Source organism: Leucoraja erinacea, chromosome 29, assembly GCF_028641065.1.
Source record: "Leucoraja erinacea ecotype New England chromosome 29, Leri_hhj_1, whole genome shotgun sequence".
NCBI lineage: Eukaryota > Metazoa > Chordata > Chondrichthyes > Rajiformes > Rajidae > Leucoraja > Leucoraja erinaceus.
In genome coordinates, this window is record NC_073405.1 from 5,652,551 (window position 1) to 5,794,221 (window position 141,671).

The 141,671-nt window shown below is 44.4% G+C and overlaps 4 protein-coding genes across 10 annotated transcripts in view; 2 read left to right on the forward strand and 2 right to left on the reverse strand.

Moving 5' to 3' along the window:
• LOC129711056 (SURP and G-patch domain-containing protein 2-like) overlaps positions 1–4,982 on the reverse strand; it is a 22,958-nt gene extending 17,976 nt beyond the window's left edge. The window contains exons 1-2 of one of the 6 annotated variants that reach the window (XM_055658414.1): positions 4,883–4,953; positions 4,272–4,334 (exon numbers count right to left, since the gene is read on the reverse strand). In XM_055658414.1, coding sequence (XP_055514389.1) covers positions 4,272–4,317 — 46 coding nt within the window. In that variant the 5' untranslated portion in view covers positions 4,318–4,334; positions 4,883–4,953. Of the gene's footprint in view, positions 1–4,271; positions 4,602–4,621; positions 4,860–4,882 lie in introns of those variants that run through there. The other 5 variants (XM_055658416.1, XM_055658413.1, XM_055658418.1 and 2 more) reach the window with 5 other exon arrangements.
• sugp1 (SURP and G patch domain containing 1) overlaps positions 1–25,256 on the forward strand; it is a 120,800-nt gene extending 95,544 nt beyond the window's left edge. The window contains exons 2-15 of one of the 2 annotated variants that reach the window (XM_055658420.1): positions 5,221–5,258; positions 8,559–8,760; positions 10,070–10,164; positions 10,772–11,020; positions 13,320–13,443; positions 14,363–14,502; positions 16,323–16,446; positions 17,211–17,521; positions 17,919–18,025; positions 19,513–19,690; positions 21,232–21,338; positions 21,502–21,647; positions 23,245–23,374; positions 25,052–25,256. In XM_055658420.1, the coding sequence (XP_055514395.1) occupies positions 5,237–5,258; positions 8,559–8,760; positions 10,070–10,164; positions 10,772–11,020; positions 13,320–13,443; positions 14,363–14,502; positions 16,323–16,446; positions 17,211–17,521; positions 17,919–18,025; positions 19,513–19,690; positions 21,232–21,338; positions 21,502–21,647; positions 23,245–23,374; positions 25,052–25,078 (1,962 nt within the window). In that variant the 5' untranslated portion in view covers positions 5,221–5,236 and the 3' untranslated portion in view covers positions 25,079–25,256. Of the gene's footprint in view, positions 1–5,118; positions 5,259–8,558; positions 8,761–10,069; positions 10,165–10,771; positions 11,021–13,319; positions 13,444–14,362; positions 14,503–16,322; positions 16,447–17,210; positions 17,522–17,918; positions 18,026–19,512; positions 19,691–21,231; positions 21,339–21,501; positions 21,648–23,244; positions 23,375–25,051 lie in introns of those variants that run through there. The other variant, XM_055658419.1, reaches the window with a different exon arrangement.
• Positions 25,257–37,949: 12,693 nt separating this feature from the next.
• pgpep1 (pyroglutamyl-peptidase I) lies at positions 37,950–69,923 on the reverse strand. Its single transcript, XM_055658421.1, has 5 exons — positions 69,772–69,923; positions 56,736–56,788; positions 43,523–43,639; positions 40,139–40,371; positions 37,950–38,785 (listed from the first exon to the last, which is right to left on the reverse strand). The coding sequence occupies exons 1-5, from the start codon at positions 69,803–69,805 to the stop codon at positions 38,593–38,595; spliced, it is 630 nt and encodes a 209-aa protein (XP_055514396.1). The 5' UTR covers positions 69,806–69,923; the 3' UTR covers positions 37,950–38,592.
• Positions 69,924–85,426: 15,503 nt separating this feature from the next.
• Positions 85,427–118,704, forward strand: mfsd14a2 (major facilitator superfamily domain containing 14A2). Its single transcript, XM_055658422.1, has 12 exons — positions 85,427–85,692; positions 99,548–99,643; positions 102,530–102,592; positions 103,801–103,928; positions 104,734–104,848; positions 106,654–106,872; positions 107,339–107,452; positions 110,015–110,086; positions 110,282–110,394; positions 112,736–112,833; positions 114,556–114,722; positions 118,320–118,704. Exons 1-12 carry the CDS (start codon positions 85,612–85,614, stop codon positions 118,530–118,532), a joined length of 1,479 nt encoding a protein of 492 aa, XP_055514397.1. The 5' UTR covers positions 85,427–85,611; the 3' UTR covers positions 118,533–118,704.
• The last annotated feature ends 22,967 nt before the right edge of the window (positions 118,705–141,671 follow it).

Sequence of the window (141,671 nt, forward strand, 5' to 3'; positions counted from 1 at the left end):
TAAGATCAGCAATCTTCTTTCATTGTTTTTCCAAAATGAACATACTTACACTGTATTAAGATTGTAAGCAACCTGTATTATAATTGTAATATATTGGTACTTTTCCAAGGATGTCGTCTGTTCTGTGAAATATTTGTGTTATGATTGTTAATCCACCTGCTTAACAGAATCTCTGTAATACTAAAGGTGGAAAGCTGTTGGGTACAGAGTAACCACTATGAGAACAAGGCCAGCTACCCTCAGCCTGCCATTCAAAGCAAGTTACGTGCATGAGATAGGACCAGTAAAATGAGACAGAGAAGGATCATCCAAATAGGGCAAGATATAAAAGTTATGGTTGACACATAACATCACTGCATTCAAGGAGGAATGAATCAACTTATTTGCGCACGGTTTGTATTCAAACTGAAAAATCACCATAAGTAAGGAATTACTATGATTGCTATATGTAATGAAAAGATAGGCTATAAATGCAGAAAGGTGCTGATTGCAACCCCTTTTCAATGGTGACCAGTATGATATCTGAAAAGCAGAGGAAATAGAAGATAGGAAAGGGAAATGGAGACGAGAAAGAATGTGTGTGGGGGAGACAGAATATGTATGTGTGAGTGAGAAAGAGGGAGGGGGAATGAGAAAGAGAGAGGGAGAGGACCCGCGCGCGCTGGAATATTCCAGAACTGAAGAGCACATACGAATTAAAACCGCTTCATCATTGCTAAAGGGAAAAGCTCAGGATCACAAATCAAGGGTAAAGGAATCCTTGAGAATGTTAAAGAGAGACGTCTGAATGTGCAAGGGAATAAAAGGTCACCTCATTTACTTAATTTGTCTCATTTGACGAAAGGAAAATCTACTATACAGGAGACTGCTGATTGGCCCGATACATCTGTGCCAGCTGGGAAAATGCTGCACAATCTCATCCCATGTTCCAGTGCTAGGTCTGCTCTGTAGGTCATGACTCTCAAATTCACATTGAGGCAAGTTTTAAATATGACTAATGTTCTTGCCTCTAACATCCCACCAGGTAAGAGTTCCAGACTACTTTTCAAATGGGAAAGCATCCTGTTTGCATTTCAAACCAACTTATTGACCCGACTTTTGAGTTAGACTCAGAGGTCTCTTTGTTTTTCAACACCACTGAATATCCTCCCATATATTATACATTCCCATACATTGAAGCATCTCCTCACATGCATTTCTTCACACTTCTCCATGTTAGACTTGCCACTACCAAATTTGCCCCGCGCATCCCCTTTCAACTTTCCCCTTCTGACCGTAAAGCTATACCTTCTAACCTTTGACATTTCCACCCTGGGAAAATGGTTCTGACCATCTATATGCCTCTCATAATTTTATATACTTCTCTCAAATTTACCCGTAGCCTCTGATGTAGCAGAGGAAACAATCAAAATGTGTCCATCCTCTCCTTATAACTGATATCCTGTAATCCTGACATCATAAACTACAGCAGATTAACAACTTGAGGACAGTTAGACTTGGAAAGTGGTGGGAGGAAGGAAAAGGAATGCTTAAAAATCCCCTGGTAATAGAACATGCTTCTTTTTAAGATCACTCAGTAATAGCTCTTTTAATGATTAGATTTTCGATGTAATGGTCTTGTATGATCTTAAAAATCATACAATCAAAGAATGGTATAGAAGGACACCATTCCACTTATTGAGTCTGCATTTGCTCTTCAGTACAACAACTTAGCAGAGGAATTATTTTTAAAAGGCACAACAGAAGCTGCCTTTTACTGACGTGCTATGGCAATGCACTAAGCAGCATGAACTAATATTTAAAAATATGTTTAACGAAAGTGTTTGTTCAAATGTAGGTTTCATTTGGATTTCTAAATAAAGCACAACATTTCTACACTATTTTTAAACAAAAACACAAAATCGGAAAGCTTGATAATTTTTGAACAAAACATCATAGCGAGAGGATTTGAGTATAGGAGTAAGGAGAGCCTACTGCAGTTGTACAGGGCCCTAGTGAGACCGCACCTGGAGTATCGTGTGCAGTTTGCTCTCCTAATTTGAGGAAGGACATTCTGGCTATTGAGGGAGTGCAGTGTAGGTTCATCAGGTTAATCCCCGGGATGACGGGACTGACATACGATGAAAGAATTGGTAGACTGGGCTTATATTCACTTGAATTTAGGAGGAGAGGGGATCTTACAGAAACATATTAAATTCTTGAGGGATTGGACAGGCTACATGCAGGAAAAATGTTCCCGATGTTGGGGTACTCCAGAACTGGTGGTCATCGTTTTAGAATAAGGGGTAGGCCATTTAGGACTGAGATGGGGAAAGACTTTTTCACCTAGAGAGTTGTGATCTGTGAAATTCTCAGCCACAGAAGGCAGTGGAGGCCAAGTCATTGGATGTTTTCAAGAGAGATGTAGCTCTTAGGGCTAACGGAATCAAGGGATATGTGGAAAAAGCAGGAACGGGGTACTGATTTTGGATGATCAGCCACTCCTGCACCTATTTTCTATGTTTCTATGTCTTCAAGACAACACTTCATTTGCAAACGGTCACAGGCATCAATAATTTAATGAATTCCCTTTAGAAAATTCTATATCACAATCAAGATCTGCAGAATACCCAAGTAAGCCTGTTATAAAATGCTTGCCACACTTCTCTATATACTATAACAAGATTTACTATCATAAAAATATCAACACGCTTTAGATACATTTTACATTTGAATTCTTATGTTATAGATGCAGAATTAGGCCATTTGGCCCATCAAGTCTACCCCACCATTCGATCATGACTGATCTATCTCTCCCTCACAATCTCATTCTTCTGCCTCCACCCCTTAACCCCTGACACCCCTATTACCATACCCGTAATTCAAGCACTATTGATGTCGATGCAATTTCTTTAATTCAAATAAGTTGAAATGTGCACTGAAGTTTATTAGTATTGTAATTTACAACTTGAAGGCACATGTGCTGAGGGTCAGTTTCACCAACCACCGTTGCTGAGGAAACATCACATTCCACAGGGACAAATAAGATATTCTACCCTTCAACAGGAACAGAAGAAAACCATCTCGATCAGGATAGCCTGAAAGAAAGGGTGCTCTGCTCTGAAGATACACAATCCTGATGGGTGCTGTGGAGTCTTATCTTACATCATAGACTTATAATTGCTTTATGATGCAGCTAATTGCTTTACAGAGGAATTTACTGTTCTGAAACAGGTCATTTGTCTGGCTGTGTTTGTTCTTCATAACTTCTCATCTCTCTTCATCTAACCCCATCAGTACATCTTTCAATGTCTTTCTCTCATATGTATTGATATATTTTTGCCTCAAATGCATGGTTTATTAGCCTCAACTATTCCGTGTGAGTGAATGGTGGTCAACCAATGTTTTCAGTGAAGTAAAATGGCACTTTTCAAATTTTCAGTTCGCATTTCATAATATTGTCTGGGTTCTCTGCTGTGCCCGGTGAAGCAATTTCTAGCTGTATATAACATTGAGAAAAAGAACAAACCCACATCAACAGCAAAACCTGCAATTCCATAATTTCTATATTGATTTTAAGTCTTACAATTCACACAATACATTTGAACATGAGATATTCTTGCACGTCAAACATTGTATAAATCAGGCTTTCATTGGTAGTGGGTGCGATTTGAATGAGATCAAAACAGTTTTTTTTACAAGTGCATTTTTTCCACATAAAACAGATCCAAAAGGCACAAACCTAATTAAGACATGATTCACCTTATTAAAGAACTAGATGCATCTGAATATTGTTAATGCTGGAGGTTATGGCTATAATGAAATCATTTTTTTGCCTAAAGATACATTTATTAATGCAGAACAATTATGGAGCTTGAGATCCTATAACAGAGCACATCACAGATTTTGACTGTAATGGAAGTAAAAACTACAGATTAATTAAAAAATGTCAATCTTTTATTAATAGCTGTTAAACTGAACCAGAGAAAGGATCAGCCTAAATAAAACCAAACAGAATCTACCACATACACAATTTCATTATCTTAAATCGCAGAAAAGTGTTCATATATACATCTATGATAATGATATACATGTATGCTAATAGTCTTGATGGACTACTAGGATTTTTACTGTTCTGTTAACCCAATTAAAATGTAGGGCCATCATTGGAAAGTGTTTTAATAAAATGCTTATAAACTCAGAGATGGTACTGCGTTGAGTTGGGATACGGCATCATTCTAGTCACAATAGACCCCGAAGGGAAATGAAATCAGCAGTGCACTCAAAATTACCTGGATTACCTCGAGTCTTCAGGAACTGAACTTTTCCTGAATTCATCTATGGGCAACTTTCATCTACAGGTAAAAGAAGCTTCAATAATAGTTTTCGGCGAAGCATTTAACGTTTTAAATGATCTGACGGACTTGGGGGATGGGGAAAATGCTGTTCCGTGCAAGATTTAATATTTCCAATCACAGCGGGCCTCGGGCAGCGCTGGCACCCACTATGAGTCCTAATCCCAATGAGAGGGCGCCCGGTCTATTCCTCAACACGTGAATCCTTCGTGTCAGTAACAAGTCGGAATGGGGGACAGAGTGTGTGAGAGAGAGAGAGAGAGAGAGGGGCGTCGGGCCTTGTTCACCTCAGGGTCCCGTAGATCGAGGGGGTTTCGCGACCTGGTCACACCGGCCTCGCCTCGCCTCCCCCCCACCCCGACACTGGGCCTCGGTTGCCCCTGGTAACCACCTCCAGGCCCCAGCTCGTCACCAGAGCCGCTTCACAAAGCTGCCGGAGAGCGAAGTCACCCGCGACTCCGTTGGCAGCTGAAGCCTCTAACGAGACGTCGTGCGGCGACCATGAAGCCCGATCTTTCCCGGCGCTTCCCCACCTCAGCCCCACAAACCTGGACAAAACCTCTCCTCCATTGCTGCTACGCGCCTCACTTCCGTTGCCACCGGAAGCACCCCTTGCATTCTGCAATAACTTTCCCCCTCAAATTAACATCTTCAAAACATTATTTTTGTCCCTGGCTGCATGTGCATGGTAAATATATACACACAATACGCGTTTTTCCATGAGACAGGACTTTGGTATTTGATGCATTCAACACAAATCTTGCAGGTTTTATTTCCAAATTCTGTCTGAGGGCGATGGACTACAACTCCCGTCGCACCTTGCGCGGGTAGCCCGGCAGCTTCCGGTCGTGTGACGGTTGCCGGCCAGTTAACCGGTGGTGACGTCAGTGGGACATGAAGCGATGGCGATGGAGGGTGATTCAGGTTGGTCTTCAGGCGTTTGTTTTGGGGGCGAAGGGAAAGGTTTCATGGCGCCGCAGCCAAAGCAGTGGGGGGGAAGAAACCCCTCACGAATACCCCTGCTTCGCCCTCTCCACGCTTATTGACCAGAGTTCAAGTCCCTGCCAATCCCCTCAAAAAAAGCAGGCAATTCTGTGAACAGCAGTTGTGGAGACGAGGTGTTAGATGCAGTTTAGCATCCAAGGCATTATTTAATCTTTTTCATTTACTTCGTGTGCTTTTCCCCTCAGCACTACCTTTGCTGAACCCATGTTGTTGATTGGGAACGGGTCCTGTCGTCTGTTCTCTCTTTCAGATTAGATCAGGCTTTGGTTTTGCAAAATAAAAATCATCTCGTTTCATGTATGTACACCATTACGACTAGTTTCTAGTCTATTTGTCTTTCTACATCTTGCTAGTGATTAGTAGGCAACTTGGTTGGCATGGATGAGTTGTGCCAAAGGGCCTGTTGCTGTCCTACGTAACTCAGCTACTCTATCCCTCCCCCTCTTACAACACTTCCCTGAAATCCCTTGTTTATAATTGTACATGGCTGAATATTTCAAACCTGTGTTTTTCAAAGGACGTTCCTCTTGTTTATGTGTTTGAAGGTTACATATTTTGCTGAAGCAGCACTTGTTTCTGCATGGAATGATACAATGAATCTCTTTGTGTTGAGTTTAAAGGTTTCATGCCCAGATTGTCAGTAGCCTGTCTTTGCACTTTACTGCAACTGACTGTCATGTTACATTTCTTTAGTAGTAGGATGCAGGATACTTGTTGTTTTATAGGCACATTGTGCCAATGCTTGCATGTTGAAAGGTTGTATGATTAGCCCAATGCCCTTAATCAAAACTTTGTAATTTTGTAATTCTCTTAGGTTCCTCTTGAATCTGCTTTCAGAGCCGTTTTGAGCAGTGCATTCCAGAAAACAACTGTTAACTTTAATCTCCTTTAGTTGACAGTGGTTATGTGGAATGAGTGGTTGGATGAGGTAGTTGAGGCAGAAACTTATAACAACATTTAAAAAGGTATTTAGACTGGTACATGGATAGGATAGATTTAGAGGGATATGGGCCAAATGCAGGCAGGTGGAACTACTAAAGATGGGCACCTTGGTCCACATGGGCAAGTTGGGCTGAGGGGCCTGTTTCCATTCTGTATGACTGAGTTATTTTGTCATCAACTTTGATTTCTGACACTCTTCTACTTGAAAAGGGAGACATAATGAAAACATTTTGTACTTTTTTACAAGCTCTGGTTTTAAAGATTCTCTCCTCCAAGGAAAATAGACACAACATTTCCAGCCTTTCATCCCTGCTAATATCCCAGTGACACTGCACCTATTCCAAGGCCAACACTTTCTTCCAAAAATGTAATGCCTCAAATTGAACACAGTACTCCAACTGAGGCATGACAATGTTTTACAAAAAGTTTGCTGCAGTTACTTAAGCCCTGATACTTAAGACCTATTCATAAAGTCTTTGACTATGAATGAAATAACCCTTTGGCGTTTAGCAGTATATTGAGAGTGCCAGGTGGGCTCCTGGGGTGTGGGGGGGAATAGACATATTTTGCTCTGTTCCTTGCACACAGTTACTGAAAATCTGTACTGAGGTGTGAATAACAACATAGGGACTTTACAACCTTTCAGAATACTGTGCAGTGTTACATTCCTTGTTCTCTGGTTTATCTTGATCTCTTGTACACAAAACTTTATAAACCCATCTGGAATACTATTGCCACAAGCTATCACCTGCTATATCCTATTCACCTATCACCATGTTCTTGAGCAATAGAAAATACAAAATTTCAAATTATTCTGTAGTCTTATTTGTTCTCCTCTTTGTAATCACCTCAAGCCCTATAGGTCTGAGATCTATGCAATCGTACAATTAAGGCCTTTTGAGCTTATGTGAATTTAATCATTTTCATCTTTGGAACCTGAAACCAATATCCTAGGATCTGTATTTCCATTTCAAAACTTTTGTGTGTGTGTGTGTGTGTGTGTGTGTGTGTCTATCTCTCACTCTACCATAAGAGAATTCTTTGATCAACTGTGGATGTTTTTTCAATGATTTATGTTTCCAATCTGAGATGCTGAGTTCCAGTCTTAACCGCCATACAAGGTGTAAACCCCATACAAGATCAGTATTTATCACCCATTTGTAATGACTAGTTATTTAAGGTAGTTTGTTGTCAACAACATGGCTAAGCATTAGACCACAATTGGGTAAAGATGGCAAATTTCCTTCCCTGAGCTGAACTGACTTTGGTGGATTTTTCTGACCCTCCTTGCTTCACGATCATTGTAACTATTACTTTTGGTTTGTCCACATTTATTTTAAATTACGCACACAGTTGTGATGGGATCTGAATGGTATCCAGAGTGGTAGTTCAGTTCTAGATTAATAGTCCAGTAACGTAACAATAGCAAAGGTAGAAGTGCCCCGAGGGTTGAGTTTAGCATTTTGAGTCTTGACCTTTCGCTTTCCTGAAGAAGTGATCCGCTCTGGCCTATCTACATTGTTCTGTCTGCTATAAACTCAGTCAAACCTGGAGTTCACCCAGAGCTGTGTTTCCTGAGCTGAAAAATCCTGCATTTGCCATTAAGGCAAGCATTGTCTCGAGCAAACTGCTATTCACCCACCACCATCCTCTCCCCACCATGTCATTTCAGTCCCTGACTGATCCCAATCTTTGATAAACCAATGCTATGAATCTGCATGTCATTTAAATATAATTGACAATGCCAGGATAATGTAAATAATTTAAAGAATAATTATCAGCAATTTAAATTATTAGAAACGAGGAACTGCAGATGCTGGTTTACAAAAAAAAGAGACAGTGCTGGAGTAACTCAGCGGGTCAGGCAGTATCCCTGGAGAACATGGATAGGTTGCGTTTCGGATAGGAATCCTCCAGAAGGATCCAGTCTGAAGAAGGGTTCCAACCCAAAACATCACCTGGTCTTTTTCTCCAGAGATACTGACCCGCTGAATTGCTCCAGCACTTTGTGTCTATCTTCAGTTTTAATTGTGCCTTTTTAATTTCTAATGTGTAGTCAAGTCCAGTTGAATACATTTTCACGTGCACAAGTACATAGGTACAATGAAGTGATAGGTTACAATGAAAATCTTGCCTACAGCAGCATCACAGACACGAAGGCTCAGACAACACATGTAACAAAAATCACATATAATTTACACAGATTCTACAAGGAAAATAAAAAGCTGTGCAAGAAAAAAACTCTATAAAACTTTTGTTATGTTTTGGGCTTTGCAGGAAAGATTGGTGGGGCTATCAAATCCAGTGGTGAGCGATCCTTTAGTCTGGAGCGTCTCGGTTCTTCCAACCGACCAAATAAACTGTACGTGAACCTCATGAAACAAGAGGAGCTAATCGCACAGAAGAAAAGGGAAATTGAAGCCAAACTGGAGAAGGCCAAGAAGGACAGCTTCACAAAGCTGCAAGCAGCACCTGCTCAGTAAGTTCCAATGAATGCTTCCAATTGGCAGTGTTCACTTCACTTCTCACAAGTTTATGTCCTTTGAGATGAAAGATCTGAGTACCATGAATGGTAGCATTCATGAGATTTGTTAAGTTTGGATAACGTGTCGGCATGAATAGAAAGAAGACTAACTAACTAAAAGAAAAGAGCAAGAGGATAAATGGGTTACTTTCATTTTGACCAGCTCTAAATAGCGGCTTGTTACAGGGATCTGTGCTGAAGCCTCCACACTTTACAATCTATATTCAGGACAGAAGAAGGAACTGTGTTTTGGAAGAAAATGTGGTGTCAAATTGATTGCAAAATATTATTGAGAGGAGGTCATGGGCGAGCCTGTGAAGGGATAGATATGTTATGATCAGCAATCAACATAAGAAACGGCAGGTGGAATATATTGAAGGTGAATGTGAAGTTATCCTCTTTGGTGGGAAAAATAGGAAAAAGAAAATTGAATGGAGAGAATTCTGTACAGAGAAATATTGGTCTCATCGTACATAAAATAAAATTAATTTTATTGCACAGCAGATATTTAAGAAATAAATTAAATGTTTGTGTGTATTGCAAGGGTAATTGAATGCATAAAGGGCCTGTCCCACTATACAAGCTTACCCAAGAGCTCTCCCGAGTTTAAAAAAAAAAAAAAAAAAAAAATCAAGCTCGTGGTAAGTTCGTATAATGTACGTAGCGGGTACGTCGGTGCTTGGGACGTCTCTTGGCAGCTTGTAACACTAACGGCAGGTACTCGGGGAAACGCGGTAAGCTCATGAAGTTTTTTTAACATGTTGAAAAAATGTCCACGAGAGCCCCGAGTACCTACGAGCGGCTATTACCGTAATTCTCCAAGTTCGAATTGGGGGAAACTCGGGAGAATGCTTGAATTACCTCGTACAGTGGAACAGGCCCTTTAGAGGGGAAATCTGGAATGGAGTACTTCATTGTCACGTGGCGAAGCACAGTGACATTTTTTACTTGCATACCCTAGGTATGCAAATTGTCGTCACATATGGCACTCACAAAGTACCCCCGCCGGCTCCTCTTTTCTTCGCCTAGTCCTACATTTCTTTATTATATATTCAAATCCTTCTGCATTAAAAGTCAATATACCATTGACCTACCAAATAAGCTGTTGCGCGCAACAGTTGACATTCAGCCCAATGTTTGCTCAATTTGTTGCACTTTTTTAGAGCAACCCTGTTGAAGTTGGATATTCTTGCATCAAGCCCTTGTTTATTTTTGCTCTGCTGATTTGTACGGAATTCATTCATATTCTAACTACACTCTACAGGGACAATGACCAAAAGAACATGCCCAACAAATTTGCCAATGATGGCAGCTTCTTGCAGGCCTTCCTGAAGATGCAGAAGGAGAAATCAAGTACAGGTGAGGAGACTTTTGGTTTACTGACGGTTAAACAGTTCACCGGGTAGAGTTCTGAGCCGTGCTGGAAGATCCAACAGTTGGGATGCTCTTGCCACTAATGCCCTAGATCACTTCTCAGCAGGTCAGACAGCACCTGTGAAGATCTATCAAAGAAATAGTTTGGGAGATTTTGGGCCTGATGTGCAATGGTGGGTTGAAATTCCAGCAGGTGGTCGGAAGAGGAGTGATGGTCTGATTGTTTCTTCACCTGGCAGGGGGTGTAAATTGGAGACTAGACCGATGTAGATAAGGACTGTTCAATTGACCAAGCAATTTGGTTACCTTCCGCCATTGTTGCTTCACTCGAAGACAGCAATTGACGGAGTGCACAGTTTAAGAATGAACAAGAGAATTAGTTGTTGTAAAATCATAGTGAGCCATTTTCATAGTTGTGTTGGGAATTGGAGGATTTTATATCTGGATTATAGTTCAGGTTAGATGTTTAACGCTCATGCGTTGGCTATGGAAGTGGGCAAATTGGCAATTTCCAATGCAACTTCTCGGTTCGTGCTTCGATTGCAGTAACTGGCTCATTGATACCTGACACTTTTTTTTTGAATCCGCAAAGGGGGAGCGACTGGTAATGGCAGCAACTCCACCAGCCCTTCTGGGGCCCAGTCGCAAAAGAGACAGATTCTAATCGGCAAACGGCCGGGCCTGGGAGTGAGTTCTCTGGGCAGCACATTAGGCCAAATGAAGAACTACACCCATGCCAAGCAAACCCCCATTGCTAACCGCCCCAGCGTCTTCCAGTCACCAGATGATGACGATGATGAGGAGGACGATGACGATCTTGAACAGTGGGCAGAAGTCAAAGGTAAGTTGCACTGTCTATAAAACTACATTAGAGTTTAACTACTGCCACTGCACTATGTATAAAGACTGGATGAAATTTGTGAGGCTTGGAAATATGCAAGGTTTGCAGTGAGGACAGTTTTTTTTCCTATTTCTCTTGAGGTGATTGACTTATACCGCAGTCCCAGTCCAACGGGCAGTAATTGGACTTGGCGCAAAGTAGCATCCCACTCGCACTCGCTGATCTCTCGTTTTGCACAGCATTCAGTTCTTGTTCCACTCTGGTGCTCTGACAAGTACAAAATCAGTCGCCTTGTTTCCAAAATGGCAGCAAGACTACACTTCAGAAATATTTCAACAATTCTCTACTATTCTGACGTTCTTCTTGGCAATTTATGTTAAACCTAAACAGAAGCCATGAAGACGTGTATATAACCACCATTGGCATTAATCTCCTGCACTATGGCTGCAGTCTGCATTGTCTGCTACAACTCACGAAGATTTCTTCAGCAGTCACCCCCAGCAAGGGCAGCAGTCTCATGCCATTGCTGCCACTAGCAAATTCACGTGCATCAAGAAAGGGAAGCATGTCACGCTTCCTTACTCAATGCTGGGCCAAATCTTTGGAACTTCCTATTAAATTTAATTATGGGAGTTCATGACATAAACTGGTTCAAGAAGGCAGCTCACTATTGCCTTCTCAAATTGGGGGTAAGTAATGATGTAGGATATCATGCCAATGCCCTGTTGCCTGGGTCTCTCTTCTTCACAGTTACTTGGGACAGCTGGTGGGGGCTATCAGATTGCACTGAAACTTTCCCCAAGTAAAACTTTCACAAGCATAGAGGATTGGCAGTGATGGAGGCGATGGGCACATTCATAGTTGTCTGGTGATCACACCACTTAACATTGGGTACTACTGACGATGAAGCAAAACCTGCTGTGAAAGATTGGATAGGCTCCCTCAAGAGAATGGACAAATTACAAATGGTGAACGTAAGGGAATGTTGTGGAATTAGAAACTTAGAAAGAGCATGTAATTAAGCATCTTTATACTGCTATTAGTATGATACTCCCATAAGCAACAGTGTGGTAATTACCAGAACAATAACGTCCAGATGTTGGTTTAATTACATATATTTGCTAAGCTAATGAAAGGCAAGAAAGAATATGAAAGTAGGCTGGCAAAAACATAAAAATAGACTAAGAACATTTGCAGGTGTAAAATAATGAAAATCTAAGCGAGGATAAACTTCTAATCTTGGAACAACTCGGAAAGAGACTATTCAGGTAAACGGGTCCCATGCGAGCTCCCAGAGGAGTCATTCCAATAGTCTAATTTCCCCTATCCTTGTTTTCCTGCAAATTCTTGTCTTTCACACAATTTTTTTTTTTTTTTGGTTGCAGGTAAGCTACGGTAAGGGGACAATGATAGTACCTAGTTAACCCATCAGCACGTTCTCCCAGACCATGTGGGTTTTCTCCGGGTGCTCCCGTTTCCTCCCACATTCCAAAGGCGTGCAGATTTGTAGGTTAATTGGCTCCTGTGAAAATTGTCCCCGGTGTGTAGGATAGAAATAGTGTATGGGGTGATTGCTGGTCGGCACGGACACGATGGGCCAAATGGCCTGCTCCCCAGCTGCATCTCTGAACTAAACTAAAACTGAAATAGTATTTGTCCTTCAACCAACATCATAAAGGCTATTTATTCAGCCTTCATCACATTGCTGTTTGCGAGAATTGGTGTATACAAATTGGCCGCTGCATTTCTTGCCTTACAAGCGGGGAAAACTGTTATTGTCTAAAGTATTTTGAGACATCTTCAAGCCTTGAAAGACACAATGGAAATGTGGTGCTAAATATGAATTGAGGGGGAGGGGGGGAGGAGGGGGCGGGGGTGTCAGCTGGGTGGCACAATTATAAAAAAATTAAAAAAAAAAATTAAAAGTCCACTGTGGGACTTTCCTCTCGGTTTAATGGTATGGAAAGTGCATGGATCTGACAGATTGGTTGTGAAATTAAGATCAGAGTAGCAGCTCTGTAATGGAAGCCTCCTCAGCTATGATGTGAAACAAGAAAGCCCATAAAGAGAGAGTATTTTGTGCTATATATGGAGGGAAGTGGGAGACCTTGACATTTTGTTACAAATGAATATTGAAATGGAGGGATAATGATAATTTGTTCTCGATATTGGCTACCTCCTGCTTTTAACCCATCCTCTTCCTGTATCCCGCTCTTACACATCCACGTTTGTAGACCTTGTTTGGCTGTTGACTGTTGGGTGTGTGAGTTGAACTCAAGTACTGATAGCCTGCTTAAAGTTTCACCCCCAGAGGAACCGGAGGTGAGGAGCGTCGCTGAGAAGCTGGCGAAATACGTTGCGGATGGGGGTCACGAGGTTGAGAAGCTTGCCATCCAGAACAACAGGGACAACCCTGCCTTCTCGTGAGTATAGTCAGCCAGTAATGTAGCTGAAAGATATCGAGTGCAAGACTGTATTGATGTCAGTGTTTAGGGGCGGCACAGTGGCTCAGCAGTAGAGTTGCTGTCTTGCAGCGCCGGAGACCCGGGTTTGATCCTGACTACGGGTGCTGTCTGTACGGAGTTTGCACGTTCTTCCTGTGCACACGTGGGTTTTCTCCTGCACTCCAAAGATGTGCAGGTTTGTAGGTTAATTGGCTTTGGTAAAATTGTCCCTAGCGTGCGGGATAGTGTTAGTGATTGCTGGTTGGCGTGGACTCGGTGGGCCAAATGGTCTGTTTCCATGTGGTATCTCTAAAGAAAAGTTTACAATTCCTGCCCGTGTATTTGCCACTGCTTTATAGATGTTGTCTATGAAGGAGCCAATGTTTATTGATCATGTCTGTGTTAATGCCAGAGTTCATATATGCAGTTTTTAAGAAGGAACTGCAGATGCTGGAAAATCGAAGGTACACAAAAAAGCTGGAGAAACTCAGCGGGCACAGCAGCATCTATGGAGCGAAGGAAATGGGCAACGTTTCGGGCCGAAACGTTGCCTATTTTAATGTTTCGTTAAATTAATTATTTTAACGTTTCGGAAATAGGCAACGTTTCAGCCCGAAACGTTGCCTATTTCCTTCGCTCCATAGATGCTGCTGCACCCGCTGAGTTTCTCCAGCTTTTTTGTGTACCTTCGTGTATATATATATGCAGTTTCCTGGCAACTCTCCAAATCTCCCTTATTGGAGCATGGCTAAACTGGCATCTGATTTAGTCAGGCTGGACAGCTGAAAGGAAGGGGTACCTGTGGCTAAATTGGGTGAGGCTTCCATCGTGTATTCTGTGTGACTGCGCATTGGGTGTGTCGGAATTCCCTAATTACTTCTGTTGTTTCCTTTTGCAGCTTCTTGTACGATCGCAACAGCCGGGCTTTTCTTTATTACAAGAAAAAAGTTGCGGAAATCAAACGAGAAAGGCTGCTCAGTCAGTCGGCACCCAAGCCGCTGGCACCAACCCCCACCCCCTCTGCATCTGTCACAAAAGGTAGGACAATCAGAAAAAGGATCTTTCCTTTCACTGTAGGATTTACCTTGTACGTAAAGTTAAAGTTGGGATTGCCGTTTAGACCATTGTTGTCTCGCACCCCATGGAGTTGAATTGAAATCTAGATCCACTTGCCCGATGACCTCGCTTTGAATGAGCAGAGCTTGGCACGATCTATAATGCGAGTCTAGTAACAGATGAACATCAATCTTCGTTGATTGAACCTGCAGATGGACACAAAATGCTGGAGTAACTCGGGGTCGAGCGGAATCTCTGGAGAAAAAGAATAGGTGACGTCTCAGGTTGGAACCTCAAAAAGGAGTCTGAAGAGGGTTTCTTATCCGAAACCAGAGATGCTGCCTGACCTGCCGGGTTACTCCACCATTTAGTGTTTAGCTTCAGTGTAAACTAGCATCTGGCATTCCTTCCTACACTGATTGAACCTGTATTAGATTTCCTTGGTTAGGGTTGAGCTCCACATGATATTTCAGTGGTTACACAGCCCTCATCACTATGAGCGAAGGAAATAGGCAACGTTTCGGGCCGAAACCCTTGGGTTTCGGCCCGAAACGTTGCCTATTTCCTTCGCTCCATAGATGCTGCTGCACCCGCTGAGTTTCTCCAGCTTTTCTGTGTAACCTTCGATTCTCCAGCTTTGACATTTCAGTGTCGCGTAATCAATGTGTTATTTTCCATCCCCTTGAACAAGACAACGTACAAACACATGCTCTCTGATTACAATCTCTATTTGTGGACATACTTGCAGAAACTTGGGGCGTGCGACAGCATGTCGACTTAATGAGATTTGTCCATTTTCTCTTTGTTTTAATTTATATGAGATCGTGCAGTAAAAAATAAGGCCACGCAGCCCGTCATGTCTGTGTGTCAGTTCTTTCTTCAAGTTATCCAGTTGGTCGTATTCCCTTCTCTATCTTTGTTGCCCTGCATTTTTCTTGCCATTGGAAACATTTATCCAATTCTCTTTAGGGAACTCCATTTCAACCTGCTCCCACTGTCCTTTTATACAATTAATTCCAGGCTACCATAGCAGCCATTTAAAAAAAATAAAAAATTAAATCCTCCTATTATTGCCCCTGAGTATTTTACAAATTAATCTTAAATCTTCAATCTGATTATTGACCTTTCTGCGAGTAGGAATAATTTCTCCCTTTCTATGCTGACAAAACCATTTATGATTTATTACGCATCTATTAAATCTCTTTATTTCTCTGCTCAAAGGAGAACAATCCCAGATTTTCTAGACTAGATTTTAGCTAGAATTGTACAGCACATACAGCTTACAAATGGGACAGGTTGGTTCATTCCCAATTGGTCATACAGGTGATTATGTTTCATCTATACCCCTTTTTGACTCTTCTCATTCAACTTATCACATTTTGTTCTATGCTGTTCTCCCTCGTGCATCTAAATGCATCAAAAATGATTTGCCTCATTCACCCTCTAGTGACAAGTTACACTACTGGTAACGTTTCTCCTCAGTTCGTTATTTAATTATGTTAATGCCGACTGTTTGTTGTACTTGTGAACGGAGTGTCCAGATCTCAGAGGATTGCCCTGCTATGTGATTATACTGTAACATTATCAATGCAATTGACGGCCAGTATTTCAGAATGGGAAACAATTGAAGCCGAGTGGCTTAAGAGCTGGATCTGCGGCTCCATGAAACCACTTGTGCGTGTGCTTTAACCAATGCCCTCCCTGTATCCCCCCACTCTTACCCATCCACACCTGTAGACCTTGTTTGGCTGTTGACTGTTGGGTGTGTGAGTTGAACTCAAGTACTGATAGCCTGCTTAAAGTTTCACCCCCAGACGACCCGGAGCTCCGGAGTGTGATTGAGAAGTTGGCAAAGTTTGTGGCCGACGGGGGTCCAGATGTGGAAAAGATGGCCATTCAGGATAATCAGGACAACCCTGCTTTCTGGTGAGTAATATTTCATCTGGTTCCTAAAGCTGGTCGTCATTTAAAACATTGTCCTTCATAAGCTCCTAAAAAAAACTCTCTGCAATGGATTTTTCACCATCAAACTGAATATCTTGTTAGAGAGGAGAAGAAATAGACCCGCTGTGTTACTCCAGCATTTTGTGTCTATCTTGAATATCTTGTTATGTGGGTTGATGTCAAATTTTGTTTGATCAGCCCTCAAAATCATCTTGTGATTACTACATCAAAGGCAGGTACGGGATACTGAGTTGGATGATCAGCCATGATCATAGTGAATGACGGTGCAGGCTCGAAGGGCCGAATGGCCTACTCCTGCACCTAATTTCTATGTTTCTATGTTGCATCAAAGATGATTAACGTCAAGTGAACAGCATTTCCTGACTTTAGACTTTTAGAGATACGGCGTGGAAACAGGCCATTCGGCCCACAGAGTCCGTGCCAACCAGCGATCCCCGTCCACCAGCACCATCCTACACACTAGGGACAATTTACAATCTTACCCAAGCCAATTAACCTACAAACTTGCACGTCTTTGGAGTGTGGGAGAAAACCGGAGAACCCGTAGAAAACCCACGCGGTCTCAGGGAGAACGTGCAAACTCCGTACAGACAGCACCTATAGTCTGGGTCGAACCCGGGTCTCTGACGCTGCAAGGCAGCAAATCCCCCGCTGCGTCACTGGAAATGGTCATTCTGAGCTGTATCTTACCAGTAACGTTTCTGACTCCTCTTTTCACTCCTCAGGTTTCTGTATGAGCAGAATAGCGATGCGTATCAATACTACAGGGACACAGTCGAAGTCTTCTGTAAAGTGAAAGCTATTGCGCAGAAGGCTGTACAAGCAAGCTTGATGGCGGTGCCGACTGCAGCCGAACAGAAGAGGAAAGGTTCTCCTGAGCCCACTTCTGACGACTCGCCCACTGAGCCTGCAGCCGCAGCACCATCTTCCTCTTTGCTTAAAAAGAGAAAGAAGAGCCGGTGGGGCCCAGAGGTCGACAAGATTGAACTCCCTCCTCCTGAATTGGCTTATCCCATGCCAGTGCCTGGCTTAACAAGTAAGTTCTGTGAATGCGGACGTGATCTTACTGGCGTTTCTGGTTCCAGACATTGGGGAAAGAAGGGGAGTCTGGTTGAATTAGCGTTCGTTGTGTATATTGCCAATTTGATCAAATAAACGGTGGCTCGTCTGTGTTCATGGGATGAAGATGAGTAGGAGAAAGAAGCCAAAAAGAGAGAAGAGGGGGAAATGTGAGGCAGGTGGAACTGGGAGAGGGGAGGGTGAATGTGGAGATGGTTGTTGGATGGAACATAAGCCGCATCAGTGCTAGAATCATAAACAAGGGAGGCGTTGTAGAATAGTGTGGGAGTAACTGGGCTAAAGTTGGCTACATTGCCATGGTGTTGTCAAGTTGAAGTAATGCATCTTCACTGTGTGTGTGTGTGTGATTGCAGCTCAGGAGTTGAAGGGGCTCGGCTATCAGAAAGGTAAGCCAGTCGGATTGGTGGGAGTCACCGAACTCAGTGATGCACAGAAGATACAGATAAAGGAACAACAGGAGGTAAATGGCGGCAGCATGATCAATAATGGCAGGGTAGTGGCCAAGGGCAGTGGTGGCCTGCTGTGAATCGGTCTCCAGCATTTCGGCAGCAGTGGTTGGAGCTGTCTGCTTTGAGACCTTCTCATTCTGTCCTACATTGCTCCTGAACTGCAGCGCTATCGGGGGAAGGCTTGTGATTAAATACTCCTGTTAAATACTCTACGATGCCGACCCTCCCCTGCTGTGCTTACTCCTTCTTTAAAGAATTATCCTTCTGGTACTTCTTTAAAGAAATAAAACTTTGGCAGCAAAAATTGGAAACAAAAGTTAAACTAGTGAACAGCACTGTAGTTGGGGGAGGGGGGGGGATCCAGGGAAGTGGATCTTTTACAACAGACATAGGGCGGCACGGTGGCGCGTACAGCGGTTGAGTTGCTGCCTTACAGCGAATGCAGCGCAGGAGACCCGGGTTCGATCCCGACTACGGGTGCTGTCTGTACGGAGTTTGTACGTTCTCCCCGTGACCTGCGTGGGTTCCCCCCGAGATCTTCAGTTTCCTCCCGCACTCCAAAGACGTACAGGTATGTAGGTTAATTGGCCTGGTAAATGTAAAAATTGTCCCTTGTGTGTGTGTGTAGGATAGTGTTAATATGCAGGGATCGCTGGCTGGCACGGATCCGGTGGGCCGAAGGGCCTGTTTCTGCGCTGTATCACTAAACTAAACATAGTGTAATCATGGGCACTGTGTGAAGGTAACTCGCAGATAGTGGATTATGATAAATAGAGGGGGAAAAAACAAGAGTAATTACTGGGTTTAGCAGCGGGAATAGGAGGCTTCTGAGTGGGAGCATAGATTGCAAGGTAGTTTGGTGTATTATAGCATTAATAACCACATGGAGAGAAGAGCTGAAGGAAGGTGCAGAGATGTACACGACAGATGCTGGGAGCCTGGCACCCAGAGAGCCACACATCCACCTGCAGAGCAATAGAGATATATTCTGAGAGAGGGTCCGATGAAGGGTCTTGGCCCAAAACGTCACCCATTCCTTTTCTCCAGAGATGCTGCCTGACCTGCTGAGTTACTCCAGCATTTTGTGTCTATCTTAGATAGATTCTGAGGTGCAGTAAGAAAACGAGAGAGAGAGAGAGAGAGAGATTGTCAAACTGACAGACGAAGAAACTAGGCTGAGGAAGGAACAGGAATCCCAACCGATTTGCACATGGCCAAAAACTACTCGGTGCCCATTACAAACGATCGACTGGAAAAAACAAGTAAACACAAAATACTGGAGTAACTCAGCGGGACAGGCAGCGTCTCTGGAGAGAAGGAATGGGTGACGTTTCGAAACGTCGCCAATTCCTCCTTTCCATAGATGCTGCCTCCCCCGCTGAGTTTCTCCACCATTTTGTGTTTACCTTCGATTTTAACAGCGTCTGCAGTTCTTTCTTAAACATCTGCATCTGACCCATTGCCAGGGGAGCTAAAGTGATGTCTGGATGGTTTACAGATGCAGCAGATGTACGACATGATCATGCAGCACAAGCAGGCCATGCACGAGATGCAGATGATGTGGGAGAAAGCGATGCAGGATCACCGGTACGAGTACGACAGTGACGAGGAGATCGACGGCGACGGGGGGACCTGGGAACACCGCCTGCGGCACATGGAGATGGAGAAGACCAGAGGTAAATGCGCGGGGATCGCGGTCGATCGAAGCGCCACTACAGGAGTCTTCCTCGTGGGCCTGTCCCACTTACGCGACTTTTTCGGCGACTGCCAGCACCCATCGTAGGTCGCCGAAACTTTTCCAACATGTTGAAAATTCAGCGGCGACCAGAAAGACGCTACGACTCTTTCGGCGACTGAGGAGACGACTCGCGACCATACAGGCGACACCCGAGGTGAAGCCCGTTTGGCCGTGAGTGGTCGCCCAAAGAGTCGTACCTTGTTCTGGTCGCCGGTGGATTTTCAAACTTGTTGAAAATTTTTCAGAGACCTGCAGTGACTGCGACGGGTGCCGGCAAGTCGCCGAAAAAAAATCGCTTAAGTGGGACAGGCCGATTAAAAGACTTGGGCGTTTGGCAACAAGTCCCCAACAACTCTCGCCAACTTCTATAGATGCGCCGTAGAAAGCATTTTATCGAGGCAGTCTTCAGCAGGTCAGTGCATGTGCTGGTTGCACGTACTGGGGGTGTTCAGGGCTCAAATGAACCCCCCTTTCTTTCCTCCCCCCCCCCCCCCCCCCCCCCCCCCCCCCCCCCCCCCTGGGCAGTAGTCCTCCAGCAGAGCCATTCAAAATGTCTGACGACCATCTCTGACACTCTTGAGTTTGTTAAAAGACCCATCACACCTAGAAACTGAAAGGCAAGTGATCTGTGGCCTCTAAATCCAATAGACAACGGGTGCAGGAGTAGGCTATTCAGCCCTTCAAGCCATTCAATGTGATCATGGCTGATCATCCACAATCAGTAACCCGTTCCTGCCTTCTCCCCATATCCCCTGACTCCACTATCTTCAAGAATGCTATCTAGCTCTCTCTTGAAAGTATCCAGAGAACCGGCCAGAGAACTGAGGCAGAGAATTCCACAGACTCACGACTGTGTAAAAGTGTTTCCTCACCTCTGTTCTAAATGGCTTGCTCTTTATTCATACAGTTGTCTGTGGTTGATAAGTCCCTTCACCACGTTTGCTTCTTGGTTTACAACTTTGCCACCCAGTAGTAACTTGGGGAGTGTGATGGGCTGGGACAGCAGGGTGAGGTGGTGAGCAATGTGTGCGCTCCTTCTCTGTCTGAAACATCTAGTGATGTTGTATGGACACAATATGCTGGAGTATCGGGTCGAGACCCTTCTTCCGATCCTTCTCAACCCGAAACGTCACCGACTCCTTTTCTCCGGAGATGCCGTCTGACCCGCTGAGTTGCTCCAGCTTTTTGTGTCTATCATTGGTTTAAACCAGCCTCGGTACAATAGTAACTTTGTATACTTGTCTTTAACCGTTTTAATTTGATTTTGTTGGTTCACCATATGCTTGATCAATGGTGTTTTATCATTAATGTTTTATTATTATTAATGTTTAGTGTTTTCTGAGTCATTCGTAACTGTCACTGTTTGTCATGTTGTTACTTGTGGGCGGAGCGCCAAGGCAAATTCCTTGTATGTGAATACTTGGCCAATAAACTTAAGCTTACTGAACTTACTTAACAATTTGTCTTGTTATTTGGTAGAGTGGGCAGAACAACTGACAGAAATGGGTCGCGGGAAACATTTCATTGGAGATTTTCTTCCTCCCGATGAACTGGACAAATTCATGGAGACATTCAAAGCTCTAAAAGTAAGTGAGATTTGTCTGGAGACACTTCTTAAGGTAGATTGTCTGTTGCTACTTTAAGTAGCTCTTTTGCACCATTCCTCCCGTAATGATCCGTGTTGCTCTCGTTGAATCCCTATCATTCTGTGTGCCGGATGCTTCAGTGTGTCCTGTCCATTTCCTGCAGGAAGGCAGAGAGCCCGATTATTCCGACTACAAGGATTTCAAAATTACCGTGGAGAACATTGGTTACCAAATGCTGATGAAAATGGGCTGGAAGGAAGGTGATGGTCTGGGCTCTGACGGTCAAGGCATCAAAGCTCCAGTCCCCAGGTACAGAATAAATGGTGGGACATGTCTGTGCTGCTCTGTGAAATAACCCGGTATTGTCCGCCTGGGTTTAAATGGCATTCTGCTGGGCAAGGGGCAGAGTTGTGTGATTGAAGCACTTGTTCAACTAGGACATTCCTTTTTAGCCCTCGCCTTCCACTGCCTGAGCTATAGGGAGAGGTTGAGCAGGCGAGGTCTTTGTTCCTTGGTGTGCAAGAGGATGAGGGGTGATCTTGTAGAGGTGTACAAAATCACGAGAGGAATAGATCAGGTAAAGGTCTTTTACCCAGAGTAGGAGAATCAAGAACCAGATGACATGGGTTTCAGGTGAGAGGGGAAAGATTTAATAGGAACTTGAGGAGTAACTTTTTGACACAAAAAGTGGGAGGTTGTATGGAACGAGCTGCGAGAGGCAGATACTGTCGCAATGTTTAAGAAGCATTTAGGATGGGTTTAGTACGAGGGCAGGATGGGTTTAGAGGGATATGAGAATAGACAATAGGTGTAGGAGTAGGCCATTCGGCCCTTCGAGCCAGCACTGCCATTAAATGTGATCATGGCTGATCAACCTCAATCAGTACCCCGTTCCTGCCTTCTCCCCATATCCCCTGACTCCACTATCTTTAAGAGCCCTATCTAGCTCTCTCTTGAAAGTATCCAGAGAACCTGTCTCCATCGCCCTCTGAGGCAGACAATTCCACAGACTCGCACATCTCTGTGAGAAAAAGTGTTTCCTCGTCACCGTTCTAAATGGCTTACCCCTTATTCTTAAACTGTGGCCCCTGGTTCTGGACCTCCCCCAACATCGGGAACATGTTTCCTGCCTCTAGTGTGTCCAAACCCTTAACAATCTTATATGGTACAATAAGATTCCCTCTCATCCTTCTAAACTCCAGACCGTACAAGCCCAGCCGCTCCATTCTCTCGGCATAAGACAGTCCCGCCATCCCAGGAATTAACTTTGTAAACCTAAGCTGCATTACCTCAATAGCAAGCATGTCCTCCCTCAAATTAGGGGACCAAAACTGCACACAATACTCCCGATGTGGTCTCACTATGGCCCTGTACAACTGCAGAAGGACCTCTTTGCTCCTATACTCGACTCCACTTGCTTATAAAGGCCAACATGCCATTCACTTTCTTCACTGCCTGCTGTACCTGCATGCTTACTTTCATAGACTGATGCAAGGACCCCCAGATCCCGTAGTACTTCCCCTTTTTCCAACTTGATGCCATTTAGATAATAATCTGCCTTCCTGTGTTTGATACGAAAGTGGATAACCTCACATTTATCCACAGGGAGAACAGGTTCAGCTCCTCCCCGAACTGAAGTCTTGTATCTTCTGTAACTGGAAATAAAACTCTTTAAAGCATAGGAGTAGGTGACATTTCGGGTCGAGACCCTTCTACAGTCTGAAGAAGGGTCTCGACCCGAAACATCATGTGTTCCCTCGCTCCATAGATGCTGCCTCACCCGCTGGGTTTCTCCAGCGTTTTTGTCTACCTTTGATTTTTCCAGCATCTGCAGCTCTTTCTAAACTATTAAAGTGTGATATGATTTGATGTATTTTGGTGATGGTGGATTTTTTTGTTGTTACAGAGGCAACACGACGGTGGATGGAGCTGGGTTTGGTATCGATCGCCCAGCAGAGCTGAGTAAGGGTGATGATGAGTATGAGGCATTCCGCAAGCGTATGATGTTGGCCTACAGGTTCAGGCCCAACCCACTGGTAGGTGATCACTGAAACGCACGGACTGTGTCCGTTCTCAGTGTCGCATCTGTGGCTGCAGTATGCTACTTACTACACAGAGTTCATTCAAAATCCTCTATGAAAATCATCAACTTTGAACTTTCTTTTCCCCCCGCTTCTGACTCGTAGCTATAAGGTGAGAGGGGGAAAGTTGAATGGCGATGTGCCGTACAATGAGGGTAGTGGGGACCTGGAACACATTGTTAGGGGTGACATTTAAGATGGGCGCAGGGCAGGGCAGGGCATAGAGGGATATGGATTGTGAGCGGGTAGATGAGATTGGTTCAGCTCGGCGTCATGTTTAGTACCGTTCTATATGTTACTACAAACGGGCTGCCTTTCTGTACGTGACAACAACAGCCTCATTGACCAGTGCAGCAGGCTCGAGCGGCTGAATAGTCTTTGCCTGTGACCAGTTGACTGGACCTCACCGAGAGCCAGCATGGGCACAAGAGACCAGACGGGGTTAAGTTCTCCGTGTGACGGGAGGTGATGGTCCTGGTGGAGCGGCTGCTTTTGCCCTTCCCCCATGGTGGCGGTCACAGGGTGGAAGTGTTGTCGAATTAATCGTTGATGTTTTATGTGTCATTCCTAACTGTCACTGTATATCATTTGTGGGCGGAGCACCAAGGCAAATTCCTTGTATGTGAATACTTGGCCAATAAACGTATTCATTCATTCATTCAAGTGAGTGAATCGCAGCCCCTGAACCATTCATGCAGTGAGTGGCACGATGTGCTGGTGATCAAAGTAATAGATGTCAAATCTAGGGGTTGGGTGGATGGCTGGAGCCACTGTGTTCTGTAGCACTTGTCCATGTGAGTGAGGATTCCATCACACTGCTGTGTTTTTTAAATCCCCTTGCTGGATCCAAAATGTTCCTGTGCCCGCTCCCAGGAATTTCTGTGCCATGCAATGGAAGGAGGTAGGAAGGGTCCAGCAATCAGGAATGTGAGCAAAGCTCGATTGGTCACCCGGTCCCCTCCTTTTCTTGTCTAGTTTATAGCCCTGTCCCACGGTACGAGTTCATTCCAAGATCTCTCCCGAGTTTAAAAAAAAATCAAACTCGTGATAAGCACGGAGAATGAACGTAGTGGGTACGTTGGAGCTCGGGGACGTCTCTTAGCGGCTCGTAACGCTAACGGCAGGTAAGCTCGGGAAGACTCGTGAAGATTTTTCAACATGAGAGCCCCGAGTACCGACGAGCGGCCATTACCGTAAATCTCCGAGTTCGAATCAGGGCAAACTCGGGGAGAACTCTTGGAATTAACTCGTACAGTGCGGAAACAGGCCCTGGAAACAGACCAGGTCACCTAGCGAGCTTTCCCCACTGCTCCGCCCAGCAATCCCGGCACATTAACACTATCCTATACGCGCACGCACACACACACACACGGGACAATTCATGATTCTTTTTAACAAGGCAATTAACCAACAAACCCATACATCTTTGTAGTGTCGGAAGAAACCTGTGCTCCCGGGGAAAACCCATGCCGGTCGCGACGGGGAGAACGGACAAAATCCACACAGGCAGACTGCCGGAGTCAGGACCACACACGGCTCTCTGGCGCTGCAAGGCAGTAACTCTAACGCTGTGCAAACGTGCCGCCCTGTTTTTGTTGAAAATAACATTGACTTTTTCTTCCTACATTTCAGAATAACCCGAGACGACCTTATTACTGACCTGCTCACAATGCTGGAACGGACTTTACTGTTCAATCGTTGGCTGTGATGTTAGTTTGTTTCAACAGCACAACATCAGTTGAACATACTTGTGTGGGATGAACCTAAGGGTTGGGTTTTCCTTCATTAAACTGTGCTAGAACTCTCTGTATCACTGATATTAGGCCACCCTGATCCATTTCCCCCCCCCCCCCCCCCCCCCCCCCCCCCCCCCCCCCACACACACATCAGGAGCTAGGACGTTGCAGGAAAGGCAATTAAATTAAAGTTTCCCGAGTTCTTGTTCTGTTCCGAGCAGATGAAGCTGCTGCTGCTGCGCGTTGAGATGGAAAGGTGTGGGAGAGATTGTTGGTTGTACTGCGACATTGGGGAGGATTGGGCCTGGTTCTCTCGTGTGGTCAACCAACTGAAAGAGGAGACTGCAGTCCACTCTCACCTCATGCCTCGTCACCCAGCTGATAAAAGTGATTCACTTTAGCTGTGTCAGTTTGAACACTTGAAGAGCAACAGCAAGAGAAGGTTTTACTGAGCTCCACTGTCCCGCAGGTGAGGTCTCGACCATTCTGCCCGTCTCTAACAGACGTTGGGAATTTTTTTTAAATCTCCGGTAGAACACCTTTTCTTACAAAATGTCGGCACCGTTGCACGTTCATGCTTAAATACATTTATTACATTACAAGTATTACTGGCGCCCAATTGTTCTTTGTTCTCGTCAGCGCTCGTGGTGGAGGTGGGGGATAAAGTGCCGGTTCGATTCCAGGCCGGCTGTTCCAGCAGAGAGATGTGTGATAATTGTACTGCAACAGTAGTGGCCAAAAGCAGCAAACCACTCCTGCATCCTGTTAAAGCAGGAAAGAAGTGGGCAGAACATTGGCGTTGGATGGGGGTGTGGCACTGGTGCCTCTTGCACGCTCCTGCACGGGTGAATCCACAGGTGGGGGAGATGCATAGAAAATAGGTGCAGGAGTAGAGGCCATTCGGCCCTTCGAGCCTGCACCGCCATTCAATATGATCATGGCTGATCATCAAAGAGATGGTGTTTTCTTGTCATATGTTCTGAAACGCAACAATGAAATTCCTTCTTGCGGCAGATTTGTAGGCATAGTACTCAATAAAACCCATGAATAACAACCAAAGCAAGGTCTGAAGAAGGGTTTCGGCCCGAAACATTGCCTATTTCCTTCGCTCCATAGATGCTGCTGCACCCGCTGAGTTTCTCCAGCACTTCTGTCTACCTTCGATTTTCCAGCATCTGCAGTTCCTTCTTAAACCAAAGCAGCGGGGGGGGGGGGGGGGGGGGGGGGGGGGGGGGGGGTGGTGTCTGTGTGTGTGTGCACATACATATACTAAACAGACAATAGTAGTGCAAAGAAAAATAATACCCCCAACTTTATATAGTTTGGGACCTATTTGGAGGTTGTAGTGTTTAATAGCCTGATGGTTGCAGTTGGCTGCTGCTCCTGAACCTGGATGTTCCAGTTTTCCGACTCTTACACTTTCTTCTCGATGGCTGGAGTGAAAGGCAAGCGTGGCCAGGGTGGTGTGTGTGTGTGGGTCTCTGATGAATGCTGACTGCCTTCACAAGGCAGCGACTCTTGTTGATCCCTTCGATGGTGGGGAGGTCGGCATCCCCGTGATGGGCTGGGTCAGCGTTCACCACTTTTTGCAATCTCCTTCTTCGTTCCTGGGCATTTTGAGCCGTCGAACCAGGCCGTGATGCAACCTGTCAAACTTCCCCCTACTCTACATAGAAAATAGATGCAGGAGGAGGCCATTCGGCCCTTCGAGCTAGCACCGCCATTCATTGTGATCATGGCTGATCGTCCCCAATCAATAACCCGTGCCTGCCTTCTCCCCATATCCCTTGACTCCACTAGCCCCTAGAGCTCTATCTAACCCTCTCTTAAATCCATCCAGTGACTTGGCCTCCACTGCCCTCTGGCAGGGAATTCCATAAATTCACAACTCTCCGGGTGAAAAAGTTTTTTCTCACCTCCGTCTTAAATGACCTCCCCCTTTATTCTAAGACTGTGGCCCCCGGTTCTGGACTCGCCCAACATTGGGAACATTTTTCCTGCTTCTAGCTTGTCCAGTCCTTTTATAAATGTATATGTTTCTATAAGATCTTCCCCTCATCCTTCTAAACTCCAGTGAATACAAGCTTCTACAACTGTAGAAGCTCAAAAGAGAGTATTCGTTGATTGTACCTTCCCGAGGAACATTTAAAAAAGGGTAAAGGAATAATCTTATATGGTGTTTTTCATGGACTTTCTGGAGCGTTGCTTTTAGATTAGAGATGGTGTGGAAACAGGCCCTTCGGCCCCTGAGTCCACACTGATCAATGATCAATCATACACAAATTCTATGCCAATCAACCTACAAACCTGCAAGTATTTTAAATGTGGGAGGAAATTGGAGCACCTGGAGAAAACCCACATGGTCACGGGGAGAATGTACACTCAGTACAGCACCTCAAAGTCAGAATTGACCCCGTGTCTGGTGCTGTAAGACAGCAACTCTACTGCTGTGCCACAGTTTCACCCTTGGTCTTGAAGTCTCAGTGTAACTACTAATTCTGCACTCTTGTCCTTAAATATGCGTGTGCTCGTGCTCAGTAAGATTGTTACTGAACTGTGCACCAAAAAAATGACACTGCCATCGAACCATTGGTTCTGAGTGCCCCCTGCTGTCTGGTTTTGTAATACCTTTCCTTACAGTCACTGCATTTTTCATTGTATAATGTTCGGTAGCTCCAGCAACAAGGTAAAGCGAGCCAGTCCTTTGTAAGAGCTGTCAGCATCAGGCTGACTCAATGATACTTTATTGTCATGTATCGAGGCACAGTGAAATGCTTGGTTTTGCAAACAACCCAGTAAAATCATGTGGCAGACGTCACCTAGGCAGTACACAAGTGTCTCCATGTTTTAGCAGTGACAGTGTTCCAACTGTCCTATCTACTGCCTGCCACTGCACGCAACAAAAGCTTTTCACTGTAACTCGGTACACGTGACAACAAACTAAACTAAACTGGTAGGGTGTAATCTGCAGGGAGGTCTGAGCTGGATTCAACATGTGTCGTGTCCAAATAACAGCCTGGTTCTTATGGGCCTGTCCCACTTAGCCAATTGTTTTGGCGACTGTCACAGTCGTAGCAGGTCACCGAAAAACTGGCGACTACCTACAACAACCTACCACCTAGTCGGTGTCAAGCTACTGGCAAGCTACTGGCATCCCATTAGGACGTCCACTTACCACAACCTACATCCACCCACCACATGGTATGACCCTGTCGGTGACAACTTAAGACAATTCAGTCACCGGTTGACGTCGGTAGTCGCCAAAGTCAGCACTGGTGACAACCTACGACATTCTGGCACCACCTATGTCGGGACATTAAGCTACGCTCATTGGCGTCATGCCAACTGTCGCAGATAAGTTTTGAACATTTCAAAATCCAGCGAAGACGAGAAAAACGCTACGATTCTTTGGGCGACTCACGACCATACAGGCGGCACCCTTCCTCAGCCCTCGGGCTGTCTCCTCCCATCCCTCAGCCCATGGGCTCCTCCTTTTTCCTTTCTTCTCCCTGCCCCCACTCCCCCATCAGTCTGAAGAAGGGTTTCGGCCCCGAAACGTTGCCTATTTCCTTCGCTCCATAGATGCTGCTGCACCCGCTGAGTTTCTCCAGCATTTTTGTGTAGCCTCGATTTTCCAGCATCTGCAGTTCCTTCTTAAACACAGGCGACAGCCTAGTCGCCTAAAAAATCCGCCTAAGTGAGACAGGCCCATTAGTTCAAGTTCTAGGATTCATGTGCGATAAAAATGGTGATATTGACTATCTTGTGAACAGCTGGCAATGAATAGATTTAGAGGACAAGAGGTCAGAAGATTGGGAATTCAAAAGATGAGGGGAAGGACCTTGAAGGGTTTGGTTTCAGTTGTAAGTAATAGTAATTGATTTTAAATTAATTCAAATTACGAAGCAGAAGTGGGTGCTGTGAAGTCACAACTCCAGATCATTAGCTACGAGTCTGAGGAAGGGTCCCAGCCCGAAAACGTCACCTACCCACGTTCTTCGGAGATGCTGTCTAACCTGCCGAGTTACTCCAGCACTTTGTGTCCTTTTCACTCGACCAGACACCAGTCAGTAATATAGCCATGGGACCCTGTCCCACTCAAACTAAGATTGCAGGTGGAACGTTTGGGGAGTCACAGTGGTGTAGCAGTAGAGTTGCTGCCTCACAGCACCAGAGGGACGGGTTCGATCCTGACTACGGGTGCTGCCTGTGTGGTGTATGCATGTTTTCCCCGTGACCACATGGGTTTTCTCCATGTGTTCCAGTTTCCTCCCACACTCCAAACATGAGCAGGGTTGTCAGTTAATTGGCTTCTGTAAATTGTTCACAGTGCACAGGATCGAACTAGTGATCGCTGGTCGGACGAAGGTCCCGCTTCCTTCCATGCAGTATCTATAAAACGGAAAAAACCCAATAATTTCATTGTTCCATTTCGGGACGTTTGACAATAAAGCACTCCTGGGTCTCTCGACTGTTCTGGGTAATAGTACGGAGGGATTAATTGACACTCATAGCGGTTTGATAAATTGTGTTCAAACAATGCATTTTTATTTTCAGAACAAAATCCTCACATTTCTTTCAAGCTAGATTAGTATTTCTTTTATAAATGTTTTCCTCAAAACTAAATTAAAAAAAAAAAAATTCTCATCCACTTCCAACATTTTTGTCATAGGACACAAAACCTAAATAAACTCACAGGATTAATAACATGAAATATCACAGTACATCTTCAGAGTCACAGAAGTTTCAAGTTGGTGATTTGTTCGAGATGTGAAAACGTTTGGCAGTTTTCTGTTCCTTTTAGGATCTGGCCGAAAATAGGTGCAGGAGTAGGCCATTCGGCCCTTCGAGCTTGCACCGCCATTCAATATGATCATGGCTGATCATCAAAGAGATGGTGTTTTCTTGTCATATGTTCTGAAACGCAACAATGAAATTCCTTCTTGCAGCAGATTTGTAGGCATAGTACTCAATAAAACCCATGATTTACAACCAAAGCAAGGTCTGAAGAAGGGTTTTGGCCTGAAACATTGCCTATTTCCTTCGCTCCATAGATGCTGCTGCACCCGCTGAGTTTCTCCAGCATTTTTGTTTACCTTCGATTTTCCAGCATCTGCAGTTCCTTCTTAAACACTGAATCCTGCCAGCGGTAGTCTGCAACGCTTAGTATTTCTTCACAGAACTACATGCGGTTCACAAGAACACAAGAAGCTTATGATGAGGTTTACATTATTCAGTAATCTTGATGAGGAATCAGCACTAGTTAGACAAAGCCTCTTCACGATACCTCAAATACCCGATCAAATTGGGCGGCAAGGTGGCGCAGCGGTAGAGTTGCTACCTGACAGAGCCGGAGTCCCAGGTTCAATCCTAACTACAGGTGCGGTCTGTACAGAGTTTGTATTCTCCCTGTGACTGCGTGGGGTTTTGCCCGGGTGCTCCCACTTCAAAGGTGTACAGGTTCGTAGGTTAATTGGCTTTGGTGAAGATTGTAAATTGTCCCTAGTCTGTAGGATAGTGTTAGTGTATGTTGGATTGCTGGTCGGCACGGACTCGGTGGGCCGAAGGGCCTGTTTCCACGTTGTACCTCTAAACTAAACAACCTCACAACAACAGGAAGAGCAGGGATTAGATACAGAGTGGTTCTCTTCCTATGTACCTCTCTCTTGCAAATGGTTAGACAAAGTTCCTCTGTCGAACCCTTAACAGTTCAGGTACAAAACAGAACAGATAAGATGGATTCTCTCAATTATCATTCTGCTGTAGTGAGATTCCAGTCAAAAAGAACTCGGTGAACTCAGGTGGGTTTTTATGAATGGTTAATAGATTTCTCCATCTTGTTGAGACAGAGAGCATTTCAGGTCATCCTGCACAACACAGGGCAATGGAGCTGGAGGCCAACAGGTGCAGAGCAGATTCAATACCTGGACAGCCCGACCTGCTGAGTTCCTCCAGCAGTTTGTTTTTCTTTTGCTTGTGAAGATTCATTTCTTGCCATAGAGGGAGTACAGAGAAGATTCACCAGACTGATTCCTGGGATGGCAGGACTTTCATATGAAGAAAGACTGGATGGACTTGGCTTGTACTCGCTAGAATTCAGAAGATTGAGGGGGGATCTTATAGAAACTTACAAAATTCTTAAGGGGTTGGACAGGGTAGATGCAGGAAGATTGTTCCCGATGTTGGGGAAGTCCAGAACTAGGGGTCACAGTTTAAGGATAAGAGGGAAGTCTTTTAGGACCGAGATGAGAAAATCATTTTTTACACAGAGAGTGGTGAATCTGTGGAATTCTCTGCCACAGAAGATAGTTGAGGCCACAGTTCATTTGGCTATATTTATGAGGCAGTTAGATGTGGCCCTTGTGGCTAAAGGGATCAGGGTGTATGGAGAGAAGGCAGGGATGGGATACTGAATTGGATGATCAGCCATGATCACATTGAATGGCGGTGCAGGCTCGAAGGGTCGAATGGCCTACTCCTGCACCTATTTTCTATGTTTCTATGTAATTTGCCTGGAATTTATGTTACTTTAGACTCGAGAGATACAGTGCGCAAACAGGCCCTTCGGCCCACCAAGTCCGCGCCGTCCAGTGATCACCCCATACACCAGTACCACCCTACACACACACACACGCACAAGGTACAATTTACTATTTTTACCGAAGCCAATTAACCTATGTCTTTGGAGTGTTGGTGGGAGCCAGAGTACCCGGAGAAAACCCACGTGGTCACGGGGAGAACATACAAGCGCAGTACAGGCAGCACCAGAACCTGGGTATCTGGCACTGTAAGGCAGCAACTCTACCGATGCACCACTGAGCTGGTTAAATAAAACTGATGCCATAGGTTTTGGGGGGGGGGGGGTGAAGGGAGACAGGGCAACATTTAACAGGAACCTGAGGGTCAACTTTTTTTTTTTTACACACACACACACAGGGTGGTAGGTGTATGGAAGAGCTGCTAGAGGAGGTAGTTGAGGCAGATACTATCACAATGGACAGGTACATGGATGGGGCAGGTTTAGAGGGATATGGGCCTAACGCAGGCAAGTGGGACTAGTGTAGATGGGGCAAGTTGGGCCGAAGGGCCTGTTTCCACACAGACTCTGTGATCACATTTCCAGTGTGCTCTCCTTCCTTTTTCAACCCATAACCACAAACATCGACGAGCAACCTCTCGTGCGTCTTTCTCAAAGCAACGCCTGGTCTCCATATCGTCTCCGTCATCCGCTAAGGTTTATATGGTACGCTTAGCAACTCCAACAGCTCACGTGGGACACCTCATTCTCACGACACTAGATCTTGCTTTTAGTTCCAACTGCTTTTGGCTACCTCTATCCCTTTTGAACAATCTTGTTATGGGCCTTTTTTTGCTTTTATAGTTGAATATATGATGTATTCTTCATTCTTCCTCCTCCACATTGTCCAAACAATGCCACCACCAACCCTTGGGTCCCCTCTCTAGCTTCAATGTTAGACTTTAGAGATACAGCGTGGAAACGGGCCCTTTGGCCCACTGAGTCCGCTCCGACCAGCAATCGCCCACACACTCATACTATCCTACACACTACGGACAATTTACAATTTTACCTGTACGTCTTTGGAGTGTGAAAGGAAACCGAAGCATGATGCATTAAAATGAAGGTTCTAAATGGAAAGACCTCGCGTCCCTCTAAAGGACATACCTTTCGAGAGGAGAAATTTGTTTAGTCAGAGGGTAGTGAATCTGTGGAATTCATTGCATATTTTTAAGGCGCATATTGACAGATTCTAGATTGGTAAGGGTGTCGAGGGTTACGGGGAGAAGGCAAGAGAATGGGATTGAGAGGGAAAGATAGATCAGCCATCAATGAACGGCAAAGCAGATGCGATGGGCTGAAAGGCCTCATTCTGCACCTATGAATTTATGATATTTAATATTCTTATGACATATAATTCTTCAGGGATTGGACAGGCTAGATGCAGGAAAAATGTTCCCGATGTTGGGGGAGTCCAGAACCAGGGTTCACACAGTTTAAGAATAAGGGGCAGGCCATTTAGGACTGAGAAGAAGAAAAACTTTTTCAACCAGAGAGTTGTGAATCTGTGGAATTCTCTGCCACAGAAGGCAGTGGAGGCCAATTCACTGGATGTTTTCAAGAGAGTTAGATATAGCTCTCAGGGCTAAGGGAATCAAGGGATATGGGAAGAAAAGCCAGAGCAAGGTACTGATTTTGGATGAACTGTGAATGTGCGGCCACAAATGTCGATGATGAATGACAGCGCACTGCCTATCAACCAGAAACTATCTTTGCACCAGACTCCCAGGGGAGATGATGGAAGCACTGTAATGTTGATTGCTTCAAACACATTCCGAAAACAACACCAGGGAGTAAGATGAGCTGCCGTTTGTAGAGGTTCACAAATGAGCTGCAGTGTAATCCCACACCCCGCGGGGTCAAGGAGAGAGCGTTCACGTCGCGGCCCTGTCTCCACCCACCGCACGCAAGAAGCAACAAGACAGACAGACGCCATTGTAGGCAGATGTGTGTACAGCTCTGGCCGAACAACTTCTAATCTTGTGTGTGGACTCGATACGAAGGATCTGACTCACCACACCCGGCTCCATGTTCATCCCCCGCAAAAAAACTCCCTTCACAGGGATAAAACAAACTCCTCTGTAGAATAGCTTCCACTACCCTATCGATAACATATTTGAATCTGGCATTAATCACTGAACCAAATCAATAATGTAATTATGACGTGTGCAATTAATTCACCATGTGACTACGGGGATGGTGGATATGGACCACCATATGTTTATTTTTGCTTCAGATTTTAGAAACATAGACAATAGGTGCAGGAGTTGGCCATTCGGCCCTTCGAGCCAGCACCGCCATTCAATATGATCGTGGCCGATAATCCACAATCAGTATCCCGTTCCTGCTTTCTCCCCACATCACGCTGTCTAACTCTCTCTTGAATACATCCAGTGAATTGGCCCCCACTGCCTTCTGTGACAGAGAATTCCACAGATTCACAACTCTCTGGGTGAAAAATGTTTTTCCGCATCGCAGCAGAGGTACAGCGTGGAAACAGGCCCCTTGGCCCACCTAGTCCGCGTCAACCAGCACTATCCTACACACAATTTGCGCTGGGCCTCACTCTGACAGTGGAGGAGGCCCAGGACAGAAAGGTCAGTGTGGGAATGGGGAGGGGAATTTAAGTGCTTAGCAACCGGGGGAGAGAATTATTTTCTCTTCCCCACGTACAGAACAACCACCGTCCATGATCCTAGCGTAACATCCATTCCCAATTGCGCCGCTGTTTGTTCCCCCCCCCGATGAAGCCGGCGTCGACCACAGACGCAGCGGGAGAGGTGCGAGGCCGGTCGGAGAGGAGCGGGGACCGGGGTCTGGTCTACGGCGCGCTCCAGATCGGCTGCGGAAGGCGTCTCCCCCCCCCCCCCGGGGTACAAAGGCAGACGGGCGAGGGGAGGGACGCTGGTCGATCCACACATCCAAGGAAGGCGACGGCCAAGGCAACCATTGCCCCTCGAGGACCAGAGGACGTCGGTTTAAGGTGTGAAGGGGAAAAGATTTAATAGGAATTGAGGGGTAACGTTTTCACGCAGAGGATGGTGGGCGCATGGAACAAGCTGCCAGAGAAGGTAGTTGAGGCTGGGACCCAATATTTAAGAAGCAGTTAAGACAGGTACATGGATAGAAGAAGATGTCTGGATTCAGTCTGAAGAAGGGTTTCGGGCCCTAAAAACGTTGCCCATTTCCTTCGCTCCACAGATGCTGCCGCACCCGCTGAGTTTCTCCAGCATTTTCGTCTATCTTTGATTTTCCAGCATCTACAGTTCCTTCTTAAAACACATGGATAGGATGGGTTTGGAGGGATATGGGCCAAATGCTGGCAGGTGGGACAAGTGTAGCTGGGACATGTTGGCCGGTGTGGGCAAGTTGGGCCGAAGGGCCTGTTTCCATATCGTATGTTTCTATGATTCTGGGACTCGCCTGGATCAGGCACCGCTCATAACAACTAGAGCACAGACTGGGCTTGGAAAATGGCGCCAAATCATGGCGCCTCTTGCATGCGGGATCAGTCGACCCTTTTCTGTGCAATTTGCTAATCGGGAATATTCCAGGGTATGGTAATACAAGCCTGGACTGTTCGAAAGAAAATAATTTCTCTGTGCCTTTGCACGTGAGAATAAAAGCACCATTGTACCATTATCTGATAATACTCCTGTAAAGCACCTCAATATTTATCATTATAATATTACTATATAAATGCATAGGAAAGAACTGCAGATGCTGGAAAAATCAAAGGTAGACAAAAATGCTGGAGAAACTCAGTGGGCGAGGCAGCATCTATGGAGCGAAGGAATAGGTGACGTTTCGAGTCGAGACCCTTCTTCGAAGGGTCTCGACCCGAAACGTCACCTATTCCTTCGCTCCATAGATGCTGCCTCGCCTGCTGAGTTTCTCCAGCATTATCGTCTGCTATATAAATGCAAGGCACTGCTAAAATTAATAGGCAACTCCTCAAACAATATATGCATTCCTACAGTATGTATATTGCTCTCTCTGCATCTGGTATTAGAAATTCAGCATATCAATCCTGTCCTTTAAATCGGTGACATTTCGGGTCGAGACCCTCCGACATCAGTCTGAAGAAGGGTCTCGACCCGAAACGCCACCTCTTCCTTCACTCCATAGATGCTGCCTCGCCCAGCATTTTTTGTCTACCTCCGATTTTTTTTCAGCATCTGCAGTTCTTTCTTAAACTATCCTGTCAATCAGTTCATTAGAATCAAAATTCCTTGCAGGACCAATTTGCTCCCGGAACTGATCAAGCATGTGCGAGCGTCACTGCTCACCATCCTGGGAAATCAGAGCTCGCACTTATTAAATTAGACTGGAAGTCTCAGCCCCGAGTATCAAAGCTAACCCTTGGGCAGGTCCACGAGAAGGTGAAGGACAGATACCCCATTCATCAGCCCTGGCCTTGCGTCAGAGATGAACTCAGTGAGCTGTCGGCTCACCGCTTCATCTCAGGAATCACATCGGGATTTTTGTACTCCAATTATGATGCTAAATCGAATTCTTAAGGGGTTGGACAGGCTAGATGCAGGAAGATTGTTCCCGATGTTGGGGAAGTCCAGAACAAGGGGTCACAGCTTAAGGATAAGGGGGAAGTCTTTTAGGACCAAGATGAGAGAAAAAAAAAACTTCACACAGTGAGTGGTGAATCTGTGGAATTCTTTGCCACAGAAGGCTGTGGAGGCCAAGTCAGTGGATATTTTAGCGGCAGAGATAGTTAGATCCCTGATTAGTCCGGGTGTCCGGGGTTACTGTGGAGAATGGGGTTGGGAGGGAAAGATAAATCAGCCATGATTGACTGGCGGAGTAGACTTGATGGGCTGAATGGCCTAAAATCTTCTCCTATCACTTGTGAAATCATGAATAGAGGTGAACACAGAAGCACGCACTCTGTGGAGTGAAGCAGCATTGGCAGTTTGCAAATGATAGAGGGCGAAAGGTTATTTAGCCGAACATTGGTAGTCCCCCCACCCCCACCCTCAGGGAAACACCATCACCCCAAGGGGAGAACCTATTCCTTAGCAAGTGGCAGATGGGCAGCTTTTAGCAATAGCAATACTGACCTCCAGTAATGTTCTCTGCTAATGTGGCCATTAGAAGCTGCAAGGCAGCGAGGAGTGAGGAGGCGATACCCACGCGGGAAGCAGGCGGACGTTTCACAGCGAGACTTACTCGGACACTCGAAATCCACAACCACAAAAACAGCAGGGGTTTTAAAGTAGCTAAATCAAACTAATAATCTCTTGGGTTAATGTTAAACTAGTTCAAAATATCTAAACTAGGATTAGTTTGACTGACAGCTTATTTAATGAAAAAAAAAGTCTAGTCAAGACCGAGTGAAATTCAAAGCAAACATTGCATACAAAGGCTGAGAGCACATCTTGTAGTCATTATAATATCTAAGTGCCTAAGTGCATCCATCCTCGGGAGCGGTGATATTTTAGACTCTGGGCGAAGTTCAGCAGAGTGTTGGAGGTTTAGTTTAGTGATCACCCGTCTCATCAGGCGACTGTCTCCACACAGCAAGAGAACATTTAGGAGAGCGAGGGGGAGGGGTGACGAGGGGGGGGGGGGGGGGGGGGAGAGAGGGAGAGGGAGGAGGGGGGAGAGGGAGGGGTGGGGCGGAGGGAGGGGAGGGGGGGGAGAGAGAAAGAAAGAAAGGAGAGGGGGAGGGAGAGAGGGGGGAGGGGGGGAGAGGGGGAGAGGGAGGGAGAGGGAGAGAGAGAGAGAGAGAGAGGGAGGGGGGGGGGGAGAGGGAGGGGGGGGGCGAGGGAGGGGGGGGGGAGGGGGGACGGAGGAGAGGGGGGGGGCGAGAGGGGAGAGGGGGGGCGAGAGGGGGGGGGGGGGGGGGGGGAGGGGGAGGGGGGGGGGGGGGGGGGGGGGGGGGGGGGGGGGGGGGGGGGGGGGGGGGGGAGGGGGGGGGGGAGAGGGGGGGGGGGGGAGAGAGGGGGGGGGGGGGGGAGAGGGGGGGGGGGGGAGAGGGAGGGGGGGGGGGAGAGAGGGAGAGGGGAGGGAGGGGGGGGGGGGGAGAGGGAGAGAGAGGGGGGGGGGGGGGGGGGAGGGGGGGGGGGGGGGGGGAGAGGGGAGGGGGTGGGAGGGAGGGATGGGGGGGAATGACAGGGGAGAGAGGGAGAGAGAGGGAGAGAGAGGGGGAGAGGGGGGACGAGAGGGAGAAGGGGGTGAGAGGGGGAGAAGGGGCAAAAAGGGGCGAGCGGCGGCGGGGGGGGGGGGTGCGTGCACCGGAGGGTCGGGGGAGAGCGCTGGAGCAACGGGAAAGATGGAAAGGAAAAAGGCAGAAGGGGAAAGCGATAAAAAAGACAGAGAGAGAGAATGCAAATACGAGAAACATGTAAATGATAAAGTGTTTCGACACCACAATCAGAGACAGACACAAGGGGGAGAATCATTTGAACTGTTGCTAAAGTCCCTTATAAATACATAATTAAAAATAGGCAAGGTTATCAATGAGTAATAAAAGATCAAACATGTCGATGCCAGGCTCAGTCTAAAGATTCCTAACTGGAAATAGATATTTTAAAACATACACTTAATGCTATGTTCATTTCTGTAGATCTTATTGTTTGCAGAAGCCCAGGAGGTGGTGACTCTACATTTCAGTCCTGAGTTGGCTTCTTGGAGCTGCAAACTATAAATGAGGTTTACCCTGCAGGAAAGACAATAGTTACCACGATACAGGCCCCAATCCCACTAAATCACCCCCGCCCCCGCCCCACTCCCCAACAAGTGCACTGTACAATGGCAGCCAGGACCAGGACCGTTCCCCACAACGGTTTGGAAAGAGAGATTACGGTGTCGAGCGCGGGTCCTCTCGTGCCTTGGCCGACAGCTCAGTGCTGCAACAGGCAGTTCATCTTGGCGTTGGTGTGCGGCAGCATGCCCAGCATCGCCTCGATGATGGCTTGCAGAGACCGTCCCAACTGCTCTGCCGTGTAAGGCTTCCCCAACGGGGGGACGTGAATGAAGGCCGAGCGCCCGTGGCTCTGGTGCAGGGAGGTGTAGTAGATGAAATCGCACAGGTACCTGTGTGGGCAGAGACAAAGCAACACTCAGTCAGTGAGGACAAAAATGGCGAGTGGCGAGTCTGTGGAATTCTCTGCCTCAGAGGGCGGTGGAGGCAGGTTCTCTGGATGCTTCCAAGAGAGAGCTGGATAGGGCTCTTAAAGATAGCGGAGTCAGGGGATATGGGGAGAAGGCAGGAACGGGGTACTGATTGGGGATGATCAGCCATGATCACGTTGAATGGCTCGAAGGGCCAAATGGCCTATTCATGCACCTATTGTCTATTGTCACTCAGCGGGACAGGCAGCATCTTGATAGATTCTTGATTAGTACGGTGTTGTCGACTGCCTAAAATGCTGGAGAAACTCAGTGGGTGAGGCAGCATCTATGGAGCGAAGGAATAGACTCGGAAGTGCCTCGACCCTAAACGTTGCCTATTTCCTTCGCTCCATAGATGCTGCCTCACCCGCTGAGTTTCTCCAGCACTTTTGTCTACCTAGCGGAGAGGCACAGTAGAACTAAGGTGACAAGCGTGGCATGAATCTATAATCCTGTAAATGTCCAAGTATTGTCCTGCTGAGATGGACACAAAATGCTGGAGTCACTCAGCGGGACAGGCAGCATCTCTGGTCAGAGGGTGGTGAATGTGTGGAATTCTTCGCCATAGAAGGGTGTGGAGGCCAAGTCAGTGGATATTTTTAAGGCAGAGATAGATAGATAGATGGTACACAAAACAGCTGGAGAAACTCAGCGGGTGCAGCAGCATCTATGAAGCGAAGGAAATAGGCAACGTTTCGGGCCGAAAACCTTTCTTCAGACATGAAGAAGAGTTTCGTCTCGAAACGTTGCCTATTTCCTTCGCTCCATAGATGCTGCTGCACCCGCCGAGTGTCTCCAGCTTTTTTGTGTACCTTCGATTCGCCAGCATCTGCAGTTCCTTCTTAAACAACATAGATAGATAGATTCTTGATTAGTACAGGTGTCCGGGGTTATGGGGGAGAAGGCAGGAGAATGGGGTTTCGGAGGGAGAGATAGATCAGCCGTGATTGAATGGCAGGGTAAGTTTGATTGTGTTCCTGTCACATTGACCTTACGAGAGTTGACAAAAGTGCTGGAGAAACTCAGCGGGTGCAGCAGCATCTATGGAGCGAAGGAAATAGGCAACGTTTCGTCCCGAAACCCTTCCGGGTTTCGGCCCGAAACGTTGCCTATTTCCTTCCTGAAACGTTGCCTATTTCCTTCCTGAAACGTTGCCTATTTCCTTCGCTCCATAGATGCTGCTGCCCCCGCTGAGTTTCTCCAGCACTTTTGTCTACCTTTCGATTTCCCCAGCATCTGCAGTTCCTTCTTGAGCACCTCGGGAGAGTCGCCTACCTTCCCGCGTCCTTTGAAACGGAGACGGCTACGTCCAGCTGCGGGTCTGCGACCGTGTTGCACACGGCGTCCATGTCGACGATGGACTCGATGCAGTCGGGCCCTCCCTGGACGCAGCAGTGACTGTCTGGGCAGTAGCAGAGATTGTCCAGCACCTTGTAGCCGTGGTTGTGCCCGCATTTCTCCAACGTCACGGTGGTGGCCATTCCCGAAACTCCCACGTGGATGAGCAGCTGGAAGAACAGCAGACAAAATGTGCAGGAAGGGACTGCGCAGATGCTGGTTTATAAATCAAAGATAAGACACAAAACAGCAGGAACGGAGAGAATGTGAGAACGGAGAGGATGAGAAGGAGTTTCTTCCCAGAGGCCGTTAGGACTGTAAACTCCTATCTCTCCAGGGACTAACTTTACTGAACCATTCTACTGTTGTGCGGTGTTTTTTTAAAATTGCTGTTTTTTTCCTTTTTCGTCCCTCCCTCCCTCAAGTACGTAATATGTGAATATGTGATTCTGTTCCATTCTGTTTGTAGTTTGTTTGGTTGTTTTCATTTTTGCACAATTCGCGAGCATTGCCACTTTTCATTTCACTGCACATCTCATATGTGTGTATGTGACGAAGACTTGACTTGAAGTAGTGGACAGAAGTAGTTCTAAAAAGGCCCAGCCTCTCTTTCCCAGCCTCCACGCATCATATTTTCTATCCCCATGTCCTCACCACCTCTCTTGACCCTTTCTGTCCCCAATACTGCCAAAAGGCTTGGACGGAATGGCATTTCTTCAGGGTGTCCATAAGCAGTCTTAAATAATATTAACCATATAACCATATAACAATTACAGCACGGAAACAGGCCATCTCGACCCTTCTAGTCCGTGCCGAACACATAACCTCCCCTAGTCCCATATACCTGCGCTCAGACCATAACCCTCCATTCCCTTCCCGTCCATATAACTATCCAATTCATTTTTAAATGATAAAAACGAACCTGCCTCCACCACCTTCACTGGAAGCTCATTCCACACAGCTACCACTCTCTGAGTAAAGAAGTTCCCCCTCATGTTACCCCTAAACTTCAGTCCCTTAATTCTCAAGTCATGTCCCCTTGTTTGAATCTTCCCTACTCTCAGTGGGAAAAGTTTTTTCACGTCAACTCTGTCTATCCCTCTCATCATTTTAAAAACCTCTATCAAATCCCCCCTTAACCTTCTGCGCTCCAAAGAATAAAGCCCTAACTTGTTCAACCTTTCTCTGTAACTTAGTTGCTGAAACCCAGGCAACATTCTAGTAAATCTCCTCTGTACTCTCTCTATTTTGTTGACATCCTCCCTATAATTAGGCGACCAAAATTGTACACCATACTCCAGAATTGGCCTCACCAATGCCTTGTACAATTTTAACATTACATCCCAACTTCTATACTCAATGCTCTGATTTATAAAGGACAGCACACCAAAAGCTTTCTTTACCACTCCATCTACATGAGATTCCACTTTCAGGGAACTGTGCACAGTTATTCCCAGATCCCTCTGTTCACCTACATTCTTCAATTCCCTACCATTTACCATGTATGTCCTATTTTGATTTGTCCTACCAAGATGTAGCTCCTCACACTTATCAGCATTAAACTCCATCTGCCATCTTTCAGCCCACTCTTCCAACTGGCATAAATCTCTCTGTAGACTTTGAAACTCTACTTCATTACCCGCAACCCCACCTATCTTAGTATCATCTGCATACTTACTAATCCAATTTACCACACCATCATCCAGATCATTGATGTACATGACAAACAACAGTGGACCCAACACAGATCCCTGTGGCACCCCACTCATCACTGGCCTCCAACCTGACAAACAACCATCCACCATTACTCTCTGGCATCTCCCATTCAGCCACTGTTGAATCCATCTTGCTACTCCACCATTAATACCCAACCATTGAACCTTCTTAACCAACCTTCCATGAGGAACCTTGACAAAGGCCTTACTGAAGTCCATATACACAACATCCACTGCTTTACCCTCATCAATTTCCCGAGTAACATCTTCAAAAAATTCAAGAAGATTAGTTAAACATGACCTTCCAGGCACAAATCCATGTTGACTGTTCCTAATCAGACCCTGTTTATCCAGATGCTTATATATATTATCTCTAAAGAATTAAGAAGGATAAATCCCCAGGGCCTGACCAAGTTCAGAGATACAGTGCGTAAATAGACTTCAGCCGACCGAGTCCGTGCCGACCAGCGATCCCCGCACACTTAAGGGCCTGTCCCACTGTACGAACTAATTCAAGAGTTCTCCCGAGTTTCCCCTGATTTGAACTTGGGAGCATTACGGTAATAGCTGCTCGTAGGTACTCGGGGCTCTCGTGGACATTTTTGAAAAATCTTCACGCTTACCGTGTTTCCCGAGTGCATTCCGTCAGCGTTATGAGCCGCTAAGAGACATCCCGAGGTCCTACATTCTACGCGCTTACCACGAGTTTGATTTTTTTTAAACTCGGGAGAGCTCTTGAATTACCTCGTACAGTGGGACAGGCCCGAGGTCCTACACACACTAGGGAAAATTTATAATTTTTACCAAACCAATTAGCCTACAAACCTGTACGTCTTTGGAGTGTGGGAGGAAACCGGAGCTCCTGGTGAAAACCAACGCAGGTGACGGAGGGGAACGTATGAACAGTACGGACAGCACCCGCAGTCAGGATCGCACCGGGGTCTCTGGCACTGTAAGGCAGCAACTCTACCTCTGCGCCACTAAGCGAGTCATCAGATAGAGTGAAAGCTTGGGAAGAAACTCTCATCGAGATTGTTGCGTCATTCTTGGCTACCGTGGAAGAACCAGGAGATTCAAATGGATGATTCAGATTCCTATTTCACAGGCTGGAAATGATTTTGGATTCCTATTTCACAGGCTGGAAATTTAACAACGCAGGAGTCTCTTGCCCAGAGTGTGGGGGAATCAAGAACCAGAGCACATAGGGTTCAGGTGAGGGGGAAAGATTTAACAGAAACCCGAGGGGTAAATTTTTCACACAGAGGGAAGTGGGTGTACAGAACGAGCTGCCAGAGGAGGTAATTGAGGCAGGTTGTATCGCACCGTTTAAGAAACATTTGGACAGGTACATGGATAGGACCAGTTTAGAGGGATATGGGCCACACACAGGCAGGTGGGACTAGAATGTGTTGGTTGGTGTGGACAAGGAGGGTGTGTTTCCACACTCTATGCCAGAACTGGAGAAGCCTGGATTCAGCCACTTACATCAACACGACCACCAAGCCTGACTGCCAATGGAAGTACCGAATCTCTTCCTTGCAGCCTTGAATGCGGCAGATAAAATGACTCGAGGGTAGCTATATTGTCCAGGAAGGATGTGTCTAACCTCGGGATTGTGGCGTCTCCACAGAGAAGGGATCAGATCCAGGACCTTCTGGTACTCCACCGGAACCTCGTACACGTACATCGTCACTTCATCGCCCAACCCAAGCTTCTGTAACTCCTGCAATGCAGACGCAAGGTAAATGGCAAAAGACAGACAGACCACTGGCCAGCACAAGCTATTTGAGTTGCGTTTATTGTCACGTGTGTCAAAGTCAAACCCAAAGCTGGAGTAACGTGCGCAGTTTTGGTCCCCTAATTTGAGGAAGGACATTCTTGCAATTGAGGGAGTGCAGCGTAGGTTTGCAAGGTTAATTCCTGGGATGACGGGGCTGTCATATGCTGAGAGAATGGAGCAGCTGGGCTTGTACACTCTGGAGTTTAGAAGGATGAGAGGATATCTCATTGAAACGCATAAGATTGTTAAGGGCTTGGACACGCTAGAGGCAGGAAACATGTTCCCGATGTTGGGGGAGTCCAGAAGCAGGGGCCACAGTTTAAGAATAAGCCATTTAGACGAGGAACTTTTTCTCACAGAGAGTGGGGAGTCTGTGGAATTCTCTGCCTCAGAGGGTGGTGGGGGCAGGTTCTCTGGATGCTTTCAAGAGAGAGCTAGATAGGGCTCTTAAAAATAGCGGAGTCAGGGGATACGGGGAGAAGGCAGGAACGAGGTACTGATTGGGGGATGATCAGCCAAAACTGCACACAATACTCCAGGTGTAGTCTCACTAGGGCTCTGTACAACTGCAGAAGGACCTCTTTGCTCCTATATTCGATTCCTCTTGTTATAAAAGCCAACATGCCATTTGCTTTCTTCACTGCCTGCTGTACCTGCATGCTTACTTTCATACAGAAGTGTGAAAACACACACCACCAAATTCAGACACAGTTTCTTTCCAGCTGTTATCAGGCAGCTCTCACCTGCTAGAAAGCCGTCCTGAACTTCCACCAACCTCATTGGAGACCTTCTACTTATCGTTAAACGAACTTCATTGGAATTTATCTTGCACTAACCATGATACCCTTTTTATCCTAGATCTGTACATTGTGGACGGCTCGATTGTCATCGCGTACAGATGATTTGCTGACTGGATGGCAGCAACAAAAAAGCTTTTCACTGTACCTCAGTACAGGCGACAATAATAAACTGAAGGTCAGACCGCACTAGAACAGTCAAGTCTGAAGAAATGGACAACATTTTGCGTGCAAAGAATGATTAACCAGAACTAGATTTGACTATTTTAAGTATCTACATATTACAACTGTGAGTTGTCACATCTTGACGATTTCATTATTTTGCTGAATTCATTATTACATGCTTCTGAATGAAAGGCTGGAAAAGTTGAGTCTATCTGTGCTTGATGAATGCTTCCATTGTCCGGGAGCCGAAGTGTAATGTGAAAGGACAGCTGCCACCATTACCTACACACTGATTTGAATGGTGTACATATCCATCAACACCCCACCTCAAACCCGTACAGCGGAGGTCAGCTCCAGGGTCGTCTGTAGAACTTCACAACAGTGGGACGGTGGACCGCCTCGCACACCGACCGCCACAATGGAAGACTTTGTCGTGTCTTAATAACGACCACTCGGACCGGCCACGATTGACATGAATTGTGACATTTTTCTGTCATGGAGGTTTTTTCCCCCCCGCAACCTGGCTGACCCACCCTCCCCGCGGCCAAAACAAGCTCCCCGCTGTATCCAACCTTTGACCAACCATGTCCCGCACCGCTCCCTCGGTTAGTCTGGCAATCCCGTGCGGGCCGCCTACTCAGCCGAGCGAATGTTTAACGAGGTATCCAGGATAAGGTCATTCTTAAATTTAAAGGAACCAAATCCCACACGAGTATAAAACAACTGGACATACCCTGGTCACTCCCTCTTCCCCCCCCACCCCTCTCTCCCAACAGGCAAGGGGTACACACTTGTGAACACACACACACACACCTCCAGATTCAGGGATACTTTCTTCCCACTTACCAACTCTAGTTTAGTTTAGTTTATTGTCACATGTACCGACCGAGGTACAGTGGAAAGCTTTTTCCTGAGCCCCCCACCTACTTTATTGGGGGATGTAGAACTATATTTAACCAGACGTCAGAATGTAGAAGGGTCTCAACCTGAATCGTCACCCATTCCTTCTCTCCAGGGATGCTGCCTGTCCCGCTGAGTTACTCCAGCATTTGGTGACAACCTTCGATTTAAACCGGCATCTGCACTTCTTTCAAATCAGACTTTATCCTGTATTAGTACATGGTGGATGCCTTCACTGTAATCATGCATGCAGAGTGTATCCGTTGATGGGTTAGCATGCAATAAAAAAGCCATCCACTGTACCTCGGTACACGTGACAATAAAGTGAGCTACGTCAGGTTTGTACATTCATCGTTTACAGATTTGTAGATTCATTGGCCATTGTAATTGATCCTAATGTGTAGACAAGTGATAGCATCGAGAGAGTTGATGAAAATGTGGGGCAGAATAGGTTACAGAAAATACGAGTGTGGGAATGGGATCTAATGGGCACATAGTTCCTTGATAGTGGCATCATGGGTAGATAGGACGGTCAAGAAGGCTTTTGGTATATTGTCCTGCACCAGGCAGCGTTGTGGCGCCACCTGATGGTCAGACCACTTACTGTCGAACCCTCGTTAGTGGTCGCGAGGGCTGTCACGTGACGTCATGGGTTAAAGGGAGTGTCCTGCTACATCAGCAGATCTTACCTCGAGATCATTAATCAACAAGATAGCTGAGCTCGAGTCAGCACCCTCGCTCAGCAGCAGCAGCAATGACTCAATATGCTAGAGAGTCCCAAACGCACAAGTACGTCAAACTTATCCCACCGAATAAAGTAACCATTTGATCACAAAGTTTGCACTCGCTACAGGGTGTTGATTATAGAATTTGGGAGGACTTCTGAATTCTCTGGGGTGGAAGGAACCCTCTCCAAGACAGACGTGAAGCTCACCGTTTGACCTCTTTTTACAAAATGTTAAATGGTCAGCTCGACATAGACTACAAGACCTACACCAAACCCAAACCAATTAGGAGCAGACGAGGGCATTCGATCCAATTTGTGATCCCAGCTACAAAAGACAGACGTGTACAGCAATTCGTTCTTCCCCCGCACAATTAAAGCATGCAATAATCTCCGCCCAACTATAGTTACCCAACCAGATGCAACTAAATTTAAAGTAGCTCTTTCTTCCCAATAACCCTTTCTGCCTTAAGCCCTCCCTTCACCACCTCCAGTTTAAATTCCATTTGGAATATTTTGCAGGACCAAGAAACCAAGAACCAAGGACGTATTAACAGTTGTACAAAACATTGTGAGGCCACATTTAGAGTATTGTGCTCAGTTTTGGTCACCCTGTTATAGCAGAGATGTCGCTAAACTGGAAAGGGTGCAGTCAAGATTTACGAGGATGTTGCCAGGACTCTAGGGCCTGGGCCAGGGGTGGGGAACCTGCGGCCTTCTAGGCCATTAAGTGCGGCCTTTTGAATGAATCCAAATATCGTAGAACAAATCATTTTATTGTTATTAATAGGTTTTTGTTCGTCTTTTATTATTTTTATTTTAATCGTAAAATGAACGTATTTAAAATACCAACGAGCAAAAGAAGATTCAACAAAATAATCCTCCCCGACTGACGGCAACAATTAAAACATTAGTAAGTCATGAGGGCTATTTTAACAAAATAATGTACATTTTGAAGTAAATCTGATTGAAGTATCTTGGATGCGGCCTTATTAGATTATAGCTAACTTGATGCGGCATTCTAACATGAAAAGGTTCCCCACTCCTGGCCTGGGCTGCAGGGAGAAATTGAGCAGGCTAGGATTTTATTCCTTAAGGGCCTGTCCCACGAGCATGCGACAAGAACCGGGGGCCGCGCGGAGGTCGAGTGAGTGACATGAAATGCGAGCGAAGTCCGCGGGAAGTTCACGCGTGACGTACGGCATTGAGGCGGCTGCAGCCGGTAGGCCGTTGCCGCGCGGAATTTTTGAACACGGAACAGTTTTTCGGAGCCCCGTGCGATGTCGGGACCAGCTCCGCACAACTCCATACGGCTCCGGCGATCGAAGTGGGACCGGCCCCGCGAGGCTGTACGGCTCAAGCAATGGAGTCGCATGTTCGTGGACAGGCCCTTTACAGCGCAGGAGGTTGAGAGTGATCTTATAGAGGTGTATAAGATCAATGAGTGGAATAGATAGGGTAGATGTACAGTCTTTTATCCAGAGTCGGGGAAGCAAGAACTAGCCAATAAGTGTAGTAGGTGGATGGAAAGAGCTGCTGGAGGAGGAAGTTGAGGCAGGTACCATCACAATGTTCAAAAACCATTTGGACACGTACATGGATAGGATATGTTTAGACAGATATGGGCAAAAACACAGGCAGGTGGGACTAGTGTAGATGGGAGACGTGGTCGGCATGAGCAAGTTGGGCCGAAGGGCCTGTTTCGACACTGTTTGACTATGACTCAGAGAGCCAGCACAGGCCCAATGGACCAAAATGGATTCTTCTAATTTAGTTGAGTTTAGAGATACAGTGTGGAAACAGGCCCTTCAGCCCACCGAGTCCATGCTGACTAATTAGCATCCGTACACTAGTTCTATCCTACACACCCGAGACAATGTACAGAAGCCAATTAACCTTGTCTTTGGAATGTGGTGGGAAACCGGAGCGCCAGGAGATAACCCACCGGCCGCAGGGAGTACGTGCAAACTCTGCACAGACAGCACCCGAGGTCAGGATCGAACCCGGGTCTCTGGCGCTGTTTGGCAGCAACTCTGCCGCTGGCTCCAGAGATTATACCAGGGCTCAGTACAACAGCCCATGTGTGTGTTCCCCCCGAAACAGGTGGGTCAAGTCTCAGGAAGGGAATCTGATATCCGAATGGCAAGAATAGACCAAGTGGAGTTACAAAAGATGGAATGGAACCAAAGGAGATAATCCTAACAATCATTTAGGAAGCGTGTATATGGATAGTGCACTGATTGCAGTAAAGTGTCCCTGGAGACTGCAGGACGGTAACTAGATAATAGAGGGAGGCCACCAAAAACATGCTAAAAAAGAGATAGATCATAAGGATTGCCTTGGAGAGGGAGAGAGACACGGAGAGAGAGAGAGACAGAGACGGAGAGAGACAGAGACGGAGAGAGACAGAGACGGAGAGAGACAGAGACGGAGAGAGACAGAGACGGAGAAGGGGAGAGAGTGAGAGAGAGAATGTACAAACCTTAGAGACAGAGGGGGAGAGAGACAGAGGGGGGGGAGGGAGGGGGAGAGAGAATGTACAAACTCCGTACAGACAGCACCCATACTCGGGATTGAACCCGGGCCTCTCTCGCTGTAGGCTTATACCACCACGTGGTGCAGCGATAGTTACTGCCTCGCAGCGAGTGGTGAAGTCGGCTGTATGATTTTACCGGATTTTGCGCACAAACAAAGCGTGTCACTGTACCCAGGTACATGTGAGGACAAAGTATCATTGAATCACCTCCTGGAGCGGTGGACGTGAGGCATCACAAGGTCGCTGCTTGTGTGAGCATCTGACTAAATGCTGCAAAGTGAAGAGAGACGCAACAGCTGTAATCCAGCGTGTATAATCCGACAATTCTTCACCTCCAGGCCATTCCTGAGCAACAGTAACTCCTGGCTCCATACATATTTTGTCACGGGAACTCTTAATTAAAACATCAAGCAGTCACCAAAGCAATTGAATATCCTTTTTAAATAAGGATTTAACGCAGTGAGTAATGCAGGAGATTTAGACCAAGTACAGCTTAGCCCCGCTCCTGCACGGAAACGCAGAAATAGCCACTACACAACCGACTGATTTTAGACTACAACTTTCTGATTGATGCTCCTGTGATTAAAATGCAGATGCTGTTGCCGCGGGGAACAGACGTCTGGTGACTTGCCTTTGTGTGTCGGCTCATTCCCACTGCCTGCTGTCTAGAACTGTGTATCAGCACAAAGCTGTGTGTGTGTGTGTGTGTGTGTGTGTGCGCGTGTGTGTGTGTGTGCACACGTGTGTGTGTGTGTGTGTGTGTGTGTGTGTGTGTGTGTGTGTGTGTGTGTGTTGTGTGTGTGTGTGTGTGCAGTGTGTATAGTGTGTGTGTGTGTGTGCGCGTGTCTGTGTGTGTGTGTGCGCACACGCGAGTGTGTGTGTGTGTGTGTGTGCGCGAGTGTGTGTGTGTGTGCGCGTGTGTACACGTGTGTGCGCGTCTCTCTGTGCGGGAGGGGGAGGGGGGAAGAGGGGGGGAGAGGGGGGAGAAGTGAGAGAGGGAGGGGGGGGAGGAAAGAGAGAGAGGGAGAGGGGTTGGGAGGGAGAGAGAGGGGGAAGAGAGAGAGAGAGTTGCGGCTGGCTGCAGACAGTAAAGGGACAAGTGCAAAGATTCAATAAACATGACATCACAAATCAATCCCGCCAGTTTGAGTTAAGAGAACACTTTCATAAATCAATGCAACAAAGTCAGCTTGTTTTGGCTGAAATATGTACATATTGTTGGATGTAAAATCCTATGTAGTTGATTCTGCGAGTGCCAAGGCCAAGAAGGGCTGTTTACGTAGCCTATTGCTGATTTAAACAAAGGTGTGGCATTAAAATACCAAATCCATGCATGGAGCTACCTTACACACAGGAAGCAATAAAGGCTTTGATAAAGATCCGCATTGTCCGACCGACACCGTCCCGATCAAAGATCTTATAGCAATAAGCTATAAGATCTTTGGTCCCGATCCACCTGGCCTGTTAATCCAAGTCGGAACCATCACCCTTCAACAGAAGCACTGTCCCAACAAGTCTGTAGAGTTTTATGGCAAAGGTCAGAGAAAGCTCTTTGCAATAAAAATAGATATATTTTTTTAAAAAGACAAAAGTTCTGTACAACTAGTGGCAACAACCTACTCCAGTTCTGCGACTCTGATAGGTACTTGTTGCAGTTAGAATCTTAGAAGACATTCGGTAGCAATTTGTCTAAGAAAGAACTGCAGATGCTGGAAAAATCAAAGGTAGCCAAAAATGCTGGAGAAACTCAGCGGGTGAGGCAGCATCTATGGAGCGAAGGAATAGGTGACGTTTCGGGTCGAGACCCTTAAGGGTGAGGCAGCATCTATGGAGCGAAGTAATAGGTGACCTTTCGGGTCGAGATCCTTCCGAGACTATTCCTTCGCTCCATAGATGCTGCCTCACCCGCTGAGTTTCTCCGGTATTTGTCGATCTTTGGTAGCAATTTAATAACTTTAAATATGTAAGGAGGAACTGCAGATGCTGGTTTAAACAGAATGTATAACGCAATTGGATGAGGAAGATTTTTTTGATTGCAGCCGGTATTTCCGCTTTTCATTATCTACATAATTGTCTTCATATTTGCGGTCCTTCAAATATTTCGATCGAGCCATCTACAGTGTCGATACATGGATGTGTAGGAAGGAACTGCAGATGCTGGTTTACACCGAAGATAGACACAGAATGCTGGGGTAACTCAGCGGGACAGGCAGCATCTCTGGAGAGAAGGAATGGGTGATGTTTCGGGTTGAAATTTAAATCTGATTGCAGTGTATAAAATTATGAGGCATAAATAGGGTAGGCATTTTCTCCAGGATGGAAAAAACAAATATAAGATGGCATAGCTTCAAGGTGAGGGGCAAAAATGTTGAGGGAGTCCCACAGAGGCTGACTTTACTATATTTTACATGATGCACTGAACTGAAGCCATGTCTGCCATCAGTGATGGGCAAAAATAACCCCATGGTTTTTAAAGTAGGCAAATTATCCAAGTGACCTTTTATCAAGTCAAGTCATTTTCTATAGCACATTTAAAAAACAACTCTCATTGGCCAAAGTGCTTTACATTGGTATAAGAATAGTATAACAAACAAACTAGATTAAATACAAACATCACTACATACATATAGCCCTCGCTCAGAGGACGTCAAGAAAGGCTTGGGAGTAGAGATGAGTTTTAAGTCTCGACTTAAAGGAGTCGATGGAGGGGGCAGTTCTGATGGGAAGAGGGATGCTGTTCCACAGTCTAGGAGCTGCAACCGCAAAGGTGCGTTCGCCCCTGAGCTTATGCCTAGACCGCGGGATGTTCAGTAACCCCAAGTCGGCCGATCTGAGGGACCTGGAGGTGGAGTGGTGGGTGAGCAGACTTTTGATGTAGGTGGGGGCAAGCCAATTGAGGGCTTTGTAGATATAAAGGAGGATCTTGTTGTATCTTTTACAAATCAGTAATCACCAGAGTTTGTGGAACTTGCTGGGTGCAATTTGGCTGCCATGTTTTCTGTAGTACAGACCATCGCGCTCACCAACCTCTGCACTGCACCACTGAGTTACTCTAGCACTTTGTGCCTTTCAACTTTGCAACGGGCTGTAGGACATAGCCCAGACCATCACGCAAACCAACCCGCCTTCCATTGACTCTATCTGCACTGCCTCGGCGAGACCACCAGCATCATCAAGGACCAGCCTCGCCCTGGTCACTCCCTCTTCTCCCCTCTCCCATCAGGCAAGAGGTACAGAACTTTGAAAACGCACACCTCCAGATTCAGGGACAGTTTCCTCCCAGCTGTTATAGACAATAGACAATAGGTTTAAACGGAAGATAGACACAAAATTCTGGAGTAGGCCATTCGGCCCTTTGAGCCAGCACCATCATTCAATGTGATCATGGCTGATCATTGTATCATTTTCCTTGTGTCTTTACCTACATCGCCTGGAACTTTAAGTACAAAGTATAACAAGTGAAGATGTAACCAACAGTAATAGTTGTGCTCTTTGACTTCTCCAATACTTCCAATGTCAAGAAATACTCCTTTGATGGTTGACCTGCCTCCAGTGTACCGATGACCACATTGGCAACATATCTCCCCACAGCATCGGTCGTCTCGTCTATTGAGACCCATATTTTGTTGCGTGCAACTTCATCTCTAATTTTCTGCACAACAATGTTGAAGTTTCTGTCAACATTATTTTTCCGTAATGATGACTTGCTCGGTATATGTTCCTCTGTGTATTTCTCTAAAAAAAAATGCTGAGAGATTTGTTTTCCAAATTCCACAGTGGAATCCCAGCATCAATGAATGTTCTGCCCAGATCACTCGGAAACTCAGATTTGGGACTGGAGCCAGCAGTAAATGTTGTGCGTATTTCCTACCTTCAGTTTCTCTGCCGTCGACTTGTATTTAGCTGTCTGTACATGCTGGGAGACGAAATATTTCTTCTCATAATTCATTGCTTTCTCACATGCTTTGCAAAACAGCACACAGTTGTCTGTAGAGAATATATCACTCCCGTACACTCTCGCCAAATCGTTCCGTTTTTTACAGATCGTTGACTAGACTTTAGGCATTTTGACGCTCAGAGGTAGATCCGCGGCAAAGCGGCCTCTGCAGCCTGCGTTCCGTTTTTATTATTTTTTGTGGGGTTTTTGGGGGGATGTACAGATCGTCGTTGACGAGGAGACGGCCTCCAACAGGAAGAGACCGGGGACTCAGGTGTCGACTCACCCTCACCGTGGCGGACTTTGCCGCCCGACCTTTTTATAGTCGGGGCCTCAGTCGTCGTTGAGGCCGCCGGCAGGGGAGAGGCCTCCAACAGGAACGAGACCGGGGTACTAGCCCAGGTGTCGACTCACCTCACCGTGCATTTTGACGCTTGCAGAGGTAGATCTTACAGGAGCTGGGGGGGATGCAGACCTTCTACAGGCAGGCCAAGAGCTACACAGCTGAGACTTTGCGAGCGCAGGGGGCTCCAACATCAAGAGCGACCTGCAAGGAAAATCGCCATCACCAGCCGGGGGCTATGTACTCTGTGGGAAGTGCAGTGAGGATACGCCTCCAAGTGATGGATGTTTATGTTAAATGTAATTAAGATGTGTCTGGGGTCTATTTGTGTGTATTGTATGGCTGCAGAAACGGCATTTCGTTTGGACCTCCAGGGGTCCAAATGACAATTAAATTGATTCTGATTCTGATTCTGATCTTACAGGAGCTGGGGATGCAGACCTCTACAGGCAGGCCAAGTACAATCTGAGAAGAGGAATCAGAGCTGCCAAGAAAAGTACTGTGGGAAGTTGAGGAGCAAGTTCTCAGCAAATGACTCTTCTTCAGTGTGGAAGGGCTTGCAAGTAATCACAAGCTACAAGTGGAACCCCCCCCCCCCTTCTCCTTGGACAATCGTCAGCTGACCAATGACCTGAACGAGTTCTACTGCAGGTTTGATAAACAGAAACTTAACCCTGGTACCCCCACACCCCATCCCCAACCAACACTTCACACCTACTCACAGCTTGACTCCAGTTTGAACAGACTAGATCCTTCCCCACCTACTCCGCCCCAATCACCACTTCACACCTACTTAAAGCATGACTCCAGTCTGCAAAGACTGGAACCAAAGATCTTATAGCCCAGCTTCGCTATAAGATCTTTGACTGGAACCTTTCCCACGCACCCCTCTCCAAATCACCACTTCACACCCACTTACAGCCGGGTTTCGCCCCTGTGGTGTAAATTTTCTTGTAAGTTATGTTAAAATGGCAAAAAAAAAAGGCTGATGTAGGCATTTCGTGCCTTTTTGATGATTTCAGGAAGATAATGGCCTTTTCATGATTTAGGCGCTCAATTGTGAAAAGGGCATTATCTTCCTGAAATCATCTAAAAAGGCACGAAAAGGCACCTGGCATTTATGGCAAAATCCTGGCTCTAGTTATCAGGCAATGGCACCATCCACTCACCAACAAGAGAGCGGTCCTGAGCTTCCATCTATCTCATGGGGGACCCTCGAACTATCTTTAAATCAGACTTTAATTCAGTTTATCGTCCACTAAATGTTTGACCCTTTATCCTGTTTCTGTACACTGTGGACGGCTCGATTGTAATCATGTGTAGACTTTTCACTGACTGGATAGAACGCAACAAAAAACGGTTCACTGTTACTCGGTACATGTAACAATAATAAATGAAACCAGACTAAATTAAACAGTGCATTCATTGCAAAGTGCGTTGGCATATCCGAAGGCTATAAAAATGTTTTTAAAATCGATCTTCACTGAATACTGTTAGAATGGTATGGTTCAAAGAAATGGAAGATTGCAGCAAGCGCTTGAATGTAGCACCTACAATGTGGCAAACCATGCTACTTCCAAGCCGCTGGGGAGTGTTCACCCGACGCCGGAGTTCCAGCTTCCCGGCAAGAGGGCCTGAAAACATCGGACTGGCTGCAGAGGCCACAAATAGGCCCCGACCTCGGGTGGTCACAGAAGAAGAGGTCTAAACTTTCTGGTGCGTTTCCCCACAGTGGAAAATTCTGATTCTGTTGTGGGGGGGACGTTCACGTTGAATTCTACAATGTGTTGTGTCATTTTTCTTTTGAAAATTTTTTCTATAGATGTACGGAATTATTTATTTTATGTAAAGCACTTTGGTTTCAGCGCGAGTTGATTTAAACATGCTATATAAACCTTTTCATGTTGGAATGCCACATTAAGTTAGCTGTAATCTAATAAGGCCACATCCAAGAAAGTTCAATTAGATATACTTCAAAATGTACATTATTTTGTTAAAATAGCCCTCATGACTTACTAATGTTTTAATTGTGGCCGTCAGTCGGGGAGGATTATTTTGTTGAATTTTCTTTTACTCTTTGGTATTTTAAATACGTTCATTTTAAGGTTAAAATAAAAATAACAAAAGACAAACAAAACCATATTAATAAAAATAAAAGGATTTGTTCTATAAAATTTGAATTCATTCAAAAGGCCGCACTTATTGGCCTAGAAGGCCGCAGGTTCCCCACCCCGGGATAGAAAATACTGTGCAGGAATAGCCTGTCAAAATGACCTGCTCGACCTTGGGCAAAGGCAGGGGTTCACCAAAGCTGCAAGGCCTTCTCATGAAATGTGTAGGAAGGAACTGCAGGTGCTGGTTTAAACCCACAATGATTTTTAGATACTTCTTCTCAGTGTGAAGAAGGGTCTCAACCCAAAACGTCACGTATTCCTTCATTCCAGAGTTGCTGCCTGACTGGTTGAGTTACTCCAGCTTTTTGTGTCTAACTTAGGTCTTCTGATGAGGCTGTTCTAGTTAACAACAAACGCTGCCATCTACCTCATGTGTAGATCGTAGACGTTACCGGGGATATTTTGCCAAACAAGGAGTATCTTTCAACGGGAAGAAAAAGAAAGCAAATGCAATGCTCGCATTTATTTCAAGGGCGGCTTGTATACAAAAACAGGGATGCAATGCTGAGGCTCTATAATGTGCTGGTCAGGCCACATTTGGAATATTGTGAGCAGTTTTGGGCCCCATATCTGAGGAAGGATGTGGGTGATGATCTTGCAAGGACACGCAGCCTGGGCCAGATTATGTCTATCCGTTCTTGCTCAATCTCTCCTTTTGCATTGCGAATGCGTTTGTTGAACTGTTTACCCTCCAAACACAGAAAGTCATCGCCCGCTTGTAAAATGCCGCATTTTGTAGCAATTGCACGAGCCGTGTTAATGTTGTCACCGGTAACCATCCGCACTGTGATACCAGCACTCTGGCATCTGGAGAGGATCCAGAGGAGGTTTTACAAGAATGATCCCAGGAATGAGTGGGTTCACTTATGATGAGCGTTTGACGGCACTGGGCCTCGACTTGCTGGAGTTTAGAAGCATGAGGGGGGGGGACCTCATTGAAACTTACCGAAAACTGAAAGGCTTGGATAGAGTGGATGTGGAGAAGGTGATTCCACTAGTGGGAGAGTCTAGGACTAGAGGTCCCAGCCTCAGAATTAAAGGACGTTCGTAAAATAGACTGTTGGTCTAGATGTACGTAAAGCCAGTGATGAAGGAAATTCACACTCCGGAACCACTGCTGTCCCTGTACTGGAACTGCGTGGAACAAATGTGTAGAGGGAGTTTTACCCGCAGGGCACGACATGATATTCTTATGGACACCTGTACAAGTTAATAGTAAAACACGCAACATTCTCCGGTATCAATGAAATGACAAGCAGTTGGCAAGGCAAGTAAAATGATCTAAAGGAAGCAAGTGGGTGGAAGATTGCAACCTTCACGTGGTCCGCCCTGTTTCGACTAATGCAATCAACTCGACATGCACAAACGGAAGATCAAATAGAACAAGTTGTCCAACAACTTTAGGCTGTGCAAGCCACGACACGAAAGAAGAAGAAGAAGGAAGCAAGTGAAAGTCCTCTTACCTGCACAGCGACCCAACTCGCGTTGGTAGGGTGCCCCCCAAAGGGACCAAAACCTGAAATAACAGAGGGGTTTCAACATTACAAAGAACAGCCAGCGATAACACATTGCCTTAGACTCAGTCTCTGAACATTACTGATACAACACAGTTGTACAAACTGCTCACTATTTTGAGCGATGTCCTAACTTGCATTAAGTATCAGCCATGAGTTAAAGAGCTCACGGTTCAAGTCTCCTATAGCTTGAACCCAGACAGGGCAACATATAGTGCTGTTACTCTAGGGAGCGCTAAACTGCCAGAGATTTTGTACCCAAGATGCTAAAGAAAGCCGGGCCTTTGATGGTCACAATTCATAGGAGTACAATTAGGCCATTCGGTCCATCGAGTCTATCTTTCACTCTCAACCCCATTCTCCCGTCTTCACCCCATAACCTTTGACACCCTTATTAATCAAGAACCCGTCATTCTCTACTTTAAAATACCCAATGACATGGCTTGCACGGCCTTCTATATCTTCCACAGATTCACTATCCTTTGGTAAAATAAATTCCTCCTCGTCTCCTTTCTAAAGGTACATCCTTTTATTCTGAGGCTCTCCCACTAGTGGAAACATCCTCTCCCACACTCACTCTATGCAGGCCTTTCATTATTCTGTAACTTGCAATGAGATGCCCCTTCATCCTTCTAAACTTTGGCGAGGACAGGCCCGGAGCCGTCAAACGCTCATCATGCGTTAACCCAATCCTGCTCAGGTATGGGGCCCAAAACTGATCACAATTCTCCAAAGGTGGTCTGACCAGTGCTTTACATGGGCCCCAAAAGGTTCCATGATATTTATCCAAATGATGAAAAGAGGAATTCAATGCCCGAGGCCAATTAATTTCCATTGATCAACATCACTAAAACAATTACCTGCTCATGTATTACATATTTGCTTATCTGAGCTTGCTTTATTCAAATTGGGACGTCTTCTGCTACAATGCAAACACTTAATTGGTATTGGCCAATACACAAATGCATAACCAATCCCTCATTTTTAAATATCAGGCAAAAGAATTTGATGCATGTAAAGGGGCTGTCCCACTTGGGCGACCTAATTGGCAAATTTAGAAGAGTCCGAAAAAATGACATGTTGAAGACCTCCTTCGACTATGTTGAAGACCAGATACGACGAGCTTCGGGAAAATTGGACACCGAATAGTGGAGAGTGAAGCCGACCTCCTTCGATCTCCTTCGACTATGATGAAGACTATCTACGATTACCTTTGACTACCCTCAATTACCTACGACTAACATACCGACCTACTACGACTAAACCTACGAGTAAAAAATGTATTGATTTTTTCCATGGCGACCTTTTTTTACTCGCGGGCATTTTTTTAACATATTGAAGAAAAAAAACGCTGCAACCTAGCTGAGGCCGTGAGCATGAAGGAGAGTTACGAAGACCTCCTACGACCTCATGTCGACCATGCTACGAGTACAAGTCGTGGGCAAACTCGCCAGAACTCGCCGATTAGGTCGCCCAAGTGGGACAGGCCCTTTAGTTGAGCATTGTATCTACAGTATGCATTATGCAAGATGGACATAAAATGCTGGAGTAACTCAGCGGGGACTAGTAGCATCTCTGGACAGAAGGAATGGGTGATTGTCTGAAAAAGGGTCTCGACCCGAAATGTCAACTATTCCTTCTCTCCAGAGATGCTGCCTGTCCCCACTAAGTTACTCCAGCATTTTGTGTCTATCTTCGGTGTAAACTAGCATCTGCAGTTCCTTCCTACACATCCACGTATCTACACTTTAGATGGCTCGATCGAAATATTTGAACAACAGCAAATATGAAGACAATTATGTAGATAATGAAAAGTTCCAATGAAAAAAAAATCCTCACCCAGTTACGTTATACATTCCCATCAACCAACCATCTACCTAGTCTTTTCTCATTATTCAACTGCATCACACCGCTTCACAAAGTTCTCTTATTTACTATCCGATAATTCCCATTGACCTTATTAAATCTCTATCCTCACCCTCAAAGACTTGGAACAGTTAAGATTCTAGCCCATCCCCAGCAAATTTAAAGAAATGAAGCACGCAACAAAAGGCTTTTCACCGCACCTCGGTACACGGTACTCTCATTTCTTACAGCGATATCCGAAATGGATAGACATATGTAAAAGGGAAGGCTGAATTGCCTAATTCCTTTCTTCTGAGAAGACCAAAGGACAACCTAGTGGAGGATTTTTAAGAGTGTGAAGTGGTTTGATGGAAAAATTGTCGAGGAAGGTTTCCACATTGAGTGACTTTTTGAAGAAAATAAGACTGGAGATTCTGAATGTTTAAACGCAGACATTAAGTCAAGTCAAGTAGAGTCAAGTCAAGTTTATTTGTCACATACACATACGAGATGTGCAGTGAAATGAAAGTGGCAATGCTCGCGGAACAACAAAACAACCAAACAAATTATAAACACAATCATAACACACATATTATTTTACATAATAAATAATAGAAGGAAAAAACGTTCTGTACAGTTAGTCCCTGCTGAGAAAGGCGTCAAGTCCGAATTGCAGGCAAATTCTCAAAGTTCTCACTGCATGGCACGGAGGCGTTTGCCTGACCATAGCAGCTGGAACAGTCCGTTGCAGGGGTGGAAGGGGTCTCCCATGATTTTATTTTTTCTGGAGTTGCACCTCCTGTTGTATAGCTCCTGCAGGGGGGTGAGTGAAGTTCCCATAGTGCGTTCGGCCGAACGCACTACTCTCTGCAGAGCCTTCTTGTCCTTGGCAGAGCAATTCCCGAACCAGATGGTAATGTTCCCGGACAAGATGCTTTCCACCGCCGCTGCGTAGAAGCACTGGAGGATCCTCGGAGACACTCTGAATTTCCTCAATTGCCTGAGGTGGTAAAGGCGCTGCCTTGCCTTACTAACCAGTGCTGAGGCGTGTGATGACCATGTCATATCCTCAGAGATGTGGACTCCCAGATATTTAAAACAGATCACCCTATCCACAGGATCCCCATTTATACTCAATTGAGTGTACGTCCTCGGATGATGTGCCCTCCTAAAGTCCATGATCAGCTCCTTCGTCCTCCTTCCCCGGTCCATCACAGCTGCTGACCTGCCCGCCATCAAGGGGATTCACAGGAGGTGCTGCCTCAAGAAGGCAGGCAATATCAAAGATCAGCATGACCCTGGCCACACTCTCATTAAAAAAAATTTTTTTTTAAAGATACAGCGCGGAAACAGGCCTTTCGGCCCACCAGGTCCGCGCCAACCAGCGATCCCCGCATAGTAACACTATCCTACACCCACTAGGGATAATTAAAAAACATTTTTATTTACATTTAACAAGTCAATCAAGTTACAAGCCTGTACGGCTTTGGAGTGTGGGAGACAATAGACAATTTGTGCAGAAGTAGGCCATTTGGCCCTTCGAACCAGCACCGCTATTCAATGTGATCATGGCTGATCATCGCCAATCAGTACCCCGTTCCTGCCTTCTCCCCATATCCCCTGACTCCGCTATTTTTAAGAGCCCTATCTAGCTCTCTCTTGAAAGCATCCAGTGAACCGGCCTCCACCGCCCTCTGAGGCAGAGAATTCCACAGACTCACCACTCTCTGTGAGAAAAAGTGCTTCCTCGTCTCCATTCTAAATGGCTTATTATTTTACTCCTTATTCTTATCTGCAGCTGTTGGTGGTGGTCCCTCCGTTTTGTGGACACGCTAGAGGCAGGAAACATGTTCCCGATGTTGGGGGAGTCCAGAACCAAGGGCCACAGTTTAAGAATAATGTCCACGGGAGCCCCGTGTACCGATGAGTGGCCATTACCGTAAATCTCCGAGTTCAAATCAGGGCAAACTTGGGAGAGCTCTTGGAATGAACTCGTACCATGGGACAGGGCTATTAATCAGACCATACACTGATTTTGAGGCATGAAACCTTGTACATACTGGTCTCAAGGTTGTGCAGTCTGGACTCGACAGACAGACAAAGGGACTAATAGGATTAGCGGTGTTTATCTGCCTTGTCACCTCCATCACACAGGACACTTCCAGGCTTGTGCTGATTTTACAGCAAGTATCAGGTTGCCGACATTTCCAGATATTTATTTTTATTCGTCACTGCAGGTGTTATTCACGGGGATCAGGCAGGCTTGAACTGTTTTGGTTCTTTTATTTTAATTGAGTGCAGGCATTGCTGGCGATGCCAGCATTTTATTACACATTCCTTAGCCTCCCTCCAGGTGATAGTGGTGAGCCACCTCCTCTGTAGACTGCGTGGGACAGGCACTTTCTCAGTGAGAGATGTTCCCAGGTTCAGACCCAGCCCAGCAGTGAAGGAATGGTAAAAACATTCCCATGTCAGGATGGTGTGCAATGCTGGAGTAACACTGTGGGTCAGGCAGCATCTCTGGAGAAAAAGGATAAGTCTTTTGTTTTTAAAAGATGGACACAAAATGCAGAAATAACTCAACAGGACAGGCAGCATCTCTGGAGGGAAGCAATGGGTCTGAAGAAGGGTCTCGACCCAAAACGTCACCCATTCCTTCTCTCCAGAGATTCTGCCTGTCCCGCTGAGTTCCTCCAGCTTTTTGTAGCTATCTTCAGTTTAAACCAGCATCCGCAGTTCCTTCCGACACATTGGGTCTTTTTTTTGGTCTCTTTTCGGGTAGGGACCTTTCTTCAGATTGAAAGTAGAGCGGAGGGAACTGGAGGCAAGAAAAAGCCAGAACAGAGCATTTCCATGCTCAACAAAAATAATTGTAAAGGTCCTGAATAAAATCAACCCTCAAGTTTGTGAACTCAAGGGTCTAGAACGTAAGTTTGTCGATGATGATAGCTGCATCAGATCATCGAGTAGGCCCTAGTGTTGTGGAAAGTGTTTTCTTCCAAAGGCATGGTTCATGGAGGCTCTGCGTGTGAGAAATATGGCACAAAACACTCGATCATTTGTTCAAGCTAACAGAGCAAGAGATATACTGGTTGAATAACTAATGTCCCCTTCCTACCTTATTTCCCTCTTATGACCCTGCGAAATCTTTTTCACCAAGAGAGTTGTGAATCTGTGGAATTCTCTGCCACAGAAGGCAGTGGAGGCTAATTCACTGGATGTATTCAAGGGAGAGTTAGATTTAGCTCTTAGGGCTAACAGAGCCAAGGGATATGGGGGAAACGCAGGAACGGGGTATTGATTGGGGATGATCAGCCATGATCATATTGAATGGCGGTGCTGGGCCGAATGGCCTACCCCTGCACCTATTTTCTATGTTTCCTCCTTACTTGTAGGGCAGGAACTCCGCAGCCAATTTCCATAAGCAAATGAGCTAAATTTGCAGGTGAGACTTCATAATCAGAGGAATGCAATAAAAGTCAGGTCTGTGCAATACATCACGGTACTCCTCCTGATAGAAACATAGAAATTAGGTGCAGGAGTAGGCCATTCGGCCCTTCGAGCCTGCACCGCCATTCAGTATGATCATGGCTGATCATCCAACTCAGTATCCCGTACCTGCCTTCTCTCCATACCCTCTGATCCCCTTAGCCACAAGGGCCACATCTAACTCCCTCTGTTCCTCAGATGATCTGAAGTTCGAGACAGATTTCTGAGCTATGTTTTGAAACAAATTGTTTGAGCCCATGAGAAAAGAAAAAAAAAAATCCACAATCATATTTACTGATTGTAGCAGGGATCAATCAATTGAGCCAATTGTGGAACTGCTTAATTCTATCTGAGGGTACACAAAAATGCTGGAGAAACTCGGCGGGTGCAGCAGCATCTATGGAGCAAAGGAAATAGGCAACGTTTCGTCTCGAAACGTTGCCTATTTCCTTCGCTCCATAGATGCTGCTGCACCCGCCGAGTTCCTCCAGCATTTTTGTGTACCTTCTATTTTCCAGCATCTGCAGTTCCTTCTTAAACACTAATTCTATCTGAGAATTGTTACAACCAGTCAACAATGCAGAAGCTTGACTGAGCAGCAGAGGCAAAGGAACCCCCCACAAACACTCACCAAGAGAACACCAAGGCAATGTTTGGGTTGCTTATAAACTTGTCACTGTTCGTATGTTTTAGGAGCAGAATTAGGCCATGCAGCCCATTAAGTCAACTCCACCATCCAATCATGGCTGATTTATCTTTTCCTCTCAACCCCATTCTCCTGCCTTCTCCCCATAATGCCCAACACCCTTACTAATCAAGAATCTGTCAATCCCTGCCTCAAAAATATCCATTGATGCCTTCCACACAGCAATGAATTCTACAGAATCACCACCCTGCCACTAAAGAAATTCCGCCTCATCTGCAAAGGAAACATAGAAACATAGAAACAAGGCCATTGTAGTGGGAGACTCCATCGTGAGAGGTACGGACAGGGGTTTCTGCGGCAACTGACGGGATGCGAGGATGGTGTGCTATCAGTCCGAAGAAGGGTCTCGACCCGAAAATGTCACCTATTTCCTTCTCTCCATAGATGCTGCCTCACCCGCTGAGTTTCTCCAGCATTTTTGTCTACCTTGGGATCAAGGATGTTTTGTTTCTACTCAACACACGATCAGCCTGCACCCTGGCAAGGGGGATTTTTTTTCATTTACCAAGCCAATTCTGACCGACTGATGAGGCCTGTGGGAGCCTCAGACTCTTTGGATAGTGCGGGAGGAAACCCTTCAGAGATCTCGACACCAAGTTAAACTCATCTCATCTGCCTGTAAAACATGTGCCTATCTAAAAGCAGTGCCACTCATATCAGGGCAGAATTCGTCTGCAAACTCCATGTACTGATGGCACAGCACCCTGCAGTCGGGATCCTCTGAGCCCCAATTGGGAAAGTGTCCAGCGCTGCATTCGTTGTAACGGCATGGAAAAAAATCTATATGGACCGCTGTACGCGCAGGCACCTGCAGAAAAGGAATAAGTGACGTTTCTAAAGGAGAATCAGGAGAAGGTTTCTCGATTTTGAGTGTGGCCCACTCTGGTCCTAGACGGTTTCAGTCTCCCCCTACAGCGGAAACATCCTCTCCACATCCACTCTATTGAGGGCTTCCACCACAATAATCACATGATCAACAGTATTACCACATTGCATTTGAAACATTGCCTTGCATTTGTTTCCGAGCCACCTTTCTCCCACCACAACTACAAGTGGACATTAAATCCGGGCCTGTTTAAGAAAGAACCAACCGCAGATGCTGGGCGAAAATTGAAGGTGGACAAAAATGCTGGAGAAACTCAGCGGGTGAGGCAGCATCTATGGAGCAAAGGAAATAGGCAACGTTTCGGGTCGAAACCCTTCTTCAGTCTGAAGAAGGGTTTCGGCCCGAGACGTTGCCTATTTCCATCGCTCCATAGATGCTGCCTCGCCCATTAAATACAGGCCGAACCAGGTATGCCCCTATTCTGTAAGAGTAAAAACAAATTCTGATGACAGATCAGTGTAAAAGGTAAATAAACCATGGTGGTGAGAAAACGTTCATTTTTTTTCCACGGGTTGGGGAAAACACACCAGCGTCTATTGTCTATCTCCAAATAGTTTCTGAATAAAGGAAGTATTTCAAGGTCAAGCACAATTTTGGGTTGGGAGACATATATAGACCAACCGATAAGGTTGAGAAGTTTCCTCCCCTCCGGGACGATAGTGACTTAAGGCACGGGTAGGGGTGAACGGACGGTCAACGTTAGGGGACGTACAATATGGTTACATATTCCACAACTGTTCCATTGTCACACAGGCCCTCTCCCAATCACAGCTCAAAAACCGATCGCAGAGTTCAAGATCTAGTCTGATGCATAATCTGGGTTTATCTGCCTTGTGTAACATTAAGGGAAAGGTAATAAAGCCAGGAATGTGTTGGTTGACCAATTAACCAGTCCCAGGTAAGCAAAAGTGCTGGAGAAACTCAGCGGGTGCAGCAGCATCTATGAAGCGAAGGAAATAGGCAACGTTTCGTCCCGAAACGTTGCCTATTTTCTTCGCTTCATAGATGCTGCTGCACCCGCTGAGTTTCTCCAGCACTTTTGTCTACCTCCGATTTTCCGTAGCATCTGCAGTTCCATTCTTAAACATTTAACGAAATGCATTTAGCATCTCCCTTGAAGAGCGACATAGCAAATTGCAGTCTTTAGCATCCCTTTGAAGAGCGACATAGCAAACGTGACGTTTTGTAAGGCACCTCCTTTCCCTCTTTTGACCCTCCTATCACCATCACAGATACTCCCAATTCTGACATTCACCCAAAGTCCCAGGCAGTACGTTCAAATGGACGTTAAAACATCCCGTGGTCAATCTTTAGGAGTGTAGCTCAGCAACTGCCCAGTATCCGGGCGGGTATACCTCTAGCACCATCTGATCATTGCCATGATGATAAGTTCATAAAGTCATGAGTGGTAGGAGCAGAATTAGGCCATTCGGCCCATCAAGTGCACTCCACCATTCGATCCTCCCCTGGGACGATATGGCTGATCTATCTCTCCCTCCTAACCCCATTCTCCTGCCTTCTCCCCATAACCTCTGACTCCCGTACTAATCAAGAATTATCTGTCTCTGCCCTAAAAATAGACATTGACGTTGCCTCCACAGCCTTCTGTGGCAATGAATTCCACAGATTCGCCACCCTCTGATTAAAGAAAATTCCTCCTCACTATCCTTCCTGAAGGAACGCCCTTTAATTCTGGGGCTGTGATGTTTTTGGAAGGTTGCTGTGGCCCACTCAAAATGTCCAGCACAAATTGACTGCCACATTTCCTGCATCACAAGGGTGACTGTCCTTCAGAAAAAAGCACTTCATTGGGTGTGAAGCTCTTTGATGATGCAAAAAAAAAAAAAGTGCTTTCCATACGAGAGCTCTCTCTGTCGTTCTCCAGGGCCTGTTCCCACTTGGACGACCTAATCTACGAGTTTAGAAGGCATTAGACGAGTTGAAAAAAAATGTCAAGGTCGTGTTGAGTCGTCGAAGTCAAAGACCTCCTACGACTATGTCTATGACCTCCTACGACCCCCCTCGACCTCAGTCTTCCACACCTCAGACCAATTACGACTAGCTACGAGTGGAAAATTATCACATGATGTCATGTTTGCATTTTTTTTCTCGGGCCAGTTACCAACCCACGACTACCATCACGACCAAAAAACATCATTTTTTTTACATGCCGTCCTTTTTTTTTTTAAAAACTCATGGACATTTTTAACAGGCTGGAAAAAACGCCGCGACCTACTCGAGGCCACGAGTACGCGGAGACCACTCACGAGCATGAGGAAGAGTTACAAAGACCACCTACGACCTCGTGGCGACCATGCTGCGAGTACGAGTCAAGGGCAAACGCGGCAGAGGTCGCCAATTAGGTCGTGAAAGTGGGACAGGGGCTTTTGGCTCCTTCCTGACTTGACACAGCTGTTCCTGTACTCACGAGAGCAGGGACAGTCCTGGCCACGACCCGTTACCTGCAGCTACTGTCAACGACACTGTGAAGTGCCCGCCAGGAAGCAGCAAGGGCGGACGCTGTGCCTCGTGCGCGGCGGGGCTTCTGTCCACCGCACCGAGAAGCTTGAAGAGGGGCTGGGGGCAACATTCAAATCCCGAACCGTCCTCTTTCCCAGCTGAAATAGGAGAGGAACAACAACAACTGACCAAACAAAGGACATTCATTTAGTTTTCAATATCAATGAATAATTAACTCGAGAGAGAGAGAGAGAGACACACAAAAAAGCTGGAGTAACTCAGCGGGACAGGCAGCATCTCTGAAGACCGGTCACCTCAGACTCACTTATTAGCAGGGCCATGCAGAAAGGGCAGACGAGTCAAGACAAATCGGGGAACTCTTTTGAAGAGCCAGTACAAGCATGACGGGCTGAATGGCCTTCGATTAATTCCGTGATCGCAACAGGCTGGTGACATTGTGGCGACACCATTCCATATGTGACCGATTCTAAATGACCCGAATACTTGTGCAGTTTACATAATGCAAGAGAACAAGACGAGGCTATTATTTGCACTTCAAGGCACATTAAAGAAAGAGAAGAACTTTAGAATCAAAGTTAACTTATTAACCAACCACCTATCGAAGTACACAGAACATTTATCTTTTTTTTTTAAAACTTATTTTATTGCTGCTTTAACGTGTACCACAGTCTTTCCACCTCCTACTGTGTGCCTTTAAAAATAAATAATCTTATATAAGTATTTTACAGAACGAGTGTAAGAAATGCTTCAGGATGAGGAGCAGCCCAAACCATATCCACCATGTTGTGAGGTAGTGATAAGATAGCTCTTCTGTACATTTCTGACACCTTTAGTTAACAAAGATCTATTAGCATCAAATGAAATTTAAATTCTGAAACGAGACCAGTCGTGGAGGAGAAATAGAAAATTTCCAACTTGGTTCCAGAGAGTTTTGTCTCTAAGTTTCAGACACATCAAGTGACAGTAGTTTTCATTTACTTTTTTTGGCTCCATTTAACATATTTGATATCATCACTGGCATCCCCAACAAAGTTACTTATAATGGCAAAGTGTTTTGGATGACATATTTTAAAGATTAATGTCAAAACTTTAAATAATGGATTTCATTTTGCGGTGCAGTGTCAACTTCAGGCACTTATTTGTCAAGTAGAGCATAGCTTAGTAAACCTCACTTTGCACAATCCCCATGCCTTGCAGCCCCAGGTCTAAAAATTATCTCTCAAGGAACAATCATTAAAACAAATGATAGACACAAAAAGCTTATTTCGCTTGAGCAGCTTACAACCCAGCATTATGACTTTTAATATCTCTAATTCCCAAGTAATCCTTGCATACCCTCTCTCTCTGTCCCTCCCCGACCCTAGTCATCTTACTACTTTCACTATCCTCCTGCTGTTTCACTGTATAACTCGTTATCAACAATGGACCATTGTGGGCTCCACCTTTCCTTGATCATCGTTACTTTTTGCATATCTTTCATAGAAACATAGAAATTAGGTGCAGGAGTAGGCCATTCGGCCCTTCGAGCCTGCACCGCCATTCAATATGATCATGGCTGATCATCCAACTCAGTATCCCGTACCTGCCTTCTCTCCATACCCTCTGATCCCCTTAGCCACAAGGGCCACATCTAACTCCCTCTTAAATATAGCCAATGAACTGGCCTTGACTACCCTCTGTGGCAGAGAGTTCCAGAGATTCACCACTCTCTGTGTGAAAAAAGTTCTTCTCATCTCGGTTTTAAAGGATTTCCCCCTTATCCTTAAGCTGTGACCCCTTGTCCTGGATTTCCCCAACATCGGGAGCAATCTTCCTGCATCTAGCCTGTCCAACCCCTTAAGAATTTTGTAAGTTTCTATAAGATCCCCTCTCAATCTCCTAAATTCTAGAGAGTATAAACCAAGTCTATCCAGTCTTTCTTCATAAGACAGTCCTGACATCCCAGGAATCAGTCTGGTGAACCTTCTCTGCACTCCCTCTATGGCAATAATGTCCTTCCTCAGATTTGGAGACCAAAACTGTACGCAATACTGATTCATTATATCTCTCTATAACCACTGTCTACATCTCTCATTTCCCATTCCCCTGACTCTGTCTGAAGACTCTTGTCCCGAAACTTAATCTATTCCTTTTCTGCAGGGATGCTCCCTGTCATGCTGAGTTACTCCAGCATGTTGTGTCTATCTTTGGTTTAAACCAGCATCTGCAGTTCCTTACTACACATCAAAACAGATGATCTGGTTATTAACATCTCCGTGTTTTGGGAGGTTCCCCCCCACCTTCTACAGCTTACAATATTGACTGCCTCTGGAGAAAGAAATTCAATGGCTGTAAAATGCATGGGGCCACCTAAAGGTCAAGAAAGGAGCTAGGAAAAGTAACAAAACCAAGACTAAAAACTTCTTAATGTCCTGCGTCTCAACGTTTCTGATAGACCTTTGACAAATGCATGTAATTGCAAACTCCAATTCCTGGATTCCTGCATTGGCTACTCTATTAATCGCCCTTCTCCTGGCTAAAGGTACTGGACAATACAAAAACAAAAAAATCACATAAGAAAAAAAAGTTGTATTGCATTAAGTTGTATATCCTTAAAAACTTTCAATTAAATTGTACTGAAAAACCCAGCCAGATTGCAAAGATGATCTTTATAAAGAAAAATATTTAAATCATCCAAAGACTGTTTAAAATTAAATTTAACACTAATCTCCTCTTTGTTTGATTCTGTCTGAGCCTTTCTTTCTTTTCATGTCCCCTCAGCCAGACACAGTTTTACCTTCCCTAACTAGTTAAAGGCTCTGCATCCTAACTATTTGCAGTCAGGCGTCACAACAGTCCGAGTTCGCAGACACTCAACAATCCCAAGCCTTTCATGCATGATCTCATTTCCCTAATGTTACTGTCTGGCCCCAGTCTCGGCCCCTGTCTGACCAACTCCCTTGTCCCTTTGTCTTCCACAGCTCGGCATCGCATGCACTACAGCAGCAGTCACACACAATGGCACCCCGACACAGCAAAAACAAACGACAAACCCTCTCCAATTGTTTTGCAATTTATTTTTCTCCCTGACTCCAAAGGCGTTCTTTTCCCGAGTGCCCCCAACTTCCCTTTTATTATGGCCGTATGCATGGAGGTAAACACAGTGACAACCATTCAGAAGAATGTAATCATTCCAAAGTTTGCTGCGGTTGATGCAAGTTGCTAAACATGTTTTGCAACTTGTACTGATTTTCATTTAACATTGATTGCAACAGGTGTTTATGTTTCAACTTTTTTTAAAACAACCGGCGTCCGACTGAAGGAGAACTTTTTTCCAACCAAATCAGGAATAATTTCAAGTAACACTGGATTTCAGAAGCACGCAGCCTGGAAATTGGAGGAATTAAATGTAATCACAAACTTGCGGCAGGCACACAAAGAAGTGTGTTAGGCTGGAGGGGGGAAGGATTTGGTTCACAACCCTTCCTCAACTCTCAGCCAAGTTGCTAGACGCCCCAACCCCCGGGGGCTCCCGGCAGCCGATTCCTGTAACAAAAAGTGTAGATGGTACATTGTGGCAGCTCGTCCAACCTAGTTACCTGTCACCACCACGGTGCTCCTGCTCCTCTCCATCTCCCCAACTCAGCGCAGCCTCCTCCCTCGCCTCGTCTCCACTTCTTTTTCTCCTCCCCCCCCTCTTTCTCTTTCTCTTTCTTTCTCACACTCAGTCAGTCAAGTCTCCAACTGAACGGACCCACCTTCGCGTCAACATTTCACGCACGTCCGGACCACGGCGCATAAGCGCCGAGCGTACATACATCACCCAGCCGCGCCCCCATCACTGATTAAGTCATCTTTCTCTGGCTCAGCTCAGCCCGAGAAAATCCTGCGTTTCCTTGCCTGGTAGTTGTTTGTTGTGTCCCCCTCCCGGCACTCTTATCACAACTATGAGTTACCAAATCAAATCACCCCGCATTTTCGTGTCTTGAGGCCAGGGATAACTCAGCGGGTCAGCCAGCATCCCCGGAGAACATGGGTAGGCGACGTTTCGCCCTTGTGGACTGTGTCTGTACAAGGCCGGTTTATGGAAATGTCCCCTACATGTCCTCCAGAAAATGCTGCCTGCCTGGCCCGCTGACTTACTCCAGTACTTTGTACCTTTACTGTAAAGCAGCACCTGGCAAAAACAGACACAAGGAACCCAATTGTTTAAGAAGGAACTGCAGATGCTGGAAAATCGAAGGTACACAAAAATGCTGGAGAAACTCGGCGGGCGCAGCAGCATCTATTTCCTTCGCTCCATAGATGCTGCTGCACCCGCCGAGTTTCTCCAGCATTTTTGTGTACCAAGGAATCCAATTCTGTGAAAAAAGGGGGAGTTTGCCAACTGAAACCGAAACCAAAACCTATATCTTCCTAAAATGGACACAAAGTAACTCAGCGGGTCAGGCAGCATCTCTGGAGAGAAGGAATGGGTGAGGTTTTGGGTCGAGACCCTTCTTCAGACCTTCTCCTGATTCTCGGTCTGAAGAAGGGTCTTGACCCAAAGCGTCACTTATTCCTTTTCTGCAGAGACCCTGCCTGACCCGCTGAGTTATTCCGGCACTTTGTGTCCATATCAGGATTTTCTTTCCATGAGAGAAGGCCGCATCCTTCGTGGATGACAGACATCAAGTGTGACAGCTGGCACTGGACACTTTCACAATTGGGGCATTCGGGCAAAGGGGCAGAAAGACAGAGGACCAGTCTAATTAATCCCTGCAGGCTGTCTGCTGCCTGCCATCAGTACATGGTTGTAGACACAAGGAACTGCAGATGCCTGGAATGTACTGCCAGGGGTGGTGGTGGAAGCAGATATGATAGTGGCACTACAAGGCTTTTAGATAGGCACATGGGATCATGTACAGGCAGATGAGATGAGTTTAACTTGGTGTCATGTTCAGCACAAACATCGCGGGCTGAAGGGCCCCTTCCTGTACTGTTCTATGTCTCCTATCCCATTTGTGGAAGAGTCTGAGGCTCCCACACACAAGCCTCATCAGCCACATCAGAACTTTCGGAATTGGAGTAACATAGAAAATAGGTGCAGGAGGAGGCCATTTGGCCCTTCGAGCCAGCACCGCCATTCATTGTGATCATGGCTGATCGTGTAGAGTTCGAGTAGAAACAAAACATCCTTGATCCCAAGGTAGACAAAAATGCTGGAGAAACTCAGCGGGTGAGGCAGCATCTATGGAGAGAAGGAAATAGGTGACATTTTCGGGTCGAGACCCTTCTTCAGACTGATGAAGGGTCTCATAGAAACATAGAAACCGAGGAACCCTTCGTGCGCCTATTTCCATGGCGATCATCCAACTCAGTATGCCGTACCTGCCTTTTCACCCTCTGCCCCTGGCCACAAGGGCCACATTAACTCTCCAGCAAATTTTGGCCTCATCTACCTTGTGGCAGAGAGTTCCAGAGATTCACCACTCTGCAAAAGTTCCTCATCTCGGTTTTAAAGGATTTCCACGTTCCTTAAGCTGTGACCCCCTTGTGGACTTCCCCATCGGAAACAATTGGTCAAGCCTGTCCAACCCCTTAAAATTTTGTAAGTTTCTATAAGACCCCTCTCAATCTCCTAAACTCTAGAGAGTTAAACCAAGTCTATCCAGTCTTTCACTGTCCTGATTTCCCAGGAATCAGTCTGGACAAACTCTGCACTCCCTCTATGACAGGTCCTTCCTCAGATTTGGAGACAGAAAATCTCCAGGTAGATCTCACCAAGACAGAAAACCTGCTGGGGTAACTCAGCATCTCTGGCGAGGAGGAACATGGGTTCGGTCTTTACTGCCTGCGCACCTGCACCACCTTCAAATTGGACCATGACACACAGGTTCGCTGCATCTCCCCGTTTGGGTTTAGATAATAATCTGCTTTCCCCAGCCACCAAAATGGATAACCTCACATTTATCCACATGACTGCATCTCTAACATTTGCAGATCACCCAGCCTATGCTTTCACTTGCTCTCCTATCCTCCTCACACCTAACCCCCCCCAGCTTAGTGTCATCCGCAAACTTGGACAAGTCCTTCACCCTCATCCAATCATACATTCTAAATCTGGGTCCCAGCCCTGAGCCGGTCCCCTCACATCCTGCCTGAAAGAACCCGTTTACTCGACCCTTCCTGTTTGCCAGCCAGTCTCTACCCATTCAATACTCCCCCAATGCCATGTGCTTTAAGTTTGTATACTAACATAGACCCGAAACGTCGCCTATTTCCGTCGCTCCAAAGATGCTGCCTCACTTGCTGAGTTTCTCCAGCATTTTTATCTACCTTCGATTTTTCCAGCATCTGCAGTTCCTTCTTAAACTCCACGTTAATGGTGGATATTTGGTCAATTGCTTAAAAGTTTAGTTTAGACATAGTTAAAACGCCTTAACACAGACTTACTTGATTTTGGAACTTCACGACCCACCTGTCCCCTACAGGTAGATCGACCTCTCTTAGATCGACAGAAAATGCTGTGGGTGGCCAGCATGTCTGGCGAGCAGGAATGGGGTCAAGGGCAAACTCGGCAATTGAGGAACAGAATTCAGGTTTCGTGAAAGTGGGACAGGCCAGCGGTTTGAAGGAACTTCAGATACCCCTGGCTTTCTCTCTTCATCCCCCGAAAATCCCAGTTCTTACACAAAGCTGGTGTCTCCAACTACATTCTAGTTTGGTCCCGCCCCCCTCCCCTGACATCAGGGTGATACAGGGTTCGACCTGAAATGTCACCCCCTTCCTTCTCCCAGAGATGCTACCTGACCCGCTACCGGCCCACTTTCAACCCAATTCACGACCTCCTCGTGCTACATGAGTCCCAGAAAAACGCCCCGACCCTTGGTCCACGACTATCCGACCTCCTACGACCCCTGCGACCCCGTGTACTGCGTTGAGTCAAGGGCAAACTCTGTTTAGGTCGTGAACGTTGGGATAGTCCCTTAAGCCAGATCAACTACCACAAAGCTGGTGTAACCAGCGGGCAGCCAGCATCGAGTCATACAACAGCATGGAAACAGGCCCTTTGCGTAAAAAAGTTACGCACCTCTGGAGAAAAATAAATAACCCTTTCTCCCGACCCGAAACATCACCTATTTCTTTTCTCCAACTTTTTGTGTCTAACCTTGGACTGGGAAATCCTTCCTGGTTTATGTGCACTCCCTCTTGTGGACAGTTACTGCATACCATCGACAGCATCAAATTGAGACACAATGGACATAGATTAACACTCCAGAACTACGAAGCATTATGTTCTGATTATTGCAAGGCATTACATAGCAATGTTCCCAGATTACTATCCCCAGCACCCCATTGTTAACACTCCAACAGTGAATCGTAGTCTCATAGAGGTGATGGAAGTACTGGAGGATGATGTGTTGGATGCAGGCGTGGTGGGGTGAAAGGTGAGGACAAGGGGAACTCTGTCATTGTTGTGAGGGTGATCGAGAGAAGAACTAAGACACATGGGAGACATGTGTGAGGGACCCAGTTATGACAGAAGAGGAGAAACCACATTCACTATGAAAAATGAAGACATCTCGGACAGGGCCGGCCTTAGGAAGTGCGGGGCCCAATTGGGAACAATTTTGGTGAGCCCCAGGTTCCCAGCCAAGGTCTGTCAGCCCTGTTATTTAGTATATATTATAAAATTGTACACCAAGGTGCTATACACTGTCTTATGCCCCTGTCCCACTTAGGAAACATGAACGGAAACCTCTGGAGACTTTGCGCCCCACCCAAGGTGGGCGGGGCACAAAGTCTCCAGAGGTTTCCGTTCAGGTTTCCTAAGTGGGACAGGGGCATTAATCTCTCCTGCTCTCGTCTGACTGTCAGTACCTCCACTGGCTTCCAACCTTTACAGTAGCTGCTAATTACCATTAAACTGGATTATGTGATTGGACACAATGCCCTTGGAGACAGCGGCTGATTGGACGGGAGACCAATTTGTTGATTGGACGGGAATTTTAAGGGAAGCTGGTCGGTGATTGGACGCAATCCCCTTAGAGACAGCAGTTGATTGGCCGCCAAATAATCGGGCACAAAAAATTGACAAATAGGAAAACAAAAAAATCGGAATTCCGATTTAAATCTGATATAAGGTACAAAGGATGGGTGTTGATTAATTCTAGACAACAGATTAAACAAAATAATCTGACCCCATTAATTCACTCAAGGTGTATTATGATGTGTTCTACAATATGAAGTGTACAGCAAAACTTGCACTTCCAGAGTGGTCTATCGTGTTGTTTCTTCAACAGACCACGGATTTATTTTAAGAGCAAAACATAAAGTGCTGGAGAACTCAGCAGGTCAGGCTGGATCTATGGAGGGTCCGAAGAAGGGTCTCGACCCAAAATGTCACCTATTCCTTCTCTCCAGAGATGCTGCCTGACCCGCTGAGTTACACCAGCATTTTGTGTCTATCTGTGGAGGGAATGGCTAGACGACGTTTTTCAAATTTCTATATTTTGAAAATGGGCAAAGCAAAAAGTAGCATGTTCTCTAGAAAGGCATATCCTAAAATAATTGATCGGAAGGATGTGATTTTTCAGTCAGTGAGCTCGCAGTCCGGAACCCTTCTCTATTACCCTCTACATAAAAGCAAAGTGTCAATGCCTCTTCAAGGTCGACTAATCCACCTGTAGCTTCAGTTGCAGGTACAGCTGAAGGGATTTGGCACTCAGCCAACGCTATGAATTTATATGAATTTTTTAAATCTGATAAACGTTTAAATCGTTCAAAAGCCACAACCAAAACATGATAAATAACACTAAATAAAACTGAAGCAAATAAAGCCAAACAGAAGAACTAATCTTGAAGGAAAGAGAGAAAACAACACGCATACATAAAAAAATAAATTCATATATCATCCCTAAATGACGGGTACAAATGACCAAATCCCCTCCCCTTCCCAGCCCTCCCACAGTCCACTTCTCCGCCTCTTCCTTTCTTCTTCCTGCCCCCCCCCACCACCTCCACATCAGTCTGAAGAAGGGTCTCGACCCGAAACGTCACCTATTCCTTCGCTCCATAGATGCTGCCTCACCCACTGAGTTTCTCCAGCATTTTTGTCTACCTTCGATTGTTCCAGCATTTACAATACAATACAGTACAATACAATTAACTTTATTTTTCCGTTAGGAACTTTGGTTTCTGCAGGCATACAACAAAAAGAACCAATAATACAAGACACACAACCAACTCAACTCACACAGACATCCATCACAGTGAATCTCCTCCTCAGTTCCAGTTCCTTCTTAAAATAACGTGGGTGAATGACTGCACCTGCACAGAAGAAGCCCGTGCTCGCGGTCCGGAGCCCTTAATGACAGTAAGTTTTAAGAACTTCTGCCGTGAATTTTAATCAAAGGAACGCGGCGTCATTAATACTTGGTCAAAACACAATTATATTGACTGAGGAATGCAGATCGATGTATTGGTGACACATTGTATAACTACGTGTTAACTACTGGCTGTTAACAAGTGCTAACAATGGCAGTTAACAAATCGTTTTCGTCTCAGTCGAATCAAGTGATAAACGACTCCAATCTTTCTGCAGTACTCATTAAACCTGAGCTGAAAACTGAAAAGTAGAGGAAAAGTATTTTCATCACTGGTGCCAGTGACAGTATTGAGAGTTAACCACGGGGCTGTGTTGTTGTCGGTGAGGAATTTCACCTACTGGGGTTGCTGCTGAGGGGATAGTGTGTGTTGCCCACCAGCCTAGCGCAGGGCCCCCTTGGGAGCAATTGGTCCAATTGGTTTAAGGCCGGCCCTGATCTCCGATGTCATTGGTATGGAAAACCTCATCTTGGGAGCAGATTGGGTAGAGATGGAGGAATTAAGAGTGGGAGGGATAGTATCTTTGCAAGAGGCAGGGTGGGAAGAAGTTTAGTCCAGATAACTGTGCAAGCCGGTAGGTTCGTAGTTGCCAGTTGATAATCTGTATCCTGTGATAGAGGCAAAGGGGTCAAGAAAGCAGGGAGAGGTGTCAGAGATAATCCAGGTGAATTTGAAGTTAATGGAGTCCATGAGTTCTGCTCTGGTGTAGGAGGTAGCCCTGATTCAGTCGTCGATGTAACACAGAAAGAGTTGGGAGATAGGACCACTGTGTGACTGGAACAAGGACTGTTCGCCCTAAACCACCAATTATATATTTTTATGGTGCCATTCATTACAAAACTGCATATATACTTTACACTCTTGGAGAGTGTTTTAGAGCAGAGGGATCCGAGTGCTGAGAAAATGTTATTTTTTTTTAGTTTAGAGATACAGCACGGAAACAGGCCCTTCGGCCTACTGATTCTGCACTGACCAACGATCCCCGCACATTAACACCATCCTACACACACACACTAGGGACAATTTACATTTATACCAAGCCAATCAACCTACATATCCATACATCTTTGGAGTGTGGGAGCATACCGAAGATCTCGGAGAAAACCCACGCGGTCACGGGGAGAACGTACAAACGTTGTACCAGCAGAATCCGTAGTCGGGATCGAACCGGTGTCGCTGGCGTTGCAAGCGATGTAAGGCAGCAACTCTACCGCTGCGCCACCGTGACATGTTATTTCATTTTAGTTCCGTGTGTCTAGTTCTTGTGACGTGCAAGTATATAGGACGTTTACCAATCACAGCATTAACACAGCAAATTATTTCCCAAGGGATGGGCAGGGGCACAAACTCGTGCTGAACTGCAGTGTTTGAAACTAACAGCCGTCATCACAGATTTCCTTATACCAGGTTAATTAATTTTTCCATTATGCAGTGCTTCCTTTTTAATCTCAATTACACAGTTGAATTGAGTGCCAGGAATATTAATGGTTCTCGGCGGCAGCCATGTCTTCATTGCAGGGGCCAATTATAACTTTTAATCAACCAGTGTAACAGATTGGATTCTTGCAGCAAATTAATTACTGCAATGAACTATCAAATTCGCATGAACTTTTCAACAAACTTTTTTCCATCAATTCCTCCACTTGATCCCACTCATCCACAGTCTGGTTCTGAAGGCACCAACTCTCAACAGGATAATATTTCCCACATGCTTATGGGGAGAAGGCAGGGAATGGGGTTGAGAGAGAAAGATTGATGAGCCACTGTAATAGACAATAGACAATAGGTGCATGAGTAGGTCTTTCGGCCCTTTGAGCCAGCACCGCCATTAAATGTGATCATGGTTGATCATCCCCAATCAGTACCCCGTTCCTGTCTTCTCCCCATATCCCCTGACTCTGCTATTTTTAAGAGCCCTATTTAGCTCTCTCTTGAAAGCATCCAGAGAACCTGCCTCCACCGCCCTGAGGCAGAGAATTCCACAGACTCGCCACTCTCTGTGAGAAAAAAGTGTTTCCTAGTCTCCTTTCTAAATGGCTTACCCCTTATTCTTAAACTGTGGCCCCTGGTTATGGACTCCCCCAACATTGGGAACATGTTTCCTGCCACTAGCGTGTCCAAGCCCTTAACAATCTTATATGTTTCAATAAAGTGCTTCGAGGGATTGGTTATTGTGTGAATCAATTCTCGCCTCAGAAATGACCAGGATCTGCTTCAGTTTGCCACAAACAGGTCAGCAGCAGATGTCATCTCACTGATTCTCCCCTCCGCTCTGGACATTCTCGATAACAGAAATGCACATGCCAGGCTGCTGTTCGTCGACTCCAGCTCAGACTTCAACACAATCATCCCCTCCAAACCGTTCATCAACTCCATCACCCAGGTCTCTCTGTACCTCGCTTTGCCATTGAGTCTTTGACTTTTTCAACGGGAGAGCTCAACGAGTGCAGATCGGTAACAACATCTCACTGACCACCAACAAATACATCTCAGTGTCGCCTGCTGAGCCCCTTGCTCTACTCTCCTTGCATTCATGATTGTGTGACTGAGCACACTCCCGTCATCTACAAATTCACCGATAATGTCACTGTTTGAAGGCCAAATCGTGGGTGGCGATGAGTCAGCGTACAAGAATAAGAGGAAAGCATCAACCACAACTTCTTCCTCAATGGCAGCAAAACTAAAGAACTAATCATGGATTTCTGAAAGGTGATGTTGAGAAACTGCACACCAGTTCTCATTGGTGGTTCGGCAATGAAGAAAAGTTAGCACCTTAAAATTTCTGAACCTTAGCATCTCGGATGACCTGTCCTTGATTCTGCACATACATGTAATCATGGAGAAAGCCTGCCAGTATCTTTACTTCAAAGCTTAAGGAAATATAGCATGTCACCAAATTCTCGAAAAAAAACCCTCCATAAATATATGGTAGAAATTATTCTGACTGGTTGCATCATTAACAAAATTTTTTTTTTATTTCTTTTGGCTTGGTGTGGAAATTCCAGTGCTCAGGAACACAAGAGGCTACAGAGCATACCAACACCTCTACTTCCTTAGGCGGCATAGGATGTTTGGCATTTTCCCTACAACTCTCACCAACTTCTACAGATGCACCATAGAAACCATTTTATCAGGATGCATCACAGCTTGGTTTGAGAACAGCTCCATCCAAGACCGGCAGAAATTGTGGACGCAGCCTAGACCATCACACAAACCAACCTCCCTTCCATTGACTCAATTTACACCTCACGCTGCCTCGGCAAGGCCAGCAGCATAATTAAGGATGGGTCGCATCCTGGCCTCTCCCTCTTCTCCCCTCTCCCAAAAGGTATACAAGTGTGAAAACGCACACCACCAGATTAGGGTCAGTTTCTTCCCAGCTGTTATCAGGCAACTGAACCATCCTACCACAACCAGAGAACAATGCTGAACTACTATCTACCTATGTGGTGACCCTCGGACTATCCTTGATCGGACTTTGCTGGCTTTACCTTGCACTAAAAGTTAGTCCCTTCATCATGTATCAATACACTGTAAATGGATCGATTGTAATTGTGTATTGTCTTTCTGCTGACTGGTTAGGACGCAACAAAAGCTTTTCACTGTACCTCGGTACACGTGACAAGAAACAAAACTGAACTGTGAGTGGGAGACACAGCCAGTCCATCACGGACACAGCAAGAGACTACCAGCCAATCTACACCACCTACCCACTCAATTTAACTCATTCAATCCCATCAGTGTCATTCCGATAAAGCTGCACTGCATCCCCTTAATAACCGCTTTAACCATTATAGGTTGAGACTGGATAGATGTAGTCTGATCTTAGACTACGGAACAGCATCCCTCTTCCCATCAGAACTGCTCCCTCCATCGACTCTTTTAAGTCGAGACTTAAAACTCATCTTTACTCTCAAGCCTTTCTTGACATCCTCTGAGGGAGGGCTATATGTATGTATTTATGTATGTACTTAACCTATGAACCAAAGTTGTATAACGTTAGTACCTCCACTAATGTAAAGCACTTTGGTCAATGAGAGTTGTTTTTTAAATGTGCTATAGAAATAAAAGTGACTTGACTTGACCCAGGCTCTGCACAACTGATGATAAATTCCTATGTTGCTCATCCTTTGGTCTTCATTATTTTTTTTCTGTGGCTGTTCATCAGCTTTTCGCGATGATTTTTACACAGGTCCCTACTATGCGGCTCTATTGTTCCTCCCTTCTCAGCATTTAGAAAATGCTCTATTGATTTTTCGCCAGTGTAATGTAGATGACCTTGCACTTCGCCATGCATGTATTCCCCCACCCTAATCTATCAAAGCCACTTATCTCTGCTGCTTGCTGCACAGTTCAGTGAGTGAACTCGCTATCACATGAAGTAGTTGAGACAAGTGCTCTAAATTGCACAAAACGTTATTCACGTTATTCCCTTTATCATGTATCTGTACGCTGTAAATGGCTCGATTGTAGTCACGTATTGTCTTTCCGCCGACTGGTTAGCACGCAACAGAAGCTTTTCACTGCACCTCGGTACACGTAACAATAAACTAAACGAAAGTACTATAAATGTATTTAAAGGGGAAAGCACGTATGGAGTTAAATAATAGAGGTTTACATAGATTATTAAGAGTGAAGAAAAGAAAGCAAGATGAGAATACCAGCAAGGACCAGTTGAACTGATTGTATATTTAATGCTGAAATTTCAATGCAAGTTTGAAGCTGACGGGGAACAGCTTAGTGGTTCCGTCATGCATGATTGATTCAGATACTGCAGCCTCGCAGTATCACGTGACCGGAGGAACTCGTGTTGCCAGAGTCCCAACAGGCCATGCGTGAGTGCTAACAGCCAGCCTGCACACTTCCTTTACTCACAAGGGAAAGAAAAATTGGTTAAGCATCATGCTGCCTGAAACAAAGAAACCAGCATAGATGGGATAGTGGTGCCAACACAAGCTGCTAACGTTCACACAATGCACAATGGACTAAATAAACAGATGGCACAAGCCTTCATCGCAGCACGGTGTATTTAGGAGCTGCACGTTACCACTCCACGATTCTCAGAAAGAATGGAGACGGTTGGGTGGTTCTCTTCCACCTCTGACAGAGACCAGGATTGATTTTTAAGTGCTTCAATAGACATTAGATAATAGACAATAGATGCAGGAGTAGGCCATTTGGCCCTTCGAGCCAGCACTGCCATTAAATGTGATCATGGCTGATCATCCCCAATCAGTACCCAGTTCCTGCCTTCTCCCCATTTCCCCTGACTCCGCTATTTTTAAGCCCTATTTAACTCTCTCTTAAAAGCATCCAGAGAACCTGCCTCCACCACCCTCTGAGGCAGAGAATTCCACAGACTCACCACTCTCTGTGAGAAAAAGTGTTTCCTTGTCTCCGTTCTAAATGGCTTACTTCTTATTCTTAAACTGTGGCCCCCTGCTTCTGGACTCCCCCAACATCGGGAACATGTTTCCTGCCTCTAGCGTGTCCAAGCCCTTAACAATCTTATATGTTTCAATGAGATACCCTCTCATCCTTCTAAACTCCACAGTGTACAAGCGCAGCTGCTCCATTCTCTCAGCATATGACAGTCCCGCCATCCCGGATATTAACCTTGTGAGCCTACGCTGCACTCCCTTCATTTACCTTGTGTAACTTTCCACTAGCGAACTACATTTTACTGGAAAAAAATTAGATTGATTATGCGGGAAAGCAATTTCAATTTTGGTCTTAAGAACATCATAGAAAGGAGAAGGGTTATCCTATTTGTTCCCTCAAGTTTGCTTCACCATTCAATAAAACTATGGCTGATCCTCCATCTCAACACTTTTCTGCCAGGTCATCATTTTCTTTGATTCTCCAGTTATAAGAAGCTTTGGTCTGTGTTACACTTAAGGGCCTGTCCCACCTACCCGTTTTTTTCGTCGACTTGCCGGCACCCTGTATGGCCGTGAGTAGTCGCCCAAAGAGTCGTACCTTTTTCTGGTCGCCGCTGGCATTTCAACATGTTGAAAATTTTCGGCTACCTGCTGCGACTATGACGGGTGCAGCAAGTCGTCGAAAAAATCGTAAGTGGGGCAGGCCCTTTAGGTAATGAGCATTCACAGCCGTCTAGAGAGTAGTTGTCTCCCAGCATCTACCTCTCTAGACCCTCCAAGGAAGTGTCACAATAAACTCAGTAGATGGCAGTAGCGTCAAGCTTTTTTTATTCTTAAAAAAAGACGGCAAGTGCTGGAGTAACTCAGGATAGGTGATGTTTCGAGTCGGGACCCTTATTCAGACCGAAGAGACCCAACCCCAAATATCATTAATCTGTGCTCTTCAGAGATGCTGCCTGACCCACTTTGTCCAGCACTTTGTCCTTTTTAGCTCCAAAGGTTGCATGCCTGAATTTAGATTCCCCACATTGGGCATTCTCCCTCGAGTTCCATCAGAGCAAGAGATAAAAGGCAGAACGTGCTGGGGTAACAGCAGGTCTGTAGAGAACATGGATCTGTGACGTTTCAGGTTTAGACCCTTTTTCAGACTCAGGGAGTCTCTGCAGACATCTTCAGACTCTTCAGTCAAAAGAAGGGTCTCCATGCAAAACATCACCTATTCATGTTCTCTGGAGATGCAATCTGTCCTGCTGAATTAATCCAGGACTCTGTGTCCTTTAGTGGATAAACCAGCATCTGCTGTTATTTGCTTCTACATAGAGCAAGAGATAAACTGGAAGACAAAGGAAATTATTCGGCAAAGCTCTCAAAGCCTTTTTGAAAAAGTAGAACATCACAACCAGGGGGAATTCCTGAGCCACAACCACTGAAAATTAAGGAGCATCTGAGATGGCAATGTGAATATCAAATCCTTTCACTGGAAGCAAATAAAACCCTACAGAAATGATGGAAGAAACTTCTACCCGCCCATTGGCCCTCAAGCACCTCCTGCTTCACTTGTGGCAGAGTCTGTCGATGACAAAATGGTCTTGATGCCTACTTCAAACTCACAGAAGCGGAATAGAACCAAATCATCTTGGATTCAAGGGACTATAACTAGAAGGAAGCGAATGCTTCAGTCAATTTGTACAAAGCCAAGCACAGGAAAGGTAATGTGATGACGGATTTATATGCTCTTTTAGGTTTCATCAGTTTATTATTGTTGCCACATGCACTGAGATACAGTAAAAGGCTTTGTGTGCTATCGAGTAAGCATCCACGCATGATTACAATTAAACCATACATAATATAGAGCAGCAGCGTGGAGAAAGTGCAGACAAAAAGGTGCAAAGTCTGAAACAAGTAGATTGGGGGATCTGAAATGCATCTTCTCTCAGCCCGCGTGAACCAACCTGATCTCTTGGTTGCTGGAAACTTTAATTCTCCTTCCCATTCCCACACAGACCTTTGTGTCCTCCATTGTCAGAATGGGGCAAAAACGCAAATTGGAGGAATGGCATCTCATATTTCGCTTGGGCAGCTTACAGCCTCGCCAACAGTCTGTCACATTCTTTTTCTTCTTTTGTTGTTTTTAGTCTGTTGTTAAATGTATGTTTCAGTGTATGTTTAGTTTTCTATTATGTGGGGGTTGGGAGAAACTTTTTTTAATCACTTTCCTCGACGGAAATGCAAACTTTTCCATATCGAAACTCCATCTGAGCTGCGGCTGAACATCCTGGAGCTGGCGGCCTCTTGCTGGGGATCGACTTTGGTAGCTCCAACCGCGGGAGCCTGTGGACTTATCATCGTGACGCTGGCGAAGGTAGACAAACTGCTGGAGAAACTCAGCGGGTGAGGCAGCATCTATGGAGCGAAGGAATAGGTGACCTTTCGGGTCGAGATCCTTCGTGAAGCTGGTGGTCCCTTTGTTAGGGACCAACTTCAGCAGCGCCAACCGCAGGAGCTTCGACCCCCCCGATCACGGGAGCTTTGATCGTCCCGATGCGGGAGCTTAGATCGCCAGCTGCGAGAGCTTGGATCGCCCCGACTGCAGATAGTTCAACTGCCCCCATCCGGGGGAGAATAAGAAGGAAAGAAGATAAGACTTTATTGCCTTCCATCACAGTGAGGAATGTGGGGGAGCCACTGTGGTGGACTTATGTTAACTTTTATGTAGTTGTGTGTCTTGTTGATATTTTGGTATAACTGTATGGCAAATCAAATTCCTTTTATGTTTTTACATACTTGGCAAATAAATTAATTACAATCTTTCTATTGCTCTGAGGAATCTGGTTTAGGTAGACATTATCTCATAAACATATAGGGGACAGGAATCACTACTGCTTGTTAGACTGCCTCTTAGAACTTTATATCAAAACCCAGCTCATGTTCGTAAGTCGTAAGAGCCGAAGTACAGCATTTGGCCCATCGAATCTACTCTGCCATTCAATGTTGGCTGATCTATCTTTCCCTCTCAACCCCATTCCCCTTCTCCAACATAATCCCTGACACCCCCGACTCATCAAATTTCTTGTGTCGTCACCCTTGCGGGATCCTGATCGCCCCTTGATCTACCTCGGTGACTGCCAATAGTTCAACCCCCCCCCCCCCCCCCCCCCCCCCCCCCCCCCCCCCGGAAAGATTATTTATTTTTTTGCCTTCAAATCGTTTGGGATATGTCGCCACTGTCAAGGAGATGCTAAACTTTTATGTAGTTGTGTCTCTGTACTGTACACTGACAATGGCAATTAAAATTGAATCTGAATCTGAATACTTGGCAAATGATCTTACAATCTTTCTATTGCTCTGAGGAATCTAGGTTACCGCAATCCCCTCTATCTCAAATCCTTCACCAACTTGGACCCCTCTTTCTGCATCCCATACCCTTGGTTCTATAGTGTGTGCGGTCAGCTACTGCCTTCGCCTCATAGATACATAGACAATAGGTAAAGGAGTAGGCCATTCAGCCCTTTGAGCCAGCACCCGCCATTCAACGTGATCATGGCTGATCATCCACAATCAGTACCACGTTCCTGCCTTCTCCACATATCCCTTGATTCCGCTAGCCCTAAGGGCTCTATCTAACACTCTTTTGAATTCACCCTTGAATCAGCCTCCACTGCCTTCTTATAGCCAGAGAATCCCACAAATTCAAGACCCCTCTTATGCTCCTTCAAAACTTGGATTTCCTTCAATGCATCAATCAATCAATCTTATATTGTGTGCGGTGCAAGCAACAAGTACAGCCTCAAAGATGAAAAGACAATAGGTAAAGGCGGAGCCCATTCAGAAATTTAAAACAGCTTCGCCATTCAATAACATGGCTGATCAACAAAAGTACAATCCAGTCCCTGATGGAACACATATCCCTTAGTTAAAATCAGCCCTAAGGGCTCATCAACACTGTTTTGAATGCATCCAGTGAACCAGCCATAAAAAAATTCTGGGCCGAGAATTCCACAGTGGCCAGTGCCCTTAGCTTTCATTTAAATTCAATTATTTAAAATAAAAACCTGTACGAATACATTAAGGCGAGTGTGAACGTAGTCACTGAGGCGTACCGTCACAGACAAATGGTTTCCAATGAAGGCCTGAAGAACATTTCCCTCATCCACTGTTGGCTTCGCCAGGTGAATCCTTTACCAAGATGGCGACGTCGCAACATCAGCGCTGGGCCCGAGCCAATCACGCGCCGAAGAGGCACGGACCCGTTGATTGACGCGGCCAACAGCCTCTTAGATTCGAGCTGATTGCGTCAGGCTGCGTGACCTGCATTGACGAGTGAGAGCGAAGGGTGGGCGGGCTTTAGGGGTGGGTGGGCGTGGTTTGGGCACAATGGGCGTGGTTTTAACATCAGGCGGGTTTGATTGTAGTCGAATGTGTGGGGGGGTGGGGGTGTGGCGACGGCAACGGCAACGTGCCAGCAGGTTGGGTTGCGCCAGGCACGCAGGGTAGGGTTACCCACCGGTGATTGGACAGCCAGCGAAGTTCGGTGGAGACGACAGGCGGACGGGCGAACGAACGAACGAGCGACGGCGGCCGTCGTCGTCTTGCGGAAAATGGCGGCTGGGAACCGGGGCAGCTGTCGGTTGCGGCCGTTTCTATGGCGATGAGGCGGGTCGAGCCGCCTCGGCGCCCAGTGAGCTAAAAATGACACAGGGAAAGAAAAAGAAGCGGCTGAACCGCAGCGTCCTGCTGGCCAAGAAAATCATCATCAAGGACGGGGGCACGGTGAGGTAGTAGGTGGGGGACGGGTCCCTGGGAGAGACCGCGGTTGGATGTGTGGGCCCCGGGAGGGTGGGGGAAAGAAGAGTGGGCCTGGGCGGGGTCTGGATGACAGGGGTGGGCAATGAACAGTGTGTATTGGGGCGTGATTTGGAGTCGTGGGACTAATCAAAAGGAGGGAATTTCATTGGGAAGAGCACGTAGATTTGGAGGGGAGGAGGAGGGGAGAGAAGAGAGGAGAGAGGGAGAGGGGGTGAATGCTTTCTCCAAAGGGTCGCAGGCTGTGTTGATTTTTTTTTGGAGGATTGCGATATTCAGATGGGGAATAAAGGAGTGGGGTACTTCTGGGTGCCAAGAAAGGAGTGGGGTGCTTCTGGGGAGAAGAGTGCCAAGAAAGGTAGTGGGGTACTTCTGGGGAGTAGGCATTGTAAGTGGTGTCAGATCATCATTGATCTGGTTGGAGGAAGATTTATAAAATAGGTGCTTTGCTCCTACTATGTGACATTTGAGGTGGTTGTTTAGAGTCAATTGTGTAGTGAAATGTGTAACAGTCTGACATGTAAATATATCAGGGTGCACATATTGGGTGCATGAGTAGTTTTAGTGTTAAGTGAAGGAGATGCGAATTGTTTAAATATGGGGAGCAAAGGAGGGGAGGTGGAATATGTTTGGTACTGAGTTACCATGGGCAGTCTATAAAATATGTGGGTGTTTGATCTCTTCCAAAGAATTAAGTCGGAAATGGTATAAAGAATTATGTTGTGTAGGCCTATTAGTGATCAGGTGGAGTGGGGGAGAAGTAAGAACATCAAAAAACAGACTAAATTGGAATGATCAGTTCAATGGTAATGATCCATGTGTGGTTGAATGCTGTGGGTGCACAAATAGGATAAATGGAGGAGAGTGGTAGATTAGAAGCACCTAAGGTTGGGAAACTGAGCACACAAATGGTTATGACAGGGAGTTTAACTTTTATCTGGTAACTAATTTGTAAACTGACATTGTATGCTGCCATCCTACAAACTTTGTTCACTGGTATCTTGATTGTGCTCTAATTTATTGGATGTTTACTGGCAGCTATTCTGTTTGTTGCTAAAGTCGCTAGACCTGGAATATTCCTAAACTCCTCTGCTTGAATACTCCTTTCCCAAGCTTCTTGTCACCTTCTCTACTATCTCCTTTATGGGGCTCAGAGTCATAAATTATTTATCCCAAAGCTAAAGGTATTATGGAAATGCAAGTTTTTTTTGTTGTGAATCCATTGGTGTAATGATAGCTAAATTAAACTGGCTAATTCATTCAGATCGGTGACTGTACCACTGTTTTAAGTATGGAAGGCTTTCTATTCTACATCTTCAACTTTCATGTTATCTCTTGTAGAATAATGCAGTTTTACCATGTTAATTTTGTAACCCAAATTTCTTGGGTGTGGGTCGCTGAATTTATGCAAGCCATTTGCAAATAATGGATCGAAGGGATGGCTTATGCAAATACTTTGTTTTTTGAAGTCTGGTGGGTTTGACTTGCTGTGTTCTGAAATGAAAAGTCTGAAAAAGTAGTAAACACAATTTCTATCATAATTGCAGAAGGGTTGGTGAAATTCTTGAGGTGGAAAGCATGGGGCTAATCACAAGGATTTACCAAAGCTGCTGCTGGCCTGTTGGGCAAACAATCTCATTTGTCATATGATTCAACATGCAACATTGAGAAATGCAAGGATTTGTCAAATACTGCATACAAGTCTATGAAATAACTGCAGATGCTGTTTTAAATTGAAGGTAGACATAAAATGCTGGAGTAATTCAGCGGGACAGGCAGCATATCTGGAGAGAAGGAATGGGTGACGTTTCGTGTCGAGACCTTCAGACTGATCTACGTTTCGGGTCGAGACCCTTCTTCAGACTGAAGAAGGGTCTCGGCCCGAAACATCACCCATTCCTTCTCTCCAGAGAATGCTGCCTGTCCCGCTGAGTTGCTCCAGCATTTTGTGTCTACTGCATACGAGTGATTGTAAAGACCACAATGTCTGTGGCATTCTATTGTTAGAACTGCCAAGTCCAGTTTTCACTCTTTTAATGAGAAAAGAACACGCTGATAATTTGTGAAAGGGTAGGAGGAGATTTGGGTTAACTGGCATGGATCAGGGGTGGAATTCATTACCGCGTGAATTTTATGGTGGCATTCTTTTGCTTTGGAAGGAACAAATGAGAGTGGAAATATTCTGAAATAAACTGACAAAGCCTGGAATGAGAGCATTCTGAGAGTTGGGGTCAAGGAGAAAAGTGTTGGATTATGTGTAATTGTGCCCTTTCCCCCTTGGGTAAGATGTCAGGTCTGCACTTGATTCACAAAAGTGCCTGATTAGAATTTTGCTGTAAAATACCCAGCGTCCACTCAACTTCACCATTAATAATAGCCTATAAAGACAAACTCTCATCTTGAAGTAACTTGTATTATGGATGTGCCCCCCTCCCACCACCACCAATCACACACTGATTCGAATAGTTTTTTTTGTTGTATCTGAATTTAGTCATTTGGATGAATTTTCCAAAGCCATCCTGGCAGCTCCACCCATAGCTGGTGATGCTTACTGGTTATTCAGCTTAAAAAAATATATTGGTCTGTACCCAAGTTAGAATGTTGTACTGTTGATTTGTTGGATGTGAGTGAGTTACATCGAGCTTGGTGTTCCAGTGCTAATCTCTTTTCCTGGAATCATTAAAACTTTACCTGCACCCATCAATCACCTGAAGGTAGACAAAAATGCTGGAGAAACTCAGCGGGTGAGGCAGCATCTATGGAGCGAAGGAAATAGGCAACGTTTCGGGCGGAAACGCTTCTTCACCTGGAGAGTGGGAGGCCTGTCAAGTCAATACTGTTTAATGGTCATATATACTGGCCATGCAACAATATGGTTCGCTACCAATCCGGTAGGCGGCGCGACTCTGGTCAGCAGCGGCCTCTGCAGCCTGTCCGCGTTTTATTATTTTTTGTCTGTGTTTTTATGTAGTTTTTGTTATTTTTTGTTGGGGTGTGTGTGTGGGGGGAGGGCGGGGGAAACTTTTGAATCTCTCCCTGCACTGGAGACCCGACCTTTTCTCGTCGGGTCTCAGTTGTCGTTGGGGCCGCAACGAGGAGCGGCCTCCAACGGGAAGAAGCCGGGGACTCTGGTGCCGACTCACCGTTGCCGTCGCGGAGCTGGCCGAGACCGGAGCGGGTGGAGCGGTGGAGGAGCGCTGCTGCTGCCGCTGCCGCTGCTGCTGCTGCTGCTGCTGCTGCTGCTGCTGCTGATGCGAAGGCTGCTACTGCGGGTCTGCGGACGGCGGCACCGGGAGCCCGCGGATCCCTGGAGGGAGACCGCTTTTCGGGGCTCCTGCAACGGCGAATTCTCCCGCCCGTGTTGCGGGGTTGAAGAGCTCCTGGAGCGGGGCCTGACACCACTGCCCCGCGCGGCTGGAATGGCCGTGGGACTTTGCGAGCGCACCCCGGGGGCTCCAACACCAAGACCCGGTGTGCGACCTCGCACCACCCGGCGTGGCTTCAATGGCCGCGGGACAATCGCCATCGCCAGCCGGGGGCTTTGACTTTGACTCTGACATCGGGGGGGGGAGAGTGCAGTGGAGAGATAAGTTTTTTTGGCCTTCCATCACAGCTATGTGATGGATGTTTATGTAAAATGTAATTATGTTGTGTCTGGGGTCTATTTGTGTGTAATGTATGGCTGCAGAAACGGCATTTCGTTTGGACCTCCAGGGGTCCAAATGACAATTAAATTGACTCTTGACTCTTGCTTCAGTTTTAGTTTAGGGATACAGCGTGGAAACAGGCTCTTCAGCGCACTGACCAGCGATCCCAGCACATTAACACTATCCTACACACACTAGGGACAATATACAATTTTACCAAGCCAATTAACCTACAAACCTGTGTGTCTTTGGAGTGCGGGAGGAAACGGGAGCTCCCGGAGAAAACACACAAAAACCTGTCCTATTCTAGAGACTTCAGCTACCTCTTCTGCACTCTCCTGCCCTTTAACGTCATCCATAGATTTCCAATCTATTGACTTGGGCCCAGTTGGGTTCAAGTGGATTCCGTCCCATCAGAACAGCTCCCTCCTTCCTTTACAAACCCATCAACATAGAACACATACTGTAAGTACAACGTATAATAATACAATAAATCAATAATCAGTAATACTAGATAACAAGACCACAGTAGTGCAAGCCCAAAGTCCATGTTAGGCCATAATTGTTGAGGGAGTGGTTAGTGTTGACCAGTGTTCTTGAGCCCGAAGATTGCTGGGAAGATGGTGTTCTTGAGACAGTCTCATGTACATCACCTTGATGTCAGAACCTATGATGGGTTAGGCAGTGTCTTCCACTCTCTGCATCCTTCTTGTTTATCATGCCATTACAAGAGTAGTCTAGAACTCCATTTCCATCACAAGTCAATCAGGTTTCATTTAACCACAATAGTTCCTGCGTAAAGAAGGCCAATTGCTAGTCAAGACTATACAAGAGGTTTCCAGCTGGTCTTTTTTTCCTCTTTAGCCCTCCAGATCTTTTCCTTCCAATACTTATCTAGCATCTGTTTGAATGCCACAAATTCGCATCCACTGTGAGCCCTGACAGAACATTATAAACCATGACTCTTCTTTTAACTCTTTTAAACATCTTTACTCACAATCATCTTTTCAAAGGAAAACAAACTAGCTTCTCCCTTTTATCCCTATAATGAAAGTTTCTCATACCTGGAATCATTTTGCATCAACAATGGAATCGGTCTGTCTGGTCGTTCTCCAAAGACTTTCCCAACTTCCCAACTTTTGTGTGGGCCCAGGAATAAATGTAATACTATTATAGAAAATAAGACTGAAATAGATCTTGGCAGATTGAAGATCAAATCGAACAACAGTCAATACTTGGTGTGCATGATTATTGCTATCAAAGTTCCATACTTAATGGAGGGTGATAGACAGTAGCTCGCAGTTGGTTTCTGGAGTTCTTTGGATTTGGGTATCATGGTTTTCGGTCTGCTCTTTCTCGTTCCTGTTTTCACTTGCAGTCTTTGAGTGCATGCTTATCAGTATTACAGCTGATCTTTTGGCTTCACCCGTGCCAGCACTTTCTGATAGTTTGTACTTGGTGTCATTGTCCGGCTCTATCCTCTGTGCAAATCTCCTGACTGTCGGTTGCTCATACCCCCCGCCCACCACCTGTTTTTGACATATTAACCAGAGAGGTTTAGTTTGCTTATCAGTGTTACTAAATAATGGGTAACTGATTGCACCAATAGTAATTCCATGGAAGAGACTAATTTTTAAAATCCTGTCTCATTTACACTAATATCACAGTCTTTGCTTAAATCAGACTCAACCAGGAGATGTGATCAGACAAATTAGGACTGATACGGACCAGGACATTCTGGACAGTGGTTTCTCACTTTCCTTCACCCTGGAGTCAGTTCAACTATAACATTGATTTGCATTTAAAAAATTCAGTATTAACTGAACTAATGTAATTCCCAAATCACATAACACTAATGTTAAATAAACAAAGCTGAACTGAAATGCATGCAATAATTTGGTAGGCTTAATTCAATTTTATATAGGACATTAACAATGGAGTCTTGAATTAAAATAATATTGTGCTTTCTTCATGCTTATTGGTTTATGTACCCAAGTAATATTTGTTTTATCCTGTTTTTATTGGTGTGTAGGCAAGCAGAGCAAATCATTACGGCAAATTGCTATCTCTGAAGATTTTTTTTGCTCCCTCTCTTCAAATGAGACAGTGACACCCTATGCTTTATCAGTTTATTTCATAATGTTAAATCTTAACATGCACGTCGTCTTCCAAGAAAAGCCTTCAACCATGTAGATTCCTAATATCAGGATTTTCCCAGTTCTTTCTGCAAGGCAATTATGTCTTTATTTTAAATAATGCAATGCTTATTTATACAGTGTAAGAGGTCCCAAGGTGTTTCAAAGAGCATTATCAAATATAATTTAACACTGAAAAGCACAAGGAAATAATAGTTGGCGTAGATGTCTAAAAGCTTGATTCAAATGTTAGATGCATGATTCACTACTGAGGAAAAAAAAAGCTAAATAAAGAATTGGTAAAAGCAAGAGAAAGATCCTTAACTTTCTCCTCCACCACCAGGGTGGAGGGATTGGTTGACCTTGGTTATCTGTAGTTATGTGAATCTCATCTCAAAGTTGTGTAGATCAATGAAGTTCTGAATAGTTGGGCCATTATGAGAGAGAGTGTGATTCCAATGAATGCATTAAATGAAACTTTGCCAATCCTTAAGTTTTCAAACCAATTGGTAGTGTTTGGAAAGGGCCCAACCTGATTTACAAACTGCTGCTCTGAACTTGTATGGCTCCGCCAGGCTTGTGCTGGATTGCCAAGCTCATACCAGGAATTATATAAATATGTATGTTTTGCTTGAACTCGGAATGCTCTCTGGTATCTTAAACAGCCTTGAACACAGTCCTCAAAACAAGTTATTTTCAAGTAATATTTGCACAATTTCAACTTTGCACTCCCGTTATCTCACTTGTTACTGGGGCCAAAGCTTTTAACGGGTTTTTTGTTTTTAAAAAAAAGGACAGCTAAATTAGGTCATGGCTATCTTCTAGATAACTAGTAAACTAAAAGGAAGCTACATGCTGGAAATCTGAAATAAATTTGTGGGAAATACTCAGCAGGTCAAGCAGCAGCTGTGGAGAGGGAAAGAGTTAGCTTTTTTAGGTTAATACTCATTCATTATTTCTGAATGTGTTTCCTATTTTGGAGCTTTAGTGCTATTTTATTTTACTCGAGACAGTCCCAAGTGCTTTACTGTCTGTGCAGTTAGTATGTCGGTTATGCATTTTAGGTGTAACTAGACCAACAGGAGGCCTGGTCCCCCAACGCAACCTGTTCCCCAACGCAATATTGCACCACTAACCCGTAGCCCTCACGGGAGGCATGGTCCCCCAACTCAACCTGCTTCCGAAAGTAAGATTCCAGCATTCCCCTGCCTCCCCCATCACTGGACTTAAAAACAAATCTCCAATTGCACATCCCCAATTGCAATACCAATTCATCCTCCTGTCTTGCCAGGAGCTGGAGTAAGTGTTGTATGATGTCAACATTGTTGCAAAAGTCAGGTGGAGGACTGTGATATCCCATTCAGGTGAAAACTTAGTGGAAGCACAGTGTTCCTGTATTGCAATTTTGTATCGAAGTCGGTTGGAAGCTGGTGCAGCAAGGATTTTAACAGTAAAAATCTTGTTAAAGTTGGCTTTTTTTAAACCTTGAAATATCAATAACGTGAAATATAACATCAAATCTGAAGGAAAATTGATTAGACTGACGACGGGGAAAAGCTGAGTAGGGTTCTGCAAAAATGTTTGCACTATTGTGTACTGTTTTGGCATAGATCAGAGACAGACAGACACACAAGTCGATACTTTTAACAGTATCTATATAGATAGATAGACAGACAGATTATTTTTCTGAGACGGCAAGTATTTATTCCCCAGCTTTAATTGTTCTTTCAACTAATTGTGAGCCATGTTATGATTTGATGTCTTTTAGTTGAAGGTGCATCTGCGTTGTTGATCTGCAGCTTTTAGATCTCCCCACAATGAAAGAGTGATATTTCCAAATCAGGATGATGTAATTTTGAAGAGAACTTGGAACCTTTTTGGCCTTGTCCTCTGGAAGCAGAGTTTGCAAATTTGAAAGGTGCCATCAGAAACGCCTAGATAAATGATTGATTTTTTTAATATACTGCGCACCCTGCAGTTGCATTCAAATGCAAAATAATGTGTCAGGACTATGGAATTATTATCTAATAATTTGTTTAAGAGATTGCTTATAATTTGCACGGCTTAGCATATGTGCAGCTCTATTGGCTATATTGGGACTTCAGATTTAGGTATACCTTATGCTGCACTTGGCATGCTCCATAGTGAGCCAAGTATGGCCACCTAGCTTGATAAATTGCGATCATAACATAATAGAATTTTATGTAACGTAATTCAATTAAATGTGGAACCTTGGTATTGAACTTGGACCCAGCGCATCGATACAATCATAAAGAAAACACATCAACTCCTTTACCTCCTTGTCCTCTGGAAGATTGGGAAGATTCAGTATAATGACATACTCTCTTGAACTTCTATGATTGAGAAAATTTTGACTGGTTGCATCATGGCCTGGTTCGGCAACAACATTGAAATGGACAGCAAAAGCATCATAGTCATAGATAAAAAGAGCATGGAACCGTACAATGCAAGAACCGGCCCTTTGCCCAAGATGTCTATGCCGCACATCGTCCATGTTTGAGTACCTATCTAAAACACCCCTTAAATACCACTATCATATCAGCTTTCACCTAGCATCTTGTAGTGCTTTCCAGTTTAAAAAACTGTAAAGCACTACTATTTAAAAAATCCACTCTTAAAAAAAAAAAAAGAAAAAAAGAACTTACTCCCCCTGAACTCATAGAGTCGCACTGCGTGGAAACAGGCCCTCGGGGCCCAACTTGCCCACGCTGACCAACATGCCCCAGCTACACTCGTCCCACCTGCCTGCACTTGTCCCATAATTGTACCTACCCTATCCATGTACCTGTCCAAATATCTCTTAAACATTGCGATTGTATCTGCCTCATCTACCCACCAGCAGGTCATTCGATATACCCACCACCCTTTTTGTAAAAACAAAAGTTACTCCTCGGGTTTCTATTAAATCTCACCTTAAATCTATGTCCTCTGGTTCTCGATTCCATAACTCTGGTCAAAAGACGTGCATTTAGCCGTTCTATTCCAGACACTGTGTTTATTGCTTTACATTTTCCTTTAAATTTTCCCACTCCAGCTATAAAGTTGTGCAATCTAGTATTTGACATTTTCACTCTGGGATAAAGATTCTGACAGTCTTTTTCCTACTTAACAATGAAAGTTTTAACAAGAGTTAATGTGGAATTCATTCAGATAGATGGAAGAAATGACCATGTTATCATGCATTTCTTCACGTTTACCACACAAATGTATTGGATATGCAAAGCGAATAGGAGACATTGTGCGGTTCTGCTTATCTAGATTAACATTGTTGATTGTGAATCATTGCTTAAGTGCTGCTAGTAAAATGCTTGTAGAATGCTACATTGTCAAGAGAAGCTTCTTCCTGACTAAATCAAGATCTTTTTGTTATCTGCTCATTTGGGCACTAATTATCCCCTTGATCCATTTTGAAGAACAGCAAGTTCTCCCAGTGTCAACATAGTCCCCTCAGTTAATGCTGATATCGTCCACCTCAACTGATGTTTGAGAGTGTTTGGCTGCTTGTCATCGACAATTTGCTTTACCGGTTTTTCAATTTTCAGTTGCTTTGCCAGCCCACTGAAAGATATTGTACAATTTTATGTTTGCTATTCCATTACAAATTCAAATATTTTGCAATGTTTAAAAAAATATTTTATTTTTCACAAAAAAGTTAAACATTAAAATTATCTTTGAACCACAACTACTCAATTTAAAGTGCTCCATAACCTTTTAAAAAACAAACCATATTAATTGTTGGAGGTTTGGAGATGGCTGTCAGAGTAAAATTTTAAATTGGATATTACTAATTGCCATCTAGAAGATGGTGATAAATTCTGCAGAGGTTTTGGAAGATGCCCCACACTGCTTCTGGAGAAGTGAAGCACATGGAGGGAATTTGCAAAATTACTTTCAGGTTGGGAGCTTGCTCTGTTCACAAGCTGCCACAGAATGTGTTTATACTTCAACCATAAATATACATAATTCATCCTTCCAGATACAGACTGTGGTTTTCACTCCCACTCGGGATTGTTTATTTAGTGATTATTTAGGGTTTAATCATTCTGCTTCAACTTTCTGGGACCTTCAAAACTTAAACATTGGTCCCAAACAATTTAACTTGACTGAAGACAACACGTGGTTGCTATTCTGTGAAATAGACTCTGGCCTCTTGACCAACAGACTTGGTGTCAGGAGAAAGCTTTCCTTCTTGAACTTTTACATTCGTCTTGTATAAGTAGTTCTGCTGTAAGCTGGTTCCATGTTGCGAATTGGACCTAATGCGATTGATGAATCCAGCAACGTTATTTCTATTGCATGGCCTGAATTGTTTATAATGCGATTTCAATCAGGAACTGGAAAGCTACTTAGAAGTTACTTTGGAAATTGATAAGCAGATTAAAGTTGTCTTGTGGGGGCAAAAAAAACAGTTTATAAGGGTAGAAAACTCTTTTCATGTAATTTCCCCCCAGTGATCAGACACCATTGCCTCTTAAGATTGCAGTCTACCTGTTCCATGGCAGGTCTTCATTGAAATTGGCAAGCAATTGCTTTTATTAGCTTGTGCAGTGGTACTCCATTACGCAGTGTAGCAGTGACCAAAATAAAGTATTAAAAAAACTTTTTTTCAATCCTAGAGGGGACCTTTATTGCCAGTCTGAAAATTGCTCACCCCAACTCCCTTTTTCCCATTAACACAATAATTTTGAAGTGCAATTTTTTAATTACACAAAATTTCGAAGGAAAGCAACTATCATAATTTAGTAGAACTACCTGTACCAAGCACTGCAAGATAAGGAGCTGATCCGTATCTTTTGCAGTTAAAACCCAGTTATTAAAGCGTAGAAATAACCTCCAATACCTCTTCTATACAAAATTTATGGTCTTTTTTGGCATGAACGTTGGAGCTGTAAATCAAAACAGAATTAATTCCACTGTTTATTACGTTGCACTGTTAATGTGTGTAAGCATGCAGTTACTCCCAAGCAATTGCATTAAATTTGTTTATCATGCCTTCAGTTATAAACCACAGGGTACAGTATAATACAGGGTACAGTATAATGGGCACTTAACTATTAATTACCCTGAGTGACTGAATGTTGAACCTACAATCAGTGCAATAATGTAAACTTCATGCAGATTGAGCTGAAAATCAATCAAATTGAATTGATACTTCATTAATTTATGGTCACTAGAAATCATCCACATTCATTTCTACACCCCCTACACCCATAGGGAAATTGTGTCTTTTGTGCAGCATTATACAGCAAACAGGTTTTATTTGTCTTGTTGCTTTCCGGGGGCTCACTGAGAGGAAGAAATGAATGAGAAACGATGGGAGAAACTTAACTGAATGACATTTATTTTGTTGGACCGTGACTGATGTGTTGTTCTATAAATCTACCCTTTTGTTCGCATCTCCTAATACTGTGGATTAATAATAGACTATCCACTTCAATAAATTCTTGACCATGCATCAATAGTTGTTTGCAGCTGTGTTCAAAATTTTACCTCCTTTTAAACATATTTCTTAACTGCATTCGCTCTTGAAAAGATGACAAATATTTATGTTATATCCTTCCGTGTCCGAGACTCCAAATAGTTTCTCCTAATCTCCTCTATCAGTTCCATTTCATAGCTGGAGGAATAACCTTTTAAAACTGAAGAAATGTGTCCTAATTTGTGAAATCTCACCTTGTAACTGAATTCTTAGAGACTGATTCTGGCATATCTGCTATACCTGAACTAACAGGATTTTAACTATAAATCCCATCCAGTAGATACAGTGATGTGTGACAATTGCAATCATCTGGGTCAAATCGGCCAGCTCTGGATAAACTAGAGATAATTTGGACTTTCTGTGCATTTAAGACTCAGAACTACACCTGCAGAGTGTTGTCATTTAATTGCAATATCAAGCCGCATGACTCCTAACCTGAGATTCTGTTAGATGACAGGCCTAATGTGAGTTTTTTTATTAAACTATATTTTCAGAAAAAGTGAAGATCTGTAGCTGGTTAAAAGTTAGTGGTTAATGCCAAAATGCCTGAAAGCTTTTTTGACGGGTCAAATTCTGCATTGAAATTGCAATAGTTGATTGTGATGTGGTTCATTTTCTGACCAGTTTAGTTTAGAGATACAGCTCGGAAACAGGCCCTTCGACACACCGGGTCCGCGCCGACCAGCAATCCCCGCATATTAACACTATCCTACACACTAAGGACAATTTTTACATTTACCAAGCCAATTAACCTACGTCTTTGGAGTGTGGGAGGAAACCGAAGATCTTGGCGAAAACCCACGCATGTCACGGGTTGAATGTACAAACTCCGTACAGACAGCACCCGTAGTCGGGATTAACTCTGGTCAATCAAAAGGCAGCAACTCTACCACTGCGCCACCGTGACTGTTCTCCTCCCTTCCCACTGACTAGTGGTGAAATATTTTGCCAAAAGGCAAATAAACAAGAAAATCTACATTTTCCCAAAACACACTGGAATGTGTTTGTAAATGTATGCTCTCTTAAAATAAAGATTTTGACAATATTTTCTCATTGTAGAAGTGTTAGTAAGGAAGATTGGATGTTTGTGTCAGTGGAATTTCACTAGGGTGTGGTTGGATGATATTTTGCATGTCTGCTATGTTTGTTATTTGAACTGTAATTAACAAGGTGAAACATTTCATTCTTCCATACTTGTCTGATGGAGCATTTTTCCCTATGCAACTATTGGGTTATGTACATGGGTATCACAAAGAAGGATTGCATTTTTTTTTTGCTGATGTGACAGAGTTGTGATCAACTTTGAAACTATGCTGAAGATGTTACCAGTTGCTTTGCGGGTCCGGAGAACAATTGATAGATGCACAACTTAAACCAGATGTCTAGTTGTACATGAGACACTGTATGAGGAGAGGTTATGCGTGAGATGTTATTCCATGGGTAGGGTTGGAATACCTGAGACGTGGACTTGCAAGGTGCAGCAAAGAAATTACTGTTATTCAGAGATCAACTCCATGATTCCATGCTTCGCAACCAGTGTAGATTATGAGCATAATATTGGATGGTAAGAAATGTGAAGAGCCATGTGTTTATTGCTGTCCAGTGTGCCTTTGCTGGTTTATGCCTAATCTTACTGTCCCGATAATCCTTTTAATTGCTCTATCTTGCTTGGTTTCAAATAACTGTGCAAATTTCTCTTCCTTAATGCTTTCTATCGCAAAGCATTTGAGTACCAGGATTTTCATAGAGGTGATGATGGAAGGATGATGCATTTCCATTTGAGGATGAAATATGTATGTTCAACCAATTCTGCCCATGCGACATAGCATACTCGTCAATTCAATGATTCGATCGGCGTCTTTGGGACTTGAAAATTTTACACCAGGGACACATTTCCCCCATGTCACTTCTTTAAACAACTCGAATGTATAGCATCAGAGATAACTGATTCTTGGAAATTACTGAAACTGATACAAGAATATTGCCTACTTTTGAATCATTTTATAAGATATTTAACATTTTCCCAGTCACTGAGCTGCCAGATAGGGTTTGTAGGGCAGCATTCAAGTGGCATATGTCCCAGATAGAACAATGAAATTCTTACTTGCTGCAGCACAACAGAATATGTAAATATAGTACACTGTAAACAATATGATAAACAAGAGAAAAAAAGAAAGGAAAAAAAGTACAGTACACACACGCGCACACACACACACACACACACACGAGATGGAGATATATATATATATATATATATATACACTTAAAACTAACAATAGTCTATTGTAGTTCAGAACTTATTTGAGGTTTTAGTGTTTAATAACCTGATTGCTGTAGGGAAAAAGCTGTTCCTGAACCTGGATGTTACACTCCTGTACCTTCTTCCCGATGTAATGACAGGATGGCGTATGCTGGCTGCTTTTTTGAGGCATAACTTTTGACAGAGCTGAGTGGGTATTCAGGCTACTGGTGCCTAGCTGTTCACAGCCAAGCAAGGATGTCAAAACGTAGACCTGAGTGTATATCTTTTCTGTTCACAGCCGCAAGGGATAGGCGAGCCTAGTGTCTACCATGCGGTGATTGTAATCTTTTTGGAGTTCTTTGCGTGGGGATTGTTGACAACTCCTATGTTAACTGTGAGTATAATTTGCACTTTTGCATTTTATTGAAATGGTGCCCAGCCATCCATCACATGTAAACAAAGTAGTATACATGAGATAACCTCTACATCGGGCACTGGTTTCTCAGCTATGCAATTGGTGTACCATTGATCGCTGTGCTGTTACACTTGGAAAGTTCCTAACCAACCAGCTCGTAGTCCCTACACAAGTTCTCCAAGGAAGGATGAAGTTTACGTAAGTACTGATGAGAATGTTGGTTCCACAGAACTGCACATTGCACAAAACTCCAAGGATGAAACATCGGCAGCAAAACCCACATCTAATGTCAATTATGCATGTCTAAAATCATGAAATCATTACCAGTGAATTATTGGGGATGTGATTTAATTCCAACAAAGAATTTACATTAGTTTGTAGAATATAAATTAACTTTAAACGGAAGTCCTGCTGGCTATGTTTAGACAAAACTGATTAAAGAAAATCCCAAGGCTTTTTATACCTACATTAAAAAATAAGAGGGTAATCAGTGAGAAGGTAGGACTGACTGCTCAAGATAAAGGAGGGAATTTATGATTGGAGGCAGGGAATGTAGGTGAGGAAACTAAATTTGTATGTGATTTCACCAGAGGATAAAAATGGACATCAAGATCAGTGAGGAGAATACGAGGTCTGTTTGAAATTGAGGAGGTGGTGTTGGGCTCTTGAAGAACATTACAATGGATTTATCCCTAGAGCCTGATGGGATCCCTCCCAGTTTATAGAGAGAGAGAGAAAAGAGGAGATTAAGGCAGCTTTGAAAATCCTTGAGTTTCCTCTACCCACAGGCGAAGACTAGCTAATGTTGTTCCTTTGTTTAAGAATGGAAGTGTATGGAATCTCAGGAGTTATTGGCAGGTGAGCTTTGTATTGGTGGTAGGGAAGCTATTGGAGAGGTTTCTTCAGGATAGGATTTACTCTCATTTGGAAGATAATTAGTTCATTAGGGACAGTCAGTGTGGCTTTGTGTATGGCAGGTCATGTGTTGCTGACAATCAAGTTTTTTGAGGTGGTGATGAAGGTGATTAATGAGGGGAGGGAGATGGATATTGTCGGCATGGACTTTAGTAAGGCATTTGATAAAGTTCCCCATGGTGGACTTATCCAGAAGATTTAGATGCATGTGATTAACTGTGACCTGGTCTTATGGATTGATAACTGATTTACTGTTGGAAGTCAGAGGGTTCAGAGGAAGAATAATATTCAGTTTGGAGCTGTATGACCAGTGGAGTTCTGCAGGTATCTGTGCTCTGCGTTCTGTTATTTCTGATTTATATAATGACTTGGACAAAATGCAGATGGGGTTGGTTAGTAAGTTTGTAGATGACACCAGGGTTGCTCTGGTCATGAACTATGAGGAAGGCTGTTGAAGTATACAGGGTGCAAGTCCATAACTCTCTGTAAGTGGCAACACAAGTAGATAAAGTGGTAAAGAAGGCATATTTACATGTTTACCCTAATTGCCTGGGGCATTGAATATGTCAGAAAATCATGGTGCAGCTTTATAGGACTTTATTAGTAGATTGCATTTTGAGTATTGCATACATTTTGGTCATACAGGAAATGATGTGGAGGCTTTGGAAAAGATGCAGAGGAGCTTCACTAAAAGGATTCCTGGATTAAGGGGTATTAGAGGGGTTAGACAGACTTGGATTGCTTTCTTTGGAATGCTGGACGTTGTGGAGAGACCCGATAGAAGTATATAAAATGAAGGGAGGCCTAGGCCAGATAGACAGTCGGAACCTTTTTCCCAGGATGAAAATATAAAATACTACTCATACCTTAAAGGTGAAAGGGGCAAAGTTATTTTTTGCACAGAGGTGCCTGGAACACACTGTGGAGGCATATACGATAATGGCATTTAACTGACATTTTATAGGCGCATGGAATGGAAGGATAGGGATTATGTGTAGGTAGGTAAGAGATGATGTTCCTTTACTCCAGAGATGCTGCCTGACCCGCTGAGTTAATCCAGTGGTTTGTGTTTTATCTTTGGTGTCGACCAGCATCTGCAGTTCCTTCCTCCAGAGTTGGTCCCTTGTTGAGCACATGTTCAGCAGAGACATTGTGGGCTGAAGGACCTGCTCTGCGCTGTCGTGTTCTGTTTGGTGTTCTCAATTGGTCCAGTACATGCTGGGTTTTCCAATTCTTTCAGTACTGTGTTACACCCCTATGTACCAAGTTGTAATTTAAGATCTTCCCACTTACCATTGCTGCCACCTCTGCTTAAAGTATGAGTTCAGGGTGCAGTAGCAGCCCGTTGTGTTGTATTTTCACTAACACCCACCCCCATCCATCTATCATTAATCTTTGACAAAGTATCTAACTGTGCTTCCACATAGACAAAATGGGTAAATATTTGTCAATGGATATGAGAAGAGAAGAGGCTGTAAAGTCACATTGCAGCAGTTTTTCTAATCATCGATCTTCCTTGTGCCTGTTTTTCCCTCTTCTTTCCCTCGATTTAAAAAAACCCAATAGCTGTGAATTTCTGATTTGTTTCCCTGTCCACAAATGCTGGTTGACTAAATATTTCCAGTATTCAGTCGCTGTCTTGTTTGTTGTTTTCACTACCATGTGTAGACTTTGTAGAATCTGTTCAACCATTGATCTGTCAATTGAATCCTGGGTGATGGCAATTAGCTCCTATTTCTATAATGTATTGGATTCCATCCACCAAAGTATATTATCCTCCTTGTCAATCTGACGGTCATTATTAGCAGTGCTGCTGGCTGCATAAGGTCATTGCTTTGCTGGATTGGCACCAGCAATTATCTCTGCCCGTGAGCAAGGAGTCCTCAATTGACAGCTAATTTTGTAACCCTACATTATAATTGCAATGTATAACATCTAGTTTTTCCTTAGGTTTTGCATCAGACATTTCCTCAGCATACATTTCTAATGAATGGACTTATTCATGGGGTGAAGGTAAGAAAAAACAATCGCTTAGTTTGACAGAGAAGCAAAGTATGCTTTGTTTTGATTGACCCTGTTTTTCTGTGAGCCTGTACCTTGGAATTCTGAAACTATTCCAATTGGCAACTCTATAAAGAAGCAACACAACAAATCAGAGATTACAGCTTTAATAGGAACCCGAGGGGTAACTTTAATAGAAGGGGTGAGGTGGGTGTATAGAACGAGTTGCCGAAGCAAGTAGTTGAGACAGGTACTATTGCAATATTTAATAAACATCTAGGTAGGTGCATGGATAGGATAGGTTTAGAGGGATATGGACCAAACGCAGGCAGGTGGGATAAATTTAGATGGGACATGTTTGATCGGTCTGGGCAAGTTGGGCCAAAGGGCTTGTTTCCACACTGTATAACTATGTCTATGACAACAAATATTGGAAGGCCACTATAAATTTCTGTGTGTGGCAAGAGAGCCAGCTTAATATCTATTTCAGAGGGTGTGTCTCCTACTGTACCATTCCAGCCATTTGATTTGGTTTATTTGGGCGGTAATCTGTCTGTAACAAGTTTATTTCAATTGTCAGTTGGTCTGCTGTGTACTTCCAGCGTTGTTTTAATTTAAAATTTCAATGCTGAGTATTTTTTATACCAGTTTATTCCAAAGTTGTCACTGTGCGTGTGCTTCTGCGTTGTTTTGTCTGGCAAAGCTATTGTGTGTGTGTGCATGTTTTCTGTGAATGAGCATGGAGTTTTGATGTGTCTGACAAAGCTGCTATGTGAATATATTGTGTGAAATATAACACATTTTAATTTCAGACAGGCCCACTATTTCTGGGTGTGTGTATAGTTTGTTAAAGGCGCTGCGTGCCTGTATTCTGTACCTGAATATTTTGCCTTGTGTGTATTTGTTCAGTGCTTGTGAGCATTTTCTTTTGTCTGGCAAACTTGCTGCTTGCGTGTTTTGGTTTTGCAGATACAACCATTCTGCGTATGCGTTTTAGACAGTTAGATGAAGTTGCTGCAAGTGTGTGTTCTGTGCCTACATGCCTTGCCTCACCTGGCAAAGGCACTGCGCATATGTTGTATCCATGCATGTTTTGGTTAATTTGGTAAATTCATTGCCTATGTGTGGTTCTGTGCGTGTTTGTTTGATTTGATTTTGTGATCATATGTTCTCTATTTACAAATGTGTTTTGATTTCTAATGCCTTGTTTTGATCTGTAGGGAATATTATCATTTCTCAGCGCTCCTCTCATTGGAGCATTGTCGGATGTTTGGGGCCGGAAATCCTTTCTTCTCTTAACTGTGTTCTTCACCTGTGCCCCAATTCCTCTCATGCGAATAAGCCCCTGGTGAGTGTTTCCAAGTTGCTGCATCATACCTCTTATTGTTACATTGTCCGTCTGATATTTTAGCAGATTATGGAGTTATAATGACATAAATTGTATGACGATTCCAAATCTTAATTCAGGCGTGCAAAACTTGTGAATATTTACCCTGCGCTCAAAACTATTGTATCGGGGAGTGTTGAGGTGCAGAGGTCTTTGAAGTAAGTTCCTATCCCACCTTAACCCACCAGAGGTGTGGTTTCCTGGTTCGCCATTATCGCAAGATGTTTCCGTATAGTAGCAGCTGAAATTGAAGATATTGTCTGGATATTGGACCCAGAAAAAAACTTCCAGGTTGACTTAATTGAAGTTTTAACCACTGTTAATGGAATTGTCAAATTAAGTTGGATAAAGTTGATCATAGTCTCAACCGTCTATCTATAGTCGCTGCTAATGTCATGTAGCAGTGGCCTGAAGGAGCATAGCACGACTCGTGTAATTCCAAGTTTTTTTTTAGTTGTAAATATACAATATACCACTTCTTCTTCTTATCGAGTCCACACACAGGATTAGAAGTTGTTCAGCCAGAGCTGAACACACCTTTCGGCATCTGCATACAATGGTGTCTGTCTTGTCGCTTCTTGTGCTTCTTGTGCGTGGTGGTGGAAAGATTGGTGGAAACAGGGCCGCGACGTGAACGCTCTTTCCTTGACCCCAATATACCACTGATTTGAGTACAGCTAATTGTTGAAATACCTTTTTATTTGGGTTTATGTTTAGAGCTCCAGTATTAATTGGATTAGATTTGTATTTGTGCTGTTCTCTGCAGGTGGTACTTTGCAGTGATATCCATGTCTGGAGTATTTGCAGTCACGTTTTCAGTGATATTTGCCTACGTAGCCGATATAACTCAGGAGCATGAGAGGAGCACAGCATATGGACTTGTAAGTTACACAACAATAGCTTCCAAATAAAATGATCTCTTGTTCCTTTGTGGGGCCTTGACCGGTTTCTTTAACACTAGCGCTCCTTGACTAATTATTTTATTGAAGATTGAACTCTTCTTCAGCAGTGGTATCACTTGTACCGTAATACAAGGACACATTCTGCTACTGGCCTTCTAACTTACAAAGTTTTGTATATAAAGAATCCTGAAGGAAGAAAGAAAGTGGTAGACTTTAGAGAGTTTATGCGACCTCAATGGTATGGAAAGTGCAGGAAAATATAAAGTAGCAGCAGGGTATTTAGAAAATAAAGATGGTTCTGTGTAGAATCAACATGGAAAGAGCAATCGTATATGATTAATCTGAAAAAGTTAAGTTCCAAGTTAAATTACCAGATTAGGTCAGGGTCAACCAGTTGATATGGTGTATTTGTATTTTAAGATGGTATTTTGATTAAATGCTATATGGTTATTCTGATATTTAAAAACACAGGAAAACTTTCCTGCACTTTATGGAGATGGGTGGTTTTGACTAATGTACTGGCTTGCCTCACAGAATAGTGCTCGGCTGTTCTCAATCTACATGAATTATTTGGATGAGTATCGAGTGTAAATAATGCATGTTTGCTTATGAAATAAAACTGGGTGCCTGTCAGGATTAATAATTATGATTAAGATAAGGCTTTAGGGAAATTGTTGATGAGCTCAGTGAGTTGACGGGCGTGGCAAGTTTATATTGAAAAATGAGGCCATCTATATTGTAGAGAAGTAGAAAGTTGGAGTATTTTAAACTTGGCATTTGAAGGGTGTTGATGTTAATGGAGGTCTGGATGTCTGAATTGCACTGTTAATATGCATACAAAAAGTATTAAGAAACCACATTGCATGTTGTCTTCTATTGGGAGATGGTTTCACTGATAATCAAGTTTTTATATTATATAGGGCCCCATTAAACCTATCTAAAGAAAGATGTACCTGAAATAGAAGTGCAACTAAGGTTCATCAAATTGATTTCTGGTTTGAAGCTGTGAAGTAGATGAGAACATTAAGCCGCTGGACTTGTACCTCAGGAGCTTGGAAGGGTGAAAGGTGATCTGAATGAAAAATATGAAACTGATAACTGAGGCTTGACTAGGTAAAAGCAAGGATGATGATACCTTTAGTGGGGCTGTCCAGAGCCAGGTTTAAGTCTTAAAATAGGGGCTCAGCCAGTTGGAGTAGATGATGATGGTTTTTCTCATCTGGAGGGTAGTGAAGCTTTAGAATTCTTCAACTGTGAGAGCTGGAAAGGCTGATTTGCTGAAACATTCATTGTTAACATTGGATGATAAGGGAATCAAGATTGAAACTAGTGAAGAAAAAATTGTCATTGCTTTACTGAATGGTGAAGCAGACATGAGGGGATGAATAGTTTAGAGACACAGCATTATAAGAGGCCCTTAGGCCCACCAAATCCACACTGACCATTGATCACGTGTTCACGCTAGTTCTATTATATCCTATCTTCTCAACCATTTCATACACTAGGGGCAGTTTAATTTATAGAGGCTAAATATCTACAATGCCACAAGTCTTTGTGATGTGAGGAAACTGGAGTAAATGGGAGAATCCCCCCCCCCCCCCACTGAGATCATAGGGTAAATGTGCAAACTCCGCATAGACAGCATGCAATGTCAGATTGAACCTGGATCTCCGGTGCTGTGAGGCAGCAGCTCTACCAGCTGCGCCACTGTGCCGCCCTCGATTTGTTCCTTCTATTTCTATTTCTTGTGTAAAGCAGACGAACCTTTGTTCTCCCGACTGCAGGTATCTGCAACATTTGCAGCTAGTCTTGTGACCAGCCCAGCTATTGGAGCTTACCTGTCCAGGGCATATGGCGATAACTTGGTGATAGTTCTTGCCACTGCCATTGCCCTGCTGGACATCTGCTTCATTCTCGTGGCTGTGCCAGAATCGTTACCAGAGAAGATGAGACCTGCTTCTTGGGGTGCGCCAATTTCATGGGAACAAGCAGACCCTTTTGCAGTAAGTATTTGAATTCATTCCTGGCCCATCCAAATGCATTGTTTCTTAACAATTCCTACTCCTTTCCATTTTGCATGCATGAATTAAGCTCATATCTTCACTAACTGAATTCAAGGACACATGCAACTTGTTGCCTCTGTAAAATAATTCTGGGTGTGCTTGTCTTAATTCCCAAAAAAAAGATTCTGGTCAAGCCGTTTGACATTGGGAGCTTGTTTGGCCTCTTGACATTCCATTAGGTGCATCTGCAGATGATATTGATTCATCCTGTGCATTTTGTTAAAGGTGATTTTGAAAAATATGCACATGTCAGGTTGAGGGGAACAAGGAAGAAGTGTAAAAGATGCTAATTAAATGCCGTTAATATCTGTAACCTGCCAATGATTTTGTATTTCATGTTAAGGTGTTCTTTGTCTTAATTTGTCAATTGAATTGAATTGTATTCTCCCTTCTCATTCTGTTGCAGTCTCTGAAGAAAGTGGGTCAGGATTCAACAGTTTTGTTGATCTGTATTACTGTATTTCTATCGTATCTGCCTGAAGCAGGCCAGTATTCCAGTTTCTTTCTTTATCTCAGACAGGTAAGATGGTGCTATAAAATTAAAAAGGGTTTTGAGATTCTTTAACAGTAACTCGGTGCACTTAGTTTTATTTGCTCCTTCCTAGTCTCACTGAATCTGTAACCCAATGTCCCATTTCCCAGGGCACTGCCAAAGGACAGTATGTTCTTTTTATCCCCACCTATTTTTCCTTCTGGGTGAAATATGCGGCTGCCACATCCATTTCACAGATAATGTGATTATGCAAATAAATTGAGATGCAAAGACTGAGTGGCACATGTGCCATGGGTTTTAATAGTCTTTCATCAATTGAAACCTGTTGGTAAACATGCTTTAGGCATGTCTACTCATGACCAAAACACACATTGGTCATGAGTCGAACATACTGAAATTACTCCACTAACCAACTGAAATGGTGTCAGTATTAGAGCTGGGTTGGAACTAACAATAGTCACAAGTTCTCCGTTTTGTATTTCAGCAGGGCTTTATTACTGTTTTTGGTCATATTTGCTGTCAATCTGTTAACTTGCCACTCGGAATAATAAAACCATCTTGTATTGCCTCGCAATCCGTTAATCATGTATTGTCGTACTGCTTACTGGATATCACGTGACAACAGCTTTGCGTGACAATAAACTAAACTGAAACTAATCTTTTTCAAAATATATTACAAGAAATTAGAGATAAATTTGGAACATATTGGAAATAATCACTAAGTCAAACTTTAACCATGGAGAGAAACAGAAGTAGTATTTCAGCTTGTTGACCTTTCCTTCAGGGGACACATGAGAGAATTGTGTGCATTGAATTTGAAGAAATATTTACAAAATGTGTCCTCAACAATATATTTAATGATTGTTTTGTAAAATGTACTATCAGTGTTTAGTCTTGCTAGTTTTGCTGTGTATTGAACCTGTACTGCAATTATCACTGGCGTGTGCACTGTTTCCAGTCAATTTAACTCTGGTCTTTTTTAAATTGCATTAGCATACCTACAAGCTAATAGCTTCACTAAAGTAAAGGTTTGAGAATCGAGTCTTACAGCTTCAAATCCAGGCTTAATGTTCAATTTGGAGGGCTGAGGGAACGATAGGCGGCAATTTTCAATGAGACCACATCTGTTTGTTTAGATTTATGTAAAATGGCTGATAGCCCCGAAGGAGATTAGCGACCAACATTCCCAGCTCCAACTCATTTTCCTGGCTCAGCAAAAACAGATCGACTGATCAAACATCCCTTTGACTTTAACCCGTTGCTGACCAGCATTTGATCGACTGTCTTTGAAAATATCATGATTTGACAGGTCCTGAACTCATGAAAGGTCTTGCACAATTTACCCTTTTCTTGAGGAAGCCGTAAGTTACTTAAAGGGAGCAATGCAGCAGTACTCGGGAGAATATCTTGGATGGCTTTGTGGGTAGAGCTTGGGAATAAAGAGGGACAATCGCATTGAGGTCAATACTAAAGGCCTCCCTGTAATTGTGTGGAATTGGAAGAAAATATGTATAGGTGGTTTCTAGGGAGGTGAAAAGCAATAGTGTTGTAGCAATGGGGAATTTTAGCTTTTTTAATATTGACATGGATGGCCTTAGTGCAAGGTGCTTAGATGGGGTGGGATCTGTAAAATGCATCCAAAAGTGTTTCATTTTTATGAGTATGTAGAGGGGGACACACTAGACCTTTGGCACCTTTTGGCTGCACGATGGCGCAGCGGTAGAGCAACCCGGGTTCAATCCTATGGGTGCTGTCCGTACGGAATTTGTACTCCCCCCCCCCCCCCCCCCCCCCCCCCCCCCCCCCCTGCATGGGTTTTCTCGGGATCTCCAGTTTCCTCCCACACTCCGAAGACGTACAGGTTTGTAGGTTAACTGGCTTTGGTAAGATTGTAAATTGATCCTAGTTTGTGGAGGATAGTGTTGGTGTTTGGGAATCGCTAGTTGGCTTGTATTTCAATGGGCCGAAGGGCCTATTTCTGTGCTGTATCTGTTAACTTAACTAAGCTAAACTAAATAAGCATGTGCAACAAGTGTCTGTACTGAAACTATTTGGGCAAAGTGACCCTAGTGCTGTAAACTTCAAGTAGTTATGCAAAGACTTGAGGTTAGCTTTCTCGAAACTGGGAAACAGATTTCAGAAGTATAAGGCAGGGGCTCTTGGGAGCTGCTGCTCGAGGGGAAAACAATGTCCAATGTGGATTGCATTTAATAGCAAGATAGTAAAAGTAGTGTTACTTTCATTATTTGGCTTCCAAACATCTTCTGGTGCATCTTCTGATGTCCTGTTTAATTTTACTGACAGGAGTCCTGATTGTAGTGTGACTTCCTGTAATGTCAGTATAGGAAATTAATTAAAATGTGGAATTTAATTGTATGGAGTGGATGAGCTGAATCATGTGCATTTAAGGAAATGTAGCAATAATGTAAGAGAAAATTGAATAAATTGGTTAAGAATGTTAACCAGATGGTAAGGTAAGGCATTGTGCTGCATGCAAATTGTCATTTTATTGCTATAAGTATGTTGAAGCTATATTATTTCCTTAAGCACACAGACATTCTGTTTATTGTGTTTTTCTTTTATTGCCAGGTAATAGGATTTTCTTCCGAAACTGTAGCTGCTTTTATTGCAGTTGTGGGAATCCTTTCCATTTTAGCTCAAGTAAGTATATGTGGCTCCTAGAAGAATATTTTAATGCATTGTGCTTAACATGATCCATTTACATGAATATTTAAATCCAGCGGTGAACAAGATAATATGACTCTAAGGGAATTACATTGAATGATTAATTTTCTATCAAACTAATGTTTGTCTTTTATTGCTCAAATGTTCATTTTTCTTGTATTGGAATTGTAGACTGTGGTGCTTGGCGTCCTGATGAGGTCAATTGGTCATAAGAACACTATTCTCCTGGGACTTGGCTTCCAAATTCTTCAGCTGGCTTGGTATGGTTTTGGGTCCCAGCCCTGGTAAGTTTCTGTTTGTTTTCTCTGAAGTTTAGCCAGTATTCCCTTTATAACAAAGCAGTTTGAAAATGCTGTGCGGTGGGTGCAAAGAATGATCAGTTGTACCTCCAGGACCTCAATAGTAAATGGAAATATTTGATAATGTATATTATACATTTAAGATAAAATTATTGGAATTTGGTAGAGATGGTTTAGAGGAGATTATAGGTCTGTAAATTTGAACACAAAACATGGAACAATACAGGGTAGACAAAAATGCTGGAGAAACTCAGCCGGTGCAGCAGCATCTATGGAGCGAAAGAAATAGGAAACGTTGCCTATTTCCTTCCCGAAACGTTGCCTATTTCCTTCGCTCCATAGATGCTGCTGCACCCGCTGAGTTTCTCCAGCATTTTTGTCTACCTTTGATTTTCCCGCATCTGCAGTTCCTTCTTAAACACATAGAACAATACAACATGGGAGTGGGCCCTGAGACTCACAATGTATGTGATAAACATAATGCCTAGTTGAACTGATCTCATTTGCCTGCATGTGATCCATATCCCTCTATTCCCTGCATTTCCATGTGCTTATACACAAGTCTTTTGCCCATTACTATTGTATATACCTCTACTGCCATCCCAGGCAATACAGTCCAGGCCCCCCCTCCACCCTCTGTGTTTAAAAAAAACTTGCTCCGCAGATCCACACATTAAACAAAATTAAATTAATGGGATAGCTCTTCAGTGGCTGCACAGTTTTGATAGGACAAATGAGCTGTATTGTAAATTGTATTTACTTTAGTGTTGTAAAAATGTATTGGTTGGAACAATATCAAATGCATGATATCAATTAGGTGAAGACACTGGAGAGGCTGAGATTTCTTCTCAATGGAAGAGATGTTTGATTTATTTTCAGTTGTAATGTTTAAATCAAACAAGAATCTCATTGTCCTACATGAGACGCATGACAATAATCTCTCATGACTTGACTTGACGACTAAAATGTAGGGACTTTAAAATGCCAAAATGTTTAGGATATGTTAGAGTTGAAGACCAAATGGTCGGTCAAAGATCTAGATTTTAAGGACCATGTCAAAGCCAGAAAGTGAAGTTCATAAGAGATTTTATTTCTACGGTCTGGGCATTTGTGGCGAAAGGAATGACTGTCTGGTGGTGAAGCAATTAAATTTAAAGTTGATTAAAGATGTGCGATCGAGGAGTACTGAGATCTAAGAATGTCTCACGGCTGAAGTATTTCAGAGGGAAATATTTTCGACTTTAGAGATGCAGCATGTAAACAGGCCCTTCAGCCCCCTGAGTCTGTGCCGGCCACTGATCACCCTGTACATTAGCATTGTCCTACACACAAGGAATATTTTACAGTTTTACCAAAGCCAATTAACCTAAAAACAAGTGCTTTTTTGGCTTGTGGAAGGAGCCAAGAGAGAACCCACACGGTCACAGGGAGAACGTACAGACGGCACCCGTAGTCAGGATTGAACCCAGGTCTCTGGCGCTGTATGGTGGCAACTCTACTGCTGTGCCACTGTCTGATGTAGATGATTACCTATAATTGTATTGAATAAAGGAGCGGCGCCAAATAACGGTGTTATTCTCTACATTCCCCATGAACGAAATGCTTCTCCACCACTACTTTAATGTCAGAACAACGCTGATTTCTTGCAGTCTGCTCAATGTGCAACTTGCTCTCTCCTCCTCAGATTGCCCGCTCTGTTTCTTCTCCTTTCACATCTGATTTCTTCTTGGTGCCAGAACCACCTGTTCCTAACCCTCTCTCCAAAGGTCAAAGAACCGAGCGAAGCTACTAACTCCCATTTTCCATGGCAACTAAAAACCTTGAGGTGTTAGTAGGTTTAAGTCACAGCTGACTGGTTGTAAATTTAGTGTGGTGAACCACTGTTGGTTGAACCGTGTAAACAGAACAATTAGCTTGCTTAAATATATTCTAACGTACTCCATTACTACATGCAGAGTATTGGAGAAGTTCGAAATTATAATTACAGCAGTGAGAATGTTTCAAAGACATAAACTTCCAAATAAGTGGAGATTTTGTTAATGATTGCTTTCTTCTGAATGGTTTCTAGACTAATGTGTTCTATGTGTGATGCTGGCGGTAGCAGTTGGTGAAGCATGATAGTTTTATAGGCATAATCTGTGTTGAAACGTTTTTTGGAGTGCGAGTAGGTTTTATTACATGACTGGAAGAATGTGCAATAAGTCAAGTATCGATACAAGTGTTTGCTTGGGACAGATTTCTAGGCAATGGAGGGCTTAAGCTGCACTGGCTCGTTGTCCCCGAGTTTGCTATTCACACATTAACTGCTTGTGTGTTGTTTTTGCAGGATGATGTGGGCAGCAGGAGCCGTGGCTGCCATGTCCAGCATCACCTTCCCAGCTGTCAGTGCCCTTGTTTCTCGGAACGCTGACCCAGATCAGCAAGGTAGGGATTTTCCAATTGCCTCTGAGCCATGATAGACAAAGTGCTGGGGCAGCTCAGTGGGTCAGGCAGCATCTCAGCACTTTCAGTCTGAAGAAGGGTCTTGAACCGAAACGTCACCCATCTTTTATTGCTCCAGAGATGCTGCCGCTGAGTTACTCCAGCACTTTATGTCTATCTTTGGTATAAACCAGCATCTGCAATTCCTTCCTACACATTGAGCTTATTGAATTTTTTCTCATAACAATTTACAAGTTTAACTTTTGAAACTTTGTCGGTGCTAGAATCATTTGCGTTTGGCTTACACAGCCTAAAGTTGTAGATCAGGGATAGACATCCAGGCCAGGACAGCATCAGTTACTGGGTGGATGGCCTTGATGCCAGCAGGGGAAAGCCTCAGTGAGCATTCATTCATGATGTGTGGGATGGTCTGGTCTGGATGTCCGCAGTCGCAAGCAGGACTGTCTGTCATCCCCCTCTTATGCAGGTGATGGGCTGTTCTTGCATGGACGGTGTGCGGATTCTGTTCAGGGTTAGCCATTGCTTGTGATGGAGGTCAAATCCCGGTGGTTTCACTGTGGGATCTGTGATGACCTCTCCGTTGTTGGTGTTGACATCTTTCCAGGCTCTGCACCACTCAGTCTTGGTGTCAGTCTTCCAGGGATTTGACTGAAGACCAGAAGGGTTTGCGGGACTTTGCGTGGTCCACCCTGTTTCGACTAATGCAATCAACCCGACATGCACAAGCTGCCTAGGTGAAGTCTGCTGTATGATTTTACCGGACCGTGTGCAAAAACTCGGAATTTCAATGTACCTAGGTACATGTGACAATAAAGTCTAATTGAATCATAAAAGTAACCTCTTAACTATCCTTTGCACCTTCATTAATGCAGTCGTTTCTTTGTTTGTAACATAATGACCTGGATTTTACACAATGCTAAGTTGTATCCTAGATATTTTGGATTTAAAAACAAAACTGCTCGGGAAACTCGAAGTGTCAGACAGCATCTTTAGTTTAGTTTTGAGATACAGTGCGGAAACAGGCCCTTCAGCCTGCCAAGTCCCCACCGACCAGTGATCCCTGCACATTAACACTATCCTACACATACTAGAGTCAATTTCCATTTATACCAAGCCAATTAACCTACAAACCTATATGTGTTTGGAATGTGGGATTGTGGATTTTGTTGAGCACTAGTTTTAAGGAGGTAGGTTAAGCATTCATAATCATATTGAACAGGAGAATAGGCTAGAGAGGCTAAATATCCTTGGTTTAGTGTTTGAAAACAGGCCCTTCGGTTCACTGAATGCATGCCGACCAGCAGTCACCCGGATACTATCAGGCACACTAGGGACAATATACAAAACCCAATTAACCCACAAACCTGCATGTCTTTAGAATGTGGGAGGAAACCAGAGCACAGGGTAAACCCACGTGGTCACACACTGTACAGACAGCACCCGTGGTAAGGATCGTACCCAGGACTCTGGCGTTGTAAGGCAGCAAAACTACTGCTGCACAACCGTGCGGCCCTATCTACCTGTGCTATTATGTATCAAGGGTGTGAGTAGAAGAACCAAAAATATGAATTTTGAGAATTGCTGGGACAGTATCAATTGCGAAGACTCCAAGATTAAATTAATTTTATTTAACTAAGTGCATTTTCATTCATTCAGAAGAAAGCAATCGCACCGATATGAATTGATCGTTCCCTGTTTCTGCAGGAGTTGTACAAGGAATGATTACGGGGATCCGTGGGCTCTGCAATGGTCTTGGTCCAGCACTGTACGGATTTGTATTCTACCTTTTCCACGTGGAACTGAATGAAATGGGAGATGTTGATAATCCTGGTAAAGTTCCAAAAGGAAACATGCAGAATCCCACTGATGAGGTAAGGAAAGACATTTTTTTTTTGTATGCATGAGTTTGTCGGATAACACCCTGAGCTGCACTTGACTTTCGAGATACAGCATGGAAACGGGTCCATCGGCCCACCGAGTCCACGCCAACCAGTGATCACAGTACTGGCAATATCCTACACACTAGGGACAATAAAAAATTTACAAAAGACAATCAACCTACAAACCTCTATGTCTTTGGAGTGTGGGAGTAAACCGGAGCACCCGGAGAAAACCCACTCGCTCAAAGGGAGAACGTGCAAACTCTGTACAAACAGTACCCCTAGTTAGGGTCGAACCCAGGTCTCTTGTGCTCTGAAGCAGAATCTACTGCTGTACCACTGCACCGTCAACCAGTACTTTTTTTTAAGGGGTTGCTTGGAACGTAGTGAAGTACAAAAGCCAAATTGTACTTCGTAGGACGCCATTAATGCCTCAACTGGCGTATGGTGTCTAACCCTTAGAACCCTACTCTTGAAAGTAAGTCATGGGGGGGAATGCTGAAACCATGTACTAACATAATATTAAAAATGGGAAGTCAAGAAACTGAGATTGTTCTTTTGTCCCCTGGTTTATTTTTGTCAAAAATATTAGGAGAATTTTCTGACATTCGCAAACTCAAATCTAATCAATTCTTAAAAGTTATTACCATTACGTTTATAGTTATGTTTGCAAAAAGATATTTAAAAAATGTAAGAATTTGAAATTAAGAACCTTAAATTTAAAAAAAAATTAGCAACAATGTTATCAAAAAAATAAATGCTGTAAATCTTCACCAGGTTGGCCAGCATCTGTGGAGAGAGAAACAAAGTTGTTTCCAACTGACTGTTCTGATAAATTCTGTTTATCTTTCCCTATAAATATTCCCTGACCTGTTGAGTGCTTCTAATAATTCAATTTTTTTAACTTCAGATTTCCAGCATCTTCAATATTTTATTTTGGAGTGGGTATTGTGTAATTAGTACACTTAAGCTGTTAAAAAATGTTTAAAGTACATATAGCTTGAATTTTGTCAAACATCCTGCTTTATCATTATTAAAATGACGCAAGTCGCATATAGATAGACACAAAGTGCTGGAGTAACTCAGTCGGTCAGGCAGCATCTTTGGAGAAAAAAGGATGGGTGACGTTTTGGGTCTGGACCTTTCTTCAGACTCAAATGTGAGTCACTTAACTGTATGGCAAGGAAACTGCTGAGATGTAATGGTCCAGTGCTGAATTCTCATCCATATTCACATGATTGGCTCTTGTGCACACACACACACACACACACACACACACACACACACACACACACACACACACACACACACAACACACACACACACACACAACACACACACACACACACACACACACACACACGAACGAAAAAACACACAAAACACCACCCACACACACACACACACACGAACACACACACACACACACACACACACACACACACACACACACACACACACACACACACACACACACACACACACACACACACACACACACGCGCGCCCCCTCCCTGTCCATCCATCAAAAATATGTGTACAAAAATGCTGGAGAAACTCAGCGGATGCAGCAGCATCTATGGAGCGAAGGAAATGGGCAACGTTTTGGCCCGAAACCCTTCTTCACACTGGTGGGGGGGGGGGGAAAGAAAGGAAAAAGGAGGAGGAGCCCGAGGGCAGCTTCAAATCGTGTAATAATTCTGAAATAAGGAAGTATTTAAGTAATTAGTCCCTCAGGGAGGAGAATTGGCAGCAGAACCGAGGTTTCACCTTTGGCAAAGGATGAAATGAGGATAACTATTTTATGCCTTTATCATACCACTGAATACTTCAATGGCTGTAAGGAGATTGGTGATGGCGTACAGCAGTGTCTTTTTAATAAAGTGTGCTGTTATGATCTGGAAATTGCGTAGCAAATTCAACAAGAACTTTGAAAGAGAATTGGTTAAATAGTTGAGAAGGGGGAACATGCAAAGGTCCCAAGTAGAGAGCTTTGGAAAGATCCTTATCTGATCGTGTTGCCATCTTTTGATATTATGTTCGACTGGAACCACAATTGGGGGAGGTGCAACAACAATTTGCATTTTTATGGGATCTTTTCACTTATACACATAAATCAAGTTTGAATGTAATTCTGTTCATTATCACCAAATTGGGACGGGTGACTGAAAATTATGTCAAAAGTGTTTCATAAGCCTTCTAAACATAGAAACATAGAAATTAGGTGCAGGAGTAGGCCATTCGGCCCTTCGAGCCTGCACCGCCATTCAACATGATCATGGCTGATCATCCAACTCAGTATCCCGTACCTGCCTTCTCTCCATACCCCCTGATCCCCTTAGCCACAAGGGCCACATCTAACTCCCTCTTAAATATAGCCAATGAACTGGCCTCAACTACCCTCCGTGGCAGAGAGTTCCAGAGATTCACCACTCTGTGTGAAAAAAAGTTCTTCTCATCTCGGTTTTAAAGGATTTCCCCTTTATCCTTAAGCTGTGACCCCTTGTCCTGGACTTCCCCACATCGGGAACAATCTTCCTGCATCTAGCCTGTCCAACCCCTTAAGAATTTTGTAAGTTTCTATAAGATCCCCTCTCAATCTTCTAAATTCTAGAGAGTATAAACCAAGTCTATCCAGTCTTTCTTCATAAGACAGTCCTGACATCCCAGGAATCAGTCTGGTGAACCGTCTCTGCACTCCCTCTATGGCAATAATGTCCTTCCTCAGATTTGGAGACCAAAACTGTACGCAATACTCCAGGTGTGGTCTCACCAAGACCCTGTACAACTGCAGTAGAACCTCTCTGCTCCTATACTAAAGAGGCAGAGAAGTTTGTGGAGGTAATTGAGAAGCTTGGGGCCTAAACAGTTTGAACGCAAGAGGTTCGAGTGTTTTGTCTTCTATTTCTTGCTCAATCATCACCACTGTCAGATCAGATAATTTGCATTGTAATCGTGAGAGATAGATAACTTGTTTAAATTGCTAGCTCATTTTGCATTATGAAGTCGTTGTTGTTTCCAGTACTTCAAACCAGGATCTCTAAATTACAAGGAGTTGTCATAATTGTGGAAGCTTATCATTTGCTTGCTCATTTGCTTGCTGATAAACACATGAAGTAACAAGAGCATTGAAATAAAAAAAACAGTAATTACGTCCATGTTTAAGAAGGAACTGCAGATGCTGGAAAAATCAAAGGTAGACAAAAATGCTGGAGAAACTCAGCGGGTGAGGCAGCATCTATGCAGTGAAGGAAAAGGTGACCCGAAACGTCACCTATTCCTTCGCTCCATAGATGCTGCCTCACCCGCTGAGTTTCTCCAGCGTTTTTTGTCTACCTGTCATTCCATCCATGTTCTCCAGAGATGCTGCACGACCCAGAGTTACTCCTGCACTGTCTTTTTTTAATTTTTTATATTCCAGTATCTGCTGTTCCCTGTGACTCCATTGAAATGAAATGTTTAAACATATTGACCTATTGCTTTGAGTGAAGTTCTTAAAATATTTCAAAGATAACCTGTCCTTGTGTTAAATGTTTTAATCAGCCAACATTTTCTATTGCTACTAAATCTCTCCTTGTTCTTTTTCAGAGCACCATAATCCCAGGACCTCCTTTTCTCTTTGGAGCATGTTCAGTATTGCTTTCTCTGCTGGTTGCCTTGTTCATCCCCGAACATAGTGGCCCCCCTCTGCGTTCTGGCAGCTGGAAGAAACACAGCAATGGGTCCCAGGGTCACCCCCACAGCCCACAGAGCACAAGCCCCGATGGAAAAGAGCCTTTATTACAAGACAGTTGTGTATAATGGCAAAGAGCTGGCCAGCTAGCACAGCTCAAGATGGACGGGACGTGGAGATCAGATGTGGCTGCCCACCCAAGGTTTTCCTTTCGGACATCCTAATACTTCCTGCGAGTTTTTCCAATTGAAAGTTCTGTCTTTTAATTCAATGTTTCTTTAAAAAAAAACAAAAAAACAATTCTTTTCATAACACCTTCTGGTTCTCCACCTGTTTAGCTCTTTAGAGTATGGAATCTCTTGGGTTGTTTACATCAGTTGGTATGATCTCCAAATCACTTGGGTACAGGATTTAGCTCCCGCCCTATGTTGGTGCCTTGTGCAAGACACCAGAAGTCTGTTACAGTAGCCTGGAAAATTGCTATGTTACTCTCCTCAATGTTTCCTTTTAATTAGTGCTGTTGTTGGGGCTTCCTGAAAACACCATTATCTTGTAGGTGGCTGCAAGCTGGTTGTAATGCCACAGGAATTTACAGAGAACAGCGACAGGATCAATTTAAAATGTAGTCTTCTAACTGGACAAGATTAGGCAAGTCATTGTGATTCTCAATTCATGTTTTAGATGACTACTATATCTGTAGCAATATGTTGCAGGTTTGGAGCAATGTAAAGGCAACCAAATGGGGTGGTGGGGGAAGTGGGAGGGGGAGAGGTTTGGGATGGGAATCGTGTGCTTTCGATGTGTTTGCTGATATTTGGCTTTATGGTCTAGTGCTTACATTGTTTTAAAGCAACAAACCTGCATGTGAACCATTGTAAGTTACAAGGAACTGCAGATGCTGGTTTACAAAAAAAAAAGATACAAAGTGCCAGAGTAACTCGGCGGTCAGGCTTAGTTACACCAACGCTTTGGACCTTTTTACGTGAACCAGTGTCTCTTGTCACTGCCTCTTATTTGGATGGTACAATGGACTCCTGTGTTCATCTCCTCCTCTTCCGCCACTCCTTTTGTTATTGGTACTCATTCAATTTGAATTAATGTGGGAACTGAGACCCATAGCTTGACACACTTTCCAACCTAGTTGCTAAAGCACAAGACCATAAAGCTAAGTGTCAGCATGCGCGTATACAACACATCATTCCTGCCCAAAAACCTCGACCATCATTCCAGGCCTGGTCTCTTCTTCTCGCGTATGGCGTGCACAGCCTAAAGTTGTAGGACATCTTCTATTTGATCTTATTTGACTGTGCGCACCAGGTTGATTGCATTCGTCGAAACAGGGCGGACCACGTGATGGTTGCAATCTCCCACCCCCCCCAGGCCTGGTGAGTTTTCTCTTGTAGTTATCTCCTGTTCCCAATCACAGAGTTGAGAACTGGAGAGGATGAGATAGAAGGCAGGTGAAGCTGCTGACCACTATCTGCCTATTTGATAGGTATTTGCAGAAATGGAGATTAGTCTAGTACCTGACAATAAACCTGTTCAATTTCTGAAAGGCAAGTACAGGAGACTGCAATGAATGTCAGTATGAGTAGATCCTGAACTGGGTGATTTGTTGACTCGGGCACACCAGTTTACCATTTTTACATGACCACCCTTGGGCATTAAAGTGGCTGACGGACCATGGATGGAACAATATTTCATGATTCTAATTTCTCCCAATCCTGCGCTCACTCACTGTACCTACCCTTCACAGCCCATCACATTTGTAGGACATAGGTGAGGCAGGAGCATTATCCCAGTGGGCAGCCTTTCGAGGAAGATTTGTAATTGGTTAACCATATGCTGTCCCTAATTGTATTTTAAGAACAATCCATCATGATACTTGCTTAATTCTAATAGGATTTAGATTTTTACAGCCAAGATATATCGGCCTGAGGACAAAAGTTGGATGACAGTTTTATGAGACACCAGATGGCTTTTTCGTGTGAGCCATCTTTGGCATACTCCTGTGAACTGTGCTATACAAGTCTCTGGTAGTGTTTCACACTGTCGGGTTAATCATCAAAGTTGTTCATATTAGAGTTTGGGTGGAGAGGAAAATCCAGCCTGAGTCTCTTTCAGTTACCAACATAACCCTGCTGCAAGGTAGCTGTTGGGTAAGGACATACACTCACCTCTTTTTTTTTTTTATGTTCCCTTGTTCAAATATTTTGCTCCTCGTTCAAGAAGGAACAGCAGATACTGGACAATCGAAGGTAGGCAAAATTGCTGGAGAAACTCAGCGGGTGCGGCCCGAAACGTTGCCTATTTCCTTCGCTCCATAGATGCTGCCGCACCTGCTGAGTTTCTCCAGCAATTTTGTCTCTCGTGATGAACGTTGCCATTTTAGTGAGCTGTGAGCAGGTGTGCATGGCTTATAAAATATAAGCTGCTCAGTGATCCACTGGTCAACCAGATTACTGGCAATTCAGAATTACCAGGGATGCCATGTGCATTTGTGAACGAACGTCCTGTAAATGAAACAAGATGCCGGGTATTTCCAGCATGGCAACGGAATTAGGCCGATTCGGTAATCATTGAGGCTTCCTTTTTGGAAATGCTCTAACCCATTCCAGAATAGCCATCTCCCACTTCCAATTCAATGCTCTTTGCCATGTGCCACCACCATCTCCAGCATCTGGTTCTTCTATTAATGTGCCATTATTTAATTAACTTTTTTTTTTACGGCAACTATACTTGTTTTTTTCACTTTGTGCTTTTTTTAAGTGAATTGGAGAGATGGGGAGCTTGAGGGTGCCTTTGTGTAAACTAGCGATGTATGTCTTCTCTGAAGGGCTAGTTGGTGTATGTCTATGGGAAATGGGGAGAAATCACTGACTCGGCGATATGGTTGGTCAACATTTATGTGTTCTCTCCTTGTTGACATACTGTAACCTCCTCTCAGTGGAAGCACACATGGATGATGAAATGCACCACTGCCTTCAATGAGTCAGCAAAGTCTTTGGCTGTATTTAAAAAAAAAAAAAAAAGCTATTTGATGTTATCAGTAATGTAATGTTATTAGTAGGATATGGGAATTTGTGAGGAGTCCCTATCAAACTGAATAATGTGCTGTCATGAAGTATCTTTTGGCAGCACTATTGTTTGCGCATCCCCATAATGTTCTAGTCCTCACTGCTTTTAAATGAAGTCTTACGTGCAATATTCTGTTGACTCGATCATAACACCAGACCCTTGATGACTATAAACAGGTTTCAGCTAATTTTCAGATGACATAAGCCCATCCCATACCCATACGAGAAGCTTAAAAATGATCCCCTGTTGAATATCCAAAAGCTGGAAGTTGTTTTTTTTTTTTTAATGGTGCATGTGGCAAGAGAAAGAAACAATGAAAGAACATCCAACGAAGGTCCAAAGCTGCCTGCCACCGAGTACCAGAGCACCATGATGTAACATTGACACATTCAACAAAAATGCCACTTTAAATTGACAAATTATGACTTTTGATTAGTATTCAATTGCCCATATGATGAGTAAAATCTGATGGGATAATAAGCTACGGTGATGCTCCAATGTGGACATTTAGGTTATTATAGTATAATTGTACTTGTAACAGAGTATACAAATTCAACAGATGGTGTAACATTTACTGTAAATATTTGTGAAATTATAGAATTATATATTATATCTACATATGCCAAACAATATTTTAGATTACCTTCTCTAGATTTTTCTTGAGCACTGGTCAAGTTAGCCTTAATGTGTGTACTATTTTAGATTTAGTCTGGGGTGGGCTTTTGTTTTCTCCTTTTGGTTAATCTGAATAATTTTCTAATTTGTCTAAATGTTTCCAGCTGGCCTTTATATTCTGCCCGGTAACGGTTTGGGCAGTGGCCAAGTGAGTGTGGCTGGTCTTTACATTAGAAGCAGATCATTCCCTAGTGCAGCATTATGAGGAAGATCATTGTGGGAATGGTAGTAGATCAGCATCATTGTGGTATCTTTTTTAATTGATGAAAGAAAGGTGATCATGGAGGCCAGAAAATGTCAGCACCAGTACTTGGTCTACAGTCAACTTAGGCGGACAGGCCTGAAGTTAATAAACTACAGTAGACAATCATCTGTTGTTGCTCAGACCCCCTAACTCCTGTTGGATGGCATTGTGTTGCCTATTGAATGAGGACATGGTCATTCTGGTTCGACACCTACTGACCTGCGTTGTCTTTTATGTGATTAATTACTGTAACAGAAGGCGTGTGGGACTGTAAGAGGACGTCCCTTTGGATACTCTGTGGATTCAAGGCTTGGTGTAAAGTTTTAATGCAGCTCTGCCAAATGTTTGTTTTGTAGCCCCATTGCTCTTGGTTTCTAAGTATGGTTCCCACTCGCATTGACAGCATAGTTGAATTTCATTGTGGAAGCTGGTGCCTAATAAGGAATTTGAACCCTTGGTTAGAATATATTTCATGTGGAAGTGGGATGCAAGAGTCCACTTCGGTTTCAGTCCACTTAACCTGTAACTCGGCTAAGCTGGGCGCTGTCTCTTAATAACATGTTGACATGCAGTGAGTTGTAGCATATAGAATGTTGAGCAAACTATTCCATCTAAATGTCACCTGCCTGCACGCGGTCTACTTCAGAAGTCTATTTCAAAAATAACTTCAAAAGTCTACAAATTAGAGGAACAAAACTAAAGACTGAGAATACAGTGAGTTAGTGCGTACCCATATCAAGAGACCATCAAACTACTGCGCAGAAGTAATACCAAGTGATCCCAACAAAGGAATTCCCCAACCCTATCAGCTGAGAGAGCAAGGTTCATACATGGACTTTGCATGTTGTGTGACTAGTGCTCGGTGATCACCACTTTTTATCCATCCCAACTACCTCTAGAGTTTTTTTTATAATTGTTATATGAAAGCTAGTTTTAGGTTTGCTTGAAGCTTCTGGAGAGGTTAATCTTGTTTTCAAGGAAGAATATCTATTGGATTACTTAATCCTCACTCTTGATTGTTCATGTTTCAGTTTTTGCCCATCTGAAGATGTAGAGGAAGCATTTAAGCTGAGTCGCTAAGTAGAATAATTTAATCATGCATTTATTAGAAATATTTCTTATTTGAAGCTTTGCTGATTTAGAAGTTTTAACGAGCATAATTGTTGGTGCAATCACAGTGAATGTCACGTTTTAAGCCCTTTGGCTGTTGAGTTCATGCGTTGAGCTATTGTCCTGCTCTTATGGCTTGGTATCACTGAGCATATAAATAGTGACCAATGCCTTCTGGGTGAACCCGCACCGCTAGAGATGTCACCTGTCATAGATGTTAATGTGAGACCCTGTCTGCCTTGTGGGTAGGTGTAAAAGATCCCTTGGCGTTGGTCCAAAGAAGTGACCCAGTGTTTATCTCAGCATAAAAAAAGAAATTACATTATCTAGGCAGGGACATTTTGCTGATTACACAGTAGCATGCAAAGCTTTGGCTGCTTTTCCAATGTAAATGGTCAATACACTTCGTAGGTAGTTTTCTTTGGGACATTTTGAGGCCACCATAGACACTGCAGAAAAGCAAGTCTTTTCATTTAATATCTCTGTGGTTAAAATTATAGTACTCCTCTCATCCTGTTGTGTATTTCATTACTTCTGTGAGATCTGTCTTAGTAAAAGTGTTGCTCGTTCGTCAGCATTGCTCCATCTAGACAACTGGCTCGGGCTAGCTTCCTTCCTCCTTTGGCACATGGGTGACCCCCACTGTATACGACCAATGCAGATTGAGTGAAGGCTCCAGTGATCCAGTTGGCATAGTCCAGTTGGAAGCGGGGTCTAGGTCTCTGCTTTTCACAATGCATTGATTACAGCTGCCATGCTGATGGATTCAATAAGATTTGCAGATTTTAATCTTCTTTCATTTTTGTGGTCTTGGCTTCTTAAAACTGTTTTCATAAGAAATAAAATTTGCAATGCTGAAAGGTCGTCCTCTGGAAGATGCACGTGACCTTCAGTGTGCCTAGTTTTCATGCCCTTCTCTGTCTTCTCTAGTTTGTGGTTGCACGAATCTATCTATCTGCCATGTAACTGCGGGCTGATCTGTTTCCATCCATGAGCATGCGAGGTAAATAGTGATAAACCATAGCCTCCTGACCATCGCCTTGCACACTGGACCTGTAAACCTAACCGTTTACGAAAGAACTGGAAAAATCGAATGTAGACAAAAATGCTTCAGAGAGAAACATCAGCGGGTGAGGCAGCATCTATGGAGCGAAGGAATAGGCGACGTTTCGGGTCGAGACCCTTCCGGGTCTCGACCCGAAACGTCGCCTATTCCTTCGCTCCATAGATGCTGCCTCACCCTTAAGGGTCTCGACCCAAGACTTCACCTATTCCTTCGCTCCATAGATGCTGCCTCACCCGCTGAGTTCTCCAGCATTTTTGTCTACCTGTAAATGTAACTGCATCATTTATCTGTAACGGTACCCCCTGGCTTTAGTGACCTATCTTTAACGGAAAAAAAAAAAAAAAGAATGATAACAGTGCCAGTGTCGACTTGTCTCGGAGCCCAAAAATGATCAGTCTTCCGGATATTCCCAGTTAGCAAGTGTAATGATACTGATCTTTTTTTAAGTGCTTCTTCCTGATGTTTACAAAATGATAGGCTGTGATACCGACCATTGGGATATATCCACACAACTGGAATCTACGTAGAAGTGAAGTCCATTCACGCATTGGTCATCCGAGTACCTGGTAAGACCCTAGTGCAGGATTATGAGGACCGGTAGCCAGCCGCTATCATATTGTCATTACTGAGAAGCTCAACTAATTGACTTAATTGATTTGACACTAGTGCCCCTGTCCCACTTAGAAAACCTGAACGGAAACCTCTGGAGACTTTGTGCCCCACCCAAGGTTTCCATGCGGTTCCCGGAGGTTTTTGACAGTCTCCCTAATGGTCGAAAGTGGTTTCCGCTTCTTCTCGGAACATAGAAGAAGCGGAAGCCACTTTTGATCATTGGGGAGACTGATGGTAACCTCCGGGAACCGCACGGAAACCTTGGGTGGGGCGCAAAGTCTCCAGAGGTTTCTGTTCAGGTTTCCTAAGTGGGACAGGGGCATTAGAGGTAAATAATCTCCATCTCTCCAGCTTGCAGTTTGCATGCACCTCCGTGAAGTGTGTTGTCCCTCGCTAGTTCCTTACAGTCAGATCCATACTACATGCAGTACGTCTTGTGCAAGCTTGTGATTAGTGTGAAAAAAAAAACAGATTAATAATACTGAGCTTTTAAATACTGGAGAAACATTCAGCCCCATTATACTACTCTACACAAGCGCTGCATGTGTTCTTTAACTGGGGAGCTTGGATGTCAATGGGACCAGGTGGACAATCCTGCAGTTCTATGTTGGGTGCAGACAATTCCTCAAAAAGAATCTGAAATTCCTGCGCTAAGCCAAGGCATAACTAATTTTATGCATGCGTACTGTGTCACATTCGAACCCCAATGCATTTCTGTTTGTTGCAGACAGCTTCTTGGGAAATGTTGCAAGGCTTCATCATAATGAGCTTCAGAGGCCCTTTTGAAAGTTTCCCCGGATCCCAGACCTTTACTGAAGTCTATTCTCCACTTTAATTGTGCATTGTGAACAGAATTTTATTTTTAATTGACTCTTGGGACAACAGGAAATATTGTATTGCGGGGCAATTTTTGGTTTGGCAGAGATCTGTGGCCTGGCTTTATAGAAAATGTCAGATCCAGGTATTGGCTTGGTGGTGCGGGTGAGACAGATATGTGCATGCTTTGGAGCAAGCAAGCCAAGGGGTAGATCAGGACAGTATTATGGCAATTGTTCTTTACAAAGTGGTCACAGCATCTCGCAATAAACAACTCTTGAGAAAATTGACCAGGGGGAGTTTGAGTGTAGTCTCTAAAAATAGGCAGCCTTCGGTTTCTGACATTGATGAAGGACCAACACAATTATTGATTAGCTTGAAAATATCAGTCTAAGGTCCCTTTACGGCCTAATTCTTGTAAGCTTTGCCGTGTACAAGGTGATTTAATTACAGCCTTAATTAACCACTATGTTTTAATGCTCTGATTATTCTGTAGATTACGCTACTGGTAGAGTAGTAGAATTTCATGTCTGAGCTTCACTGTTCTGTCAACCTAATTTTACTGATTATTTGTTGTAAGGACTGACTGCTTTTCGAGACGGGAAGAATGAATAGCTATAACACTGAAAAGCAGTCTTCACAAAAAAGCACGTGCAAAGTATTATACTAGGCGGCTGAATGGAGTATTTCTACTCTGTACCCCCCCCCCCCCTCCGCCCCATGTAAAAATGTAGAATGAGAATTGAGCTTAAGGCTAGTTATTCTTTAGATGGGCAAATTCTGGGAGAAAGCACCAGGTTTGGTTAATTTTTATACTATTGGCACTTGTTTGATTTCACGGATCACTAGCTACAGTAACAGGTTCCATTTTTTTCTGTACCTCTCTTGATTGCTTATTCTTCTGCGTTGATAGTGTGTGTTTCCATATCCAGCAATTTGGATGATGGTGTCTGCAGTTCTAGTGTACCACATTTTTCTGCACAGTCATTAGTTTTGTCTTTGTTCCCCTGTGTACATTGTCCCTCAAATCTGTCATCTCTGTCACGTTCCCACCCCTGCCACCGTTAAGGATGAGCAGGATATTTGGACCCTCCTCTTCCATGAATCGTATGCAGTGTTGGATAGTCCCGAGTTCACATGCAGTCCAGTAAGTCTCTTGTTACTCTCCAAATGGTGAGCAAGTTATCTGCATTTCTAATCCTCTTAGCCATGATGCAATTGATCACAGCCTGAAACCCTGTGCAGTTAGATTAAACACTTGTTCCAGAAGAATGGTTTGTCTTAACATTCATCTGACTCCAACATTATATGAAATAGCATATCTTTGGTTTGAATTAGGGGCGTGGATTTGCTCATGTAGCATTCTCTCCACTGTCTCTGCGGTTACTCCATTGTCAAAATGGCGGCATGGTGGCCTGGCGGTAGAGCTACTGCCTTACAGCGCCAGAGACCCGGTTCGATCCTGACTACAGGTGCTGTCTGTATGGAGTTTGTACGTTCTCCCTGTGCCCTGCGTGAGTCTTCTCTGAGATCTTCGGTTTCCTCCCACACTCCAAAGACGTACAGGCTTGTAGGTTAATTGGCTTGGTAGAAATGTGAAATGCTCCTAGCGTGTGTAGAATAGTGTTAGTTTGCGGGGATCGCTGGTCGGTACGGACTCGGTGGGCCGAAGGGCCTCTTTCTATGCTGTATCTCTAAACAAAAAAAAAGTATGGCCTTGGTTGAGGGTAAGAAACTGGCTTGACAAGAAACTGGCTCGACAAGAAACAGGCTCAACCTGTGTGCTATCCATAACCACTTTGAGATTCTGGGACCAGAGTGAAGCATAAAGTGGTAAAATCTGTAGACCTATATCCCAGGAAAAAAACTGGAAGGGGGAGCATGGGTGTTTGAGGTGGGGGGGGTTGCTGATATCAAGTATTTTGTGAGATGGCAAAACTGGTTAGTTTTTGACTTTGCTTGCCTTCAAGGTGAGAGTTATAATTAGTAATTGTTCAGGTGCTTTTGTTGTCAAGTTTCTTCCCCTAAAAATTTGCTTCCAGTTTAATGAATGATAAATGCTTGTCATCACGCTAAGGCATTGGGGCAGATGAGATGTTGTACTAATCAACAGACCATTCTGCATAAGATACTGAACAAAAGCTGCCTCCTCGTCCATGGGCTGATGGAAAAATTTCCATGAAGGGAGTGAGGTTTTCTTTATGTCCGGACTAACATTTATCCCTCGGCTAGCAAGAGAAATGATTTGCTCACTTGCTTGGTTGCTCTTTGCTGCGTGCAAATCAGCCACCGTGTCTCAAACGCTACAGCAGTGGCTGAACTTCTAAGATGGCTGTAATGTTTTTTTTTTTGAAGTGACCTAAAATAAGTAGCTTTACTCTGCAAACAGTGAGCCATAGTCATTGGTATTTTCAAATAACTGCACACCTGCAGCTTTGTTACCTGAGATTTTATGAAGCGTAACTTGCCGAGTGAAAAAACCCTGTTCTAAAATGCAGCTTAAAAGGTGTGCTGGCTGACCTTTACACACTCTGAGTTCAGTACAGCATCTGCAAAGATTAAATGGTGTAACATTTTAATTTGTCTCTGGAGGTTTTGTTTAAAGCTTGTTGCCTCCTACAAATGTGCCTACCAAAACTGTACAAATTGTAAATAGGAATTGTCAAAAGAAAAGTATTTATTAAAAATGTACATGAAACCGGTTTGAATGCTTATTAATTATATTTTGGTCGTTTTTTTTTTTTTTGGAAAGAGGAAGTTGTGGGATGAATAGAAATGTAAAATGTTTGGTTTTGATGGAGTATAAATATACTACTCCACTTTTTGGGGGGTGGGGCGGGGGTGCGGAACAAGGAGCCATCAATACAACAAGGAAGCCACTAACAGTGAAACCCCGTTATCAGGCACACTTGTATTCCTATTAATAACAATATTAAGATTTTAAATTCACAGTTGTTTCAAGATGTTATGCAGTACAGTATCATGCGTTTTACACCAAGCCCCGTAGGTTCAAAGGATCCTGAATTTTAAGGGAGTGTGGTAAATGACATCCTGAACCTTGGGAATTTTGAATAATTGGATAACGGATCATACGAGTTTTGCTGTAATTCCCATTGTGAGTTCAGGATAAATTTCTCTCCCTGATGATTAGTGGGAGTGATGGTATTCGTTCCCACAGGGAATGGTTGAAGCAGATAGGTTTTACTACTTGATGGGTTCATAAACTCACACTAAACGATCTTTGTTGATGGAATAAGATGAAGAAACGTTTTCAGTTTAGTTCAGCACCGACAGCTAATCTTCTATAATTGGACATCTCATGTGGAGCTCAGTATCCCTAGCACAAACCACTTGGACAAAATGGGTAAGAAAGAACTGCAGATGCTGGAAAAATTAATGGTAGACAAAAATGCTGGAGAAACTCAACGGGTGAGACAGCATCTATGGAGCGAAGGAATAGGTAATGTTTTTCAGGCGTTGGTGTGCTTTCTTGATCGTTGCTTCAATGTGGGTGGTCCAGGGGAAGTTGTTTCAACAATCTCTACTTCAGCGGCATCAATGCAAGCTGGGGTATGTATGTGCTCTGCGCCGCTTCCCAAAGTCGATCACTGTCTCCTTTGTCTTTCTGACATTGTGAGAAAGGTTGTTTCTGTGACTCTCGGTCTGAAGGAGGGTCTCGAGCCAAACCGTCACCTATTCCATTTCTCCAGAGATGCTGCCTGACCCGCTGAGTTACTCCAGCTTTTTGTGTCTATCTTAAATCCTGGTTGCTTTAGCCTTACTTGCAGTCTGGTGCACTGACTGTGTTTTCCCACTAGGTGGTAGCACCTTGACCTGTCTAGCCATGGCAGCACTTTCAAGCTAGTATCTTTGCTTTCAAGGAAGTATGTCCCTGTTACCCAAGGTCTTTCTGTTCTGCAATACTCCTCTGGGCCCTGCCATGCACTGTGCATCTTAGAACCTAGAACACTTGAACAACAGTACAGCATGGGTATGTAGCAGAGAACTGCAGATGCTGGTTTAAATGGAAGGTAGACACAAAATGCTGGAGTAGACACAAAAAGCGTGGAGTAGACTCAGGGGAGTGGGCGGTACAGAGGCAGCAAGACTGGTGGGAGAGAAATGGAGAGAGGGTGACGTTTTCGTCATTGTACAGTGTTTACATCTCCCTTGTACAAACGAGAGACCCTCTTCAGACTGGATGAAATGCATCTTCAGACTGATGTCCGGGGAGGGGGGGGGGGGGTGGGTGGGTGATGGCGGTACAGAGTTAAAATGTAGCGCCTCCCAGTAGGAGGGTAAACAGTCCATGGTGGGGGGAGAAGTCCTGGCGATGCTGAGCGCCCTCCGCAGACAGCGCTGGGCAGGGGAGGGGAGCGTGGAACCGGTGATGCGTTGGGCAATTTTCACCACCCTCTGGAATGCCTTCCGGTCGGAGACAGAGCAGTTGCCATACCATACTGTGATGCAGTTGGTAAGTAAGGATGCTCTCGATGGTGCAGCGGTAGAAGTTCACCAGGATCTGAGGAGACAGATGGACCTTCTTCAGTCTCCTCAGTCTCCTCGAGAGTTGCTTTGCTTCAGCACAACAGAATATAGTAGGCATGAATACAGAACAGATCAGTGTGTCCATATACCATTATATAAATCACACACATCAATAAATAAGCAGATAAAGTGCAAATAAACAGATAATGGTCTATTAATATTCAGAGATTGGTTTCAGTTGAGTTTAACAGCCTGATGGCTGTGGGGAAGTGGCTATTTCTGAACCAAGTTAGAGAAGTCGATGTTCATACCGCTGGGGTGTAAGCTGCCCAAGAGAAATATGAGGTGCTGTTGCTCTGATTTGCGCTGGGCCTCACTCTGACAATGGAGGAGGCCCAGGACAGAAAGGTCAGCGTGTTGCCAAAATACATCACTTCACGCTTACCTCAGTTCCATTCCTTGACCTACCTTCCCTATTGATCTGAACCCAACGACAACCACCTACCTTCACTGTCCACTGTACCAATGTTTCATGCTATACTAGATATCATTCCTTACTAATCATGCCACTCGAGTGTGAGAAGTTTCACCGTGGGGATCTTTGACCCAGGCAGTGATAGAACAAGGCTTCTCAGCATTTTCTCCAGGGTTATCTTTTCAATACATATTAACTCAGAAAATCTCAAAAGAGCTGGAGACCTCTTTGAAACTTACAGAATAATGAAAGGCATCGATAGAGCGGATGTGGAAAGGATGTTTCCCCTGGTGGGAGAGTCTAGGACCAGAGGTCATAGCCTCAGAATTAAAGGACACTCTTTTAGAAAGGAGGTGAGGAGGAACATCTTTAATCGGAGGGTAGTTAATCTGTGGAACTCATTGCCACAGAGGGCTGTGGAGGTCAATTCAGTGGATATTTTTAAGGCAGAGATGGACAAATTCTTGATTCGAACAGGTGTCAAGGGCTATGGGGAGAAGGCAGAAAAATGGGATTAGGAGGCGGAGATCAGTCATGATTGAATGGCGGAGTAGACTCGATGGGCCGAATGGCCTAATTCTACTCCTATAACTTACGAACAATTTAAGGGGACACGAGTCTTCTCAATCTCCTCTACACCCAATCGCACGCCTATCCCCAGTTCTGTGCTCTGATATCCTCAAACACGTTCCCAGGAGATACGACTCGCATTCTTTCCTTCTGAATATTTACTTGTCCTGCATTCCATTCTATCCAGAAATGTTACTCCACTAGAGGTCAAGATGGGTTGGAAGCTGCAGTTTGTCACGCTGAAACTACAAGCCACTGGAGACAGACACAAAGTAAGGGCTGGAGTAAGTCAGCGGGTCAGACAGCATCTCTGGAGAAAAGGAACGGGTGATGCTTTGGGTCGAGACCCTTCTCCAGCTATCTTTGCCGATCTTTGGTTTAAACCAGCACCAGCAGTTCCTTCCGACGCATTCAAGCGACTGGGTCTTGAATGAGGCAAGTATTGGGTACTGACTGAGGCAGGCTACATCCTGAGCTGTTGATGCCCCCCAGATGCTCAGTGACCTTCAGTGACCCCCAGTTGTCGAGACACGCTGGGAACGATCCGAATGAACATTTAGCTCCGATTTCTCCTAATTGTTTTTATGGGACAAAGTTTAATATGTGCTGAGTTTAGAGGGGAAATAAAAACCATATTGCTCTCCTGTTTCCCATTCCGTTACATAGTATCTGTGGAATCTGATATAACCAAGTTCAGTGTGAACTGCAGGGATGATAATGCAAATAATATTTTATGTCAGGATAATTCCCCGGATGACAGAACTGACATATGAAGAAAGAATGGGTTGACTGAACTTGGAATTTAGATGGATGAGAGGGGCTCTTATAGAAACATATAACATTCTTAAAGGATTGGACAGGCTAGATGCAGAAAAAAAATGGCCCCATGTTGGGGGAGTCCAGACCCAGGGGTCACAGTTTAAGAATAAGGGGGTAGGCCATTTAGAACTGAGATGAGAAACTTTTTCACCCAGAGAGTTGTGAATCTGTGGAGTTCTCTGCCACAGAAGGCAGTGGTGGCCAATTCACTGGATGTTTTCCAGAGAGAGTTAGATTTAGCTCTTAGGGCTAAAATAATCAATGGATATGATGGGGGGGGGGGAAAGAAGGAAGGAAGCAGGAACAGGGTACGGATTTTGGATGATCAACCATGATCAAATTGAATTCCAGTGCTGGCTCGAAGGGCCGAATGGTCTACTCTACTTTCTATGTTTCTATATGCTGACTAAAATTACTACCACGAAGTTTGCTTCCAATCACTCAGAGTTATGTTTAACCAACTAACGTGGCTGGTAGATATATTTGTCCACCATGTTCAACATTTAGTAACGTGAAATCAGTTGGATCTAAATTATATGTAAGTATGGAGACACAAGGAACGGCAGAAGCTGGTTTGCAAACAAAACAAAACATATCTAAATACCGGCCACTGAGTTTCTCCAGCATTTCTGTCTACCTTCGATTTTCCAGCATCTGCAGTTCCTTCTTAAACAAAAACATATCTAAATATATTTTAATTGGTGAAACAAGGAAATGGATGCTGGTTTACAAAAAAACTGCTAGAGTAACTCAGCGGGTCAGGCAACATCTCTGGAGAACATGGATACGTGAAGTTTCAGGTTGGGACCATTCTGATCTGAAACGTCATAGGTCCATGTTCTCCAGAGATGCTGCTTGACCCGCTGAGTTACTCCAGCACTCTGCGTTTTGTCTTGTAGCTTTTCCTCTCGTCCTGCAGCCGTGGGCTGTGGTTGGGGAACATATTCCACAGGGACTGTACCCTCCTTTCTCTGCCGCCCCCCCCTGCTGTGGTACCTCACTTGAGTTGCATTTCTATAATCTACAAGGTTGGGCAGTTGGTATTGACTATTCCTTCAAAGGATAGACACAAAAAGCTGGAGTAACTCAGCGGGGTCGAACAGCATTTCTGGAGAAAAGAAATAGGTGACGTTTCGGGTCGGGACCCTTCTGCTTCGATTTCTTTTCTCCAGAGATGCTATTCTGGAGTAACACGCTGAGTTACTCCAACTTTTTGTGTCTTATCTTGGGTCTAAACCAGCATCTGCAGTTCCTTCCTACACATTCCTTCAAGAAAGACCTGACCTTCAGCAGGCATGCACCCCTGCCAACCTCCAGCAGGGGTCATTGGAGAGCAGTGAGCAGCTAGATCTGTGCCCAGGACAACTTCAGTGAAGGTAGACAAAAGTACTGGGGAAACTCAGCGGGTGCAGCAGCATCTACGGAGCGAAGGAAATAGGCAACGTTTCGTCCCGAAACGTTGCCTATTTCCTTCGCTCCATAGATGCTGCTGCACCCGCTGAGTTTCCCCAGCACTTTTGTCTACCTTCAATTTTCCAGCATCTGCAGTTCCTTCTTCAGTGAACTGTGCTGTATAACTGAAGCAGGTAGCCAGTGTGGATTGAAGTGGGCTTATACCCACACAGCAGCTCTCTGCAAAAAATTCCAGCAGGGCTTCGGCTGGTAATGGTGTGGAAGTACTCTTACCCTTTGGGCAGCTGGAAGCAGAATAAAGTTTCACAGCAAAGGATGGGGGGGGGGGAAGATTATGAATGGAGATTACTTTATACCAAACAATTGCGTTCAGCATATATATGGTTCATGTGATTTTTGCACAGAGGCCCATTTCGTTCATTAGTCGGGTTGCAATCAAGTGGTCCATTGTTTAGTGTCAAATAAACAAGCATCATCTGCCTCCTGTAGATATGTCCGTTCACCAGGGAACAACAGTGAAAACAAAGTCTCAGTCCCTGTCCCACCCTTCTCACGCATTCCTCAGCCTTCACCAGCAGGTCATAAGTGTATAGAGTATAGAAGTTGGGATGTAATGTTAAAATTGTACAAGGCATTGGTGAGACCAAATCTGGAATATGGTGTACAATTTTGGTCGCCCAATTATAGGAAGGATGTCAACAAAATAGAGAGAGTACAGAGGAGATTTACTAGAATGTTGCCTGGGTTTCAACAACTAAGTTACAGAGAAAGGTTGAATAAGTTAACTCTTTATTCTCTGGAGCGCAGAAGGTTAAGGGGGGACTTGATAGAGGTCTTTAAAATGATGAGAGGGATAGACAGAGTTGATGTGGACAAGCTTTTCCCTTTGAGAATAGGGAAGATTCAAACAAGAGGACATGACTTCAGAATTAAGGGACAGAAGTTTAGGGGTAATATGAGGGGGAACTTCTTTACTCAGAGAGTGGTAGCGGTGTGGAATGAGCTTCCAGTGGAAGTGGTGGAGGCAGGTTCATTGGTATCATTTAAAAATAAATTGGATAGGCATATGGATGAGAAGGGAATGGAGGGTTATGGTATGAGTGCAGGCAGGTGGGACTAAGGGAAAAAAAAGTTGTTCGGCACGGACTTGTAGGGCCGAGATGGCCTGTTTCCGTGCTGTAATTGTTATATGGTTAAGTGATAGTGATAGGAGCCGAATTAGGCCATTCGGCCCATCAAGTCTATTCCCCCATTCAATCATGGCTGATCTATCTCTCCCTCCTAATACCATTCTCCTGCCTTCTCCCCCGACAACCGCACTGGTCAATAATTCCCTCTTCTCTCCGATCAGTGCTGTGATGTCCATCCATCAAGAAGAACTGAACAGTGAACTGTGGATCGGGAACGGAATCACCACCAATTCCAGGATTGCAAACTGCAAATGCAACGTCCTCCGTTTCTCCCCAAGTCCGAGAGCTGGTGACTTCGCACAGACTGAGAGTGTGGCCTGAGTGGGTGAATAGGCTTGTGGGAATTGGAGTTGTTCCAGTCTATTCAACTCCAGTCCAGTCTACAGGATCATCCCCCCCCCCCCCCTTCCTCCTCTTCCCCCCTCCCCTCCCCCGGTGGGTGAGTACACTCTGTTTACCTTGTGGTCTTCCTACGAGTAACAATGAATTAAGGGTGGACACACAAAAGCTGGAGTAACTCAGTGAGTCAGACAGCATCTCTGGAGAAAAGGAACAGGTGATGTGGGAGTGCGTGTCTGCTGAAGGTCACCTATTTCGCTTGTCCAGAGGTTCTTCACGTTGTCAAGCTGGAAAGGGTACAGAGAAGATCTACGAGGGTTTGATCTACGAGGGAGCGGATGAGTAGACTGGGACCATATTCCGTGGAGCGCAGGAGGATGAGGGATGATCTTATAGAGGTGTATAAAATCATGCGAGGAATAGATCGGGAAGATGCACAGAGTCTCTCAATGATCAAAATTCTCAATGATTTCTCAAGGGTGGTCTAGCGGGTAGAGTTGCTGCCTCACAGCGCCGGAGACCCGGGTTCGATCCTGACCACGGGTGCTGTCTGTGTGGAGTTTGCACGTTCTCCCCGTGAACCGCGTGGGTTTTCTCCGCGTGCTCCGGTTTCCTCCCACACTCCAAAAAGGTGCAGGTTAATTGTGGGTTAATTGGTTTCGGTTAAGATCGTAAATTGTTGTGTGTGTGTTGCTGGTCGGTGTGGACTCGGTGGGCCGAAGGGCCTGTTTCCACGCAGTATCTCTAAACTTAACTAAACTAAATTCAATGGAATGATAAGTTAATGTCATGTGCACCTAGTATCAGTGAAACCTCACCTGGGCAGTAGCAGAATCGCCACATTTCTGACATCGACAGAGATCTCATCCCATAGTTGCAACTTGTATTTTCCTCATCGGGAGAATGCCCAGGCCCTTTAAAATTATATGGAAAAGGAAAATAGTTTACTTCAAGCAATTATGAGATAAACATCTCACTCTGCACGGCCAAATTCATTTGGTCACTCAAGAATCTGCCTCCGCTCAGAAACTACAGTTCATTGTTAGCAATTTCCTGCTCTTAGTATTTATCACACTGGTGGGGATCCTCAGAGGAGAGCTCATTTTGAGATTTAAAAAAAAACGTTCTTAATTATTAAGAACAAGGGAATCAACACTGTGGGAGACCTTTATCAGAAGGGGACTCCTTCCTCCCTCCAAGAGTTGCAGGAGAAATACGATCTGAACACTGATAATTTTTTCAGATACCTCCAGGTTAGGGACTATGTGAGACCATACAGGCAATGTATGTATGTATGTATATCTTTATTGTCATTTCCTGAGTATTCACATACCCATAGGAAAAAAAAAATGTTGCTCAACCAGTGTCCATTCAGTGTGCATTAAAAAATAAATAGAAATAAAAATACATATATCATGAACAAATTTAACTCTCTACTAAACATTCAACAGGCGTTCTGATCGGCAGTGGCACGGCAGTGGTTCTGCTGCAGTGTGTCCAGGTTGGTAGTTGGTGCACGATACTTGGCAGGGGGCAAAGTCCATTTAGCAGTCTTATAGCCTGTGGGAAGAAGCTGAGGAGCATCCTGCTGGTTTTGCAGCTAATGCTCCTGTACCTCTTCCCAGATGGCAGGATGGAGAAACAAGACTACTCCTCCGCAGGTCCAGTGATGAGTGTTTGAATAGACAAGCAGATACAGAGAAGTTGAAATCCCACATTTACAATGTCCTTCAAAACATCAACACCCCATCATCTGAGATGTACAGGCGTGCATGGGAGGATGAGATGGATCAACAAATATCCAAGGATATATGGGACGAAAGCCTACAATACACCCACTGGTGCTCCTTAAATGCCAGACCCTGCCTGATACAGTTCAAAGTGCTGCACAGGCTATACTACTCAAAGACCAAACTGAGCAAGATGTTCCCCAGTGTTTCCCCTCTTTGCGATAAATGTCAGTCTCAAGAAGCCACAGTTTTGTACTGTGTGCAAAATTAGAACATTTTTGGACGGAAGTATTCAGCGTCACCTCCAAAACACTAAGAGCCAGACCCAAAATTAATAATACTGGGAATGTCAGAGGCATGTAGCAACTTAACGGTCTCTCAACGACGCTTTCTCGATTACGGTCCAATATCAGCAAAAAAAACATACTTAAATGCTGGAAAAAGACAGCAGTCCCTCCAGTGAAGATGTGGATTACAGAAATGACGGATACACGACATCTAGAGAGAATTAGGTTTGGCTTGAATGATAAACCAGAACAATTAAAAAAAAAAAAAATGGTCTCCTTTTATTGAATTTCTTGAGCAACACAGTGCTTGAATGCACATTCGAAACTGATCGTAGGGCTGGGTGAGTGGGAGCATGGGTGGGGCGACAGATATATCACCTCTCTTTTCTTCTTTCTTTCTTTTCTCTCTCCTACTTCTTCTCTTTTTAAATTAATGTTCTGTTTGGAAAATCGGAAGCTGTTCACAAAGTTGTAACATTGTCAAGTTTATTGTACAATTGCTTCCAATAAAAGAAATATTTAAAAAAATTTTTTTTTTAAATTATAAACTGCAACCAGAAAATCACATCCGGCTTGGTGGCGCAGCGGTAGAGTTGCTGCCTTGCAGCGCTAGCGACCCGGGTATGTCCTGACTATGGGTGCTGTCTGTACGGAGTTTGTACGTTCTCCCCGTGACCATGTGGGTTTTCTCCGAGATCTTCGGTTTCCCCCCGCACTCTAAAGACGTACAGGTTTGTAGGTTGATTGCTTGATATAATTGTAAATTGTCCCTTAAGGATAAGGGGGAAATCCTTTAGAACCGAGATGAGGAGAACTTTTTTCACACAGAGAGTGGTGAATCTCTGGAACTCTCTGCCACAGAGGGTAGTTGAGGCCCGTTCATTGGCTATATTTAAGAGGGAGTTAGATGTGGCCCTTGTGGCTAAGGGGATCAGGGGGTATGGAGAGAAGGCAGGTACGGGATACTGAGTTGGATGATCAGCCCGATCATATTGAATGGCGGTGCAGGCTCGAAGGGCCGAATGGCCTACTCCTGCACCTAATTTCTATGTTTCTGTGTCCCCTAACATGTGTAGGATAGTGTTTGTGTGCAGGGCTCGCTGGTTGGTGCAGACTCGGTGGGCTGAAGGGCCTGTTTGGTCACCTGAGTTTCACTTTGATTCATAGTATTAATGACAACAGCAAGGCTGCAAGCTGCAGGAAACGTGTAGGAAGGAACTGCAGATGCTGGTTTACACCGAAGACAGACACAAAATGCTGGTGTAACTCAGCGGGACAGGCAGCATCACTGGATGGAAGGAAAGCGTGAAGTTGCGGGTCTGAAGAAGGGTCTCGACCCGAGACGTCACCCATTCCTTCTCTCCAGAGATGCTGCCTGTCCCGCTGAGTTACTCCAGAATTTTGTGTCTATCTGCAGGAAATGATTTGGTCTGGTTTAAACCTGTGGTCTTATTTACAAGTACAGAGCATCAGCCTCTACTCAGGAAGCCCTCTGCTCTCTGCATTAAAGCAATGCAGAGCAAAGCTCTGGGGAGAAGAAAAGGGTAATGTTTCAGGTCGAGACCCTTCTTATTTCCCCTTTGCCCTTTCAATGACCTTTCACCACTCTGCATACGTTTCTTAAAATTCCAGCTCTTTGATCAAATGTGTGACGTTCCTTTTATAGAAACATAGAAAATAGGTGCAGGAGTAGGCCATTCGGCCCTTCGAGCCTGCACTGCCATTCAATATGATCATGGCTGATAATCCAACTCTGTATCCCGTACCTGCCTTCTCTCCATAACCCCTGATCCCTTTAGCCACAAGGGCCACATCTAACTCCCTCTTAAATATAGCCAATAAACTGGCCTCAACTACCTTCTGTGGCAGAGAGTTCCACAGATTCACCACTCTCTGTGTGAAAAATGTTTTTCTTATCTCGGTCCTAAAGGATTTCCCCCTTATCCTTAAACTGTGACCCCTTGTCCTGGACTTCCCCAACATCGGGAACAATCTTCCTGCATCTAGCCTGTCCAGCCCCTTAAGAATTTTGTTTCTATAAGATCCCCCCCTCGATCTTCTAAATTCTAGCGAGTCCCTGAAGGTTGGCACAATACTGGTTCCTCTAGACTTCTCTTCCCCCTGTAAAATACCCCGTGTGTTTTATGTAAATACAATACTGCAGTGTAAATTAACTGGCAGCGTCCACTCTCTGCATCCATTCTATCTTGGACTTTCATGATACGGTGCTTTCAATTTTTAATGAGATCCCCCCCTCCCTCATCATTCTAAACTCCAGCGCGTACAGGCCCAGAGCCATCAAACGCTCCTCGTACATCAAAGGGCCTGTCCCACTTGGCGATTTTGTTATTCGGCGACTGCCGGCGTCATTGACTGATGTATCGGGGTCGCCGATAGATTTTGAACGTTGAACGAGAGAGAGAGAGAACATGTATGTCATTAATAGATATAGTTGAACATGCAGAAACAGGGCAGCTTTGGGATGCAGCAGTTAGTGCTACTGGACAGCTGCCGCAACTCTGGCTCAATTGGATACTGTCTATGTGGAGTGTGCATGTGCTTCCTGCGACTGCATGGGCTTCCTCTGATACTATTGTATTCCTCTCACCAGACCCACCAAGGATACACTGGTTGGTCAAATGGCTACTGTAAATGACTCCTAGTGCCGGAGGATCAGGAAGGGTTAGTCATCTGGAAGAATTAGATACAGGGCGATAAATGGGGGGAACTGATGATGGAAATGCTCTGGGAGCAGATAGATGTGATGGGCCGAATGGCCTCTTTCTACATGGTTGTTCAATATGATCTAGACATCTGAAATCGATAAGAACACAGATACAAACAGCTGTACATAACCATACATATCGACATACAGATAGACACAAAATGCTGGAGTCACTCAGCGGGACAGGCAGTACCTCTGGATGGAAGGAATGGGTGACGTTTTGGGTCGAGACCCTTCTTCAGAATGAGATTCGGGGGAGGGGGAGACTAGAGATAAGGAAGGGCAAGGTGTAACAATGACATTCTTACTTGCAGCAGCACAACAGAATATGTAAACATAGTCCTCTGTAAACAATATAATAAATGAGAAAAAAAAGTTTGATGTGTGTGTAGATACATATACACACACACACACACACGCACACACACACACACACACAAAATGCTGGAGTCACTCAGCGGGACAGGCAGCATCTCTGGATGGAAGGAATGGGTGACGTTTCAGTTTGAGAAACCACCGTCTGAAGAAGGAACCATCACCCATCCCTTCTATCCGGAGATGCTGCCTGTTCCGCCAAATTACTCCAGCATTTTTGTGTCTATCTTCGGTGTAAACCAGCATCTGCAGTTCCTCCCCTGGCGATATACTCACTCGTGTTCACAGCAGGGTTTCACCGAGAGAGTTGTGTTTTGTGTTCTGCAACAGGTGATGTTTTTTCCAGTTAGTACAGTTTCTCCCACTGTGTACTCTGCATGTTAATGCCTCTTGCCACATATGCACAGCAGATGGCCACTGGTTCTCTGCCAACGCACATGCGCATCTTCTCACTGGCATTCACATTCAAGGCAGGCAGTCCCACAATTCACATTCGACAGTGTTGATTTTGTACAGCTGCTTTCATAAGTCAGGGCACAAAAAGCTGGAGTAACCCAGCGGGACGGGCGGCACCTCTGGAGAGAAGGAATGGGTGACGTTTATGGGTCGAGACCCTTCTTCAGACTGATGTCAGGGCAGTGGGCGGTGCATAGATAAGGAAGTGCAGGGTGTGAAAACAACACCAAGGGAATGGAGATCAAGGCAAATGCAGAATAGATTGTTAGTTGGGAGGAGGAAACAACAAATATAAAATGTAGTCGGAGACAGTAAGACTGGTGGGAGAACTGGGAAGAGGGAGGGGATGGAGAGGGAGGGAAAGCAAGGGCTACTTGAAGTTAGAGAAGTCAATGTTCATATTGTTCGTAATTTTCGTAGTTATTTTGTGGTTCATCTTTTTAATTCCATCAGTTTTGCCCTTTTTGGCGATGGTATGTTTCAGCTAGGTCCCTCTTTATATTTTCTGTTTGTAAATTTTGTTTCTAACACAGGGTGTAACTAGTGGTCATTGTTATCACCTGTTTTGCTATGAACCATTGGCTGGGCTATAAGGTGCCCAAGCAAAGTGCGAGGTGCTGTTTCTCCAATTTGCCTTTGGCCTTGCTCTGAGAGTGGAGGAGGCCCCGGGCCAGAAGGTCTCCCTCTCCCCTGACTCTCAGTCTGAAGAAGAGTCTCGATCTGAAACATCATCCATTGCTTCTCCCCAGAGATGCTGCCTGTCCCGCTGAGTTACTCCAGCACTCAGTGTCTATCATCT

What these genes read in the sequence shown, in the direction of transcription:
- pgpep1 (XM_055658421.1), bottom strand. Translation starts at nt 69,805, where the DNA reads ATGGAGAGGAGCAGGAGCACCGTGGTGGTGACAG. An exon ending in CGAGTTGGGTCGCTGTGCAG is followed by an intron (nt 43,640 to 56,735) that starts GTAAGAGGACTT and finishes TCTGCATTGCAG; the next exon opens with GAGTTACAGAAGCTTGGGTT. An exon ending in GTTTCAAAGGACGCGGGAAG is followed by an intron (nt 38,786 to 40,138) that starts GTAGGCGACTCT and finishes CTGCCCACACAG; the next exon opens with GTACCTGTGCGATTTCATCT.
- mfsd14a2 (XM_055658422.1), top strand. Translation starts at nt 85,612, where the DNA reads ATGACACAGGGAAAGAAAAAGAAGCGGCTGAACCGCAGCGTCCTGCTG. An exon ending in CTCATGCGAATAAGCCCCTG is followed by an intron (nt 103,929 to 104,733) that starts GTGAGTGTTTCC and finishes TGTTCTCTGCAG; the next exon opens with GTGGTACTTTGCAGTGATAT. An exon ending in TGCAGAATCCCACTGATGAG is followed by an intron (nt 114,723 to 118,319) that starts GTAAGGAAAGAC and finishes GTTCTTTTTCAG; the next exon opens with AGCACCATAATCCCAGGACC.